This window comes from Corvus moneduloides, chromosome 9, assembly GCF_009650955.1.
Source record: "Corvus moneduloides isolate bCorMon1 chromosome 9, bCorMon1.pri, whole genome shotgun sequence".
NCBI classification, from domain to species: domain Eukaryota; kingdom Metazoa; phylum Chordata; class Aves; order Passeriformes; family Corvidae; genus Corvus; species Corvus moneduloides.
The window spans coordinates 12,969,641-13,113,819 of NC_045484.1; the positions used below are offsets into that span (position 1 = coordinate 12,969,641).

A 144,179-nucleotide genomic window follows, 5' to 3' on the forward strand; every position below is an offset into this window, starting at 1 on the left:
GGGGCCTGGGGAACCACTGGTTTTATTTTTAACTTTACTCTTCAATATTTTACTGATTTCAAAGACAGATATTCCAAGCATCATCAGGAAGTGGAAAAACATACTGCATCACTGAAGCTCCTTAAAAAGTTTGCATTCTATGATTAATTTAATAGTTCATACACTTTGCCAGGTTTATCTATGATAGACTGAAAAAAAAGAAGGAGAGAAAAGCGTGGGGACAACAAAGCTAGGGAAAATTAGAGAACTGGTCACTGAGGTGCTCTAGAAATGATTTAAATACCTTCAATCTTGCCTTTGTGGCTTTGAATCTATGTTCTTTTTTCATATGAAATTGTTTCTGCTGAAAGCACCATTCACTTTGTCCTTTAGAGAGCCTAAGGTTTCCAGTGCTTTGGTGTGAGTACCTTACTCTATATTGAATTCATAGGAATATATGTGACTATCCCCTTTTATATATATATATATATTTTAGTGCTACTTAATAGAAAATAAGGCTTTTACCTACTTTCTACAGAGAAAAAAAAAAACTAATCTCCTTTCTGTATCCTTTATATTTTCCTTGCAGAAGGTAATTCAATAGTGTCTGTATCAGAAGGGATTCTCTTTCCATTGTTGACCCTAGCATGTCAATGAAATCTAATTCATAATTTCCTTTCCATGACATAAGGAAACATAATTTGTAGATCTACCTTCCAAGGAAATGAAAGATTGTATCTCTGTAAAAGATACTGCTGATGAAAAGGGGATGTCTAAGACATCTTAACATAAAACATAAATTTTAATTCACTCACAAAAGAAAATCTAGTTATTGTAATCCCAGAAGAAATCAGAAATGTAATAAAACACTGGAAAACACAAGAAAAGTCAGCATTTTTGATCTGGGAACACTATGCCAAGGATACACAATCTTTTCAGATAGCCTGAAAGCACAACAGTTTCTGCTCCATTTGTCTTTCAGCAGTGGTCTTAGCTCTTGAAGGCAAAGACACCAATCTTGTAGACTTGGAGACAGTTAGAAAATCATGTCTGTTCACACTAATCCTAGCACCCTCCCAAGCATGGGGTTTTGTTTTGTCTGGAGTTTGGTATTTTTACACTGAAGTTTTGCTTTTTTAAGGAACTTTTTAGTCCATTTTCCTCTTAGTTAAGATTATACAGCACCTAAAAAAAAAGGCACAACAGTGTTGGCCTTTCTGTGCTAGATATTGAAAAAGCACACAGTATAGCCCTCAGAGAATCTAGTTAAGACCAAAAAATAGCCAACTATAAAGCTATTTTTACCACACAAGACTGAAAAACACATTTATAATAACCTTGACTGTGACATAAATAAGACTACCCTACCCATACATTTTGAGTTTCAGTCTTCTAAGGGAAAGTAATTGAGCCATTAAGACGCTTCGTCCATGCTAACAGGATAGTGCTGTTATATTCACTTGAGCCATGTTCAGCTGCTGAACGCGCGTCCCTGAGGAAGCCAAATCCCATTGCTGCCTGTCCTGTGAAACCGACCTGCGAAACCGACCCGCACAGGCGGACAGGAGCCAAGCCAGAGCCCAGGCTGGCAAAGCAGCGTCGCCTGACTGCAAAGACGCTGGCTGATGTAGGCAAAAAGAAACTCCTGGTTGCCCTTGAGAAGGTTTTCAAGGGTTCCTCTCAGCAAACGACCTTCACCCGCCTGCATGTGCACAGGCTTTCCCACCTCAGCTCATAGGTCAAACCAAGGGGACACGATAGTCCCTTGCTGCCCATGGGCCAGCTGGAGAGCACAGGTGGCTTTACCCTGACCAGGGCTCAGTCAAGCCCTGACTTAACTTTCTAGATGGAGGTGCGAAAGGGATTCCACTGAGGAAAACCCCGTCCTCGCAGCTCCCTACATCAACCCACCCTTGCCATGGTGCCAGGGGTTTTTTCGGGAGAGCGGCTCCTCCCCGCCTACAGCGGCACTCCACAGAGGAGCGGGCCTCCGCCGGCCCTGCCGGGGGCGGTAACCCGCAGTTGGGTGCGGGGCCGGGCGCTAACCCACGGCCGGGTGCGGCGTCGGTGGGGCCGCCCCTCATGGGGGCACCGCGCCCCGCAGCGGCCCGGCCGCGCCTCCCCTCAGCCCGCGGCAGCTGCCCGGAGCCCCCGCGCCGCCCCCGCGCCCCCTGCCCGCGCTCCCTCCCGGCGGCGCTGATGTCACATCCGCCGCCCGCTCCCGCGCCCGTCCAGCCGCGCTGGCTCCGCCGTCTCCCGGGCCCAAACTTTTGCGGTGGGCTGGCCGGGGGGAGGGGCGGGGTGGGACGGGGCCGCGGAGCCGCTCCGCCAGCTCGAGCAGCGCCGTCCTCGCCCCCCCTCCCCGCGCCGAGGCTGCCTGCGGAATGAGCGTCCCCCGGGCGGCTGCCGCTGCCGCCTCCACTCGGGCTCCGGCGGGCGGGCAGAGAGCGCGGCTGCCGGCGCGGTCGCTGCGGCGGGAGCGGAGTGAATGACCGAGAGGAGCGGCGCGGAGAGGCAGCCCCGGGATCAGGATGCGGGCGCCCGCCAGCATCCTCAACCTCCTGCTGCTGTCCTTGCTGGCCGGCCTCGATCCCTCCAAGGTAGGAGCCGACCGGGCGGCAAGTTCGCAGCGGCGGACCCGGCCCGCACACGGCGTATGCGGTAGCGGGCGAAGCGCCGGATAGCTCCGGGGAGAAGCGGGCGCGTGTCCTTGGCTGTCCGAGCGGCCGGGCGGGAGAGCTCGTGTCGGGAGCGGCTGGCCCCGGTTCCCGGCGTGGCGGCCGGGGCGGGGGGCGCGGTGCCCGCCGTCAGCGGGGTGCGGGCGCCATGCAGCGCGGCCCTGGGCCCCGGCGCGCAGGGCAGGGCACCGCCGCACCCCGCAGCTGCCCGGGGCCCCGGCAGCACCGCTCGCTCGCAGGAGCTGTGTCCGCCGCAGAGGGACGGGGCTGCCGTGCGGGCTGCCGCGGCCCCAGCCCGGCAGCTGTCCGAGGCCGGTGGCTGTCCAGCGCAAACCAGCGGCGATCCATCCCGCTCCAGGCAAGGAGGCACTTACAGCGCTGGGTGACTGCACCAGTTCTGGGGAAGCAGCGAGGCGCTGGAAGCAGGGATCGGCAGCCTCCGACTGGAAATAAAATTGTTTAGAGTGAAACTGGAGGCGTCACGTGAAGACACTGAATTTAGTACTATAGCCACACTCCGGGCTGCTGCAGAGTTTTGTTATTTACAAACGTGGTCAAGTCACCAAGAGATCGCAGCTGATATTGAAATAATGATAAAAGTAAACAATAGGTTTTAGCCATACAGCCTGGCTTGTGAAGGAGATTTCAGATTAAGTAATTTGGAAAATCGGAATTGCACTCTACCACTTACAATAATGACTGAACAGGTCTGCAGATGTCTCTAGAGCTGTATTTTATAGATGTAGATCTTGTCTCATTTGTCGTTTTTTGTGGCATACAGTCTTGAAACTGTGAGCATTATAGAAACGTGACAAGAGAAAACATTGCTGTAGTATTGCAGTCCATTACCAGTAGCAGTCCGTGCCATGTTGCCACAATTGGTATTGCATGTTGGTGAATGTCATTTTAATGATACCAGTTAGGTACCAGACAACCATGTGAGGCAATGTTCAGCTCTTCTGGCAGGTTTTTCATTTAAAATAAAGGTATTAATCATATAAAAATATGTACTGAATGTCCAACAATATGGAATGGATGCTCCTCATTAAAAACAAAAACAGAACCTAAAAAGCAATTCAGTGGAAATCTGATTTACAGCTGCAGTATTCTGACTGCTTTTCAGTCAGTAAGATACAGTAACAAAAAAGCAAAGGGGATAGTGGATTAATAACATTATCTAAGAAATTAGTTATATCAGTTCTATTAAATAAGAGCTATTTGAAAGTATCAGGTATTGCTGTGCCGGTAAGGGGACTTATCAGGCAATGCACACACAGGAGTTTCACATCTGTGTGAATAGCAGCACATGGTCTCATTATAACCACAGGTTTCCACACACTCATTTTCTTTCTGTCTTCTGTTACCCTTAGCAAGATCTGTCAAAGAGGCTGCATAAAAGCAGGAAAAGCAAATTTGTATCATTCTCTGTCCACAGAAGAGTAAAACCACTAATGAAGCAAAAGAGCTGGCAGAAAAATTCTTTTTAGTTCAGGCCCCAAAATAACACTGGGAAAAAATGTTCCATCTTATGTCTCTGTCACCATCCAGCACTGAAAACCAGGATGAGGCACTGGAAAGAAATGGCACAAATGAACTTTGGAAACTTTGCTTCTAGCCCTTTTTGCTGTGGCAGGCTGTGCAGAGGGCATGAAAATGGCCTTTTATTCATCACTCCTTGTGACATTTCCAGAGATATTCAGATGTTCTTTCCAGGCTCTTTTGACTTTGTCAAGGGTCAGGAATAAAAAATCACGGAAGTCTTTAAGATTAGATTAAAATTAGAGCCCTTAGTCAAAATCTGTTTTTTATTGGATCTAACTGGATTTTCATAAATTAAAAAAAGTGAGATCAAATGGATCCTACACCCCATTAAATATAAAAAGGTGTAACATGGAAAATAGTAATTAAATTTTGTTGACTGTGAGCAATACATCTCATATTTCTGTGGAAAATTACATATGTAAAAAATTTTTACAACATTTTTCTAGCAAAAAAGTGCAAGTTCTGACTGCAGACTCACTTCAGAAATGGAATTAGTGCTTTATTATTTATCTTGCTTTATGCTAAATTGAAATAGAATATTAATTTTCTGCCCTACAGGTTGGGAAGCAAATCTATGACATGAAACTAATTGTAGGAAACAACGGGATGGGAAATTCTTTCTTTTCCAGAAAGAATTGTGCAGTATGCTCATGCCTAGAAAGACAACTTTTACGTGCCCTTGCCACTCACAAACTTACTAGCTTAGGGAAATGAATCACAAGAGATATTTCCAGTATACACAATACAATTTCTAGTCATGGCCTACATAATTTTCAGGTAATAATTTATTTTATTGATCAACTATTTTAAAATAATGCCTTGGGCAGTAAAAAAAAAAATACTAGGCTATCATTGACTCAAGACTGCTGTCCACAGGCACTCTTATTATGACACAGATATTGTGCTGAACTTACTCAGTTATTTACTGATAGTAAAGTGTTTAAGTATCGCCATCTTATGGTAAAATATGTAACAAAAATTTATATATGGTTTATTCCCCAAACTCTGAAACATTAGGATTTTATTTCAACCACAGCAGTTTACTGCCCGTGCTTTTGAATTCTTTCATTTTAAGCTCAGTATAAATTATTGATCAACTGAAAAAATTCTTCTTTAATAAATGGAAGGCAGCTCACTGATAAATTATAACACAGTGCTAATTACTGAATATCAATTTAAGATACTTATTAAATGCTATATTTTTTTACTTTATTCTATTTTTTATCTGTATTTACATAGGATTTTTTTTTTCATTATCCATGATAATATATTTCATTAAAGATTTATTTCCAACAGGGTGCCTAGACATTCATCAGGAAGCCAGATACAGTGATAGGACTTGGATATAAAATTTTCCTTTCTCCTAGTCATAAGTGCAGTATCTTGAAAGAAGGAAGTATCCAATATTAGGAAATTTCTAAGAGTTACTGCTAGATGGCATCTCTGTACTGCTTTTCTCCACCTGGATTTTTCTGTAATGACCTTCACAGTATGTAAAGTGGACTTCTTTTATAAGGGTTGCTTTGCTGACCATCACTTGATAATCACAGTGGTATGACCAAGTAAGCATTTTATAGTGTGATAAAGCTGTTCCACATAGAAATCAAGCTCAGCATTTTTCCAAGTATAGATGGCATTTTGTAAGTTTAGTTTTTGAAATCTAAATAGATCTGATAAATATGTTCATGTTTCAATGCAGTTAATGACCTTTAGGCCTTTAAATTTTATAATGGCTTTATATCCTTCATATAGGATATGTATATGCCGTTTGTTTTCCATTATTTGAATTTTGAGAAAAAATACGCCAAGTGCAATCCCAGACAAAAACTAAGTGCAGTATTATTAAGGACAGTTACAGAAAGGAACTGTGATTTATATTCATTGTACAGGATAAGAGGATGGTTGGGAATATTAACACTAAAAAATAAAAGCTGATGTGAAATCAATCATCTATTTTGGAATGCTTAAACTTTGCATCTTTGGAATGGCTGTGTTTCTAGATTTTAAAAATCTATGATTTTCACACAATCAGACTATACAAATAGCCACTAAAATCTTTATTTTTCCCAGATTTCAAGAACTTGTCAGTAGGCAGGGTGCACTACTTTAGTGCTGCTTAGCAATACAAATTAATTGATCCATATTGCAGGAATTTATAAGAATCCTATGTACAGCAAAGGCTTACCACAATACACTATTGTACTGAAAATGACTCATAGGACTACAGTACACTGCAAAATTATATCTCATTACCTGCTTGGAAATTAATTTACTCTGTTTCCTACGGTATTAGTACTTAGTCAATATGAAAACCATTCCTAATTATTTAACCCCCAAGGTTTAAGAATGTTCTAAATCATTAATTGCTGAATGTGGTCAACTCTCACTTGGTGTCTACTCTCCCATTTCTGAGGATCATGACTCAACAGCCATTGAGGAGCATCCTGTTACTGTTAATATGCCCTGGGCTCTCTCCCAGGTGTCATTCCAGTTATTTTACTCTCACTCTAGTAACTTCAGTCAATATGTAAAGACCCAAGATTGTAGTTAACACTGCTTGTTCTTCCTGCAGTAATCAATACAGTGCCTTTTTAGCCTTCCAGTCCTGGGAAAAAAGGGTGCTTCATGTATTTCCTATTTATGTACACACAAAGACATCCCTCCATCATTACATTATATAAAATCACTGAAAGGTATTCATTACATCATTGTAAGTCACATATATTAAGATATTGGAAGAGAATATGCAAAAACACACACGTGAGTGACAACTGGATGAGTGCTAACTCCCCTGTATCTATCAGATATCACGTGGTCTTTAAGGGCTTTTTAAAACTCGTGATGCTATGGGAAGAGGTCTTTTTTTTCTCTGGCTAAAATCAGATTCCTTTGTTGCTCATGAGTATTATGACTTCTACTCATTTGAATGCACTCAAAACCAATTATATATGTTATACAAAATCTCAAAAATAGTTTTGTATGTATACATATACACAGACTTATCCTCACAGGAAAAAATTATTTTTCCAGTAGAGGCATATTGCCTTCAGGTAACCAAGCTTCCACCTTTCTTCTATGTTTGGCCAAGTCATAAGCCAGTGAAAGAGAATCAATTCACAAAGTCTGCAAAGAAGAAAAAGCTGAAGCACAGAAGGCAACTATCAGGAACAGGAAATGCAGTATTGAAGCTATTAAAACAACATCAACTCTAAAAAATTGTGTTTCTGGTTGGCTGCAGATTTAACAGTTGTGTTAAAATTTCAAGTTCAAATATGTGAAATTCATAAGGGACCTATTAAGAAATGAACAGGGAGTCTAGAGAGGGCCCAGTCTATTTGGGGCACTGAAATCCCCTTTTTCAAAACTGCAGTATGACAAAAATGCTTCAGGGCATCACTTAGGCATTCTTAGTGAATCTTGACTGAAAAGCCAGGGAAAATTCAAAAGCATTCTGTAAATCTATGCAGCAGTAGTCTGGGAAAAGTCCTCTCAAGGACCATCTTTCACAAGAACACCAATCTATCCTACTGCTTCACTCCACAAGGCAGGAGATTTCTTGCCTGAGACCAAACCTAGAGAAAGCAAGGACTCTGTGTGCCTAGGATTGAGTATAGAATTCTTTTCATGAGTGAGAATTCGGAAATAGTGTAACAGTTACCTTACTTTCAGAGTTTCAGAAATTCTTGGATTTACCTCAGAATTCCAGACCACATCTGTTGCTCACGTGTTTTTAAACCAAGATATGTGACCCAAGCACATGGTTCTATCCACGTTAATCATTCCACCTAAGAACCTAGCCAGCAGAATTCTTAGTCCTCTAAGTCAGTAAAAAACCAGAAATGCAATAGCAATACATATTACTCTTAAAAGTGCTTTCAAATCTATCTTGGACATGACCTTAGTCTATGTCACAGCATTACTTCCAAGATTCAGTGACACTTTTAAGCATGGACTGCAGCTTCTGATTTTTTCCTTAGTGACTCAAAGAAAACTGACCTTCTATCAGCAGCATAATCTACTAGAACACTTGAAACTATTTCAAAAACATTACTATTTTTATTGTCTTTGTTTTAATTCCTGACATTAAGGGGCTTTAAAGTCTAGACTTGGTTTTATTTGAAATCGAAGAATTTGTATTTCTGTCTTAAAGAGCCATCAAGACAGCAAAATGCAAAATAACAAGGCACACTGAATGGATTAGTTTATCTCCATTCCATCCCTTTTGGAATAGGACTAACATATGTTTTTGTAAATAAGGAAATAACTGATGTATCAGATAAAAAAAGATAGTATTCTTTGTCTACTTAGGCACGTGTTGTCTAAAACTAGATGATGTCTAGTCTTCATCTTTACTGGCCAGCTTCTAGAGATGGTTTCCTAATAACTACTTTTTCTGACAGCAGGACTGTTTCATACCAATTAACTGAATACACCACAAAATGTGTGCCTGCTTAGGGAAGGAAACAGAGCACAAAATATTGGTGATAAAAGCAGTTGACATTGAGAAGTAACTGTCTCAATGGATACAGGAGTGTACACAAGAATTGCTTACTGAAAGGTTCGTGACAGAGGTTTACAGATCAGAAAAGCTAAAGAAACAACCAGCTATATTTTTCATAAGTCAGTAAACAATCTCAAATTGGAATTTGAGTTATAGCCCAAAGTAGATTGAATACCAGGCCTATGGATATGGAGTTGTGTGAATTCTTACCCAGCTGCTTCTGTAGCTATGTCTTTTCACAAGAAAGGAAAACATTTTATGTAATTACTCATAAAATATGCAGCCCTCTTTATTTAAAACATTTTTTTCCTCAGGAGGAATTAAAGAAACTTTAATATTCTGACCTCTGTTTCAAACTTTTAAATCACTTAAGTAACTAACCTAAAGCAGCCCCAGATAACACAAATGCAGTGGTTTTCATCCTGCATTCCCCTGAAGAGCAGTCATCTGTCTGCTGCGCTGCCTTCTAACCAAACAAATCCTTGTAACTATGATTTAATGATTCTGTTTACTTATTTCACTGAAAAGCATGTATCAGTCAGCATAACAGCAGCTTAAGCAAATTCTGGAAACAAGCAGCCCTCTTCACTGCTGTGGTTTTGGGAAACAGTGTTTGCATCCTCCTCAAGCTATAAAGTAACCCCTAAGGGGGCAGCCAGAACAATTGGAAAAAACTAACTCCATTCTGAGTGACAAGTGAGGGAACTCTCTTATTAAGAGCCAATCATAATATGGTGAATATTATTCTTAAATTATTGTGGCATATTATTAAAAAAGAGTTTATAGAGATCTGCATGGGCTTCCTTTCTTAGAACCACAGCTATAGGAATATACTTCAAATTGTGTTTCAGTGTATCCATCTCAAGGAGACAACTAAGCACGTAAGTATTTTTCCAGGTATGAAATTATAAAACTATTTGAGTTTGGACTTCAGATTTAAAATTAGATTTACAAAAATATGAACTTCAGCATTTAGAATACAGTAATACTTGTGGTGACAGCAAATATTATTGATCTGAGATCTCATTATAAACACAAACCTATCACACACTTCCTTACTCATATTAAATGGGGATGTTCAGTCTCAGCCTCCCTACTACAATTATTTTTTTTCCTGTTCTTTTTGTATAACCTCCTACATCTTATTTGAACTGTTTTACTTTCTTAAATAAGACTGTGCATTTTCAATATATGGTATTGGGATGTTTTTCCCAAGAAAATATGCAGAAGTCAGTGTAGTTGTAACAAAATATTGTACTGAGTAACCAACAGTACATAGAATAGATGATGGTACAAAAAAGGTAGATCCAGCTGTAGATACAAGCACTCAGTTCTCAGTTCTGAAAGCCAATGTGTGATAGGTTTGAATTTATAATGAGATCTCAGATCAATATTTTTTGCTATCTTCACAGGTGTTTCTAGGCACCTGCATAAAGAATACAGAGATATATGTCAGGCAGAGTAGCCTAAATGCAAAAATTGCTGCCGACCTGTTTTCTGTCCTGTCTCTGAATACATGCACAATTATCAAAACACCAAAACCATATGTGTTAGCAATCTCCCGTGAGAATCAGCTGTAGCCTCAAGCAGAGAGGATGGTCTCCTGCATTTCTGAATTTTTAAAGCCTCAAGTTCCCTTCTGACTCTTTAACCTAGAGGCTAATCCTACTGCCACCTCTGCCTGCCATGTAACAGGCAGGAATTCACTGACTTCCAGATACCTCCTCAGTCTCCAACAAAAACTTCACAAGCGCTCTTGCTTTTCTTTGTGGTTAATATGTTGATATTAAAACGATATGGACTTTACTATTCAACAAGCTCAACAGTATGTATGTGTAATAACATCTACAATTAAACTAGATATGCAAAAATGTAGCTGAAAGGCAAATGAGTAAACTGGAAGCTATTCCATACTATGTCACACAAAAATTAGTTTCCAGTCTTACAGAAGTCTCCTGGCCCTGAAAAATACACTGAAACCAGATGCAAAGAATAAAAGAAGTTCCTCTAAGGTAGGAGGGTATGTAAATAGTAGGAGTGGCTATGTCTTTACCTTTTTACTGAATTTTCATGTAAAACTCCTGAAGTTACGTATGCACCACATAATTCTACGTTCTTTGATGTAACAGGTTCACTTATGACATCAAGAAATCTGTCAGCTGTGTCTCATACAAGGTTAAATACCTGGTTTGCATTCTAATCCTTTTCAATAGGAAGGTTAAAATAATTTTTAATGACCTGCTATACTCGTTCTGCAGACACTGCTAAAATAAATACTTCCATATTAGTAGATGATGCAGATATATATTTCTACCTTGTTTTCTTTCCATACATCTTGCTGTGATCAGCAATCTGTCCAGCACAATTCAAGAAGCTCAGATATCTGTGCTGTAGTTGTCTTTTGCTGATCTTTGCCCTCTGGACTTGCTTTCTCATAAAGCCACACACATCTGCTGCTCAAGTTCAAGTCAATGAATGTGAATATCTTCACTGCAGTGATAGAGTAAAATAAGTGTATCCAGAGTTCTGGGTACTGACCTTGCATTTACATGTGACATCTCACAACACCAGCAATGTTCTGTCCTTCCTTTAAAACACCAAAATACAACTTTAGCCTACAGACATATGTGTGTGTGTGTAGATAGATATAGATATAGTTCCCCTCTTATTTGTCAATGAAAAAGAGCATGCATTTGAAGAAAATTTTGAATGGAAATATTTACTGAATCAGTGTTCTCAGAATGCCCCATTTATTTAGACCATGGTATTTATCTTTTTTAGAGACAAAGTTCTCCCTCTCTAAGGTGGTCTTTCTCGTCTCAAGCAGAAGAAAAACTCTATTGGCTAAAACACTCAGTCATCATTAAAAGTATTTCATGAAGCAATAACTTGATTTTGTGAGCACCACCAGGGATTAGATTGTGGAATTTTAGAGCAGGCAGGGAAGTAGTTTCTCATCCCCAAAATACCCTTATTTATACTTCAGTCAGTGCTAGCTTTCCCCCTCTTCCTTCTCCCACTCTGAGCTTCAGTGGGCAGCACATGAGGATGACCACAAATGCCACTCACCTGTTCTTCCAACTCCTTCAACATCGTCTGTGTGTGGAGGGATGTACAAGCAGATCTGTTCCTCTACTTGTCAGACGAGACAATGAAATTATGCTGGTGGCTGTGATTCACAAGGAGAAGGAACGTGTTGGCTCAATTTGAGTTTCTTCCAGCCTGAGTGAGTGGTGAAGAAACATTCTTCCTTTGGAGATTTCGAAACCAAAAGAAGACAGAATGACATGGCTCCCCTGATGTCTCTGATAAGGCTGCTGTACAAGAAGCCACCAGGCAATACATAGAGCCTCAAATTTTAATTTTTTGAGAAAATGAAGGAAAAGGGATTTTGATGCAATACTGGCAGTAGTTGAAGTATTCAAATTTGCCCAGTTCTAGATTTGTCGAGTAAAAAAGCTACATGAATGGCTAAGGTCACCACTGTTGCTTGTACAGAAGAAAAATTTACCCAGATCCTATTGGCATTCATATTATATTCACCAGTGTCTTTCAGGAATAAAATAATTTGCTCGTGCTAATAGCTCTCTCCCATTTAGAAATAGCACAGAAATTAAGTAAGGTCGAGACTGGTTAGGCCAGTGGGTCCATTGTCTGTGCAAAGGACATGACCAGTTCATGTTTTCTCATATGATTCCCCAAGTCACTTTTTAAAAGATGGTAAGAGTGATGGTAGTTACTGAAAAATATGCCTGATAAGCCCTAACTGCCCAGTTCTTCTGGTAAATAGACACAAGATTGCATCTTTCCTCCAAAATTTTCCCAAACCACATGCAATTAGATATCATCCAACACTGACATTCCTATCCTCATTAGCATTCTTGGATATATGCTATTTGTATTTTGTGATTTTCTGGTTTTAATAGCCTCTTTTACTTAAGAATGACCAATATTACCTTTTCACTTTCTAGCCCCTCTGGGCCCCTACCTTTAGAAACTTTTCTTTTAGGCAAATATTTTTGTGTTGAATTATCACTCTTTTTTTATCCATTGTCATAAATTTCTTACAGTTATAATAATTTACTGTATCATATCATCTGTGTTTTCCCAAACCAATGATGCAGATTTTATGAAACTAATAAATGGGATATTTTTCTTTTCTAGCACATCTGCTTCCTCTGCAAAAAATCTGCTATCATTAGCTAATTTAATACCAAGGTCCTTAGGCTTCTGCTTTCTTCTCTCTCCAAAATGCTGATTGTTATCCTGTACCCACACACTTCTTGTTTGCAATCTTGGAATGCTTTCTGACTGGCTACGTCCCTTAGAGATTCCCCTAACAGCCAGGGATTTGTGTTTGGCATTCGGTTTTCTTTAGAGGATGCCTTCTTTTACCTGCAATCTTTTTGATATTTTTTGGTTTTGAGAGATTAAGAGTTTTGCTAAGTTTCCTTCTGTATTATTTCATATGCTAAATTTTGTTATTTCTATTTTCTTTACTAATAATTGAAATTAATTCCTCTGAGCTACAAATAAGAGCATGTCAAGCCAAATTCTCTGTTTACCTAGGAAAAATATCCCAGACTTAGATCAATTCACATGATTGTGGTTCATGCCTCATATATGTTTGATTTTACTTAAGAGTCTGTAACAGACTGATCTTGTAACTTGTTCATTGGACTGGGAAGACTTTCAGCTATCCTTCCAAGGGCATATATCCAAGTTCTGGATCAGTTATTCCCATTAGTATCAGTTTAATTAAAATGCTTCACGTCAGGCATTGGGCAGGGCAGGGCGTGGAGGCAGGGAAGTCAAAGAACCTACCACAGCCTAAAGGAGCCATTTTTTATATATTTACTGTTTTGGGAAGGCCTTTTATAACACAAGTCTGTTGGAACAAAGTATTGACTGTAACATGAGGAACTAATGATCATCACACCTACCACCATCAACTTAGACATTAGGTGAAGAAATATTTTAAATAATCTACTTGGTTATTTTAATCTTTTTGAAAAATAATATCCCGTCAGACCATTCACATTTGGTGATCAGTCATATTACTTCAGAGCCTCTGCATTTTCCACTGAATTCTTTGAATTCAGAACATTTTAAGATTGGCAACATCCTGTTAGAGACATGTTCACACCAAACAGAGCATGTCCTCCCCTTTTCCAGTCAGTAGGGCTTTGCACTTCCATTTTCATTAGGACCAGCATACTCAGACCCACAGGCACTGATGCTGAAGGGATTCTTGCCTGACAAAATCACAAGGGTGATTCCACAGTATAAGTGAGTGCCATGTGGAGATCAACTTGAACAGTAACTGGCTGAAAGACCAAAGATAGCACTGGAGGTAATAGGAACTTCAGAACAAACCCTTAAATGCCTCACTATAAATGCAGGCTATGCCACTGCTGACTCTTAAAAGTGAGCTCGAAATCCAACTCAAAGCTGTATGCAAGACCACCTGCACTGTTTGCCTTGAGACAACAACTTCTGTTGTCACATGGCACCAAAATTGTTTGAATTGTGTCGTGTGAAACAATACATAAATTATATAAATGCACAAGATACAAGCCTTACAGGATAAAATGCAAAATCTATCTCAAATGAACAGGCTGTGAAACAGAGTTTGTGATAAAAAGAAGAACGAAAGCAATAAGCTAAATAGTGGACATATTGTGAAAAATGTACATATTGTGAAAAATGTACTAGGTACTCTGAAAAACGCAAAGAACAGGCTTAGAAAGGGAAGATAAGAAATCCAAATGATACAATGGGAGATTAGAATAAATAATTGTACTGGGAACAGCCTGAAAACACTGAAAATGGAAATACCTGAAAAAACTTGCTAACATCTAAAGACTATTTTGTCTTTCATAAAGGCACTGACCTATTAATAATAATAAGACTAACAGTACCCAAGTAGATTGAGACTGGGATATATTTCATTAAAAAATACACTGCTGAGTGCCTAAAGAAAGCCTTATGACTATACCTTCCTCTGCCCATCCATCAGTTGTGAATTAGAATGTTACCATACCTTTGGTCAGCAGGCCTGTGCCCATCAAAGGTCACGTGGACAGAAGATTATTGTGAACAAGCACATCAGTGCAAGATGCATATGAAGAAAGTGAGGATGAAAAAGCAAATTTTTCAATATTCATATTTCTTAACACACTGCCCTCAGTAGATGGGAAAGAAAACAGAAGTAAAATCTTCCACAAATAGTTGTTCCAATTTTTAAACAAACATAGGTCCAAAATTGTTTGTACTACTTTCCTATCAAGCAAAATCAGTGACGAAGCAGAATGTTAGGTGAATACTATAATTTTGAATACACATTTATAATTTATACTTGCATTTATATAAGATAACAAATTTTGTGTGCTCACTTAAGAAATACCAGTATATTTATGGCTTATCAATCCAAAGTTGCTCAAATTTTAGCATTCAGATTTGTGAATTATTCATAAAATAGCTGTGCAGTAGAAATTATTTATAGAAATGTTGCTGAAAATAGCACTCTTTGTAAACTGATTCTAGTAAAAGAGAAAGCTAATTTTGTTAAATTGTTTAGATCAAATTATCTGCTTAGCCTTATTATTGAGTATACAGTGCAGTCTATTTTTAACTATTCAGTGGGGCCCTCAGCACTTCTCAGAAGAGTGAGATAAAGCCTAACACATTTCACTGCTGCTGTTCTGGAGGCCTGCTGTGAATATGCAATTATGAATGGATTCAGAGTGTGAATTTGCTTTGAACTGTACTGTCTTTTATTGTGTTTCTGGGAACTACTAAGCCATCCTGTTCTGTTTCCATCCAGAGTTTTGTCTTTTGAGGACATCGTACACTACTGCAGAAGAAATAACAGATATCTTCCATATGAGAAAGAGTAAGCAGAGCAAACAACATGACTGCTATTATGGGATTCACATGGGATTTGTATAGTACAATCTCAAGACAATAGATTTCCTTATTCTGTAGCTAGAAAGAGAATATGTTGGAGTCTGAGGTACAACTAAAATGCCTCAGGAGCCCTAGGCCAGTGTTTCTGCACAAGGACCCATGGAGTTGCAAACACTATCTGCACTGCAGCAGCGAAGCAGTGGCAAAGACTGAGGACTGACTTATGGCCATATCTCTGGTCTCTGAGAAATGCTGCAGCCCCTGAGCACTGTCAGAAGTCAGAAAAGTTACAGCAGTTGAGGATCTGACCCTAACTAAATTTCTAGTTGTAATTTTGTGGTGTTGCTGCGTCTAGAGTGATCCTGCCATCCCCAAGCCAGTAATTACTGGCTATGCCTGGGCCTGACATCTGCACAGCACTAAAAAGTTAGAGAGATAAGCCAAAATCTGGCCACCATTATTTAATATCCTTGCCCCCATTTTCTTTCTTCCCTCCTCCTCACTAAAGGAATCCTAAACTGAAATAACAAGAAATTTTTTGCATCATTTCTGTCACCAAAGGTTCTCAGAGAAGTCAGGGTGAGTGAGGACCCATTCTAGTGCCAGTAAGAAGACTATTTTCTGTGTAGTGGAATTCTCAATTGCCTTTTTTCCTCTCCTTGAAAGCTTTTTAACAAAGAAACTCATGCTGCTATTTACTCCTTGTTCATCATTAGCTAAATAAAACTCCATAAATATTTCATTCTGGTAAAACCTTAATATTCAAATAAACCAACATACTCCAGCAAACATGTTCGTTATTATAGATTACTCTGAGTTGATTGGGCACATATAAAGATTTCTATTCCCCCCTAAACAATAGTTATTTGTTTATTATGTTTGGAAAAAAAAGAAAATCATCCTGAGTGGCTTCCTTCTATTTGTCTGGTGAACCAGTGAGCAAAGGCAATGTCCAGAGAATGAAATTGTGACATCCTTTACATCCTTAGTGGTGTAAACTAGGTACTGTACTGAGGACAGTCACATCAGGGTTAGTCCTAGATATCACAAGACACAGTGTGCCTCTGTAATTTTTGAGAAGACAGATGCAGTTGCGTAATACAGTGACATTTAATGCTTAAGAGTCATCACTAGCAACCACCTTAAGGTACACTCAGAACTGCATTTCATGCACAGAAATGCTTATGGAACTAAACGTTATTTATATTCAGTAAGTATTTTGCTCATCGTTTTTCTATTCGTTATCATGCAGACACTGTTTCAGTTTTTGCTAACACCAGGACTGGATACCTATAAAACACAGATATGGTGGTTTGAATTCACACTTCTGGGGGTTTTTAAAGCTCAATTTTCAGGGATTAATTTGAGAACAGTGCAATAGCAGAGTGTGAAAAAGGGAATGGTTCTATTCTTTCTGTGCATAGTGACAGAGAATTTCTTTTACTATGAACACTTGTAACCAAGTAATTATGTTTGGTAAAGAGGCAATATGGAGCAAAATTCTTAATCCTTATCCTGTCTGAGTAAGAATTTAGGGATTTAGCTCTGCATAACAGTTGCTTCACATTATTAGTATATGATTACCTTTACCCTGTGTAATGGTGAGAGAATATGTTGTTACCCAGTGTTTGGAGTTTATTGTACACAATCTAGAAACAAAGTGCATTTATGTGATGTTGTCTCACACATGTATTTATATTCTCCATACATTGTGAAATAGCATATAAATGTGCTATTTCCTCATACACAAATTATCTTTTAATTATACCAAATCTGCAGCTCACGGGCTAGATTTCAGCACCAGCTATTCAATTACAATCAGTAGATGTGACTTCCAGTTCTGCCTCCCTTGCTGTCACTCCAGGGTTGTAGCAATTTAACTGTAGGTTCATATCTGTGACAAGAACACACATTCTTCTTATCACATAGAGAGTAACAGGATTTTAGAACTCCTCTTTGTTGCTAGGCTGGACTGAACACATTAAAATATTATGACATCCTTAGATTAAATTCCCTCTCTAAATTAAAATCATTTTTATTATCAAAGAGAAATTAAGGAGAAATTTGAAACACAATGAAATGGAAAATAATTCAGTCAGACTTGTTCCAAACTTAAATACTTAATGTCTTTCTGTGAATTCAGAAAGAATTCTTCGGTTGACCAAAGAACCCAAGCTTGGATAACCTACAATTAACCCATGTGAAGCAGTGTTGTGGAGTCCCTCTGAGAAGCTCCCATGGCACTTAGGAGATGGCTGATTAACTGCACTGCTGGGACAGCTTCCCCTCCATGGAGTTTCCACAGCATGCCTATCGGGAAACCATCCCTGTACGATCAGTCTACTCCTTACTGACTGAACCTCCAAAGATGAAAGTGCAGTAGAATTATTTGCCAAGTGACACAAATTGATCCCTTGTCCTTAATAAAAATTGTGTTCCAAAACCTTCAAGCTTTTCTAGCATGCAGAGTACAACTCATTCCCAGATGAAGTGAGACCATTCTTTCCCTCTTTATAAAATTGTAAAGAAAGCCTTTGGAACCTATATAGGTCATCTACCTCCAAATTATGCCCTGGGGATACAATTCGCAGTGATCATTAGATTGGTTTACTATTATATGAACAGCACAAAGAAAGAATTGTTTCCCCTTTTAATCCAAAGATGTTAATTATTGCTATTAATAAAAGAAAGTATTTACTATTCTTGTCACGCTACCTCATTTGCAATGGCTGATTATCTTGGGAAGAGAATTATTTTTGTATTCCTCCCTATTCTGAAATTCTATGTAGCTCCCTGTGGGAAGAACAAAAGAAGAGGACTCATTCTTCCTCAGCAGTCACACAGCCGATCTCACAATATGATGCTGAGTTCATAATGCTTCCAAGTGTTTACCAAAATAAAAGAGAGAATGCTGTTTGTTGTGTTTAACTTCAGATTATGCAATTTCAGGAATATATCCTCCTGTACCAATGAGAGGAGGGAAGGACTGATCCAGAGCTCAGTTTGGTTTTAATGTTTCTTGCTCTTTCCATTCTTACTCCTTCCCCGTTTACAAAAGGAATAATGTAGAAGAAAAAGTATTTGTAAAGGGACACAGGAGGGACCCTTCCTTTGTTCACTTTGACACTTATTTGGCATTTATTTTATCTCATTTTGGCAAAATTACATTGCAGCTGTCTGGAAGTGATATTTAATCTATTATGAACTCTGCATGAAGTATTTTTAGATTTGATTTTGGTGAGCCTCCTCTTAGTAAATTATTTCTAATTCATATGAGTTGCATGAACCCGAGAGCTCCATTAACCTTCATTATGCCTTCTCCTCACTTCATAGTCTGAGCTCACATACAAACACAACGGAAAGCTATAAATGAAACAGCGTCTTAAAAAAGATTCCAAACTTATGAAACAAACTACTGACTTAAGGAGGCACAGCTACCTTATCTATGCTAAGGTCCCACCATTGTTGTGTCTGACTGGTTTTATTGGACCAGAGCCTAATCGATAGTTTCTGACAGTAACCTTGCTTTCTTGTCAGCTCAGAAGAGCTTGTTTTCTGTCCTTCTGCTGCCCTCTAAAAACATCCTTCATTTAAACAGTATTTTGAGGGATCCTGTCCCCCCACTTTAATCTCAAATGAAAAGCAAAAAAGTCTCTCAAGTACTTCAGAATTTTTTCTCCTTCCCAGTTCACTCCCTCCACCCAGAAACAAATCTTGTGCTACCTACCTTCATCAGAACACTCACAAAATCATAGAAGATAAACTAGAAACAGAAGCTTGAAAATGTGTTTAATGCATTCCTCCAAAACAGAACAATTTAACATACTTGCATCATAAACTCTTAGCCCTGCATCATCCTAGAAATACAACTGAAATTTGAGTGCTTTATGCTGACAGATGGTGTCATAAGAGCATTTTCTGAAAAGTGAAGTGAATACATTTATCTCAAACTAAGAATTCAGGCCATGCAGCTCTTCCCTTTTGCTCTAAAGTCTTCAAAATCAGTGAATTTATCATCTGAGCATTACAGAGTTCTCAGTCCTCCTAATTTGTAACTATGCATTGAGCTGGCTGTTGGAATGTGCAGGTGTGATTAAGCAGATCTAAATACTGTGCTATGGAAAAGAAAGAAAACAGTTGATCAAGTTAGTGCTTGATCAACAAGTTATATGTGGCCTGTAATTCAAGAATGCTATTCTAAAGATAACTGGCATACCTTTTGTTCCCCTTTAGGCTTTATATCACTTCCAGTTCATTAACTCCTTTGTTAGTGTTGTCTCAGTTATAAAAGATGGTAGCTTATATTGTGTCTTTTAAAAACATGGTCCAAAGAAGGACTTTCCCCTGGATTCCTTGGAAGGTTTCTTAGAGCCCTTCTGTTTCAGCTGACAGGATGGTGCTTGTATTACAACAGCCTGAGCCTCCCTCCTTCAGCACTGGTCAAGGTCTGGGTTCAGAAAGTGGGGGTGTTGCTGTCTTCAGGAAGTGCTCTTCTCTTTAGTATAGAACAGGACACACTTGCCTGGAAAGGTTTAGCTCAGTGCTCCTATTTCAGAAACCCACTAAAACACCGATATCTGTGAAGTCAATGATACTTGGTCATTGCAAGTAGCAGTGTACTGATTGATGGAAAATACGACATTTTTATGAATTCATATTATATTTTATAAAACTCTTTAAAAAGTTGCAGTACAGATTCCTCAAATCTAAGTGCCCTTTTCAGTGAGTAATCAATAATTTACATACTACTTCAAGAGCAGAGGCAGAACTCGTGTTCAGAGTCTTACGCATAATCTTTTAGGTATAGCATATCCATGAATCTGTATCATGAGTAGGCAAAAATAAGTGCTGAAATAACAATCAGTAAGGTTCCATAAAGTGAAATACGAGGTTTTCTCTCATAATTTCAGGGATTAAATAATCAATTCATACAGAAAATTCTCTCCAGTTGTTGATTAGAACAAAAGATATTTTGCTGGGTCATAAAATTTTTTATTCATACTTACATTCCTTTGTGCTTCAGTAAAACTAAATCAGTCTAGGGTAGTGTAATTCTTCCATGCATGGAATAAAAACCATCCAAAAGCACCACTGTACATAAGATTTTCAGTGATATATGCGCACTTCTTTACTACTGATAAGGAACTCAGGAGAAACAGTAACACACCAGTCCTTTTCTCTTAAATCTGTATGTCAGTACTAGCACCTGGCATTTGTGCTGCATTTTCCTAGAGATTACAGGTTTGCCTTTCAGGAACCTCTGACGTGTATCCAGTAAAAACACCCGAGAAGGACTGACATGGTTATAAATCTCTTGCTGCTGCAGCCTTCGAGTTGCCAGGAGTCCCTGCTTATCACAGCATAACCCAGAGCTGAGTGCAGCCTACGATGCCGACAAATGTCTCAGAAGTCCAGGAAGAAAGACAGTGCACAAGAGAGTCATGTAATCCAGAGAGCTCTTCGTGCTCAGACATCTTTTCTCAGCCAGTGCAGGACAGCTAGAAGGTCCCAATGCGTCCTAACACAAACCAGAAAGCTCCTGGTTCTTGATTTATGTCAGCCTTCACTCTTACACTTCTGTCCTGCTCTCCCTGTGAAACAGCTCAGTTTTCAGCTGCAGTAATTTTCTTTGGCAGACTGTTAGTGTATTACCCAGTAGGAACACCATACTAGACTGAGGAAAAGTCTTTTGAAAGGATCATTATAGAATGAGGAATAAAGAATATTACCTTGTTGAGTTATTTTTATTTGTATTCCTCTTCCCTGCTGTCTTCTTTTATCTTACATTAGCATGTGAAGTATTTTTTTTCTTTTTTTTCCTCTTCTACAATAGATTGCAGACAACTGTTTGCCAACCCAGAAGGCTTAAATTTACAGTATGAATACAGACTGTGAATTGCCTTAGATTCTTTGTAATTACTGAAGACTGACTTTGTGCAGCAATGTTACTGGCTGTATAGAGTGCTGGAAGGCTTTTATCCTAATGGTTACATTCGGAACACATAAAACAGCGTACTGTGTTACAGCTGCACTGCAGTTCATATGCCTTTGGCATGAGTAACAGCTTTAAGTAATTTGGAATTATAATCTGTCCTTCAACATCTGCTAAAGCACATTCATGTTTAGGGGTGCTTTCCTTTTCCAAGATACTGATATTCCTGACTGTCAGCCCTTTCAGTTTCTATTGCATTTTTAAAGGGTCTATATTGTCATATCAGCTCCACTATTTTCCTCTGATTGTCTTAGAGATAAATAATATTTGATTATCTTCTCTACAGGCATCTAGTATTTAAAATTTGAAAATTTTCACATGAAGATTGTAGGGCCAGTTTTCTCTTTTTTATTTTTTGGAAAGTTCCTTGAGAATTCTTTTGTCTAATGGAGCAGCACTTGCACTTCGTGCTCTGAAACAATGTTGTTTTCAATTCATTACATAAGGAGAAATGAGGCATCTTGTGAAGTAAGCATTAGAATATGAAGTCAGAAAGTCTGCACTGCTAAGCCAGATTGGTCTTTGGGGAAATTGGATGTTTCCACTCCACTAAAAAGCTATTATAATAACATTCTTCTGACTGCCAAGCAAGCTGCACTAGAGATTTCATTTGCTCCCTGCTTAATGTATCTGACTTCTAATACCTCACTTTTGAGTCAAAGCAAGAGATTTTACCTTTTTTTCTGTGACTCTCTTGCTCCTATTGATTCCCAACCTATATTCCTTTATTGGTTTAATTAGATTCTAGTATCCTTGCCAAGTTCAGGACAACATAAACTTGCAGCAGTGCAGGAACAATATCTTCTGAATTAAACAGTAATTCCTCCAAGACTCAAAGTGCAAAGAGAAAGAGTAAAAACAATAAATGACATTTGTATCTAGATAGCATTTGCATTATACATTCAACCTTGGCTTTCCAGCTTTATCTCTAGAGCACAGTGCTACTGAGGTAAGAGCTGAAGCGTCTCATCTGCCCTGTAAACCAGGATTTTTCATCTCCTCCACTCTGCCTTCTTGCTGTGGTGTGTTACCTGATCTTGTTACGTTTTGAAAAAAATATTTACAAATCCAATATATTCTGTCTCTGAGACTGCTGATCAGCTCAAGGGATTTATAGATGTGACATTTCCTGTACATCTAGGAATTCATAGCAGAAATGAAAGTCTTCAAGGAACACTGATTGAGAGATTAATTTGTGCTTTGCTATCTGGTCTACATATAGTGCACAGTCCAAAATTTATTTATAGGTAATTCATTATGCCCTCAAGGAACAATGAGGAAAGTCTATACTACATAAGGAAGGCTTTATCATACTAGAAAGATTTAGCAAAGCTAAGTCTACAGTCTCATGTCTCAGTTACTTAATACAGGTACCCTTAAGCTATAACTTCTAGGAGAGTCTTTGACCCTGCAAGGAAGGATGGAAAATCTGGAGCCAGATTACAGAGTTCTTCTGAAAAGATCCACATCTGTGAATCTCATCTGAACTCAATTGTTCTAACCCCAGAAAGCAAACTGTAGCACAGAAAACTCATACACGTTAAGGGAGCGTTCTAGGTTCATATACATATATGAGCCAGGTAAAATTTTTAGGAAGTTATATCATTTATTGAACCAACAGATAGAGAAAATGGTTTGCTAAGGGAAAAAAATCAGCAATTTAAATGGCTTAAGAAACCATAACCAGGAGTTATGAATAATCAAAAATACACAAGAGCTAAAAACAGCTCAGACATGGAACTTAAAAATGTACAAGAATGAAAGACTTCCAGAAGCAAAACATGAGGGCAGAATTCAGGATAAAGCAAGATTGCTTGAATGTCCCCATTTAGGTGTGGTTTTGTAGCCTGCTTTCCAGGCACTGGAGCACTCCCATAAGCTGTGGGGATAAGTAACTCACCAAGCAACAAAATAAACGTATTTCAGGTCTATCAAATTTTCAAAAGAAATAAAGTGCATAAGCTGATATTTATTCTAAACACTTTGAAATAAGAATTTGTTGCTTAGCCAAAAATATCCATTCTTGTTACCAATAAGCCATTGAATTCATGTGAAATGACTTGATTGACAAGTTTCTGAGGATGAAAAAGTCATTTACAACCTAAGGACTTGTCTCTTTCACCTCTAAAAGGAAGTTTTTGAGAACATTTCTTTTTATATCAGTCATATAATAAAATCTCCAATGATAAATTTAATATTTTAAATTCATCAGAATATTTTAAATTCATACTATGGATGAAAAATGTGCATGTCATGAACTTTATCCACTGAGTTTTCCTTTAACTCATGAACTTATCTGTATCCTTAGTTTGCTAAACAATATATTAAAAATCTCACTGTCCAGAGCAGAGCTTAACAATGTCAGCAAAGATAATCTATCCAAACCAAGAGGATTGTGATATATCTCTTGTGTAAATCATGCAATTCATGCTTGGCCTTTAAACTGATTTTGATTATTTAACTATAATGAGCAAAAACTGTCTGCAAAGTGACTGTCATTTAATTAAGTTACTCCACAGCTAAAACTTAGCTCTTTATTTTAAAACTCCCCTTAAATCCTTCCAGGAAAATGTGGTATAAATTCAAGTTGGATTTTGTTGAAGTGCCCTTCAGGAAATGACTTGTATTACCTGTAAAACATGTGTGTGGTAATAAAACAAAAAGAGCTCCCAACAGGCATAATTTAGGAAAGTACTATTAACAGCCTTCAGGCTCAAGTTGTCATCCCTTGCATCAGATACAAGACCTGCAGAAGTCTGTTTTCTAAACAGTCTAAAGTAGATGAGAAGCTGCAACAAGCTAACACTTGGTTTCTTGGGCTTTATTTCTACCGAAAAAGCCAGTGTCTTTGAAACTGTTACTGCCCTTCATTAGGCAAGTTTTCCTGTTATTCCTGACAGGCCCCTGCTAAAATCCTACACTAATGTACCTGCCTTCCTTCCCCCTTGACCTCAAGAGAGCTTAGGAGAAGTAAGAACACAGGCAGGAGGTGCTTCCCTGCAGCAGCCATATTTTCATACTAGAGAATGTATTTCCACCTCCTTTTTTCTTCATTATATGCTACGCTAAAAAAAAAAAAAAAAACACTAAAAACTAATTCTTGCAAATAGCCCTATGGCATGCCATCTGGCCCCAAAGAAGACAAATATTTTCCCTAAGCAATGGCTGAGGTAGATTCCATCTGGAATCACTTTTCTCCTTATTTGTGACAGATTGACTCTGTTGTATTCATAAGAAAACAAATAAGCAATAATTTGTTAGTCCATCAAAAGCAAAAAGTCAATAAAAAAGAAGTATGTTTGAAATGCAGTTTCTTCAGTTTCCCACTTTTGAGTTCCACAATATTATCTTCAGCATCTTCCTATTTCTGTCAAATCATCTCTTTTTATATAGATTTTAAATCATTTTATTCTAGTTATAAATCTAAAATGGATTTTCAAAGCTAACAATTATGGGCCTTAGTGCTTTTTTATTGCTATTTAATTGCCTTAACACCACCAGCACTTTGACAAATCGGCTAACAATTTTCTTTCAAGTTTCACGTTAGTAGCTTTTACTGTTATTGTTTAATCTCTTGGTGCTTTTTTAGAAGCAGGAGCTGTGAATCTTGGCTAGGAATACACTAATGGAAGACAAAAACTCAGAACAGAATTTTTTCTTGGTCAGGACGGAGGGCTATAAAATACAGATAAGAACTGTGTAGTCTGAACTGTACAGTAGCTTTGATTGAAATTTCCTTTTCTTGTTTTATGATCCTTGATACGAGTTTGTGCATGTTTTTAAAATCGTCTTTTTGGATTGAAAACACTCTCAGGAGCTCCAGAACAAGTTGTGTGCCCAAAGTTATTTTTTGCCCTTTTGCAAACAGTTCTACTTTCTGTAGCACTGTTGGCCAAGCTGCAGGAACTAATTACAAGATTTAGTAGAAATATTTTATTAAATTTCTCTGTCATTTGCTAATAAGTTAGTTAAATCTCCCTGTAAAATTAATATCAAATCTTGAAGGTTATGTAAATGCCTTCATTAATCAAAATCTTGGCCCTTTTTTACTAATTAGATCTAAAAGTTTATGTAAAACTTCACCAGCATTGCCCATGAATTTTATTCTCACACTCATATTGCTAAGCAGTCCTTTAAAGACTCACTGACTTTGTGATTCCTAGTTGTTGAATTCCCCCTCATTAAAGCTAGAAAGAATGCCTGCATTGAACTGCTTGTGGACAGAAACCTTTTTCTCTCTAAATCAAATCTTTGCTTCTTAGCTATTCATTTATGCTCACTCCTCACACATTTCATATTTTTCTCCTATGAGATAATAGTGGTGTTTTAATTTTGATACTGTAAACAGAGGATTATGACTGCACATGGGGATTAAGTGTGGGAGATGATAAAAGAATAGCCGTAAAGTGCTGAAGAGACTTTTTAAAAATACAGGTTATGGAGAGTGTCAGTAAACAGAAGGCTTCTGATGGGATATCGGCTGAGTCTTCATCATTTATACTCCGCTGTTGTCAGCTCACTAAATCCCACAAAACTGCAAAATTCCAGTCATGTCCTAAACTAGGAATGACCTTGTTTCCTTTGGTCATAAAATGCAACTGTAAAAGAATGACTATAATGTGACATGATGTGTCATTATGTTTTTTTAGTATACATTTTCACCTTCATTTGGAAGATGAAATGTGAAATTTTTGTGTGGGATAAGTCATTGATCAGTTTGATGTCAGAACTGCTTACTGTGCTGTAACAGCTTTGTTTTCTTCCACTGTCACAGCCTGTAGTATCAGACACTGCTCTGTACAACTGCAAAGCAACACAAAGCCCAGCCATTTCCCACCATCTCCTCAGCTGCTGCAATCGTGGTCTGTAGTAGCTGAAAAACCACCCACTATTGGTCCAAGAACACAACTTCCTAACTCAGAGAATAGGATTCAGTGCCTCTTTTAGAGACACAAGAGAAGAGATAAAGGGTAGCACGTGACAGGGTGAAGAATCACAAGTGTTGAAATTACTAACTTTTAAATATCACCATGCAAGCTACATACTTACATTGTGAACATAGTTTGTTTAGACTATGTCTCCAGTTTTCCTTTTCCACAAGTTTGAAAAAATACCTATGTTTATGTCAGTGTTTACATTGGCCCACAATTTTCTGTGCTAGTTTTATGAGATCTTTCAATGGACACCACTCTCTTGTAATCAAAAGAATGTGGCCTCTCCTAATAGTTGCTAGCTTCTGCCCATATGGATTTTTCTGAGCATTGTGCTCATACTGAAAGTCTACAGAGTGGTGTGGCAATCACACCTGAGTCAAACCCCTGGTAGAAATGGAGGAAGGGAAGTCAGAATTCAAATCGATTCTTTCAAATCAGTGTAAAGATCTCTGGTTAGCCAGCACATCTACTGAGCCTGGGATCCTGGAATATCATGAGCTGTATGAACTACAGTAACCTTATTTGTCCCTAACAAGAGGCAACATTCAATACTAAGAATATTAACCAGTTCAGGATTTTAATTCTCAAGGAAGGATCTCAACCTTCACACAGCAGGCAGTGTGCCTGAGGTGATGGAATGACCAGGCTGAGGATGGGCACACTACCATGACTGCCACTGTGCCCATGCATAAATACTAAATTTATGAAAAAAGGTGCTTTGAATTGTCTTTTAGGCATCTTTCTTTTGGTATACTCAAGTTGCAAGGTAGGAGCAAAGAGGCAGAAATCCCTAATAGCTCACCACTAAGTATGTCTCAGTTTTTTCAGAGCCATTTTTTCCCCATCTCTTCCTTCCTGCAGCTTTCTTTTCCTTCCTCGTAAGAGTTTTAAATTATTTCAGTAAAAAAAGAAAAAATAGGATAAAGGGGAAGATAAATTAAAATGAGCAATTAAAATCCCTTAAAGTGAAATATGATTTAAAACTTTTATTTCTGTTCTGGAAAGTGTAAATAGGGCATTAAAAAGGCAGCTAGAAAACAGTATGTCATAACTTCAGTAAGGCTTATGGGATACTCTCTGTTATTTTTCTTCAAGTAATACAATTTTGATTCTTTCCCAGATAAATACCTTCAGTTCTTCTCAGCATTATTCAATTCAGAAACTTCCAGGATTGTTACAGCCTTAGAAAATAGCAAGTGTTTGCTTTCTATACCCTTATTTAAACATAAGGGTATTTTACAGCATCTTTGATCTGGGATTATGCTTTGTAGCATATCCATACATTGTTTTACCCACTGCTGAAATGCAGTATGTTTTACTGAGCTGAAACACAGCACCTGGCTCATCGTATTCAAAGCACTACACAGCATTTAGAACAGATTAAGTATCCAACTGAAACAGCAAGAAGCATTTTGCTAGACAGAACACAGCTAACTACTGGAATTTGGCCACAGCATTCAGATTAACACCTCTGTCTTGCAGACAAGATAGCCCATGGAATTTTCTCAATATTCACTTTAACTACTTGTAAGCTTTCATCCCTGTTTAAAAGTAAACTAGGCCTTCCAGGATGGTGTCGAGAAGCAGTATACATTAAAAACGGATTTGCTTGCAATGAGACACATTCAAAAAATATTTTTATTTGAAGATTTTGCAGGAAACATGGTGCTTTCTGAACAGAAATGTAATTTTCTTTCTCAGTCTTTCTGCCTACAGAAAAAGATTTTTGTATCTCAGGAGGGAAATTTTAATGCCACCGTTGTTAGAAAATGCAAACAGGAAGATGCTACAGCCTTTAAATGCCTTTATCGGTGCCATGCTCATTAAACCTATAAACTTCTGCTTAGTACCTACATGTGCTGTAGCCTCTGGGGTGCCAGACCACTGGGAATAAGCTCAAGTTTAGACTTCTGAAGAATTTTTCCCTATTTCATCCCTACAGAGGATACGACAGGGATATGTTAGAAAAGGGTATCAGCATGATGTGACAGTTTAAGAGACTTGCCAAAAGAATGTATGGCAACATGGTGGGATGAAGGGCAAGTCAGCAGGATAACCCTTGCCACCTTGCTTTTTCATTACTCAGTCTTGACAATTATCTGCATTGGGAAATACAGGAGAATACAGCCAAGTGTTTCTGTAGTGCAAAGCTGTACATTTACAAAGAACAAAGACTTGCTTGTCAGAATGCAGCAGAAATCAAACAGTAGATGGTTCCTTTGCTCTCAGTTCCAAAGACAGCACTTGGCCAAATGCAGACACAGCCATGCTACTAAATAAAAAGGAGATGAGCTGATTTCTGGGCTCTGAGGGACAGCTGCTTTCCACACAGCAAAACTACTCTTTCCCTCTTGAAATGCTGCATCCGAGTCCAAACCATCTAACTGAAGCATGCCCAGGCATAAAAGGAAAAGGTAATTAGGGTGTGTGGTACTAACAAACACTATGGTTTGCTATGGGCCAGCATTCAACCCCATACCCCGCCCAACCTCTTGTATTTATAAGTGCAGACATACCCTACGAGACATACCCTTTTCCCAAAGACAAAATTTCCTTTTGAGAGGGTATTTTACTTTGCAAACCCTTTCCACTTTCTTCATTTCTGTGTTCTTCTCACTTGCAAAGATTCAAGGAGATTTTAAAAAGGCACTGAACAAATTTACCTGTATCGATTAAAAATGACAGTCCACAGGCAAGCTCCCGTTCAAGGGTCTGTAAGTGCCGACTGCAAAGCTGTAAGCTTGCATTAACCAGAGGAAGGGCCAGTTATACTGCCCATTCTCACAGTCTAAAGGCACTTTGGCTCTAAGTAGCTTAAGTCTCTGTTTTCTAACATCTAGTCGCAATCAGAGCCAGCTGGAACCACTTATTCAATTACTACAGAGTTTACTGATTTTCATGGCTCAAGCTCTCTCCAGGATTATATATGATCTAACTTCAGTTTCAGCTCCTTTAATATCTTAAAATTTACTCTCAATGAAAGCCAGCTCACCTACCTCACACCCATCCTCAACAGAATAATGTGTATTTTGAGGATGGAAAATTGTACATTAAGCATGAGAATTACTCCAGGAGGACTTCTGTATAAATTCTCATATCCAATCGGTACAGTTTTCAAAGGAAAGAAAAACTGCAACAAATTCCAGACCCAGAACTGTCCAACATTGCACCCTGCCATTCTGTAGATGCTCAGAGCAAGACAAGGGATCACAGAATCCTTGAAAAACGTCCAGATTTCCAGCCTCTGTTAAAGGAAAAAGGACTGCCTGCACAATCTTTAGTCATTATCTACTAAATAGATGTCTCCATATATTTTAGAAAATATGCTCTTTCTCCCATTAGATCCATCATATCACACATTTGAGGGAAAAGCTTATGAGGTTTTATGAGTACCTGATATAAATGTTATTGAAAATTAAAATAGCAGGAAATCAAGAGAAGAAGCTTTTCATTTCACTTAGTCCTTCCCCATCCATTTGTTTTTCCCAGTTGTTTCAATTAACTGCAGATTTTCCTAAACCAGACTGCCCATCCTGCTTCCTGTTTCAGTCAATTCTCATAATTCTTCTGTGGAGACACTACTTTGTTATTCTGTACACTTGGGATTTGCGAACAGCAGAACACAAGACAATAAGTGTGAAAAAAACATGAAAATGTTCTCTAATGTCTTCACTCAAAAGAAGCTCCCTGAAGCCTGAAAAATGAACCAGCAGATAGCTAAGACCACTTCAGAAAGATCACCTCCAGAGCATTGGTACAGAAGCATGTAATAGACACCAGACTAAAAATCCCTTGCTAAATACTTCTCTAAGTGTTGCTTGACTGCAGAATGTCACTGTATATGCACTGATGAGCTGTGAGAAGATATGTTCTAGAAAGGGCACATACCTCTCAAACTGCCCTTACAAAGAACCTGGATATCGCTGCTCACAAGTAGCACTGCAAAGCCACAGGGTTTTGTAGAACAAAAACAGTAAGATGAAGAAGGCACAGTTCTCTAAATTCAGAGAACTGCAGTTGAACTGATAGCACAAATCTGTGCTTTCTCAGTCCATCTGCAGCTCTATGAATTTTAATTGCCATTCCAGTTCTAAGAACTTTGCTTTGTACATGCATTAACGTAATGTGAATAAATAATCATGTGCAGGAACACGACTAATGACTAATGTACTGCCATTTTTTAAACCAGTGTACTACTGAGTACAACAATATGTCACATGAAGATAAAGAACTACATACACTATAGAACACTGCCATGAGGGAAGCCTTGACTTTTCTTCTTGAGTTTACTTTCTAAACCTAACCTGTCAAAGTAGAAACCTACTGAGATGTAAGATTCCTGATTTTGCTCTGCTTCAAAGGAATCTAGTTAAGCCAGCTGAGCCATGAGTATGCAATCACTTCTACATAAAATGCAAGGTTTCAGGTATTTACATTATAGCATTTACCCATGAATGCAATTTTGAATTGCAAGAATTATTTAAGGTAGCATTGCTTTTTTACATATATTAAGTAAGTGACATCAGGGTTAAGTGACTGCTGCTGAACTTCACTGTTTCCTTTCTTGCAAATCCGTATTTTCCTCTGGCCAGGAGGTAATTAGACAGTTTCTGGGGTGGGTGCCTGAGTATATTTTCACATGTTGCTGACTCAGGACATTTGCTTTGTTGCTTTTCCGAATTGATGTTAGTTACTTTATATTGTACAGAGATCCTACTACCTCAGTTGTAATAAGATAATGTTGGGATGTATTCTCATTTTCAGTAGACTCAATCCCTATCAAAATGGAACAGGATCTCAAAGTGAAAGTAAATATCAGAGACAGGAAGAGCCTTCAGACTTCTTATTAAATAAAGGCCTTAAATAATACTTTTAATAACCCTAGTAATTTGTAATATATTAATTGAATACTACAGAACTAGCATACAATAACATTAACAACATTGAAATTGCTACAGATTGGCAGATTTTTATGTAAGATCAAAATATGGCATCTGAAGTTATTCTGTATAGATGCTTCCGTTTTTGCTGACTTTAGAAGTTAATTAAGAGAGGAAGTTATCATACCAACAGAAATTTAGGGTAATAAAGAATATTGTTCAGATTTTAGAATTGCTGTTGCATTCTAGCTTTTGTTCAGAAAACTAATTCATAGCAGTTAATCATAAACTAGAATTGCAGCTTTTAAAAAAACCAGAAAATACAGAGCTGAAATGAAACACAGATCATAAGGTTTTGTTTCTATTTCCTAGCAAGATGAGAATAACTCTTCAGTTATTCTGTGGCTTCAGGTATGATCTTTGTGTATGTTACCTCAGATGTGGTACAAAAATTTTCTACTTTTTGCTTGCCATTTTTTAATTTACCCAATTATTTATATTAAATTATTTATAGTAAAGTACAGCTAAAATTATTTTAACATTCTATTTCCTTAACAAAAAGGGGGTTTGGACACTTACACAGTTCTGGTAAAAACACAAACAAAATATAGTTTCATTGAGTATTCCACTGTTCAGGAAAGATATTTTTAAGACTGTTCCCATGTACACCTTCTCTAGCAATAGTGCTCTGAAGCAATACTTGACAAATGGGTGCAGAGAATGGGAAATACCAGACACACGGAATATGGACAATTACACAGAGCAAGTGCTGTCCCTGTCTAAGCACATCTGGGGCTGGCATTGCCTTTGCAGCAGCCCAGGATGCAGCTGCCACATATTTGCAGCCCTAGCAGAACGGGTTTCCAGCTTTCCAGGGTGAGCCTCACTCCTGCAGGCCCTGGGCCAGGGCAGCCTGAGGAGGCTCCCAGACACTTGTACAACCTGCCCTCGTCCCTGCACTGCAGCACAAAGGGGCTTTAAAGCCCCAGTGCAGCTACAGCAGATCTGACTTCAGCACCATGGGGGTGCCAGCGTTCTGGTAATGTTAAATTATATAACTAGCCAAGAGGACTAGAGCATCATCTCCTGCTGAGTTCTTTAAAGATGTATCTAGCAGCAATACTGGGAATTACATGGCAGCAAGCTTTCTCTTCCGCAGTTAAACCAGTTGGAAGAAAATAAAGTGCTAAACTGCATTAATGAATATTCTGTCACAAGAACCAAGCAGCATGTCATCTGTTAGGAATAATCATAATAACCCAACAAACAGCGTTCTTTCCAGGAATTGAAAATACCCTGGATGAAGGATAATCAGCAGTAATTATTAATCTGGGCATCAGAAAAGTCTTTCTTTGCCTTTTGAATGTATCTTGTCAAATGTTAAAATTCAGGAGGAAACCAATTACATTCTTCTGTGAAACAGCAAATGTTGAAGAGAAGAAAACCGAAAATGTTAAAAGCTGCAATTCAATGTGGTAAAAAAAAACTATCATTACATTCAGGAAATGTCTTGGAACTGAGGGAATTAGTGTGCTTATTAAACTTCTGAAAGAGGACAGGAATAAAAAAAGGTGATAAAACTGATGCATAGAAATTTTTTTGTATTAAGTCTAGAGAGTGTGCTGAGATACTTCAGAATAACCTAATAAAACTGGAAAATTATCCAACATTATCAAGTGTTACCTTATCCATATTGGAAGTAATCACTGGAGGTCCTTGGGAAATTTACAAATTGCCAATGAAATGTGACAGTTCAGCAAAAAGCCTCATTCTTGATGTCAGTCTGGACAATTCAGTGTGTACATCTGTTCAGAGGACAACTTTAAGCCTCTCTCCACAGAAACACTAACTCCTGGAAAGCCTCAAATGCCTTTACCTGCTAAGCCCTTCATCAGGCTGAGGTAAAGGCCTGACTCATCTCTCAGTCTTAAAATCACAGTATCAAGAATAGGCCACAGAGACTCTAAAGAGAAATGTGCATAATGACCACCATCAGGCAATCCAAGCTTATATGATCTTCTGAAATACAGAAAATACTCCAAGTAAAACTTCTGTGATTGCATAGCATTTCTCAAATTTGCAATCTATACACCACTTCTAGCAACTACATTCTTCACAAAAGACATCATTAAATTGTGGAACTCCATGCAGGTGAACGTTGTGCCTCCTGAAAGTACAGATGACTTTAAAAATTACTTGAAAAATTCAGAAGGCAGCATCATAAACACAAAATTGCAACTTCTGGCCCAGTAAGTGTCACAGTTTGCTGGAAGGTTACAACAAGGCAAGTATCACTGTACGTCTGTTCTCTCCTTGCACTTTGCTTTTAAGCACCTACAGCTGACCATTATGGACAAAGGAGCTAAATGGATCAGGGAGACTGATGCAGTGCAGCTTTTTTTCACTGGGATACTTTTCTTGTAAATCAGCAAAAAAAATCGTGTTTTCTTGTTCAGACATCAGCAACTATCAGTTAATAGTTTAAAAGCAATTCTAGTTCTCTGGAGAAAACAGCCCTTGTGTGTTAGTTTGTTCCAGGACTTCTGGACAAAGTGTGTGAAATAAGTCAAAAAGCAGGCAAACCAGCGTGTGCATTCAGTATGCTACAGGTAAATAAAACTAAAAAATGTTTAGTATTTAATTATTTTCATATTTAGGTCTTCTACTGCAATGTTTATATATACAGAGAGGCTAGCAAAAAGCTTATTTTTCTGTGCAGAAGCAAACTCATATTCTTTCACTGTATTCAAATATCTCTTCAGTGAATTAAGTTTTTGAGTATTTGAAACATTTCAGAGCTCACCTTACTGTGTAACTACCACAAGATATTTAATACTTGGATACACAGATTTTCTATTGCTGGGAGACTCCTTAAGTTTCTATAATAGCTCTCAATGGTTTCTTCAATTTCTTTTTAAAAAAAAAAAAAAGGTTTACGTGTATTTTCCTTAAACTGCAGAGATTTATGTAAATAATTCTGAGTGAATACTGGAAGAGAAATGTCTAGCCTGAATTGGTGTACAAGCTCTGAGGATCTGAAAAACTGTTTGCAGGGTTACAGTAGCTTTAATAAATACATTCATGATGACACACACCTATAAAAATGCATCCCTTCGGTTTCATTGCACACAGGGTTTCCTCATATAACTGCCAAAAGTCCTTAAGAAAAAATAATTTTCTTTTCTAAAGCAAATTCAGAAACTAAGTTCATAACTGCCCTCGGGAAAATGCAGTAGCCTGTCTCCCAGAAAACTTTATGCATGTTTCTCTTAAATAATTGCCATTAGAAGTCCTCACTCGGCACTTCTTTTACAAATAATTCTTAAAAAGTAGAACTGCCCCTATGGCACAATGATTTCTAGACTGGTTTTTCTGCTTTTCTTTCCCCCCTACACTCACTAAATATATGAATAAGATAAATTGCTACAGAACCTGGAGCTCATGCTACAGCACTAGAGAACAGTAGATTTAACAGCAGAGCCAAAAGAAGTCTCAAAATGTGCTATCCCAAATTTATCTTCTATTCCCATCCAGGCACCAATGAAGACATAGTGAGTCTGCCAACCCTGGAAGTAATGCAATAACTCTTGGTACAAAAACTTGTAAACTAACAAGAACACTGAGAAATATGACTCTTCACTGCCTCAGTGTTCTTTCATGAACAATAAAGATGTTAATAACAACCTGTGCAAATAATAAAGTCACCGATGTTTGTAATTTATGAGAGCAGCAAATCAAGGCAGGTCCAGAAAGATGCTTTGATGAGCAGGCTGACAGTTCTGCCCCTTCCCATGGACAGGTGCAGTACCACATTTACAAACAGACCTGAGCATATTTCTGCCAAAGCACTGATGAGGAGTGGGGGGTTATTTGTGCTCAGGCTTTTGCATTTTAGACAGGAGCACGCTGCTCTGCTAGGACAGAACTAATTAAGGGCCAATTGACTGTCTAGCACCTATAAAGAGATAATTCACCCACACCATCTCCCACTGGAAACTGCAATGACTATTAGCATAGAAAGGATTGTTTATTTAGTGGTCAGCATAAGACAGTCATAAGTATTTGCTAGTAAGAGCAGAAAGACAGAGGGCAAATGAGGATATGGATGTTTTTAATGGATGATTAAATCTGGGTACCTTGATCTCCTTTCATGCTGTGGATGTTGTGTGCTGCAGTCACGCCTCTCACTGCCAGCCTGCGCTGGGATGATAATCACTCACTATGAAAACTCATTAGCTCCACAGCAATGAGTCCTCCGCTGCTGAAGCTTGGTGCTGTTCTTAGTACCATGGCAATGATCTCTAACTGGATGTCCCAAACTCTCCCTTCTCTGGTAGGACTAAATACCACCAGAATAACCACTTCAGATACTCTAGTAAGTAGCTGTTACATGTTGCAAGCCATTTAATGCTGAATTAGTGTTTAAGTGCCAGCAAAAGCTTTAGTTTGTTGCCTCTTTATAAATCTCTTTTTAAGCTACTAATCTTCCTATCATGTCTTAATGCATGCTTCTTTTTGGGCATCATAAAACCACACTGGTGAGCAGGTTGTGGTCTTACTATGAAAGGGAAGATTTCAAAATAGTGTCCTTAAATATTTAAGAACAAATACCTTCATCTTGAATATGGAATGCTAAAAAGAGTACAGCAGTGGCTTTTCATTTGTCTAGACTGCTCCAGAAAAATGCATTGCATAGAAAAATTATATCTGGCAGTAGGTTTCTTTTTGAAAACTGGATAATGTTACATAGTAACTATTCACTACAACATGCAAAGGGTCTGATTCCTTCCTATTTTTCTTTATTGGAGTACAGTTAAACAGATAAATAGCTGTTAGAAACAAAATAAAATTGCTGCTAGGAGGTTGGGTACCAGAATTTTAGAAAGGCTGATAATGGGAATAATACAAATGACACAAATATCACTTTGTATCATTGACGCTCATATACAGCAGCCTCAGTTAGTGAAAACCTACAGGAAAGCTGTGAATATGAACTCATGAAAAGCCTAAAAAGTCAAGTAACAGTTTATTTGGATGAGAGGGAACATTGTCCTGGTATTCATAAATTAAATTAGAACATCGTTTTCCTAAATGCTTAGTAAAACACTCTTGTCTATGTATCTTTTTGTGTAACTGCTATCAGATGTTTACATAATAGGAGGTTATGTAAAATATTAATTTAACTATTTGTATAGTAGTTCACAATTCTCAGAACTCAGAATTTTTGTAACTAAAAATTATTTATTTACTAACCAACGTGTAATAATTGAATATATGCATGCAGGAAAAATACTACTGCAGAAAATCACCATATTTAGTCTGTAAATATTACTACTTTAAAATTAACTATGTTGTAAGAAAAATTCTGTTGTCTTTTAGAGCAGCAAGATGAGAATACCAAGAAAAGCTCTATTTTATTTTCCTTAAATGTAACTTCATCTCACTGAGTTACAGTATATGTTTCTAGTTCTTGTGGCTATACATTATACATAGAAGTTCCCTATCGTATTTACATCCAAGTTTAAAGTTGCAACTGAGTAACTACAAGATGCACACTAGTTATTATAATATATAGAGAGATTTATATACACACACATGCATATGTGTTTACACTGATATGTTCACATTCCAAGTAATACAAAACTGTCATGCTCCCCTTGGCTACAACAGGGCACTGCTGATAGAAATGCCTTCTAAGTATTATTTCAAGAACGTTCTTTTCACTACTTGAGTTGAGCTATATGCATATTTTTTGTTTTGATAAGGGTAACAGGAGTGCCAGTAGAGCTGGGAAAATGATAATAAAAACTTGATTATCTGAGTTTGGCAACATCTGCCAAATAAAAAAAAAACATGAATTGCAATCGTGTAGGGTTCTTTCTGCACAAAACCAAGCACCACAAATCTGGTACCTTTCTCAAAACTTTAGATGTTGGACTTTATGAAAGAGTTTATGCTGCAAGTGCTCAGTAATACCGAGGTCATCACTGAGTGATTTTTAGCTGCCATCAGAGTTCCCGACTAGCAGCTTCTCCAGTGAACTCTGCAGCATGAGCACTTCTCCAGAATTTCTCTCCTAGCACATACACAGCTCATAAATTGTGTATATTGTACGAGGTAAAAAAAGAACAAAACCTCCCAATTTCCTGCCTGCAGCTGGAAGAATTGTACAAGGATGTGGGGTCAGGTAAAGGGCCTCCTCTTTTGAGCTCTGTTTCAGTACCAGTGTTGAAATTGCAAGACAAACCAGAAAATACTGTTTATGTTGAAGCAAACTCCTAAGTAAGGTACTGTCATTTGACCTGTCACTATAGTAACAACAGAGGTAGCTGTAACAGTTTTATCAGAATATATAAAAGTGCAAGTGAAAAAATAAATCTTTTACAAGTGAAATAAGTCTGTAATACAGCAGCCTGCCATGGCAGTGGTTAATATTGGGCTTTATAGGGACTCCTCTGTTTTCCCAAGATTTTCAAGAACTAGCATAACTTATTATTGTTGTTTTCCACTTGTTATTTCTTTTCTTGCTTGTTTACTTTATTACCTGTCAGCAGTAAGCCTGCATTTGAAGAGTTGATGCAGTAGCTTCTGTAAGGTTTTGATGCCTTCTAGCTCTTTCTCTGCACAGCAATTTCTGCTTGAGGTAGGGATTAAATGTCAAACTAAAACAATAACAGAAAAATGAAGCAAGGTGCACCTTTGCACACATGCATGTTTTTCTCTGCCATCACTTACATTACCCATCCTAATTAATGAAGGAAGCCTAAAAATTTTGGTACTATGTGGGTGCTTATTAATTCATGGGCAGTCAATAACCATGCTCTTTGTTAACCAGTCTCTCGCTGTGAGAAATATTTTCCCAAATAGAAGTTACCTTTTTTAATCAGATGTATTTTAGACACCATAAGAGAGTACCTGCTAATTTAATCACTAAAGTGTTTTTTATTTCCTTAGATAAAGCCTAGAGAGACACTTACAATTTCTCTGGCATAAATAAGTACCTTTGATAACAGCCAGGATTATACAGCTTTACTATAGACTGCATGATCCTGGAGTCTCATACATTGTCCAGTGCAGAAAACTTAGTTGAACCCCGTCTAAATGTAGCAGCCATAAGGCTCAAATATAATAATTTTTCATAAACTTATATTAATTCCTAAAGGAATTCTAATCAGAAGCTCTAGGTTCCTGAACTTCCACAAAAACATTTGTTTCCTTGCTGTTGCATGACCACACTGTTTGGCCATAAGTTCTACTGACAAACATAGAAACTACTGGGGTAAATGGAGCTTACACTTTTCAAGGGTTACAGCCTTGAAAGGCTGCACTTGTTCAAGCTTGCAATTTTAGTAGCTTCTCAAAACTAATTTAAATTGTCTCTGCAGATGTAATTTTGTTTAGTTTTTATTGTTCTCCATGTCTTAAGCTAAATTCCTTTTGCTCTAAAAATTAAGGTGCAGATAATGCCATAGAACCAGTGTAATTTAGCACTGAACTCTGGATATGTCTTCCTAGCAAAACCTAAGGCAAGATCATCTTTCTACAGTCAAGAGAGAGAAAATGGGCAAGGTTGGAAAGGACCACAGTGGGTCCACTGGTCCAACCTCCCTGCTCAAAGTGATCCTAGAGCACATGGCACAGGATTGTGTCCAGATGTTTCTGGAATATCTCCAGTGAGGGATACTCCACACCCTCCCTGGTCAATCTGTTCCAGTGCAGTCACTCACACAGTAAAGAAGTTCATCCTCATATTGAGGTGGAGCTCCCTGTGCATGAATTTCTGCCCATTGCCTCTTGTCCTATTGCTCGGCACCACCCAGCAGGGGCTGGTCCATCCTCTGACACCTCCCTGCACACACTGACAGCCACTGATGAGGTCCCCTCTCAGTCATCTCTTCTCAAAGCTCAACAGGCCAAGCTCTCTCAGCCCTTCAACTCATCTACATTATAGCACTTTGTTTTTCCTTGCAAAACATGGTTACAACACGATTTTGATTTTCCTATTAACTCTGCAGTAGAAGGTCACTGCCATCTTCCATGACTTCTTCAGGGGAGTCACTGTTGTGAAAAGACTGTGCTCTTTTTCTTACCTCAATCCACAGAGATACTGGCAGCTCTGAAGAAATGAGGAACTCTGCAACTCATTCTGCACTAAGCTGCCAGGAAAGCATCAATATCAAATCTGCCCAGTTTAAAGAATCACTTTCTCTGCTGGCACTGAATACAATTTTATAATATAAGTAGCAACTGATTCCAACTGTGTCCAGACCAAAATTACTTCAATGATATCTGTTAGCATCTGTACTATGAAATTCATCACTCAGTACAATATTAGCAAAGAGTAAAGCACAATATTAACTTTAAATTACAATTTTAAAAGAAGGTTTAAAAACTGCTGCTTGTATCTATTAAGTTCCATCACCTGAGTCCTTTCAGTCTTCTCATTATGTTGTTTTCTCTCATTCCTACGCTGTTTCTGTACATCCCATTAAAGAGATACCAAGTCCCACACAAACATTAAATGCAGTTCAGTGTTACCCTGCTCTGCAAGCAAATGTGTTGGTTTTTTTTTTTTGCCTTTCTTTCTTGGTCGTGGTTGCTGTACAAAAGAACAGGTTAGGAATTTCCAGATTTCTGCTGTCCCAGTGAAAGACATGCAGTGTCTTTATCACCCCGTGCCTTGCTTGCCATGAGCCCCATTCCCCTGGCCTAACCAGACACTTTTCCATCCTGCCCTGAGCAAGCCCCTGTTCCCTTGGCTAAGTGCAGTGGAAGCCCCTGGAGAACAGTTCCTGTGAGCTGCAGCTTCAAGAGCAAACCTTTTCCTCCCCCACGTCCAAACTGCTGCTGAGCCAGTTCCTACCCGTGAGTCACACACTGTGTTCTCCCTGGGCTCATGTATTTGCTCTTTCCTGTCTTTGTTGTTTCCATTAGTCTAAAGTAAAAGTCATTCAGGCTGAAAGGACAAGTTTGTTCTCTGCTGATGAAAAACTGTAATGTCCCTTTGCGAAGAATTAAATCACCTGGTTTGTGCTGAATCACAAGCAGAATACTGCTCCACCCTGGAAACCGTGCGCTAAACTCTTCTAGAGAACCATTGCAAAGGTGTGAGATGTGGCAAAACTGGGAAACTACCAAACTAATTAGTTCAGATTAATAATTGCTGACTAGTAGGAACCTCATTGCAAACATGTACTGCAAAAATAAAAATATTCTGCTGTAGTGTTTTTTTCAAACAATAAAAAATCAGTTCCTTTCATTGTTATGGTTTTGTTGTTACAGACTCAGATTAGCCCCAAGGAAGGGTGGCAAGTTTATAGTTCAGCCCAGGATCCCGATGGCCGCTGCATTTGCACTGTTGTTGCACCTGAACAAAACCTATGCTCAAGAGATGCCAAAAGCAGGCAACTGAGACAACTACTAGAGAAGGTAAGTCTTCCCAAAAAATTCCTCCTCTTGATCATTAAACTTCCTATGGATATCTACTGCTTTCCCTCTAAGTTAATACGTAATGAACTACTGAAGAGGTACCTGATAAAAATTGTTGTTCAGGGTATATCCCCTACCTGTGTTTTCATCTCTGATGATTATTTGTCTGTTTTCCTTATATCACACCTTTCCCAACCCAAGTTGCATCTTCTCTCTTATTCGCTCCTCCCAAATTCTTCCTTACACACAAGACTGATTTTTCTGTGTAAAACCCGTTACAAATCCCACCTCAAATGCTTTGTGATTTAAACTACAACTTCTGCTTCAATCATACGAGACTGCTGAAGGTCATTTCTTTTATCAAAAAGTAATGAGAGAGACACAACAGCATCTTGAAAGCAAACTGTACAGAGGATAAACAGTTCTAATTTTTTCATTGTTTCTTTCCTCAAGTTTATTTATTCATTTTCGGTGGTGCAAATTTTCCCCAACAGTGCAATTCTTAATTCCAGTATTCTCCACTATTGCACATGTAGTGAAACCAGCGAAGTCTTGTTTTGCATCAACAGAAAAAATGCTGCAACTATAACACAAACATTCTGCATTCCCTGTATAAGTAACCAAGGTTATAGTTACTGTATCACAGCCAGGGGTACAGAACCTTAGGCCTGAGTGTTTGAACAGTAGCAAAAATCAACATAAAATGTAGACCTTAAAATACATTTTTAGCACACAATTGTTAGTATTATTCTAGCTATAGAAAAATCATTCCAGTGCTAATATAGAACCAGATCCCCATAGATTTTTGCTCCCTGTGCTTCCATGAACTTCAGAAGGGACTTAGTGTCAAGTCGTGATAGAACCCATTACATGAGATGCAGGGAGAGGACATTGATGGACCAGCAGAGACAAAAGGAGCTGCCTCCCCTCATGCTGTCTGTTCACTAAAGAAAGGAAGACTTCAGTCTTTGCTCCAGCATATTTCCCAAATACTAAAATATTACTGCAAAAAAAAAAAATTACTTTCTTTTGAGGTGGGGGCTGGAGGGGTTTGTTAAGATCACAGCATAGTTTTTAAGCTGCCACAGAAATGAACCCAAATCATTAGCCTCTAAAAGCCATTTTCTTACAATTAGAACTGTGGCAATCACGGATATGTAATGTTGTATTACTACTTCACTGAGTCCATGCAGTCCTTTAATTAGAACCTCTATATGAATGTGTTTTCTGCCAAATGGAAATGCTCAAAGTTCTTCCAGCACCCAAAGGACTTTATTTGCCTGCTTTCAACAATTAGATAAGGAAAAAAAAAAAAAAGTCTGCTTTTTTCATTAAAAATCCTTTCTCAGAACTACTAATGGCAACTGTGCAATAACTAATGTATACTATTTTTAAGAGTACTTTCGGAATCCACACATTCAGTAGATCATAATGAGTTAGTTCCAAACATGAATACCCATTCAAACATTGCATATTCTTGCAAACCACAGGAGTACTGCTGGGTTTGTTTTTTCCTAGGAAGGTACAATTTTTTTTTTGTTTGAGCCAAAACTTCAATAAGGTGCGTAATACATTTACAGCAATCTAGTTTTCTCACGTTTTGGGAAAACAAAACACTTACTGAAATAGAATAACTGCACTTGGAAAATGTGTCATTTTTATGGCTGGCAAAAGCATTGCTTTCATAACAGAAACTTTTAGAAGTATGTATAATTTACTCTGGATGACAGTTACTGTTGCCTCACTGTAATAAAAGTCCTCACTATAGCTACAAAATCACTTGCTCTTTTGGGTAACAAAAGTTACCTAAACATTCACTACTTTTCATCTATTTAAAAAAAAAAATAAAATTGTGGTTTTCTAACGCTGAGACCACTGGATAAAATTTTTCATTTTACATTTACTTACAGAATTATGAGCAAACACCTCTGTGGTGATTGACACACCCCAGCTTATCTCTGGGTAGTCTTATGAATGCCTTATATTGAATGATTATATAAATGCCTACTAACAATGGAAGTCATGCTCTTCATGCTGACCAAAATCTCCAAATTTCAGTCCTGTGCCTGGAAGGAAATATACATTGTATTAGCACCTTCTGAACCACAGTCATATCTACTACAGGTCTCAAAGTTGACTCCATTGCCTGACAGCCTTTCCTGAGCCCATTGTTAATGATGCTTAAAGGATCTCTCTCTCTTTACCTCTAAGTAGTGCAAATAATTTATGGCTTGAAGGTCTTGCCCTGTTCCCCAGGATTTGTAATGTCACGCAGTTACGGAATGTAGAATCGTACTGTGGTAGAAATGACTCACAACTAATTCACAGAAGTGCATTTCAAGGCCTGACATTTAACCAGGAAAAAAGGTAAAGCAACAAAAAGTGCTTTTAGAGACTGTTCTTCTTTAACAGGTTCAGAATATGTCCCAGTCGATTGAAGTTCTAAACCTACGGACTCAGAGGGATTTCCAGTACGTTTTAAAAATGGAAACGCAGATGAAAGGGCTGAAGGCCAAGTTTCGGCAAATCGAAGATGATCGGAAGACATTAATGACAAAACATTTTCAAGTAGGTTCAGTTTTAACAATGACTCTCAAGCCTGCTGGAAACAATGTACAAAGTAGCAATGCATGGACTGCTAAGGTCTCAGCTTGAAGTGCTTGTACCATTAAGCACCATTAAAAAGAAAAGCATAATAAATATTCCTTTATGATGATAATCTCTTGCTCTGTTCAATTTAATTGTAATAGGGAGGAACTATTAATTATTAAGTCATTAGAGAAATGTCACTTATAAACAGATTCCTGTTTTTTCTGTATCAGTGTGCATGTCATACTGAGAAATTTATATTCATTCAAGCTCCAATGATAAAGAGGGAGATCCAGTGGAATTAATAGCAAACAAGTAGAGTTCTGTGCTTGTAGTGTTGCCTGACATTTACTGCAGTTGAAGGGAAGAAAGGCTGAAATAAATCAGTTTATTGTAATTTTTATCCAGTACAATTAAGATCTAATTTCATGTCTGAAGGTCTGCTGTTTTGAATTTGAGATGGGGAGGAGGGCAGTCACACCCAGTCACATTTGCGTGATTAAAAAAAGACTTCCACCGAATTTTAATGACAACAAAAACCACAAGCCAATCCTTTTGTGAAGAAGAAGGGTTGCAGATATTACAAGATATCATTGTGTATTCTGAAAAAGCTACCTGAAGTATCCTTCAGGAAAAAAATACTTCAAGAGCATATTTAAGTTCTTTAAATATCAAATCTGATAAATTGATCTTTCAAGGCTTTGAGAACACAAAACAGATTCTAGAAAATACATTCTGAGGATTACATTATGTTAAGCAAGTATATATTTTTTGAAGTGTTTCTGAAAATTCCCATAAAATGAAAATTTTCTAATTGGTGCTAGAGTTAGATACCTAAATAATTACATTGCCAAGAGGTCTAGGGTTTTTTTATCAGTGACACTGAATATCCAGTGGGTCTTAATAATATCAGGAAGTAAGTACACTAATGATCTGACTACCAAGCTTTATAAATTACGTCATTGTTCTTAGTTTACAGCTGTTTGAGCACATACTTCCAGGTTTTTTGGTTAATAAGAAACATCTCCACCTTTTTTTCCTTTTATCCCATATTGCTACAATAACAACACATTTGCATAATGCCATTATATATTTGGTATTCTCATTTTAGTTTTCCTTGGAAGCAAAATATCAAAATGTGAATGTCTGACACACAATGTCAGAGATAGCCCAATACTCCAGTACTCTAACCTTTTAAATACCCAATATTTCTATTGGCCAGTCATTTACTTTCAGTCCAACGGTTTGCCAGGAGTATAAAACAGAGTTCCAGCCAATCAAACTATAAAATAATTTAGAAGGTCAACATAATACAATATGCTCTTCTGAAATATAGTCTACCAAAATTCCAGTGCTTTATCTTTCCTGAGACAGAAAAATTCATGTTGGATATAACATTACCCTTCATATCAACTGGCTTAAAGTGCCAGAACACATCTACCACCTATCTGTGTTGCAATACAAATTAGTTTTCTTACCACTCATCATAGCAACAAACTCTGGAGTGTCAGCTGAAGAAAATTTTTTTTTTTTTTTTAAATCATGAAAATACCAAAATCAACTTTATATGATTTACTGAAGCGAGATATTCTAAATCTGTGTTTTCATGCTGATCAGAACCAAGGAGTTGGTCCAGATCACACTTGAGCATACAGTTAGTCCATGCTTTATGCCAAGCAGGAAGTACCTGATTGCCATAAAAAGTTACAGCAAGTTTGCTCAAATGATACATCATCTGGCATAAATCCTACCAGCAATACATTACCTCCACTAATTCAAACGCTTTTTATCTTCCTGAGTTTTTACAAGCTTTGCGTTTTTTCCCATTACAGCTTATCCATGGTTTTTGGCCATTTACCACCCCACAGAACTGAAGCCTAAGTACACCATTTCAAAATGAAGTAACAAAAACTATGGTTTCTGGAGCTATTCTCTCTCTGTCACAAAGCCTACTTCCCTTGTCATCAAGGAAAAAATTACTATTCATTTTAACAGGCATAAAGTAGGTTTAAGATAAGATTTTAATAAAAACAGCCAAATAAAAATAGCTTTAACTGTAAACAAAAGGACTTCACTTCTTTGTGTCCATTTTGGTAACTCTGCTACCATAATGGAATTGGAAGACCTCCTGAGAACAGAATCAACAGAACTAATACTCTCAAATCCATATATACTGACATATTGGCTACGTTTCAGTAAAGCAAAATCTTTTGACTGCAAGGATTCTTTGAGGTTTTCTACAAAACAATAACAAAAAACAACTTCAAATTGGCTTAAATTTAATAAAGCCCCTATTATTAGTGCATTTAAAAGAATAATTAAGAAATGAAAGATGGGTAACCAATATATGCTAAAAATTAAGACAAATTCTCAAAGTATGAGTGTCAGGAAAAATCTGAGAAAAAGGCAATCTGAGATTCCAAGGTGGAGCTTTATTTTCTTCAGTCAGTGTTTAAGAATAGGATTGGCAATGCAACAACAACTGCACATGGCAAAAAAATACATTTGAGATATTCCAGAAGAGATGTCAACTGAGCAAGTTCAAAAGCATTTAGTGATGTACCCAGTTGACAAGCACAAATCACAATTAAGAACCATGGATTTTTTACTTCAGAAAAAAAAGTTAAATATCATTGTGGTTGGAACAGGAATAAACACCGTTCAACAGACATTGAAGAAAAAAAGAATTTAGTACTTCTAGGGAATGAAATAGAAATTAACAGCCCACCAACTATGTATGACAGCTCTGTAAACCAGGTATGATCTTGACCACTACTGTGCATTCATCTTCTGATGAAAGACACACTTAGGGGCGGTTTATATCTTTTAGATGGAAAGCCAGTGGGTTTGGTTCAGATCATCTGAAGGTAACTCTTTATTTTCAATAGAAAAACTATTCTCTCATGCATTTAGTCTACTGCTTACTACCATTAAGTCTGAGGTGCCTAAGACTTTTCACAGTAGCCTAATAATAGATCTGTAACATAAATAATCATTTTCAAGTTGTTTTAATAATCAGGCATAAATATTAAAGGAAATTAGGGGATTGAACTCCTTTAAGCTGCTCTAATACACATATGATTGCCTTTAACAGGAGTTGAAAGAAAAGATGGATGAGCTCCTGCCGCTGATCCCAGTTCTGGAACAATACAAAACTGATGCCAAGTTGATCACACAGTTCAAGGAGGAAATTAGGAATCTGTCTACTGTGCTGACTGGGATTCAGGAAGAAATTGGTGCTTATGACTATGAGGAACTACACCAGCGTGTAATCAATTTAGAAACCAGGCTTCGTGACTGCATGAAAAAGCTCAGTAAGTTAACAAGTTCATGGCAAATTTTGTCCCTTTGCTATGCATTTTTAGTTGTCTCTCTTTAGAAAGATTAAAGTTTGTTTGTTTCTTTGATGAAAGACTGCATCATATTCTGATCTGTGTTACCCTAATAAAAAACAAGAGTAACTCAACCTAAGGTCAGTCATATCATTCTAAGTGCATGACATAATGTTCTGCCCTACTGTATACAGAAGGAATTAAGATGAAAAAATATAACAGATGGAAAATTCAAAATCTGAGGTTTAAACCAGTTGGGGAGTTACAAATATTCTTTCAAAAAAAGCTCAGACACACACTGCTACTAGAGTCATCTTTGGGCTGTCAGTGTGAAAAGAAAAATAGTGAAAAGTAGACTTTAATCAGTTTTGAGATGTCCACATCATAACCCTGTCATCTTGCTGTAACACCTGAGAGGCCACTGACTACAATGTCTTTAGCCTGTATTAGTGTTAGGAGAGATATCCCATTCTCCAATTTGCATTGCAATCTAAGCCTCACATCTAATTTAAGGGAGCAAAGTGTGATTTCTGCAGGATGCACAGCAACGATGCATTGCTATTGCTGCACCAGGTTTACTTCAGGCTGCCTCCATCTCAGCTGCTCCCATGCTGGCACTAGTTGGAAAAAGTCAAACGTTGAGCATCTCTGAAAATCAGCACTAGCTCAGTATCAGCTACCAAAACTAAGGGCCTGAAGGATCAATATCAAGTGTCAGGCACAACTTCCATTGATAGATAACCTGCTTTACAAACACAGTGCAGTCTCTCCTTTCCCCAGTCTATCCATGCATTCGGAGATTTCTGAATGGATCACTGTTGCAACCTGGATTACTACAGCAAACAATCCAGCCCCATTATGAAAAATGAACACTTTGCAGTTTAGCATTGAACATGAATAAACTTGAAATTCCAAGGTTTAGGCCTGTGATTGGTGTCTCAGTTACCAAATGCTGCCCAGGAGATTAAATATCTTTTTAACTGGATAAGCAGAGCCTCCTTATTTTTGTGATGCAATAGAATGAGAAAAATCTAGGTTAAGTTAACCTCTTAAATTATTTATTTCCATTTCTTTATTTTATACTGGAAATAGCACAGTGAGGATGTGCTAAAATACATGAAAGACTTCTTCAAACAGAAATTTCTTATGATCCTATTTTCCCCTCAGTACACACACATAATAGCACATTACTGCATTGACAGAAGGCAGTCAGGAGAAAATGGCTGTGTTGCAATACTGCAGCAAATAAGAAAATTCCTATGAATAAACAGTATTTTCTGATAGCGAGTGTTCCAGTAAGTTATTAGATATCAAAAATCATCAGTTTAACAAGTATTGTTTTCCAGTGCTTTTACAGGTTTGGTGGTTTTTTTTACAGTTTTTACTGATTAGTGAAGCAATGACAGTGTGAAATACATTTTATACACCAGAATTAGGTGTATTGATATCCTATCCTGAATTCCTGCAGTAAATTCTAATCTCTTGATGTACCTAATGAAAAAAACATTGAAATTACATATATTAGGCAGTAGGGAGGAAAGTTTGTATAAAATAAATTATTAAGCATATCCATTATCAAAAGGGAGTGGACCTTCTCAAGATGTAACACAGATTCATTCATCCTTATTGGCGTTATTCCCTGGACTTAGATGCTTAAATTACTTTTATGGTCCCCTACTAACGGGCTGGCTGTTTTTCTGGCCTATCCCTGTGCACCTTTTAAGGTACAAACAGCCTCAGTTCGGCTTCCTGTAACTGCTGAGAGCTGGGACTGTGTGCTCAGATCAGAAAGCATAAGGGGAAAGCAGCTTTCATGCCAACGCCTTCTTTGCAGCCACATTGGCCACACTGGAGATGACCCAGCTGTGCCTGTCCGTGCCAGCCTGAGAGCCAGAAGCCAATGGCCCCAGTGTGCCACAGGATCTGGCTTGAAGCTTTGCAGATTTTGCTACATTTCACAATACAATTTTCTAATCAGCGTGTGCAATAGCTGTTCTCCACTCTTCTCCCTCACAGGTGTTTTTCAGCAGTATAATGCATTATTTATATTGTCCTGGCCACTTAAAAGGGTTCTTCCATCTGCACTGGCAACACTTTCAACACTCATTAACATACACTAAGCAGTTAAATCATTAAACTGAGGTTTAATGATTACCACAACAGTTGTGATGACTGAATTTTACTTCTCTTTGGAATAAGAGAAAATTGAAGATGAAACTGCTGAGAAATTAGTTGACATAACTTTTAAAGGGTGCGTGCAGGTAAACACGTAGGAGTAGAGTGCATGTGATTACACACACCCCAAATTCACGTGTACTTATGCATGTATGGGTCCTTTGCTGACAATCCTGTAAGTCATGTGTACTTATAAGAAATTGCAGGTTGCACACGGTGCTTGGAACCCTCCTATTCTTGTCATGGCCTGTTTATGAAATTGGAAAAAAACTTACATGGGTAGCATTCATAGAAGCCAATACCCCGACATATAATTAGAGTAGATATATATTGGATTCATGTCTAGCTACATTTGATTATAATGTAGGCTCTAAACAATATTTTACAGTGACATTTTTTTGTTAGCAGTTCAAAAGTAGTGTATTCTATGTATCCAAAGAAGTGCTGTTACATCAGTGGCAGAGGAGCTATTAGTGCAGGCATGAGACTACTGATTGCAGTGGTACTTGTACTTCCAAAGCATCCTTCCCTTTGGGATTTGAGGAACTTTACAAATATCATTTAGTATAAACCTGGGCAATAAAAAAATAGATTCTTATCCCCATTTTGTAGATGATGAAACAACCAGCCCAGAAGTATAAATGACTTTTCCAAAGATTACACACCAAGTCATGGCATCCATGCAGAAAAATCCAGGGGCTTCCTCTCAGCAGACTCTAATAACTATACTAAAGTGCTTCCTGGATTGATATTATGCAGGAAAACAGATATATATTTATTTAGAACTAGTTCTTCATTCCCTCATGCTGGTATGTTATGACAAATTTGACCATAAGCAGAAAAGTGCAAGCAGTAGAACACTTGGAAGTCATTTGTGCAAGTGCCAAAAAAACCTCACTTCATTTTCCCCTATTTATTACCCACAAAAAAACCTGCAATAATGATGCTTACGAACACTTCAAGAGAATGTTGGGATTTTATTTCCTTCACCAGTCCTTCTACAAATTATACACTCACTTGCTCTATATAGCAGCTACCAATATTCATTCCTATCACAGAGACTGGGGCTATTTACCCATTTCTAGCTATCTCCAAAACAGCTCCTGTGCAGTTGGGCTATCACAGCCTCCTCCTGGTATTTGCTCACTTTGGAGCTCTCCAGATGCATTCTGCCCCATATACTTTCACAGCCCACAGGCTGTACAAAAGTACATCTATTTTCTGTTTTAATGGTCACTTCACGCTCAACTTTTTCCTTAACATAAATAAATACTAGAAATCATGAATAGACTTACAGGAGTCCACTGTACAGAATTGTTAAAGGAGATGAACCAAGCCAGAAACACCTGGATTGTGCATGGTATGATGCTTCTTGTACAGCTCAGTTTAGGATGTAAAAAGACTCCATGATTGAGATTTTCCAACTATTACAATCAGTAATGGCTGGGATTTTCTAATGTAGGCAGCTACTTCTTCGAAAGCCAAGGGAAAGAGACTGAGGGCTTCTAAAAATCCCACTGCTTTTCTGTGTAACCCTATCTGAACCTCTTTGGGAAGAGAAAAAAAGCCTAAAAATATCACATTTTTCTTAGTTCTTACCTGAACTTCCTGACATTTGTTAGTATGGAGATATATTTGACCTAACTTTTTACTAGCATCTGGTCCTTCTATCAGGGAATCAAATTGCTATATTGCTATAAACAAAGACTTTTCATATGTTGTCTTCTGCCAGTGGAAAGAAAGGAGAAAAGAAAAGAAAAAAAAAAAAGTGTGGGCAGGGAAGAAGATTTTCGCTACTTCGAAAAAAAATTTGCATGGGCTAGTTTTAACTGTCAGCCCCCTCACTGCTATGGAAAATTCACAGTCCAGAAGTGATTTCCCTTTCACATGACATTTGTCTCTGTTCTATTTATCTACATACAAAATGAGCTAAAGAAATGTCTCAACTAGAAACTAATTGGAATTTTCATTAATTTCAAAATCCCTGACTTTTCATGCCAGAAGAATTTTAAGATCCTGCCTGCAGTATGTTAGTATCACCATTCCCTAGCAAAAAAACCTCAGCATGCAAGATCAACTTTAATACTGCCACCCAAACAATTAAAAGGTTCATTCCACAGCTGAGAATACAGGCAGGGATTAGATGAATGCTCTTTGTAGACAAGAAGAAGCTGTTACCAGGAAAATTTCTTGGACTGAACACAAATTTGGAAGTGCGTAAAAGCAAGAGGAGACTCACCTTGTGTCAGTGAGCTGTTAAACGTGACTTCTGCAAAAGTTACTTGTGCAGCCTTAAGCAGTTTAAAACATCATCAGCTGATTCAACTTGACCGTTCAGCCAAGGCTTGCTCTGGGGCCTTGTCCTTGTTCTTTCGAGCAATACTTTCTGAACTGAGAGGACTTTCTGGTTTGTTTGAGTTCTTTTTCTTCCTCATTAAACAGAGACCCAGTCATGAGGATCTCTCAGCTATGGGGAGGCTGGGATGACAAGACAGAGGTGGGCTCTGACAGCTCTGCTGCTTCCTTTTTACTGTCCATGCTGTCAGCGAGTAGGTCGGCAGACCTCAGGTACTGCTGGGATTTACAGAAGAAGCCTGCTGATGGGATATGAATTATCACTACAATGGGAATGAATTATCATATGTGGAAAAAATACTTGTAGTATTCCTTAGTTTTAAATACCAGTTCCATCAAGTTACATCATAAAATAAGCAGATCTATGGGTTTCTGTTTAATGAGGAAGGAAAAGAAAAATGGCGCCTACTACAGGGCAGGAGGGAAAAAAATCCTCATGCCTCTTACAAAGTGCTCTGTTTTGGTATTCCAAAAAGAGAAGCTTTGTCACTTTTTCAGTCAGCTACCCCTCAGCTATACAGCAGCTCTCCTAAGAGTCTTTCTTGATCACTACATGCTGCCTGGGAATAAAAATTTGATCAGAAGTATACCCTGACTCAATCTGCTGATCATTTAGCGGCTGAAGTACAATGTCATCTCTTTTCACATTGAACAGCATCTCAATACGTTTTGAAAGATCATTCTCTGAAAGCATCTGACTCCCATGACAGGGGTACACAACTCAGTTCATATAGTTTAAACTAAATGAAGGCTGAAGAGGTTAATTAATTATTAACAACATGTAACTAACTGTAATCAGTGAGCTATACATTCAGGATAAATACAAGTAGTATAACAGAGGAACCACAGTACTGACACTTAAGCATACAAATCTCTGAACATTGTTCTCTAGCCTCAAAAAGCCCCTCACACATGGAGCAGCACCCAAAGAGCTGCAGAGCTGAGTGCACACCCCCACAGGGACTCTGACCACCACCTGCTCTTACCCCTCTCCTGCTGCAGCTCCAGGGCCTCGAGCTTGCTGTGTGCTGGTGCTGCTCCCACCATGCCCTGGCACTGCTGAGCCCACCTGGAGTGCTCACACACCTGCCCTGCCTGGGCCCCCTGACACAAAAGGTGGCTCTGGGATCACTCAAATCCCTGCCAGGGGCTCTTCCATAGGTTTTATCCATTCAGAAGCAAAATCTCACAACTCATTTTGAGTCCACATTTAGCTTCCTCGACTTTTTTTCTTCATAGAAGAAACAGTGCTTCAGATTCCAAATTCTTTTTGTGCTTTCCCACTAATTGCAATACTGTGTTCTATAGGCACCAATTAGTATTAGTATACCTTATAACTCATGCATTCACTGTGTTTTAATTATCTTAGAAACTACAAGTTCAGGAGGGATTTTATTCTGATTTCTTTCTGCTTATTAGTTTTCTGGTAACTTATTCCAAATTAAGTATTCCAAATTTAAACTCAGACCTTCAGAAGGGTTATCTCATGCCCATTTCTGAGACTATTTACTAATATATCATGTAAAAATAAAAGCCTTCATCTTGATAGGTTGTAGACCTCTACCTTTCAAGCTAATAGCAGTTCATGCTGTAGAAAAAGAGAATTCAGCACACGATAGCAGCCCATCTACAAAAAAACAAATCCAGAATAAAAAATTATGTACAATGATAACCAAGTATAAAAACCTATAAGATTCTTTAAAATGGGAAATTCCAAAAATATCTTCAAAATATTGTACCATACATAGATTGAGATATGTAAATAATAACGTCTCTTAATTGACCCAGAAAATAGACACAGCCTACCCTGCTCATTGAGATCTCAGCGTGCATTCAGTTATTTTCATTTTCAATCCATACAATTTCCCTGCCTGTGAACGAAAACTACCCAAGCAGCTTCTGAGTTTTCACCACAGCATTAACCCAATCCTAAGTGACTGAAATAGGCTGGCATAATACATTCCTTTCCAGTTACAGAGTATAGAATTCAGGCTTCATGTGACCCTCTCTTTTGAAGTGAATAAATTCACTCTCAACACCAGATAGTTTGTTTTCCACATTTCCTAGATAGACATGGTTATCACTATAGCACAACCATGTAGCTCAGAAAAGTGGTTATGTTTAAATTTTAAAAAAGTTAATTAGATGTTTCACTTCTTTTTACATTATTTTCTTTAAAAACATGCTATTTGACCTGATTACATGCACATCACTGTGTGGTATTAAATCTTGGTTCCACCAGGAGCTTGTTACTAACAGATATCTTATTAATGTCCCCTAAAATATAGATTTTTGAATTGTTTGGAAGGTCAACATCCAAGATGGCATCAACTTTCATTATTTCCTCCCAGACAGCCTGATGGATTAGAAGCCAACCAATACAGCCAAGTTTACTAAATAATTCTCATACTCACTTTCTTTAGCCAGCCTCCAGTACAGAAAGAGCCATGTGTGTGTGAGCATGGGGCAGTCAGGCACAAGCTTTGAGTACAGACACGCTGTGTGTACATGCTCTTTTTTTTGTGTCTGCCCTTAACCACCTTGTTACCCTGGCAAATGGAAAACTGAAACATCCATCAATCCTAGCCTTGTGCTGAACTTCCTGAAGGCAGAATTGGGGGGGAGATTATGTCTTCATTTCATTTATTATTAAATGTTCTTCAACTCAGAAAATATTTTACTAGGTTATATTTTAGTTTATGCCCAAAAACCATAACTGTGCTTCAAAAGATGTAAATACAAAAATATGTATCAATAAAATTTTATGGGTATACTTCTACATATTTATATTATTCTTCAATAAGAAGAGGTTCCTTCAGTGAAGGTGACAATCAATCTTCAACATAAGCCTGAATCCCCTGGAGCTACTATGAAGTTTGGAGCATTTGTTCTTGTGCTCTGATGTCAAGGAGAGTTGTGCGATTATTTGCATTAATGCATTTGTTTTTTTTAATTTCAGCATGTGGCAAATTGATGAAAATCACAGGCCCCATTACAGTGAAGATATCTGGAACCCGATTTGGAGCCTGGATGACAGATCCATTGGCATCAGAGAAAAATAACCGAGTATGTTAAGGCATTATCTTCGTGTCCTGGAGTCTTACTTGGCTTCTTTTAATCCTTTAAGAGATACTTTCCCTTTAAAAGATACTCGCAAGCATGTTTCTTCTACTTCAGTCATTTTCACACTCAAACATCTTCAGAGAAAAAGCAACAGTATTTTTGGAAAAACATCCAAAGACAAAAGTTAACTGAGCGCTTTTGTGCTGTTTCCTTCAAATTTTTCAGGCTTGACAAACATCTGAACTGACAACACAGTTTTTTTATTTTGTAACATATTTAAGTGTGCTTGGGTCTTTTAAGAACCGGAGTAATCTAAAACAAACATCAACACTTTTACCCAAGAGCAGGACCCATAATGCAGCACAGTTAAAATTGGCAGAATTAAGTCCCATATAGGCTCTAGTCAGACCATTTGCTCCATCATGTCCAAGTTATGGTATTGTTTTGTTGTTTGATCTGCAATAGTATCTCAAATTGGCGACAGTTTTGAGAAGGTGCTCTCTCCATCAAAGGCCTTTGGAAGTCAAAACACTAGGTGTCATTTGTATGAGACCCACAACATTAATTTTTTGAATACAGAAAAATACCAAAGGCAACAGAAAAGACAACATAAAAATGACAACAAATAAAGATTTATGTGCAGCTCTCCTCTGCCCACTGTGTCCATGCAGGTTTGCTACTTAGTCCAGAAATCTCAATTACCTTTAGGAGAGCAGCAAACTCTTAGAAACTAAAAGGAGAAAAGGAAAAATGCATGAAGGAGAAAAATGGAGGAATGGAAGTTCCATACAGAACATTAAAAAGAAGTAATAATTCTCCTTTAAGGGGAAAAAATGGCTTTGAAACTCTACTAGTTTCTTTGCTATTGTTTTTGTTTCCTTTACTAAGAAAAGACTATGTTTCTTTGAATAGAGATTCAGCTGAAAAAAGTTTAACCACATTTATTCCTAAGTATAAATTCAAGTTTATCTCACGTGACATTTCCCGTCTCTCTCTTGGAATATTAGTCTCTAGAAATATCTTTAAGCAAGCACCATATAGCAGAGGCCCAAACACTGAATAATCCAGAATTAAATTTCTCTGAAAATGCAGACACTGTAGTTAGTAACAGTTGTATTGAGAGTTCACCTGTCAAGGTAAGTTTTGATTCACAAATTAAAGAGTTCCTCCTGCTTTTGTAACAGGAATGTGGGCAATATTGTACTTTGACAGTCTGCTGCACATCTAAAACTTGTTTTCCTTCTTTTTCTGCAATGTCTCCATCATGCCATATCATGATCACATACCACACACTGTGTTCAAGATGTTTACTCCCAGTCTTTGTTTTCTTTCCAGGTCTGGTACATGGATAGCTACACTAACAATAAAATTGTCCGCGAATACAAATCAATCGCCGACTTCGTCAGTGGGGCTGAATCAAGGACATACAACCTTCCATTCAAATGGGCAGGAACCAACCACGTTGTCTACAATGGCTCCCTCTATTTCAACAAGTATCAGAGCAACATCATCATCAAGTACAGCTTTGACACAGGGCGGGTGCTGGCACAGCGTAGCCTGGAGTACGCTGGCTTTCACAATGTCTACCCTTACACCTGGGGTGGCTTCTCTGATATCGACCTGATGGCAGATGAAATTGGGCTGTGGGCTGTGTATGCCACCAACCAGAATGCAGGCAACATTGTCATCAGCCAGCTAAACCAGGATACACTGGAGGTGCTGAAGAGCTGGAGCACAGGCTACCCAAAGAGAAGTGCTGGAGAATCCTTCATGATCTGTGGCACCTTGTATGTTACTAACTCGCACTTAACAGGAGCCAAGGTCTACTATTCCTATTCCACAAAAACCTCCACTTATGAGTACACAGACATTCCTTTCCATAATCAGTATTTTCATATATCCATGCTTGACTACAATGCAAGAGATAGAGCTCTCTATGCCTGGAATAATGGACATCAAGTCCTGTTTAACGTCACCCTTTTCCACGTCATTAAAACTGAGGATGACACATAATTCTTTCCCTTACCTCCCTCCCTCAAAGCAGTCTCATTTGTGATTAACTCTAAAAGCATCCATCTCTCTCAGTTCCTTTTAATCTACATTTCTTTCTTCATTAAACAAAAGCAACATTTTCTACTATGTAATGCATTTTAATATGGCTTGAACCTGTCAAAAATGACCTGTCAGAAATAAAAAGCATCTTAACTCATGATTCTGCAAGGTCTGTCAAGACCTTGTCTTGAAAAGCACTAAAGAGGATTTAAATGGCTAAAGACAGTTTTAAAAGATTATGATCTGCCTTATTTTAGAGTCAGAGACTAATGGTGGCTTAAATGCATGAATGTCTTTTTTTACCTCATTTTTTTTTTTAATATCTTGCTTAACTTCAGGAAACATTTCGGTAGTGTCAGACACATATTGCACATTGTATTTTTTTATTTATTCCAAAAGAAAGATTTAGGAATTTAATTTACTTAGACAAGGAGTATGATTCATTTTGCCATCATCCAATTTCAGATGTGGTGCTGTACAGTATGTTTTTAAATCTCTTGCAAACATTTTATCAACAGTATGTATTTCTACCATTGTAACCACCATTGTGCAATTGTATCTCTTCACTTACGTGAAAGTAAACTAAGTACTATTTTTTATAAAATATATTGAAGCTGAATTGCAGTTCTGGCTATGAGTCAATTGAAAGTGGTAAAAATCTGATAAAAGGTTGTTATTTCTGAGAAAGACCAGTAGCTTCTCAGATGCATGATTTCTATTCTCAACTTTGCTTCCTAGTCCCCTCCTTCTCCAGTGGTGCTTACTGGCACATTTTCAACTTTGAAGCTTCACACCAGTTCCAGCTTTACAATTGTCTGCCCTGTCCAGCCTGCTGCAGGCTTCACTCTCTCTCAATCTCTTTTTTGCCTACTTTCCTCCCTCCCACCATTTGACTGCCCCTGTTTATGCCTATCCCTGCTCTGGGCTTTACAAGCGAGCGTGGGAGTGCAGCCGAGAGTCCCATGTTTGAGCTGCTCTGGGGCACTGAGGAGCAATGGTACAAGCCAAGCTGCTCTCCTTTATCCGTCTGTCTTCTTACTTGTAACAGGAGAACATCTGTCTGTTGACAAAACTCTTCTCTGGGATGACAGTAATCACAGAAAATACAACAGGGAAGGTACAAAGCCCAGATGATCAGTGTGGCCCCTGGTAGCCACCATAATTCTTGTTAGGAAACAACATTGAGGCCAACCTCTTGCAAAGAGGTTTGGGATTTTCTGGCAGCAGAATTGCTGCACCCAAACTGATGCCTTCAAGAAACAAGTATTTCTGAAAGCTGTGTGGGTTGCTGTAGTATCTCATTAGAAACTGGGGGGCAGGGAGAGGTGTGCATATTTTACTGAGAAAAAAAGAATGAGGTGCTATTTATCTCTTGGCATAAATGGAAAGAAAGTAACATTAAGCACTAGTAATCAGACTTTTTTATCACCTGGGCTCTAACATAATGCAAAAAGACAGGTATCTGAAAAATTCTGTGAAAGCTGTGTTTCTTACACTATCTGAGCTCCTATTCTTTATATCCTTTAAAACTGAAAAGCCAGATATTTTATTTTCTGGTTCTCCTAATGGACCGGCTGAGACCACCTTAAGGCTCATTAATGTTTTCCTTATTATAAATATGTGTCTATATATGTTTACAAGTATGCTATATAATATAAGCCCATGTGAAGCTGAACAAATTGCCTTGTTTTTCAAACCAGTTGCAAAACAAAAAAAAAATGCTAATAAGGTTTCAAGAACTGATAAAGGACAAAAAAACCAAAAACACATTATGACATGACCAGAGAAAAATTACTTTCTTGCTTCCCTCTCCTGTCTAGATGAAATGGTAGCTATTACCCCATACAGTCAGTTACACTGAATTTGGAGAGACTCAGTTCAGCTAAACAGACAAATCACTTCCCTCCTGTAACCAACTTTCCTGTATTGACAATGAAACCTCCTCTGTGACATGTGAAAATGTATATGACTACTCATTAAAAAGGTATTTTATGTCATACAGGGATGTTTTATGAAAATGGATTATGTTCCGATTTTTATCAAAAGCCATAAAAAAAACCCAGCCTTTCCCCTGTACAGAGTAACTTCAACAAAATAGAAGTTTTATCAACCAATACAGCATTTATAAAAACATTAGTCATTAGATTGAGAAATTAAACATCTTTCTACTGTATCATCATAAACTAGAAGAATAGTCATGATCACTTTATGTGAAAACAATGATTACTACCATATTTCTTTATAAGAATTTCATACTGTGTAATTAGCCTACATATATTAGTACAGGTTGATACCACTTCTTACAGTAAAATTAATCTCACCTGATTTCAATAGCACTGACAGGGTAACACACTCCTATTAGTCAAAGGAAAGAAAGAAACCAACACTACTACAGGGTGCTAGAGATGGATGGATAAGAGGGGTAGGAAAAGCACCTTTGTAAGGTGGTTTGTCATACTGAGATAAATCCTGCCCTTCTAAATTAGTAACATGTTGGATTCCAGTATTTAGACTTGAAATAACAGCTTCCATACAATCAGTACAAAATGTGGCAAGACATTATCAAGTAACACAACTTCCCGCTAAGGAGAACTCGTTTTTCTACAAATGTGTTGATCACCTGTCTTTTCAAAATTGGGAATTCCAAAGTAATATACCCAGAAGGCTGAAATTACCGTGCCTCAATATAACCCGATTTCTGTTACAAGCTTTGCCTTCCTAATTAAGCAGCACAAGCAGAAAATCTTCATAATGTAGCAGCAACATACAAGCTTTATTCTTATAGGTGAAGCATGTGCTGTTTATTATGATAATAAGGTACCAATAGTATGTGGGAGGAAAAAACATCTCCTTAAACATGGGGAAATTAATTGTAGAGTCTGTTTCAATATCTTAATGACCTCCTGTTTCAAGGGATAAACATGTAAAAGGATCATGTCACTCCTCCACCCAAAGCAGAATACATAAATTTCACCAAGCTATGCTGGCAGCAGAAAGAGACACAGACAACCCCAAATCTAGCCCAGGAACACAAGTCTGCCAATCCTCCAGGCATGCCTGTCCTGAGGGACCCTAAGGAATGTGAACAATGCACACCACAAAGCCCATAGTACTCTCCTTGGAATGGACCAACTACTCCCCAGGACAAAATGGGCAGAACAAAGCTCCCCAGAGAAAGCTTCCTACACAGTAATAATCCTCTGTAGTCCCTTCTGGCAATTTGTGCCAGTGAGTAACTACCAAGTCTATTGTTACACACAAAGGCTGTTCAGCCTGCCCAGTCTGTCGCAGCGTGCCCGGCAGACCACTGGAAGGGTCACTCTGTGACTCAGCACTGTAGTCACTGCTAGCAAAAGATGGTATTAAATTTGAAAAATGAAGAGAAAATAGCTGAGTGAGATGGATTGATACAAGGTTTTAATCACAGATTGCATATGTCTAAGAATAGTCCTTTCCAGACAAGCTCAGGGGCTCAGTGACTAGCTGTCACTCAGCTCAGCAGGCTGGATCCACAGCAAAGGCTATTTGTTTCAAAGCACAGCCTGAATAAACCTGTTACCTGGTAATTTGTCATAATCAATTGCTTAGAAAATGCTGGAGTAGAGATGAACAAACCATTCACAGCAAATTACTCATCTAGTAAATTGTATCCTGTTCCAGTTCAAGAATTGCCAGGGAACAGTCTTGATACATACTGATGTTTGCGCCAGTGAAAATATTTTGTGGAAACTATTTGGATAAGCACGTCTTCCTATAAATCACCCAAGCATTCCCTGCTGTGAATCTCATATCCTTGACATTCAGAAGGCAATACTGAGCATTTAGGCATATTTTCTATAAAAGGCAAATGAGGGCTGCAACTGCAGATCTTTGGGACAGAGTTGCATCACAGCCTGCTGTGCTGACATGCTCCCCACACCACTAATTCCCAGGAGGCTAACTCCTGCACCATGACAGTGTCACAACTGCATCCCACCAGCTCACACTCAAAAGGACTCAAGTATGCAAACTACCTTCCATAGATCATAAAGCCAAGTCCCGAAACTCACCTCCCCACCAAGAACAGAGACCACTTTATTGCCAGAACTAAAAGCAAAGCCTGTTTTCTAAGATGAGCTTTCCTCATTAATTCTCCAACAGATGATCATATACATGGACATCAACATGCAAAAAAATAAATTAACTACAAACTAATCCTAAAATTATAGAATAATAAGGTTATTTTTCCCACAGAAAAGAGACCATTTAGGTTATGCATAGATATGAAGGTTTCTACATTGACTTAATGGGAAACTGAGGAAAGACAGTTACCCAGCACCAAGTTGTAGGAATTATACAAAAATGACTACTTTGTATAGGATGGCTTTTACCTGGCCCTAGAAAACAGGTACTATATTGATGCAGTAGCTATGACCACAGATTCACTAAACTAAGGTATGCAGGAATTTTCCCAAAACTGCGAACAGATCATCCACCATCCAAAATATTCTGGTATTATAATTAATTTCCACTCTTATAATCTTTAGACTCCTGTAGACTTCTAGTTGTTATTTATCTGTATTTAGCAAGCATTTCAAGATAACTTCTACACTCCTACATCTCTTTTTTCCTCAGAAGCCTCTCACACATGTAACACATCTTGTGTCAGGCCATAAGGGTGATGAACACAAGGGATACATCCTTTCTGCAGCTCTCATTAGAGTCAGGAGGGATTATTCATAAATGTAGAGATTGACTCCAGATATCAAAACTCTGTTTCTTCCAACACCACCAGGAAGTAAGGAGGAAATCCTTACTCTTAAAATACAAATCATGTTTACTGATTTAATACAAAGACGAGTTGCACCAGCTTTTCATAAAAGCATGCAGCCTCCGAAAGACCAAGGATATTGTCTTTGAAATCCAGACACTGAAGAAAATTCACATTTTCTTGAGAAGCAGAAATTTCTACTCAATTCATATGCTTCTTGCCAGCTGAGCACCAGCAGAAGAGCCTGTGGAGTTTTCCTGTATCTACTGCTTCAGAATATTCAATTAAAATAATTACATTGCAGAAACATTTCAACAGGCCAAGTGAAACAAATCTTCCTCAGGATTTTTTTTCAAAAGTGGCAGAGTTTTAAACACAGCTCACTATAAATGAATACAATATTTAGATCAGTGGCATTCTGGCCCCACCTTTGCATCCATTGTACAGAAGTCCCATTTTCCCTAGAAACTGTGTGACTGATATACCATAGCAGCACAGAAAAGTATATGAAGACATATTAAAATGACAGCTAACAGGTCAGATTTGACATCTCAAAACATAATCTATTTTACTGTGCCTTTTGTACAGAAGTTTGAATTCCTATTTACACAGCTCTTGTGGTGAACACGAACAGGAAGAACCTACTGGGCCAGAAATACTCATTTTCCCCTCACACAGTATCAGCCACATGCACAAACCACTCCAGCTTATTTTTCTTTGCATTTTCTCTTCTTTTGTTAGTTCTAATCTTCTTGATCTTCACCTAAACCTGCCCCAACCCCTCTCATCTTGCAGTATGTTTAATGAATGGCTGTTCAGATAGAACCCAAACTGCACAGAGGATTTATAGTACAGCAAGTTTCATCTGGAGAAGGCATAAATTTATTTTTCCAGTTATGTAAAATTTAGCTCTAGTATGCCCATAAAACTGCCTACAAGCAATACTGATTTTATATCATGGATTGCTCTACAGAAATAATTTAAAACAGGTTCAAGATAACTTTCTCCCCTTTTATTTATTTTAAAGGAAATATTTTGTTTTGTATCTGCCATGGTGAGAAATTAATTCAAATTAAATTCATCATTGTCCCCAGCAGGTTTAGACATCCATTTCTGCTTTCTGGATGACAGCCTCAAGGTGGTCAGCAGCACTTCCAACTTGTGAAAAATCAGGTCTCACAATAATTGAGCATTCACACTGTCAAAGGTCCTTATGCCTTTTGAGTTAAGCTCCAAGTCTGTGTCACACCATGCAAACAGTCCATTCATTTAGGCTTCCCTCATCTTGGTAAATTTGGCTTACTGTCACCTTGAAGGATATACCAGACTGATGGTGCTGTTGTAAGGTATTTGAACCTTGACAGTGTGCCCCAGCCAAACCATCTTTAGCTATTCTTATCAGAGCCCTCAGAGTGGGACCACGCTGGAATTATCCTCACTGGCTTCACCGGGCCTTCCACCTTCAGCTGCAGCACATCAGTCCCAAGAGGGTTTTTAAGCTCCAGTCTGAAGGCTCAAGGGGAGAGGAGGGACAGGCTTATATCTGCTCTCTATCCTTTGCTGTCTTGTTGTTTGGATTTCCTGGACTAACTTGGCTGCTGATCGCTGGATGGGTTTTGTTGCTGTCATCATCTTGACGCTGCTTGCCTGGATCAGGAGCCCCACCTTTTAGAGCCCTCAGGAATTAATCATAGACTGAAAGGTAAACTGTGCTAAACTGGAAAAGAATTGAGAAAGAAGAAGCTGAAAAACTAAATACCAAGACAGCAAGGAACAGATGAAAAGGACTGTGCCACACTAGATTAAAACCAATCATATTATCAAAAAAGTGTGTGCAGAGCTCATGGACAGACTAGAGAAACCAATCAAGCAATGTGAAACCTCATGCACATCAGTTGCAAAATGTATACATACTGTATTATGGATAAGTTGTAAAATGTATGAGTACCATGTAAAGGTTGTAAGATGTATAAGTAGAGTAACATGTATAAGCAGGTAAAATGCATAAGTACAGTGTTATGTAGAAGTTGTAAAAAGTATAAGTAAGAAAATGTATAAGTAGAGTGATATGTATATGTATAAGTAGTATAAGGTAAGTAGGTAGAATGTATAACTAAGCAAGGTGTATAAGTAGGGCATGATGTCAAAGTTGTGAGATGTGTGAGTGGAGTGTGTTTTAAACAATAAGAAGCTCCTGTGAAATCGTATTGCTTCGTTGATCAGAAGGCATGAGTTCCCGCATGGGGGCTCAGGCCCGTCCCTGTCAGGGCAGCACTGGGAGAGACAGGTGCCTTTTGGAGGTGAAGAGCGCAGGAGGACTGCGGTAACTCATTACTGTGGCTCTGACAGCAGCTCATTCCTGAGGGAAGAGCACACAGCACCTGTCATTCCTGCAGCCACCACCTCCTTGGGACTGCAAGGTAATTTACGGACACTAATTTAGACCATTTCCCACTCTGTCAGGAAGGAAAGGACATTTGTATGAATCTCATTGTTGAGGCTGAGCAGCTTGGACACAGAAGTGTTCAGCTTAAGCCCAGCAGAGCTTCTTTGGCTCACCAGCAGTTGCTGTTAGATTTTCAGTTCCCAAGTCAGTGTATCACTCATTAGCTCACTTCTGCTGAGATAAATATGTGTATCCAAAAGTTCAGGTCCCACAGTCTTACACTGATTTTAAATGCTTTGCCTGTTTTGGCTTTGGCCTAATAAGGAGGCCTGTGTCCATTAGTAAGGTGGCTGGTTAATTCACAGTCATGATATGCCTGCCATGGGTGACTGCCTCCAATAATTTCTGAGGGAAAAAATGTCACTTTATATGGAGTTACTTTGTTCCCTTTATGAAGGAGGAATCCAAAGGGTACTCCCATGGCAGGGCAGTGTCAGGGATGGGCATAACCTTGGACACAGAGCTCTGCCATGAACCCAGCCATGCTCAGGAGGAGCAGTGGGTGCCTACCTAAACACATTTTAGGTTCCTACATTTCTGGACTAGCTCTCTTCACAACACAAATCTCATCAAAGTATATTCAAAAGCAGTTCTGTTCACCAGGCCAAATGAGGGAGGAAAACATGAGAATTTTTAAATGCTTTGGCACTTATTTGGGAGCTGAATTAGGACTTCGGAGATTCACAGGCCTCATCCTGGCTCTGTGCCCAGGAATGAATTACACTCTGAAAGTCTAAACTGCACTCTTACGGCAAACGCTGAAATACTGTTATTCTAATAGCAATGCCATATCATGATACAGAGCAAAAAAATGACACACAGCAGGGATCCTAATCTGAAAGACAATAACACTATAAAATACAACATACTAAAAAAAAAAAATTATCCCAATTAAGCGTTTCCCAATATATGACCTAGCTTAATAACACTCAGTTTTTCAACAGAATATACTAAATACCAGCTCAGTTGATTTTATTGGTATTTACTGAATAATAGTATGCATTACAGACCTAGGTAATTATGGAATTGGATATTTATGTACCATATAAAAATTGATACTTATGTCATTCAACTGACTCAAAAAAATTCAAAAAATCCTATAATTATGAGCATGGAACATGCCATATTAAATTAGAGCAGGAAAACACATTGAAATAGAAATATTTTATGTCACAGTGTAGGGGGATACTTCTATTAAAGATAAAAATTAGAAATCTGTGTATACAGTGCATCAAATACACATGGATGAAAGAGCTACATAAATTTCAGTTTTGTGTTTTCCTTTCCAAACTGCATTTACAAAAATCACAAAACCAATTTTACAGAAAATATAGTCAGATGCAGATGTAAGTACAGATACATGACTGTACCTGGGTTGTACATGGTATTTATAACCATGCCTGGAGAGAATACAGAATGTCTGGGCAAGAGCTTACTTACTAACTGAAGCAGTAACAGCTAGAAAACAATCAAATATGCAACATAAGGAAACTTCTCCCTTGTTAGCCAGACTTCCCAAAATGGAGATATTTCTTCTACCTGGAACAAAATCAGTCATGCCTTGCAGAGGCTGCAGCCAGCCAGAGATACTGGGACAGCCACAGCCCCCAGTGTCTGGGCAGCTGCCACCATCCAGTGCAAACAGCAATATATTCACCCTGTGGAAACTGTAAAGCCCTCAACAGATAGTCCTGAGAAATCCTAACGTTGCACATAATGGTTACCTGAATAATCAAAGGAACCTTTGCCATAAAGTCAAGCAAACTGTACAGTGTGACAGGTTTGTAAGAAAATAATCTTAGTTTAAACACCTTCTGTTTAAGTAGTTTGCCAAGCTTTATGCCACTGTGTAGCTAGTCCACTTGGTGGCACAGACTCATTAACATTTTGTCCATGATTGCCACATGGCCACCCAGGAATTAGGGGAGAATGTTTGGGGAGATTTATTAGATTTATTACAGAAATTCTGATAAATAAGCATATAGCTACAGCAAGTCTAGAAATGCTAATTGGGTTTTTTTACCATTTTTTTCTAATTTGTATTCTTTTGGAATACCTTACTCATCTGCTACTAAATAGAGATTCCTCTGGCCTGCCAAATAACTCATTTAAAATAGCATACACTTACATATATTGAAATAGAAATCAGCCCCACTGTCATGCCTGGATATCATTTTAAATGTCTGAATCTACCTATCAATACTAACAGCTAAATTATCTTTCACTGACACTACTGTAAAATTTCAGAACCCTTTTACAAGGTGTGTAACTAAGTTACAGAAAAGGGCCTTTAGCATTTCAAGTAATGAATTAGATATCAGTTCAACAAATACTCTGTTTTCCTTCTACATAATGCTGTCTTATTAACTTTAAAAGGGGCATTAAGAAACCATATCTGAAAATATTTTTATACCAATAAAAGCTGTAAAAGAACTGACTGAATTATTTGTGTACCCAATGATGCTGAGAATGCGTGAACGGTTGGGAGTTTCACCTCCGTTTTGCTTCAGTCAATCCCAAACTATCGGGCTCAACAAAGAACCAATACAGGAGTCAATTTTGGAGAAGTGTAACGGTGTGTGAAATAGGAAAGGTCAGATTAGGTAATGCATTATTCAGTATAGATTTAAACTGTGACTGTATGAATCTCTGACAGATTTAGATCTAAAGCATTTATCAGCACTTTTGGGTGCATTCTTCCATTCAGATTTATACAGACTGAATAAACACACAGCAATGCTTCAAGAAATATAAAAAGGTCAACATTTAAAAATTGGCCCATCGATTTGGACTTTCCTGCATTTATGGAAATTAATGATCTAGAAAGTCACATGAAAGTTATGAGTAACCATTTGTGAGCTTTTGCTTTTTAAAGCCAGATAATGCTAAACAGTGATTACTTTGCACTGTCTTTAGGCAACGTGTATGATGCCAGCTGTGGCGGTGCAGGTGGCTGCAGCCACCCTGACCCCTGAAGACATAACCAGCTGCAAGCCGCGGTGGTCAGGCACTGAAGTTTAACGCCACACTCGTGGTTAGGGTGAGAGCCCATAATCCCCCAGTTTTGTCATCTGCATACTTTCGTATGGTCGGTTCATGTTTTCCCCTCCCTGTTCTATGTATCAGTTTGTTAATATTCATTTCCCTCAAGTTAATATTCATTTCCCTCAAGTTAACATGTATAAGTTCTAGAAGCTTCTGTGATACTCGACAGCCCCATTGGTTCCTTCCCTAAGTCCTTCCTTTGTGTTAATCCCATTGGTTCCCCCCACCTCAACCCTGCCTCCTGTCACATATCCCATTGGCTGTGTCCCTTATCCCTGCCTTTCCATCCCCACTATAAAATCCCTGGACACCCTCAGACCCTGGTCTTCTTGTCCTCATCCTTTCGGGTGTGTGAACGTTCTGTGTGGAACCTATACGAAGAGTCCCCTCTCTCTCCTTCTCTGCCTGTGCACCCTCCATCCAGCCCAGGAGTAGCTCCCTTGGGTGAGGGGCTCACTCTCAGTCTCCCTTTAGTGTGTGCCGCCGTGGACCAGCCGGAGTGCAGCTAGACCTCCAGGCTCCTTCTGTGGCTAGCATGCTGCTGCAAGTAACCCGTCAACCAGCATTTAATCCATTTTTAACAATTGCCATTAACATAAAAACCAAACTGAGAGTATGTTAGAAAAGTGTTTTACTTGTAAAAGTTGTAGAACGATTTCTGGGTTTTTTGATGACTGTTACAGACTTGCCAGGAATCAAGACTGCGATCACAAGCTTCTAAAGAGCATAGTTCTGCATTTCATTTCGGTACTAGTAAATCCAGTTAAACAGCTTCCTACTTTTGCTGTCTGTTTCCAACCCTGCTACTACTCCCAGCCTATTTGAGCTGATAGAACTGTGGTGCTGTGTGACTGATAAATGGAATCTAGAGTTAAGCAGGAAAAAAGGTGGGGGGAATACAGAACATAGACAGCTAGATAGACATTGCCACATAGACACAAAACCAGCCATAAGTGTCTCATGCAGTTTGAAAAAGTGGCACTCATTGATTTGGTCTATAAAGTAAGTTAAACAGAAAAGAAAGATGTTGGGACATGACTGCAACCTTGAATTATAGATTCTTCCAGGCCTCTATCTTGACTATTGTGAAGTTACCATGGCACGTGGAATTTAAATGTTAAAGCAAGAACCACAACAGTGGGATGCAGCAAATGGACTTTCTCTTTTTTTGGAGAAATTTAAGAAAACTGACTTCATTTAAAAAAAAAAAAAAAAAAAAAAAAAAAAAGATGTTACAATGGCTATGTAGGAGGAGATCATGATGAGCTACTGATAGATTAGGCTGAGTAAACCTCTTTAGGCAAGGAGAGAAGCATTACAGGGATTGTCTGAACTCCACCAGTCCCCACAGTAGTGATTCTCCTGAGTGTTCTGCCCTGCCCAGGTGCCTATCCAACAGAAAAAGCAAATCTCAAGCAGGGGACTCACCCTGTCCCAGCATAGCTTACAGAAACCCAAACAGATTAAAAAAACACAAGCCAGAGAATCTTGGCAGATACTAGCCACCAGATAACCTGACCCTTACTTCCACACATTTACGACTTGCTTTTGAATCACTGTGGTTTGTGCCTGGATGATGCTTGCAAATAACAGCCATCTTTCCTAGCCACCACCTTTAATTTTAAAAATATATAAGAGTGAGTTAGAGGCCTCCATATTTCCACTTAATTTCATTATCAAAGAGAGAAACCCAATTGTTTTAATTGGGGTTTTTTTTGTTTTGTTTTTTGTTTTGTTTTCATCTTTGAAGATGCAATAGTAGTCCAATGAGAATATTTTCTTTGTCTGCTCAGCTTCCAAGTCACTATATTAAAATGCTATGGACAGAAATATTTCTAAGAGAATATATGAAGACACCAGCCTCGCCTTTCTGATTATTTCTGTGGTATCTGAGTTCTCTTCTTTCTAAAATAGCTATCACTTCTTCAGGAAATATTTTTTTGAATAAATGATCCAGGCCCATCCATCTGATTTCAGCAGAAAAGGCTGAAATAAATACCTTTCACACTATTTTACAAAATTACATGGACTACAATTTAGCAGATAACCATGAATTTATAGAAAACATCTATACAAAAAAGTCACTTTATTAGACAAACTTCTGGCTCAGTAAACCATCTCCAAGAATCTCCAAACCTGTACTAAGTAAGAAAGTGTTGCTCTGTCACTGACTCATCTGACAGACAGCTTTTACTGCATTAATATTCTAAAGATTCTTCCATTATTTCAATTTTACAGAACCCATTAATCGGTATCAATTACAACAATACTGTCTGAGATGCTATCCTAGCGTTCAGCTACAATTTCCAGAGGTACTAAATAGCTTTTCTCATGTTAATAATTCATTATGGAAGCTGAAGTTGCCAGACTGTATCAGTCATGTTGTTCACAAGGCTGAGGCCTTTTGGGGGAAATAAATTGTCTGCCAGCTTCACAGCTACCTTGTGGAAGCAAAAACCTATATAAATGGTCAGTTTTCCAGCTTAATGTCTATCTGTGCTGTCACACCAGGGTGTAGCAGCTGTGTCAAATGTGTCACTCCTGGAGAGTGGAAGACATTCTCAGGATCACGGCTGATAACAACCACACATCTTATGGAGGGGGCTCAGACTGTATGAGGAGGAGTACCCAGTACATGCTGGTTATTTCACCCACCTTTATCATTTTCACTTGCAGAAAATTGCATTCTATTTTTACCCTTTTGGGACTATACCAAGCATAAATTCAAAGACTGTACTAAATGTAGTCAGTAACATGAAGGAGAACAGGCAATTCAAAGCCTTAAAAGAAATAATCCCATGTTTTACGTTTGTGAGTTTAGTATGCAGCTTCTGTAAAGGTCTACATTTAAATACAATAATACTTTGATGGGACTTGCATTTTCTGCTTGAGAGCTGGATCTCTATTTTGTGTACTTTAAACTATCTAAATGCTTATAAAACATCTTTGGGAAAGAAAATTCCCACTAGAACTTGCATATTAAGTTAAGCTTTTCTACTGAGAATATTATTAAATCCCACTAAATCCTATTTCCATTCAGTCATCAGCAGCTCTGTGCATAAATACATAGAAAGAATGCTATAAGGGATTATGTTTGGGGAAGAACTATCAGCCAGCATTCTTGGCTTGCTCCTTAGCAACAAAATAATGATGGTTCCTAAAAAAAAATAGTTTTAATTTCCCTAAATCAAGAAGTTACTGATAATACCATTTTAAATCACTTAAGTACCTTTAAGAACCTTAGAAAGATCAAACCGTGAGAAAAGCTCCTGGAGATGAGCACTTTTCTTGCTGTAACTTGCATAATGGCCAGGAATACAGAATAGGGGATTATACCAGATTTGCTCCCAAATACTCTGAACACTGAAAATTAAAGATGTCATTAAACATATGGAAAGATGTATGAAAAAAACCCTTTATATTTGTTTAAAACTTATCCAACAGGAGGAGAAATTTCTTCTGAAACACTTTTGACAGGTGAAGAAAGAAGATGCAAGATGTAAAATATTTCAATAACTTGTTCTGGAAAGAAAATATTGGGCGTGGTGCTATTCTTTCTTTCTTTAAGCATACCTCAGTGTCCTTAGAAAATGTTCAATTCAGCACCAATACTGAAACAGCATTTTCTTTTGAATAAAGCACAGGTGGTGGCTGCACAAGTCTTTACTCATGTTTGCTGCATGAGTAAAGACAAGCATATGGAGCCAAACGTGTTTCTTGTTTCCAGAGATCGCAGGTTAAGAACAACTCTGTGGATGCACATTTAACCAATCCAGTGTAAGTCTTTGGCTTTCTGAGGAATTTCTTCATGGCATTTTCTATGCTGATTTTCCTACGATTAAGTTTCACACTTTACATTTTTAATGTACCTTTGCAGCTTCATTTTGATAGCTGATATTAACAGCCTTTTCTGGCATTGTATAGTGTAGTGGTTTGGCCCAATTCCAAACGCTCTTTGTGTATGGCCATATTTAGATTCAAACAAACTGTCCCAGTTTCTTCATGCTGGGTAGCAATAAGTATTTCAATATGTTTGGGGGATCTTCGGGAGCTTTATGGCCGTATCGATAAGACAGAAATTGTGGATTTTTCTGCTTCTGTGGAATTCACATGACACATGACTGAAAATTGCAATACAAGAGAGCACATCATACCACCCAGGAACACCATATAAAATAATAAATCCGATTATTCAAGCAGCATAAAAGCATCAAACCTGAATTGAAGCCAGTGTTATTTGTTTAGCCCAGGTAACAATTCAATGTGTGTCATGGGAGTTAAAGCCCTGAAGGAAAGGGAGTTTTTGGCTCTAAAACACTAAATGAGAAATGAAAGATGTGTCAGGGTGTGTGTGACTTCAAGAGCAGCCCTCACCATCTTGTGTTTTCCTTAAAATGTTCTAGAGGCACCTGGATCTAAGACCATTTCCTTCAGCAGTTTCCAAATTCATACTATTAAAAAACAAAGGTGCAGCAGCTGACAAGATGATTGGGTGATAAGATACAGTAAACTATATAGTCTTCAGACTATTTCAAAATTCCATACCTTGGCCATCATTAATCATGAGGATAAATAAGACAAATAGATTAAATGTGCCCTCTAATGTCAATTATATTCATAAAATGAAAAGTGCAGTGAAGGTTAACTAACACTGAAGTTCACTCATTCACTTCAGTGCATTGCAAAATCATCAGTTATGGTTACTTTAATAGAGCTCATTTACCCGACAAGGTGTCTGGTTAAATGAAATAACTTCATCAAATTATATAGTTAAACTGCAGCTGACTGAATCTAGATTTTATTTTCCAGTGCTTAAGCTCAGACAAATGTTTTTAATCCTCCCTTCCTAAAGCTGTGACATTTTTCTATTCTGACCTTTATACAGCATATATGATGGATAGACACTGCCTTGACAGCACAATCATACATAAATTTAAACTGTCACAGCAGGAAGAAAAAGCAATGTGTTAAGAGTAGTCAGAAAAAACTGCCAAGTTCTGTATCCCTTCTTTTCCCTTCTTTGAACTAGAAGGGTCTGTAGCTGAATGCACTTAGAATACCTGTCTTTCTTTAAAAGATGACATGGAAAATATTTTGAAAAATCGAAGTGTCACAATTTTTTTTCATCTTTGGAAAAACAAAAGGGAAATTTACAGTATCTATATTAATAGATAGGTCTCTATAGAATACAAGCTGTATTCTTTTTTCCTCCAAGAAATACTAAATATGATTGAAAAATAAGTGTTATTTAGCTAAAAAATATCTGGCAATAGACAGTGTTTATTGTTCAAATTGCACAGAGAAATATTTAGCAGTGTTTAATTCCTTTTTATTTATCTAGTAGTTAGTGTTGTATGTCAAACAAACAACCAAAAAAAACTCCAGTAGAATAAATCCAGAACCAATGTTTCCTGTAACAAAATCCATTTCTAATTAATGAGACTTTCCTGCACTCTAGACTGCCAGAACTAATTTGGCTTTTTGCACCTGCATAGTGTCTCTCCTGCATTTCTGTGCTTTGATACAGAGGGGCAACAGAGTCTCAGGCAGTGCCAAATTCACTTCTGCAAAATAGCAAAGAGAAGAATGAGTATTTAGCTGTGGAACAAGGAGTGCTCTGCAATCACGTCCTCATACAGCAAAGGGCATTGGGCAAGTCACCCTCTGTCCTTTCTTCCCCTATGACCCTCAGTCTACTCCAAATGCTGTTGTTCATCCCAAACCCGTGGTTAGCCTCTCCAGGCCAGGATTCCTTACACACACTGAGGAGTAGAGTACATGTGTGGGGAACATTACACCCTGGAATTCCCATGCCATTGCAGAGAAGAAAGGGATAAGAGGATGAAAAAAGAGAAAATAAATGCTGCCTTCAGTTGCCATCTATACATAGAAGCTGAGGGCTACAAAAGGCAAAACAGACCAGATAAATGAATGAAAAACAGACACCACATACGTGTGCCATTCCATCCCTCCTCCCAGAGACACCACCTCTTGCTCCTCCTGTCCCATGAGCACAGCAGGCCATACACAGCTTTGTGTCATTATCTCTCCACACATATTTCAGGACATCAAGAAAGCTACTAAAAGACTCTTTGTTCCCTACTACCCTGCAGCTAAACATTGGTTTACAGTCACTAGAGAAGTTCTGTCAGCCTCTGTGCACGTCTCTGGTTCTACATGATAAAAGCAATTTTTATAGATGGTGAAAGGTTTAGTTATGCCTCATCAAACACTGTGGAGATGTTGGTACTCTCTGTGAAACGCAGCATATTGCTAAGCATAGATTAAAAATAAACATGTGGCAAAATTGAGAAATGCCTACCTGTTTTCCAGGAATTTTAATTATATTTACATTTCATAGCTGTGGCTGTAGAGCATGTGTACACTTACTGACTTTTGGGATATACTACACAAATTATCTTTTGTCCACAGAAACAGATCTGTGGAAATAGTCACAGCTTATTGTAATTGTATATCACTTACAGATGTTTTCTTGCAGCAGATGAAAATTATTAAAGTTATATCTCATAAGTCAATGAAAATGCTTCCTCTGAGTGGACTGTAGCAAGAAAATTGCACTGTTATTATTCTAATACAATAAAACACTGAACACATGATTTTCTGCTTCCCTTATTGAGAAAGGAGAATAGACTTCATTCTTACTGTCAATTTACCTGCTACATTTCATAGAGTTATATTTCAAATTCACAGCATCTCAAATGTACATTTCAAATGTGTGTACATGTGCTTATTGAGGCATAGACTGAAATTAATATCAGGTTTTCAAAAAAAAGTAATTAAGCATTACAAAAGCTTAATATTCATCCAGTTCACATTTGAAAGATAACAGAAAAGCAGTCTATGCCAAATTAACAAAAAATTCAATTCTCTTCCCTCCCCAACAGCATTTAGAAAAAAACCCAGAGAGGTCAAAATACTGTTTGAATATTCTTGTCTGATACCTATTGTCTATTTCCACAGGCATCTGAAGTGTTTCCAAAATTCAAAGCCAATAACAATACCTGCAAGTCTGTTGGCAGACTCACAGGCTGGATATTTGATAAAGGATCTGCTGCATAAGGTTGTGCCACAACAATTCCTTGAGAACTTCTGTTTTGCCCTTTCAGGTAGCACTGTACATATATGCTGCAGTATCTGCATATTAGTAAAAGCACAGTTTCAAGGGAAACAAGCCTCTGCTAACAGATACACTGGCCAAAAGCTCCCCCACCCTTGGAAGAGCAGAGATGCCTGAAGAGAAGTTCTCCATTTGAAATCTCTTAAATCCTTCACTTAAGAACCAGATGAGTTTTTTCAGTTGCCAAATCTTATTTCTGAAAATCAGATGCTGTATATTGGAAGCCACAGTTACTTATATGTAATAACATATATAATACAATACAATATAATTAACACAGTTAAATTCTTACATAAAAGAATTTTCAGATATGTAGAGAACTGACTCCCTACGCTGGCTTGGTTACCCCGCAAACAAATCAGATCCATGAACAACAGATGTATAAAAACCATTGCTTTGGTATCTCTGGCAAAGCCCCTCTGCTGCTGCACATACCTGTGCATACTCACGCTGTTCTTCTCATTGTTCAAATCTGAAATCATGTTAAGCAATATCATTCATATTCCTACAATAGACGTAAAAATTTTTATAGATAAGATATAGCATACATAAATACTTTGAAATAACACTAAGAAGCAACATGCTAATGAGTAGCTTACAAGCCTTCAAGAGTATCTCTCAAACAATAATTCAACAGGGTAAATACAAGGGTCCAAAGAAAGTGCCAATAACATAGCTATTTCAAGAAAAAAAACCAGCCTGATTGTTCATTAATTTAAATAGTTAAGTAGCTTTTCCATAGAAAAAAAATCTATTAGTATTAGGAATGTAAAGAACACTTAAGGGTGAAGGATGTCTGCAGTCACACTGCCAGCAAAGAGCTGAAACCTCTACTTAAGGCTTTCTCAGTTTTTCCCATTCGTGCCTCAACTATGCATATATGCCACCAGTAATTATTTCAGTAACATACAGCGTCTCCTGTGTGCCTGATGTAACACAAAATACCCATTCTCATTCTTAGTCAATGTTTATTCATTTCCTCTCCATTTGCATTGTTGAATGAAATGTTACTTCTAAGCATAACAAGAACTGTTCCAAACCTCCAGACAAAAATGTTGCCTTAAGTACAAAGTAGAATCTTTAACAAGGCATTTCAGAGACATCTCATCTCCAGTGTATTGCCCAGGAAACTACTGCTTCTTAGATCTGCTCATTTACCACGTACACAGCTACCTTTATTTCACTGCTCCTGTTCTTTGTTCATCACACAGGTACTGAGCTTTAAGAGACCAAACTGATTCTGAGCTTGTAAGGACAGTTCCACTGATTAGACCACAAGCACATCAGCATAGGCTCCCTCAGGGTGTAGGAGAAGCACAAATGTGCTTCTCTAATATTCCATTCAGTTTTCCAAGTCTGGAAAATCACAGGCTGCTAATGAGTAAGAAAATAATTAGAACAGTAAATCCAAGGTCATGTCAAAGACAGGGATATAATCCATCTTGCAACATATATTGTTTCTTGGATTAGTGACATATTAAAAAAAATGTGTCTAGAGCAAACAAAAACTCTAAATTTTTATATGTTCATGATAGTGATTATGTGCGACACAATTAAAGTCTGTCCAACTTCCAGCACTTCACACAGTCAATGAGAATAATTTAAAAAGTAAAATTTTTTTAATAACGTTTTCAAATACCCACTGGAGCCAGCCTCCATTGACATTTCCTTGTAGACAAATTTTAAATTACTGAAACTAGTAATATCAGCCAATTGTACTACCAAGACCATGTAGCTCTGTCTGAAGTGAATTGGACATGTACTCCCCATTGTTGTCAGCACTAGCTGGGAGGCACTGTGCTGGAAGCAGCCTTTGGTACAGCATGTCTCTTTTATATCAAACAGCATTGCTAGAAAACCTTCCTACATATGTAAGGCACCTCTGTTGGACTTCGTGCCTTTAGGACAAGCAGAACAGGTAATGTAAAAATATTCCTGGCCCTAGACTCCATGCATACAGGTTAATTCAAAGAGGTAAAACACTGCCAAATCTGGATGCAGCCAGATAACACCTCATTAAAGTAAGACAGTTTCAGTCAGTCCTGCCTAGAGCTATTCCACCTTTTTAAGTACCTAACCAAAATTATTAACCTAGAGATGTGGCAATCCTGAACTCTGCAGCTATGTGAACTCATCTAATTCCTCAGGATAACAACTTCAGGGAGCTCTAATCTTAACTTTGGTGCTGCAGTTCCTTGCCTAGGGATAGCTGAGCTAAACTGATCCACATCTGCACCAGTACAAGGTTCAGGGCACACAAGTATGTCACGTGTCTGCTCGTGGCTGTGTTTTGGGGAGAGGCCTCTTGAAAGGTATTGTGGAACTATTTAAAACTTAAGAAACTGTGATAGTGAGAACTGTTCACATTCAACTCAGGACACTATATATTTTGCTACTCATTAAAGGAATACAATTATCAGAGAATAAAAGGAAAATAAACATACTGGCACAATTCAAAATTTGCCTGAACTATCAATTATTAAGAGCCACCAAACTGTCTTACTCTGCTTTCCACTCACCTGATCCCAGAACTAGTTTAGGCACACAGTACCCATGCCTGTTGTGCCCAAGGAACAAAACCTCTCTAATGAAGATGTAATTGTTTAGATGCCTCAGCTCTAACCCTATTTGCATTATGAAATGCTTCTATTCTTGGGGGGGAAAAAAAATCAAAAATAAAAGGTCTGGAATACATACAATATAGTGCAATAAATGTGAGGATAAAGTACTATTTTCAGTCTACTATGAAAATACAGGATAGTGATGGCAGTTGTTCTGAAAAAAGAAAGTTTATAGTGTTACTCTACAGCTGAAAAAAAAAATTAAAACTCTCCTGCTGTGAAAAAAAATGAATCAGCTATAATAATGTGCATGTTGATGCAAGTCGCATAGAGGTAGAGGTGTTAGACAAATACAAGAACCAAATCTTAAAAGATCTGGGAATTCACCACATGGGCTATAATGCTGTATCTAATTTGCAGCATCCCGTTCATGGAAGATGAGAAACAACAGGACAAAGTCCAGACCACTTAATCTGAACTCTAGAAAATCTGCCTTCTTGAAAGAGTTTGGTTTCTTTATTATACAGGAGAAATAAACTTGAGGAGTCACATGGTGATATAGGTGATTGTGAGACTGCAGTGAAGAAGATAGAAGTAAACTGTGCTCCATGTTCTTTGTGGGAAGGACAAGTAACAACCTTAAACTGCAAAAGGACATTCAGGTTATGGAAAATATTTTCAATAAATAGACAAGCTGCTTCAACTCTCAACCCTCGTCTACTTTTCTGTTAGTTGAATAAATTAAATATGTGGCCAACTCTTACATATTTTGAAGTGAATGAGTTGATTAAAAAAAAATTATTAGGCATGAAAAAGGTACCTAGTTCACTAAAGACAGCAGAAGAAAGTTCCATCAACTTTTGTAGTTTTAGGATCTTGCTCCTTAAGAAGATTCAATGCTAATATAGCTGTTTTCCAGTTGAGAATGTATAAAAAGAGAGTAAAAAATATTTTAGTGAGTTCATAATCTCCACAGCAGAAATTAATTTTACTAGCAGTAGCTGCAGAATTTATATATATTTACTTTTTTTTTTTAGACAGTAGTATATCAAGAGGGATGTTGCAGTGCATGGAACAAAATATATTCTTTTTTTTCTAAAATTAGAGCCACATCTGTACTTTGAAACATGTAAAAGGCAATTACTATACTATTTAATAGATTTCATGTGGATTACGGTAGTTCTTCATACATCTCCGTTTCCTGATACTAAAAAAAATTTAAAATATCAGAATCTTCATGAGACAGCAAGACTTAAGCTCACAATTTATGTTTTTGAAGGCCGATAACCCTGTACTGCTGGTTTGTTTTTTCCCCTTTATGGTTCATCTTACATAAAATCCAATTTTATTCAGTTTCCTTAAGTGCCCAAAATGCAATATCCTGGTAAGAACATTGTAGAAAGCAGTAATTGAGTGAATCAGCTATGAATCCTACCCCTATACACATCTGGAAAATACAGGGCATTACAGAATAATTGTCTTCCACTTTGCAGTTACACCAAGAGCAATATTTTACAGATAAATGCAAAAATACAGGGTGAAAAAAACACCTTTATTTTTCAGCATTACTTGAAGAAGAGCTCAAACCATGCTCTGTGAGCTTTTATTAATTTGGCCCCAATTTTGTACATTTGCTATCAGTCAGTGTAGCAGGTTCAGTTCATAAACCAGGCAGAAATTTTCAAAGTTTCAAATCAAATCAGGCTGAAGGTTTGTACCTGAGCTATCAGTTCAAAACCAATGGGATTTTTGTTACAAAAGGTTTTCAATTACTTATCTTTCTCCTTATAAATTCAGAAAGATTCATCCATCTTGGGAGCAGATTTAGATGCACATTACCAACAGTAGTTTGATTTTTTTTATAGATACGTATTTTATTTTGGAAGTACAAAGAGTTTTTGGATAATAAATTGACTAATGCTAAGGTAGGAGGTTCTCAAAAAGCTAGTAACAAATGACAGCTAAATATGAACATTAACAATTTATTATAGAATATTTCACAGCTAAATATTTGATCAAGCACTCAAAAAAATCAGCAACATGCTGAAATATTGTGACTGTGTAATGCAACTTGGTAAGTGAAGCAATTGTTTCCATTTATACCTGTATCATTATATTTGAGTTTAATTAAAATAGATCAAACTGATTGTACTTCTGTATTTAATCCACTGTTGCTATTCACTAAGGCGACATATTGGTAAAATCAAGGCTAAATTGAATTCTGACTCATCCTTTCCTCCTAAGAGTCCCTAAGGCCGCAGTGCTGTGGCAGCTGCTGAGGCTGCGGCTGGTTCTGAAGGGGGGGTGTGAATGGAGGCAATATCTAGGAGTGCCCAGGGGTCTGCCCCCCTGAGGCAGCTGGCAACAGATCCGTTCTCTCTACATTTTCTAGCCAATCAGGTTATCTGGCTCTTCTCACTCCATGACAATGTGCCCACCTACAAAGATTGCTGGGAGAAGAGGAACTGTGCTCTGGATTGGCACCATGCTGAGGCTCCACGCTGTAACCCTACACAGACCTTACACTCACTAAACTTCTGAAAGTACAATGTTCAGAGCAATTGCAGATTTGAGAGTTCAAACAAGTAACTCCTACAAGCCTCTGCAACACTGCGGTTACAGTTTTAAGCTCGTCCCTCCACCCCAGTTATCCTGTTCTTACACCACCTTCAGGTCATGCTGCTCTATACTGGTATTTTACTGGTGAATAAGTGCTGATTCCGTATTATGTACGGGGATTACAAAGAGCACATTTGAATGCTAAAAAAGCGCAAGAGAACAATGCTTGCAGATGTTCTGTAAGCATAGAAAACATCTCTTTGGTTCAGATTTAGGTCTTCTGGATCTCTCAATAATTACTGCTGAAGAGCTACACCTAATCGTATTTCAGATTAACATTTGCTTATATATAACAAAGCCTCCAAATAACAAGTGTTTTAAACTGAAGATTAGATATTGAAATTCTTGTGGGGATTTTGTTCCCTCTGCCACCACTCTTTGCCTGTAAAATAGGATAATAATCATTACACCACTTACACACTTTTGTAAAACTTAGACTCTGTCAAAAATTATCTGAGTTTACTGAGTTTGACTGGACAGGCTTCCTAATTTTGAGAACATAAACACTGCATCTTCAACATTTCTTCAGGAAACATCACCTCTCATCAATTTCTGTATAGTATGCTGTACACTGATTATACTTGTTTATATATTCAGGCAAAGACATGGACAAAGTTTTTCATTTAGAAGAGACATCCTTTTGAAAAAAGATTTTAATGAACATTGCTAAAATATGTCTAACCATTCCCTTGAATTCAGGCAATAAAGGAAAAAATTGTTTACTATATTAAGCATTTCATTAGGTCTTCAGTGTACTTTGCCTGCCTCTTTAATCAATAAATTGTGGATACATGGGGCCAATCTATTCAATTTATTTAAACTTGAGATCCTTTTGATTCAAAGTTATTTGAATTTCTATAGTTATATATCATTTATACAGTTTATATATCATCTGTGGACTATCTTCTTACTGAGGTGCAATTTTGTTACTGTGTGTTAGAAATAATTAGCACTGTAATAATGTTATAGCAACACACACATACTTGACACTAATGGATTTGTTTTCACTGCTTTTGGGTATCTCCCTACATGATCTGACAGCTTTATTCTTCAATTGAATCCAGACTAAGAGTCAATTCTAGTACCGAGTACACAATTCATTTACTTCTAACGAGGTGTTTAATCAAAATCTATTTGATATCTTAGGTGTGGAAGGCACTATTGAATATAATGAAAGCACAGGATCGATGAGCCAGAAAACATGCTTGCTCTTCCTCCTGAAACGTTTAGGAAGCAATAGTTTCGAGACCATGAAAAGACATCCCTAAATTGCAATCCTAACCCTGGAACTTTAAAACACCATTTAGATAAATAATAAATTAAATGATACCACAAATAAACTGAAGTGCCAGCCAGGTTGTGCTACACGCCCAAAAATTTTTGAATCCAAAAATTGGAGGATGTTGTAAGGACTTCGCAACTGCAGAAGCAACACAGACGAACTCCAAGATGTTAGAGCTGTGCTTGTTGTCTTAGGAAAATATTTTCTGAGTTAGTATTATACTGGCACTACATTCTGCATACTTATCTCCAAGGCCAAAGAACTCTCTGTAACAGAGAAAGGTTATTTCTAAGGTAACAATGCCTCCCTTTGCAATGAAGTGACCTGCCAGGAGAGCACAAGGCTGTGCCAGGCCTGTGTGCACGCCGGCTGGGAGGAGGCAGTTGGCAGGAGCTGGACCAGGATGAGATGCCTTAAGAGATATCTGAGCTACCATTTACATACTCCCTTGCAGGCAGGATAAGAATTGGCAGGTAACTGGTGGGAGAGCACAATGCTACTGTCTAGATCCTCTCTATTTTAATTTTGGTCTAGCTGAAAGGAGGAAAGCATGAAGGAAACACAAAACACCCACTGCAGTCTACAGATTATATTTCAGTTCAGCCTTGCTGCACAAGCAGTGAAAGTAAAGGAGCAGGTTGCTATGGGATTTTTACAAAAGCAGATCTCAGACAAGAAACTGAGAGTAAGAAGAGGAGTGAGAAACTCCTACTTCTGCACTTTGTTAAGTAGACAACACCATATCTACACATTTGCTAAAAAGTAACAGGTTTTGTAACACTGGTAGGGGCCCTTTGGCCTTTCAGGCTCCTCCCAGCTTAGCAGCTAAAGCTATCAGCAGCTGTAAGAGTCGGATTCTGTGTGTTCTCCAGACACTGACTGCTGCAGCTGCCTTTAACTTCAGCAACATTTGGCTGTTAACAATACTTCTCAATCAAATGTTGCAAAATAGCACTAAAGTATTATTTTAAATGCTCTACAGTATGACCCCAGATTTCTTAATTTATTTTCCTTTATAGCACAATTTGTATAGCTAATCAAATAATGTTAATGAGTTTACTTATTAAATGGTGTAAAAATATTATAAAAGAAGATGGTACATTAGACTTTGCTATGGCTTATGTCAAAGAAAAATTGATTCAGTTCTTCAGCATAATATTCTGTGAATATTGTTTCCATTATACCTGGTCAAAAAGCTGCCTGAGAGCAACTGGTCAGGCCAATGTCTCTTTCCAGGCAAAGGAAGATGAGAGTGTATCTCTTAAACACACAATTTTTTCCAAGCTCTGCAGCTTTTTCTTTCCCTGGATGCCCTGCACAAGTGGAGGGAATGAAGACACCCAAGACTAATTGCTTGTTCAGTAGTTAATTGTCCGTGAATATTACAGGCACAGAAATGGATGGAAAGGCAGGTGCAACTCGACATGACTAACATCAGCCTAATGTTGATAAAAATACTTGTTTACAAGCAAATTAAAGAAGTCGAAAAACACTTCCGCACATCAGCAGAAACACGTAAATAATGAGTTTCTACTGTCACATTTGACACTCTTCAGAATGATACAAAGATTACAAAATTTGAAAATGTGCTAACAAATATGATGCTAGCAAAAAGAGAAACCACTTGGTATGAAAATTCTACAAAATGTTTTTAGCTACAATGTTTTAAAACAGTTAAAATCGGGATTGCAGATATGATCAGACATGCTGTCTGTTGGCTTTTTCTCCCTTCACTACTTTTCTTTGCTGAAACAGAAAATCACCCAGCAATCCTCAAGCTATATGGCATAGCCTGCCCAAAATTAATAGGGCCATAAACATGAGTCAGCCAGCTCTCCTCTGTTACTAAATCTTACTCAAGTATCTTGCCTGCTGAAGTTACAGGCACAACTAAAGTCTTACTTTACTAAAAATACATCTAAGAGATAAGACATGTCTTATAGCTCAGAAAATCCTTAGCAATTCCATCTACTCCAGTGTGGAAGCCGAAGTGAAAGAAATTCTGATATGCTGAGTTCATTCAAAGACACGTCCAAAACGCAGAGTGTTGAAAACCAAAGTAGTCTTGGCTTGATGCTATAGACAAGATCAGAAAGCAAAAATGAACTGCCATTTGCACAGCAAAGGAAAACAATTTCAGGGACAGTCTCATCCCCTCTTTGATGTTTGCAACTGTGCACGCAACCTGAACAAATGAGGCCAGAGTTTTATCACCTCAACCACAGAATCTGAACTGCAAACATGAAAACTAGGTTGGTCCCATCTGTATCTTACAGTAAGGGTGACCATAGTAATAGATCCATTTTCCAGCTCTCCAACATATTCCAGTCATGCAGAGTCCTTGGAGTATTTGGGTTTGAAAAACAGAAGTGAAAGAACAGTGTTTGAGGGTGACTTCATATTTTATTTTTATAAGGAATTTTACAGTTTCTGGAATAGATTCATTATGATCAAGCCCAAAAGATTCAAATTACTGTATTTTTAAAAAGGTTATGCCCAGAGGTTGGGAAAAGGGGATTTTTGACCTAACCAAAAGCCTTCCAGTGACACACTTTTACTTATTCTCTGATGTAAATTAGAACAGCTTCAAAGCTATTCTAAATTCCACTTTTTCTGCAAAAGCAAGGGAATTATGCCTACCAAAGGCTGCTAAAATCCAGTATACTCCGAGGAGGAAGAATAGAGCAGACAGCTAACCTGCTACCTTTTTTTCTGCATAGAGATTTATTTTATCAATAGGCAACCTTAGCTGTCCAATTAGAACTATTGCTAGACTCTCATTTTTAACACAATGAATGCATATAATTTAGCAGTCCTGGACATGCAGTCACTTATTCCTCATATTACTGTACTGAATTGGAAGTATTTGTACAGTTCAAACAAATAATTTATATCCCCACATACCTGTTACTTCACCTGGGCCATACGTTGCTGCTAGGAACTTAGGAAAATATTTTTGGCCAGGCTTTTTTGCCATTAAAAAATACAATCTATTGTATCATTGGGTTTTGACATCATACCTTGACAAGAAGCCTAACTGTTGAGGAAAGGCTGTGTTGCACCTGCTACTACTGGATATGACTGTCCAGATGTATTTCCCTCTGGAAAATTAAAACCTTCAAAGTTATCACCATTGTTTTGGCAGTTTGCTGAATTTCTAAGCACTAGATGTCAAAAAACGCTTACTGCTTATTTTCGAACTACACTCAGTAGCAAAACACAGACTACTGTCCATATTCAGCACAGATTTTTCATTAGGAAGGAAGAGGGAAAGCCTAGTGGTTGTCTTTGCCTTCAGAACAATGACACGAGCTAAACTTGGAGGACTGCTGTATGTCCTGTGAAATGTCATCTGTTGTGCTAGTCAGGAAAATAGAATTGCCATCATATTCTCCCTTCCCCCCACTCCTCAGGATCGCATTTTCTCCTACATGCTCTTTGACTTTTATTTCTCCTGGTGATTATCTCCTGGTGTTTCTAACTTCCTTTTGCAATGACAATGAAGAAATAATGTAGTTGCCTTGGGGAAGACAACGCAGAATGGCAATCAGAGAGAGCAAGATGCTCAACCACCCCATAACTTCCTCATTTTTATCTGCATTGTGCTATTACCTCGTGTTATGTATAGCTTCCCATGATGCAAAGCTATGAAGAAAGCACACACGTAATTACTTTTAATGGATTATATTTACATGATTTTTGTCTCAATAAATTAGGATAGGTTTTGTGAAGGTCACCTTGTTAATGCAGTGACACAGGACAAGCTGCCACCCCATATTAATCCAAACTGGAACTACAGCTAATGAAATTTGCAGCTCCTGGGTGGAGGGATCACCCAGCAAGCTCTCATATTTCTATACACAATGTGTTTCTGCCAATAGCACCAATTCACCACGGATCAACTCAAACCTCTAAGGAAGAGATCTGGCAAAAAGAACAAAAATCACTAGTGACTCTTCAAAAATTGCTTCTTTTTAAAAATGGTCTCTAAAAATTCTGATGGAAATTACCACGTGATGGCATTTCATTTTTCATGTGATAACCATTAAGAAGTATCCAAATTTAATCTGGAAAATTTGGCCAAAGTTGTGGGTAAACAGAATCTAAGAAATGGGTGCTACTTTAAGAACTTGAACTTCAATCCTTAATGAAAATCTCAAAAACTAAAAATTGAAAATATATGTCTTTACTTTTGGGAACCACCACTTGAAAAATTTCCTCTGAGTTGTTTTTAAAACATACGCCTTAGTTGCTTTACTTGGAGAACATGGTTCATTTTCTCTGAAGTATTCAAAAAACAACAGCTTAAGCTGCTCTGCAAAAAGTACCAAGTCAGTCCACTGCTAGAATTTAACACTCATTATAAAAACAAATTAAAAAAAAATAAAAGAGGAAATTAAACAAAAAAAAATCGTATAAAATCTCAGTGGAATTTTTTGCTTCCAGGTAGATTGACTGACAATACTTACAACTGTGTGCTAATAAGAATTATATCAGAGGAGGTTATTTTATGTTGAATAATGTCCACGACAATTCTAACATCTTCAGGGAGATAATTTAAAGAGATGTTATTCAAAAGATGATGCACTGCTGAGACAGAAATTTTAATCCACAGAACTCAGGGAACTTCCTAACCCAAGGCTCGTTCCCATAGCAACTGCAATTACATAGCTTCACATATGCATTATTGCCTTTTCTTATGAGCTGTCAGAACAGAGCCTGGCAGTCTAAAACTCTACCAGGACGCTGCTTTTCCTACATTTGTACATCTGATCTACAGGTGCTACTACACTCTGAAGTTTTAATTTTGCACTCTATTCTGAGTTGTGTTTTGTCTTGAAAGTCAGCAATATTAGCACAAATCCAGACTGAAACAACAGAACCACAGCACCTTGAATCTCACTGAAACACACAGCCCAGAGCAGCACATAAAGCTTGTCACATATGTTTTTTATGACAGTAAGTTGTTGCTACCTCATGATGGAAAACACCCCCTCCCTCCCCTTTTTTGTTTTTTGTTAATACCTATTATTTCAAGAGATGCTATTCTGGAAACATTAAATTTCTCAGAATCAAGCTAGACAAGGAGGACAGAATACTTCTGTTAGTAAAGGAAATTCTTAATAAAGGGGTGAACCAAACTCTAGAGGAATGAAAATATTTGACTTTAAGCTCTCAAAAACCCCTGCCCTCTGCATTACAGATTACTACAGAAATCTCAGCTAAATATGTTGGGATTACCTTTTATTTTCCTTAGTTTATTCTGAAACAGTAAATCCTCACACAATTGAACCATTCTCTCAGTTTGGTTAGACAATGTAAACTTGAGCCAGTAGTTTGGCTCAGGGCGAAGAACAGTTGCAGCTGCTGAGATCTTGTTTAACATAAAAAACACACGTACAAAAATTAAAAATTAAGAAAAGATATTAGGAGCCACCTAACATCCTGAGAAATAGCATTTAAGCAATTTAAGCATAGCTGTTATGCTAGAGTTTATATTTTGGCTTACTGAGTTAAAAAACAATGTATCACACTCATAATATGAGCTTTCAAGGTACCTGAAGGTACACAGCTCCCACTGAAACAGAACACATCAGAAATCTGAAGATCTCTGAAAATCTGGGTTTATTGACTTTAGGTGTGGTCAGTGGTGCTCATATACTGCCAGGAGATCTATCAGAAGGATGTTTGGCACAATAAAATTGAGCTTATTATTATTCTGAAAGATATGTGGGAATGGACCAGGTATTTTGGACAATTGCAAACTGGTAGAACTTTGGCTATTATATCGAGAAATCGCAAACTTTGACAAAGAGGAATTTAAGGGTTGGTCACTTCCAGAGTAAATGGAACAAATAATCTCCACTTTCTTGTCAGAGGCAGAAACTCTTCAACTCCAAATCCAAAGGAGATAATTACAGTGCAAAGCTATGCTAGGAACTGTGTCATCCACCTTAAAATAAAACAAACTCCAAACAGAGCATGATGATGACTGTGGTATAAAGAGCAGTTTGTTCAATGACCACTGTTCTTTACACAAAAACTAAAAATCTGAATTAAACTTAGCTCACCTGTACACTTCAGATCTGAGATTATCAAGAAAAAGAAAATTGTAATGACTTATCTTACTAGGGTACTGTGTACACGAGCTCATCAGTGTTTAGAGCTCTCAGGAAGGCTGTTCAGAGCCCTGAGTAATTCAGGTTCTGCAGGCTGCTCTGTGGCCAGCACTAGTCTCACGCATCCTGCAGTGCAGTTCTGAGAGCCTTGCCTCTGCACTGGGCACTCAGGGAACATCCTCAGGGTATCCCTCTATCACACCTCTGCAGAAGGCTTTTCCAAACCTCAGCTAACCTCCACTGAGGTCAAACACTGCCTAAAAGAAGCAGGCAGGATACAGTTTCAGGTGGGTTTAGTTTTTTGGGAGGGAAAGGGGAGGAGGGGTTGGGGGGTTTGCTTTTTTGTTTTTGTTGGTTTGGTTTGTGGTGAGCTTTTTGGGGGTTTTGGTTGGTTGGTTGGGGTTTGGGGGGTTTTGTTTGGTCAGTTCCTTTTATTTAATAGTATTAAAAAGGATTTGAAGTCTAATAGGTTCTTTACCTTTTCAAGGAAAAGAGTGAAAAAATATCAAGTTATCACTAAGCTATATGAAATATTCTGCTGTCTTTAATTTTCCAGCTACTTGCTTATCACAGAAATACCCACTCTCCCTTTCTCAGTTCCTTTCTTTGTGCATATGTCAAATGCTGGCATGCAGGCTGCCCAAAGGGAATAGAATATCATCTCCAGGAAGTTGTTAACATAAGGCTGTGCATGTACCATGCTGTTATTATGACAGTTTGCTCTAAAGCAGAAGAGACAAGCAGAATAGGGGAAAAGTGCACAGCTCCTGTTTCTACCACATGTGTATCCTGTTCATTCCTTAATACTAACCCTACTGGGCTCTTGCAGGCAGGCAACTGCAAAGCACAGAGCACTTCAGCAACTCAGTTTGCTGTAGCTGTGTTTGCCCATTTTCATTACTGATAGTTAACAACAATCTTCTCCAAAGCCTCCTGAATTGCTAACTTCAGTCAAAATACACCACAGAAGTACCTTGTATGACAGGAATCTCACAGCTCTTCCCCATCTCTGAACTATGGGATCATTTGGGTATGAGTTGCAGAGATTTCCCATATTGCAACAAACAGTAACCTACAGCAAGAACCCATTCACTTGATATTGCTTGAAGTGGCCAATCTGGATCAAACTCAATTAGTAAACTTGCTTCAGATATGTTATTGCTCCTCAATTCTTCTGCCTCATTATATTCCTGTCTCACAGAACTAGCCTGGAAATACCTGAAGACACATGGCTTGCATAAATATCTTAAATAAAATATTAATGAATTATTGTTTCCATTAGCTTCTTGAGTATTTTCCCCAGAGTGAACATTGCAGCCTTGAAATATTCAAGAGCTATTCCTGCTCTCATATTGCTAGTTCCTATCAGAGCTATCCTCTGCTCTTTTCCCAACACTAAAGCAATCTCATTAGCCTCTGGTATTCCCTGCCCTCTTTCTCTAATAGGCCCCAAAGAGATCATTTTTAATTTCCTTTCTACCTCTTGCATAATTCAACCGGAGAACCCCTGTCTTCCATTCTGATTTAATGAAATTGAGAATGGTAAAGCACAGTAGTTCTCTCCTATCAATACTCACATTTACCTTCTACATTTTGGTATTGATAGAGTTTTTAAAACCAAATTGATACATAAATTTGACCTGGTTGGGTCAATATGGCATGCCTCTCTACCATTTGGCAATTTGCTAAAAAATACCATTTTGTATCTTTCATAAATAAGTTAAGTGCAAGGATTTCCCTGATTTTGGACAGAGTGCCTAGTCAGAAGAGCAGAGTTAGTCTCAAAGGGAGCCAGAAAGCCCCTTGCACCCTCATCAGGATAGCTGTCTTAGGCACCAAAGGACAAGTCCTTTCCCTACAGGAATGCAGGCAGCTCATGGAGAGGGCTGTCCCTTTGCAGGTCCCTACCCCTCGTGTAGCATTTATTTTGGGATAACCCTCTCTCTCCTTTGTGCCCTTGGCGTGAATGCTTCTGCTAAGTTCAGAAAGAAAAACAAGGACAATAGCCAGATCTGAATATATTTTGCTTAATGAGTCTTCCAGCTAGCTCAGACATAAATCAAACCAGTTCCAAAAAAAGATATTTTAGACATTGCAAAGGGGCTGAGTTTAAAACATCATACTATATAATTGGGGTTTTTTTGTTTTGTTACTTTAGTCATAATATAAAGACAGAAATCAAATCTCAAACAGCAGAAACCAAGTACAGTCAGGTGCCAAAAGGGATCTCTTCAAATAGAATACATCAGACTGGTAAGTTAACTCACTTTCTTCTTTTTTCCTTTTTTTATCTTATAGATTGCCAATAGACGATAATATTCATACGTTCTACAGAAAAGGGAAAAAAAACCCACACAACAACCCGAGTTGAGGGTCTGGTGTGATGAAGAAACCATAGGAACAGACTGAGCCAAATGCGGACAGATGTTCACAGACTACTTCAGCCAATTTGCCTCCCCTTCAAAGGACACTTTTTCTTTCTGAATGACATGGGTCTTACAGCATAGTACCAGCTTTCTCAGGTTTTTTGGTTTTGAATGCTCTTCCACTTCAAAAAGTTAAATTCAAGGACGTTTTCCCACTCTCTCAACCCTCATTACTCCAGTACTGAAGATACTGACGAGTTTGTACTGTTTTTATGGTACTAATTAATTCTTACTAACAGAGCTTTTCTTTAATATATTCCCACACATCTTCATGAATACTAAATCATTTCTTTAAAAAAGATATGATTGCACAAAAAAAAAAAAAAACCCGTGAAGCAAATAAACGATTCATCCAGAGTCACATCAGTGCCATCCTTACCATAAACCAGATACTAACACCTACTACCAGAAATTAAATTCACTACCCTTGGCTCCAGACTTCATCAGCAGCAAAAGTAATGTCCACATGTGAGTGAAGAACCATATATGCACATTTATTTCCATATATTTTAGTATATGCATGTGATCTAATGTTTATGTAAATAAGCACTGGGCAATAAGGGGGAAGTCCTGCCTTATGATCAGAAGGGAGGTTAAGAGACCAAACATGAAGGAACTGTACAGCCAGAGAATAAATAAAGATCCAACACATGCATGGATTTCTAACCAGTGCCGCTATGGTTGAACACTATGATTCTGAAAATTGACATCTGCTTTGCATTAGCTCTGGGGGTAATTGGTTGTACTAATTTTGGCATTAGTATTTGAGTGTAAGATCTCATATTCTTTCAATCAACTTTAAAACATTAATAGGAAATACAGATTTTGTAAAAACTTTCTTTAGTTCACATTTTTTAGTAACAGAGATGAAATACACTTCTCCAGAGTTTTTGAGTAGTATCTAATTAAGAAAATCCACCAATCTGGTTATCTTGAGGTGTTCTTACCAATGTAGATATTTCATCGAAAGAAGAAAATGTGCTATTTCATCAAAATTTTTGTGCTAAAGAACGTAGCAGACCATAATAAGCAAAATATCTTCACAGCCCTGGTCTTCCTGTGGGGTAAAGCTAGTATGTCCAAAGTGGAGGATGACCTGTTGCCATCCTCCCCTCAATCCTACAGGCACTATACAGTCACAAAAATTGTGTGGAGACCCCTTTAACTCCAGTAAAGGTGTAATGGCACAAAATGCCCCACAGCTTGAATTGCTCTATTGCCTCTCATTTTCATGGTGCCTGCATTACAGAAAAAGAAAAAAAAAAAAAAGAAATTCCAAAATATTACTTTCTTCAGTTACTTTCACTATTTCATAAAATGGAAAGTGACTTAAAGGTCAAGAAGTACAGAGGAAAATAATATGTAATAACTCAAAAAGTTAAGCTTGTGAAGTGGTGCCTTTTTTTCCCCCACTTTTTTAAGGAATCTTGAAACAATTTGGGGTGGTTTTTTGTTTAGCAGGTAAAAAACTGCTTTAGCAAACTATCAGCTTGTAGCTATTTCTTGGTCAAAATTCTAAGACCTTCTTAAAAAATTTGGTCCCTTAACACCCATTACTTAGTAATTATCTACCCCGACCTGATATGTAATGAGCAGAAATGCTTTAAAGAGGTTAGTATATTGTAGCAGAAATATAAAAAGCCCATAATATAATTCCTTATTGAAAAGGTATTGATACATTTTGATGGATTTTTACCCCCTAAAATGAAGGAAAGAAACCAAATACATTTCAGCAGAGTTTGCTCACTGTTTAACTTAGTCTGAGTTATTTCTAAATGAAATATTGCATGCAAGTAAAGCCATATGTGCTTCTTAGCCTTGTTTTGAACTTTTAATTACCTTGCACTTCTCAGAAGAAGATTTGGACTGGTACAGAAATGGATTTGAAACACCAATGGACTTCTTTATGCCTTCCTGCCTACAAAAATTGTATTATTGTAACCTTGACATTAGCTTACTGAAAAAATGGTTTTGCACTCAAAATTAAATACTGTGTTTTGTGGAAAACAATATTTTTAAAAGTGATAAAATTACATATGCATTTGTTCCTTTCTCCTTTGGAGATTAAAAAGACCCTGAGGCAGCTCATTTTTACAGCATGTTTGCTGTCAAGGGGCAATGAAGTACAAATGGAAGCCAATCGAACTTGGTGATTTGTTTACTCAGGAAGACAACAGCTGGAGAAAAATGGAGGATTTCAATAATCAGCCAGTCACATTAGATAAGGAACAAACTGGTATATGATATAGCATTATTAATAAGGAGACTTCCTGTGGGGAATTAGAGAGAATGAGTAATTACCTTCCTTGAGGATCAAGGAATTTACTTCACTTTATCCGAGTTTGTTGGAAACTACAGTCCAAGATATCCTTGTCTGCTTTTTCCAAACCCTCAGGTAGTACAGACTTCACAGGTTTTTACTTCAAAATTCACAAACCGTTCTGGTATACCCAGTAGTCCCTATTGTCTCCTAAAGAAGAGCTTCGTAAAATGGAAGTGGTTTAATGAATTCATATTATGTATGTGGTGAAATTAAAATTTGTGTTACTGGGCATGTGTCAATGACTTCTAAATATGTTGTGCAGCTCAATTATCCCCTACCCACTAGCACATACAAGGGACAAGAAAAAAAACTTTGTTCATTAAAATGTCTGCATGCAAAATGCCTAATCCAAAATCTGCTAAATAAAAGCCTTCCTGATACCATCATTGACTTTTCCAATCAGACTCTGTCTCGCGGAACAACTCAAACTCCTTTCATGAACAGCTGAGTAGATTTTGTTCAGTGAGTTCAATTGAAATTGGTGCTACAAGATGTTATTTTAGACCTTTGGCTAAAGTGACAAACTTTTTTGACATCATGACACACAGCCCTGAAAAGAATCCAGAGGAATCTGTAGAAATTACAGGGGACACATTCTGAAGAAAATAATTGTTTCTTAACCCTCTATAACAATATTCTTTGTATTGATTTATCTGAGTAACAGTGACTCATCATAACTGGACAAATTAGAGGATGAGGGCCATTTCTATCCGGAGCCGATCCTTTAGTCCTCAAATTTAAGCTGCTCAATTTCTGTATACTTCTTATTTCTGCATGACTATACAAGAGAAATAGACCTAATACTAACTGCAACACATTAGGGAAAGCTATTTGCTGTAAAAAGTTGGGTGTTCCTTAACTCAGTATTTCCTCAGGTGCTCTATCTCCCCATCAGCCAAGTGTTCTGTTCCCAAAATCCCACAAAATTCAACTGAAAATCACAGTGATGAAGAGCAGTAGAAATTGCTATTTTCAAGCTTTGAAAAGCTCCCAGGAGACAAGTCTCACATCTTTGTAAACTAAAAAATGCTACTCCATTCTCTTGTCTTCTAACAGGTAATCACAGTATTCCTTGCCTTTGCTGCTGTTGGCTCTTCCGAACTGACACCTTTCCAGCACTTTGGTTTTCGTGAAGGTGCATCTGATGAACGCTACAGAGGCACAACCTGAGCAGCCTTTCTTGCCGCTGCTGCAGCTGTCAGCTTGGAGGGGATAATGTAAGCAATTTTGTGTCCACAGAAAAAAAAAAATCAAAGAAATAATACAATTCTGCCAGTTTGGGAAGTAGCTGCTTAATTCATGCTAACTGAAATTGGATGTTACATGGAAGAAGCTGTAGGTAATAGTTGCTAAACCACTATCTCTACCATTTTATGTGTACAGTCTGTCATACAGCACACACACAACAGGGCTTTATGATATTTACGGTTAAACTAATTACAGCAAATTTTTTTTTAAACTACCTCAAGCTTATATGCTTCATGATACAATTTTCTCATTGTTACCTTCATTTTATCATTACAATCTTGTTAAAAATCTCTGCTAGAAAGCAGTTCAGTCTTTTTTGGCTGCTAAGCTGGTATACTTAAACAAACTCATATTTTTTTATCTAACACTATACAGAGGCCAACAGCCTAATTTGAAGTTTGCATCAAACAACTTTCCATGCAGTCTGGAATTCTCACCAGCTACATCCATGTTTCTCTCTGTGAGTAATTGGAAAAGGAGCAGAAGCAACACCAACAGTGAGTTAGAAATAAACTACGGCAACATATTTTTGAAAGCTAATTTTGAACATACCCTGAAAGAATTTGCACCAGAATCCTGCCTTTTATGAGGCAAACTCCCATTACATAGATGTTGTTGGTATCAAACAACACTGCATCCTTGTTTCTCTGCAGATTACTAACTATTTTGAAAATAATTAAAAATACAAATGAACTAACATCATGGGTAATTTGTAAGTTTAAAGAGGACAAATACACAGAATACATTGTGTCCCCCCCTAAAACACAACTGTCTCTAGTTGTCATCAAATAATTCAGGACCAGATATAAAAATAAAAAGAAAGTTATCATTTTAACACCAACCCAAATGTAACCTCTTGTTCCTGAAAAAAAAAAAAAAAAAAAAAAGCTGAGACAAAGTATTTCTAGTCAACAAAAGAGAAAATATCAAAAGACACCAAAATAAGTTTAATAAGACACCTAGGCACCAAAATTTCTAGAGTTTACTATTTAATGTATTCAGAGATTCCTTCTGCAAATGTGTAAATAGCTTTTCTCCTCATTAGGACAAATTAAGTTATGTTTTTGTACTTATGAAAACACAGAACCGACTTCAAAGAAAAACAGGGACCATGTAAATGAACATATTCTTTTAAGTTTGTGAAATTGATAAAACCTCAGATTTGTAGAAAACTAATTAAAAGAGAATAACTCTTGGTAAATGAATGCCAGGATGTGAAATTTATGAAATATAAAGGAAACCAAATTTTCAAATGTTTGTTCTGCTTCAACTGAATTATTCATTGTGAATCAGATTCTTTTGACTTTAGTCCCCTCTCTTACCACAAATTGTCTAGGAAATGACCACCATTTTATTCAAACATTCATTACCTGCAAGCACTTGCTGAATATTTTATGTCAACAATTTTGAGTCCTTGGGATGCTTGCAAGATCTTCACCTCAGTACCATACTAGTCTTTTATGTGTCTGGAATGTTTGGCCAACTTAATTAAATACGAAGTTTCTAGTGCTCTTATTGAACTACTAAAATGGTTTAAACAAGGATAAAACAAACTATGAACACTGAATAACAAATAATGAAGCAAAAAAATCAAGCAAATATTTAAGGCATAGATATGAGCGGTATATGCTTAATCACTGCCCTACTTGAGAGTAATTTGGTATTTTTATGTCTCTCCACTTTCTCTCCAAGTTGTTAATTGTCTTGAAGCTGTGTTTTCCAAGGTACTTCCATATTGAAAGATGAGAGCAAGGTCAAGAAAGGATTTATGCATGCATATAAATGCCTTGGTTTAAAGATATTTTTGAAAAGCCCATTTTGACTTTTTTACATCGCAAGGTGTCTAAAAATATAAGATCTTTTTGTGTGTTGTACACCTCGTTGCCTTAATTATTATTAATTAATACCTGACTTTTGCCATCAGAGATCCTCCTCAGGTCCCTCTGTTCAGGAACTGTTGACCAGTCCAGTCCTCCTTCCTTTTCAGCAGCCACTAGGGATGGCCGAGATAATTAGAAGCTCTGAGACTATTTTTCCCTGGGGAATACTTGTTTTCCAGCTCTGAGCTGCCTTTTCTCCTTTTTCCTGTTTCTTTTTCCTGTGTTTCTTCAGGGAGGCCCAGTTGTTGAATTTGCAGGGAGTTACAAACTCTGAGCCTGGCACACAGGACCACCAGTTGTTAAATTCTCTATTTTCACTTTACCTCTGTCTCGTGAGTTCTTTTACTCAGAGTTCGGATTAAAACACAGGGTTCTTCTTCTAATTGATGTTTATTATTTCTTATCTATGGCACAGCTGCACAGAAGGTGCCTCTAAGTTAACAAGGTGGAAATGGGCCCCAAGTGCTACCTTCCAAGGTCTTTTAAAGCCCAGTCTATCCAATTATGGAATGCCAACTGATTTATTTTTACTTGTAATCCAGTAACTAAACGTTCATATTCCACACTGTGGGTTTTTTGAACCAATACCAAACCACCTAGATTTGTGAAGCAGGAGGAAAAAAGAACTAACCTACACCCAAAATCCTCCATCTTGTTACCTATATCCCAGAAACCTAAATTTCCTACATCTCTACATATTCCACCCAGTGATATAACTTGAATTACACAGCAACAATCTCAGTGCTATCATATAATCTGGGAAGCCTTTCCCAAGGCCTCAGGTCAAATGCAGTGTGCTTTTCAAGATCGCTGCCTGTCAGCACTGAAAGACTGAAATTCTCTGAACTCAGGGTTCCAACAGAATATTAATAACAACTCTACTGACTTTATTTGGAGAATTGTTAACATGTATAGACAGGATGAACATTGGGTCTTGATCCACTACAGATTGAAACAATGCTGACAAAGGAGAATTTCGTGCCCAAACTACAGGTAGCAGCAGCTCAGTTCATTGCCCTCAGTCAGACCAGGATTTGACTAGGAGTCAGAGAGAGATGGCATGCTTCTCCTGCTATTTTAAAATCAAATGCTAAAAATGATTTGAAAGGATAAACTGGAAGAATCTTACTACTTTTGAATATACAGTAAACAATTACTGTGATGGGCAAAAAATTTTTTTTATCTGCTTGATAAAACTAAACTGAACTGTGGTAAACATCAGTTGAGAAGATGAAGATGATGCTCTGTGTCTCAAGGTATTCTCAGCTGTAAGACTAATTCTATGCGGAAATAGCATTTATACTGACTGTTTCTCCAATTCCATGACAGCTGGACTAATAGATATTTTTACCAAATGTGGAATATATGGTAAATTAAAGTAAAATCCAAGACAAACATTTCAAGTTCACCCAAGACTTTGCAGCAACCTGTGCATTAACATATGGTTGCATTTCTCTGAAGTTCTGCAAAGCAGCAATTCCCTATGAACTAAACATTTTCCTTTATCTTCTTAAATACAGGTCATCTCTCTAATATTATATAAAGCCATTTGAAAACCTCCTTCACAAGCTCCCTAAAACCAGGCACAATGTCAAACTAGCAGAATAAACACTTAAATCAGAAACACAGTCCTGGCCTTATAAAGTAACATTCCATTATGAATCTCAAACAACCATTTACTTTTCCAGAAATAATTACATGCTGTAATTTCATTTTGCTTTGAATTAGAATTGGAATTTAAATTTTTTAAACACACATATTAGTTTTATCTAACATCGAGGTATTATATCTCAACACTGAGAAAACTACTGAATTTCATGTATAGGCTATATCTGCAATATCAAACATGTGCAAGGTGAAATGAGTAGTATATTAATGAAAGTTTTGAAATAGGAACCAAAGCAAAAAAGGGGTCAAGATGGACAAAAATATTAAATATTTCAGCTACATCAAAATTAAACAGTTTTCAGCGTCTATTTTGACTTTTTATATAATCCTGTAATTAGTTTGGGTTTAATAAAACTGCATTTTCTGATAATTCTTCTTGAACCACCACAGAATGCAAAATTTAGAATCAAACATTTTTGAAACTTCCCTGCTGCCTTCTATCAGACACTAATTCTAAGGAAATGCAGTACCAGTATCTGTGCTGTAGCCACAGTGCAATTAGAGAATATCAGTGTTTTATAAGGATGGAAAAGGAGCATCTGAAATTCTCAGAATATCTGCAATCCAAATACATTGTTGTATTTAAGCAGTATGTTGATGAGGTATTCTACAAAGAGTTCAGAGAAGGAGGACATAAGAGACAAAGTCAGACAGTAATTAGAGTGTTACTTGGAAACAACCAGTAGCACCAGTTTAATAGAACTTCTGCTGACACTGACTTTCCAAATGAAATCAGTGTCACAAATTCAGAGAATCCAAATAATTTTTAACTAATATCTTATTGGAAGCCAATAAAACATCAACAAGGGGGCACTTCTAATCATTAAAAGAATTCCTGTGTAACAGAGCTCAAAATTAAAAAGATCTGCTAGGGCAACAAGAGACAACCACATTGCTTGGAAAGACATCAGGGGGATATAATAGCAAGGAAGAAAAAGATCCTGCTTTTTCTATTATCAATCAAAGCTGAGGTAAGGTATTTGCATCATTAAAACATCTGTTGACATGTGAGTCAAAGAATAGAAATTAAAAGAACTGTCACACAAGAGTGTGATATGAAGAACATAGAGAAGTTATGAGAAGGATGCAAAAGGAAATAAATGTGAACATTGTACAAACTGTAAAGAATAACACAGCCTGAAAACAGCCACTGGGAAGAAATAAAGAAAGCTCTTCATTGCAATGAAAAACCATAACAAAGACCAAATTTTATACCAGAAAAATCACCACCACATACTGAGGGTGCTAACTGGAATAATCAATGCAAGTTCAAATATGTGTGCAAGAACTTGCAATGAATCAGACATTCCTTCTGTTTCCAGAAAAGGCTGAATATGCCATTTCACTGCTGTTGAACATTGCATTCTTTACAAACAAAAGGGGCTGCTTTTCCTTCTCTTCCCAGTCAACCACCTCTGCAGTTCCCAGAGTTACACAAATCATATAGAGTACAAATGATAGATGGATGGGTACAGATCGATACAAGCTGATTCTGTGACTCACATTCTATGTCCAGTGCTGTATTACTTACCTGAACAGACTTTAATCACAGGATCTTTTAAACAAGGAGAAAAAGAAATTCTAAAGAAAAAAAAATGGTGTTGTTTTAAATAGTGCCTCTATTTTTTTCCTCAGACATTTATTACAGGACCCTATAAATTTAGAGAAAAAGAAACTAATAAAAAAAGTCATACAAAACTGTTGAAGAATTAAGGATATTACTAAAAACAAGACAACAGATTTTCCTTACTATAATTTCTTCATGTTTTCAGGATCCTGTAATAAATGGCAGTAAAGAAAAAAGGACTTTCACATACACGCAGATAGAAGCAGCATTGGGAAGGTTAGCTAAGACCACTGTAGCAGCTTAAATATTAAGCCCTATGGCTTCCTAAGAGCCACTTCATCCTGTGTCTGAGTGTACATAATCATTTTATTTTCAAAGTTGTGTGCTGCCATTTTTAACTAACAATTATTTCTTATAGGTTGCCATCAGACAGACTGCACCTCCAGTGCTTAGGGCATTTGATGCTAATTGACTCTACGTGTCAGAAAAAGCAAATCATGCTCTCCTACTTCTGCTTTGCATCAGTGTCTGGCTTAATGTACCACACATCTCAAATTACTGTTCTTACTGTAACCTACTGTAGTCACCCACATATGTACATCAGTATTTATTCCTAACATTTGGGTAAAATTATCACCCTTTTCCCTTTCAGCATAATCTGCTGTGTTCATCACACTGGTCCAAACCATCTCTGGACAGTGTCAGGACAAACACTGCCTTTTACTGCTCACATCATTACTCTTTCAGCTACACCTCATTTTTGTATAGGCTAATCATTGAGTAATGGAAATATTTTTTTGTAAAGAAATTAATGGGTTTACAAAAGAAAATAGTTAATATGAACACTATTTGTAAAACATTACCCCTCAGTCTAGAGTAGTAATTGCCTTATAACATCCGTTGCCATCTAAATATGCTTGCAGGCCTTTGTAACATCACGACTGCGTTGACTATAGATAAATCCTTCATACTTACAAATTAGGATTGCAGCTAAACAAAAGAGCATCAACACTTTTGCAAGCAAATTTCCTTGGGATGAAGAAAGGAGAATTACCCTTGACCCACTCAGGGTGTTCAGCTTCATTATGGCATCAGAAGGAAGATCAAGACAACTACCCTTGATTAGATGCCTAATTTTGCACAAGTGAGATAAACCCATTCTAAAACCTGCATATATAAGCAGTCACTTCCATTTGTGGCCACCAAAATAATTGCTTTTTTTTCAACATGTTATTACAGTTTCTTATTAAATTGCCTAAAATAATTATTTTTTTCAGGCATTGTTTTGTCCCAAGTGACCCTCATTAAATTCAGTAACGGATTTACTATTGACTCAAATGGGAGCAGCATTAGACCTATACAGCATGGATATTCTTTTCTTTGTCTAATACATCTTTACAGAATACACTAGAGAAAGGAAGGGAGTCTTTCTTTTCAGACAATGAAAATACATGGTTTTAATTCCTATTTGAAGTATATCCAGTACTATCCCCATGATATTCAGTAAATTCCATAAACATGACTAAAGAATAAATATGGCCTCATGCATCTGCAAAAAGCAATCCATTGAGACAAAAGTCTGTACAGTTCACAGTTTCTACATTTTTATTTTTTAATCCATTGACCTTAGTAGTAACACTAGCACAAAGCAGATGTGACAAAGCTGGCATTAAAGCTTGTTACCCATCAGACTAACACTGAGCTATAAGACTTTTTCTTCACAAACTTCATCAGTAGCTTAAGCCAATGAGCATAGTATTACCTGAAATAAATCTCTTGGCAACAATTAATTCCTATAAACATTATATTACTGATCTCTGGTATTAACCTTAGGGGATCATTTGAAGAATGTTAGCTACAAGAAAAACTGTATTTTTCTAAGTTGAGATACAATGAAGTTAATTATTAGAACAAACAGATAGGCAACACTCCTACTGCAACTTCACTCTGCCAGCATCCACAAGCAAATATAGGGATGATTCTAAAGTAACTCATTAAACAGTTGGAAAGATTTTGCTCCAGTCCAATACTTCTTCCTCAAAGTATTACACATGGAGATATAAGAATTTGGTGCCAGTGTGGTCTGTCTAACAAAAAGATAACAAAACTGACTTGAAAAACAAAAGGAAATAAACACATCTTTTTCAAATGCTATTTAAAGAAAACCTTTAAATAGTCCCCAAGGATGTTTGAAAGTAAGCACACAATTTTAGAGATTATTTAATTATATTTCTCTGAAAAGTATTTTAACCCACCTTAATTTTAGAGAGAATTAAACAAGGAAAATCTAACATTCACTAATCCACACTCAGTCCAGTAGTTTCAGTCATTACCAGCTCCACAGTTTCTATAAACAAGTATATAGAGAATATTGAAACACAACTGATAGAAAAATACACATTAAGCATTTCACAGGCCCCATCTACCATATATCTGGGGACAGAATTCCTCAGGTACTTATTCAAGTTTTTTCATATATAAGTAACTTTGTTCGTTTGCTCTGCTCTTAGGTGTTCTTGAGCCTGGATTTATTCACAGAAACATTGAGCCTAAAACTTTTCATAGGTGGCACCCAAGAAGACCCAAGGTTCACATGAAAGCCTGTTCTGTGTATGTGTTTTAAACTTTCCTCCATTTATTCACCTGCTTTTTAAAAGTTTGCTGCTGAAAAATTAAACAGAAGCAATAATGTACAAGTTAAGTGACTAGTCACACACCATGAAAATTGAAAATGAGCAGCTCCCAAACCTAATCATGCAAATGTATTGGCTGAGCTGTCTGGCAAGTACCTCTAAATTAAAAATAGATCCCTACAAATCAAGAGCCACCTCCAAAAAAAAAAATATTTAAATTGAACTGATATTATAACTATTCTGAGCAGATCAACTATTTCTAATAGTAAGAATACAAATCAACAAGAGATGCAAATCCTATGTAAAAAATAATTAAACCAGTGAAACCAACTTCTACCCAGTTTGGTTCTAATGCAAAAAGTGCTCTGCCTCCTTAGATGTCATCTATTCTGCTGTAAGTTAACTTTTCTTATTGCTGCTTTCAAGTCTTTTTTGGGGTTGTTGTTGGTTTTGGGTTTTGTATTTTTGTTTTGTATTTTTCTTTAGGTACAATGAATTATTTGCATGCTTTACTAGCAATATCCCTAAACTGCATATATAGTACAGTGTACTTCAATAAAGAAGCCAACTCCAGGTAGCCCATCTTTTCTGCCATCACAGGTGAACAGACTGCAGCAACATTCCACAGGCAGCTGGGTAGGACAGAGTAGGACTGCATGTGGTGCCTAAGGGATATGGCAGTCTCAACAATTACATCATCATTGCAACATCATAAAGCAAGTAGTTGGAAAGGTTGTCTTGCTTATCTTGCTCTATTTTTTAAGACGTTTGAGAAGTCATTTCCACTTGCTTTTCTTCTTCAATATAAGATTTTTTTCGCCTCACCTGTAGTAGCTTGTCCATTCTCACTTAAAGGGGAAGAGGACCTCAATTTGCATCTGCCCCATCCCAAGGGAGATAAGCAGAGAGAGGATGGCCATCACATGTTCAAACACCACAATGTGTTCACATCACACAACTCAAAGCTAGATGTTCTTTCCTTCATAATTTTTTTTTAAAAAAACCTGCTCACACTTCAGCAGTCCTATGGAAATGTATTTTTACAGATGTGTCACAATCAGATACAGTTTTCAGTAGAATCCAAAATACAAGCCCAGGCAACTTTATTCCAAAATCCATTTTCTGAGATCCAGACAGTCTTTACTGTCCCCAAAGAATTCAGATTTATTTTTAAAAGTATATTCAGCTATCCATCTTTCTGAGAAGTAAATCTTTCACCTGACAAATAGCTTCACAAAAAAACCTGACATCTTATTTTCTTCCACTGTATTTGTAGATACCTACTGCAGTAAAAGTACAAGAAAACTCCACACAAATCACATTTCCTAAAAGCAAAAATTATGATGCTTGGGAACTTTAATTGGACCTTGTTACAAAGCAGAATTTATCAAAAGAGCTATGTCTGGGGAAAAAAATTTGACTCTAGGAACAAAACAAACAAAAAGGAGAAATCTTTCACTTGTGAAGGGAAACCCAGTGGGTAAGGGGGAGGAAGCAAGAAACAACCAGGACTCACACTGACTTACAGGGGAAAAGCTGGAAAGAGAGTCAGTGCAGGATCTGGTCATTTGGTGTACAAATGACTCTGGAAGCCTCCTAATAGACTATAAAATCTGTTATGTTGCCACCTGCTGAGGATAAGCATTCATACCTGGTGACCTCCCTTTTTTCTGCTTTTAGTATTTTGCCTTTCACCTCAAAGTCTCTTGATGCTTGTCTTGCCTGCCCCTTTCTTTTCCAAAGAAAGTGTTTCTTATAGTTCTATTCTGGATCAGGTTTTTTGAGGTTTTTTTTCATATTTTCAAGTGTTAAACATAATTGATTTTTTACAATTAATCCTCTAGTGCCCAACTAAAGCAATCTATGTGTTACAACTTATTAATTCCTTGCTTTAGGCTTCACCTGTTGAGAGAAAATAGAAGAAAATCTGCATTCTTAGTAAACAGATTGGACGATGTATTAGAAGTAAAAAGAAGCAGAGACTGATGTTTCATGCTGCTACTGTGTGTTCTCTGATAGATAATTGTTCATAAAACCTCCCTGGGCCTCCAGGACCCTGAAGCTCTGGATAAGTTAAGTGTCAGACTAAGAGTTTCTCATTTCTCTGCTTTAGTCTCAATTATCTGTAGAACATAATGATGACGTTTTCCTCCACACCCTTAAACTTGTTACTGGCGTGAGAAGGAGTAACTACTATTCCCTAAGAGGTAGTTTATAGTTTGATAGTGTTAAAGCCTCTTGCCAAATGCAGAGATATTTCTTCTTCTCAGCATTTGCCTGCCCTAATAGCATATGGCTGAACTACAGCAGAATCATCCAAGGATGATTTAGTTTCCCCCAGTAGATCATGGCATCATGTAGTAAAGTACCTCATTCTTTTATGTTTCCCACGCTGCCAGTGTTTGAATATGGGTCTGCATTACGTTTGTATAACCTTAACAGATTGCCAGTAGCACCACTGCTACTGCAAACACTTTTTCAGGCAGAATAGTAAGTTTTTATGGGTACACCATTCTCCTCCTCAAATTAATTGCTGATACATTAAGTGCCAATCACACATTATCAGCATAAGCATCACTTGGACTGCTCTAGCTTGGGCTGATGACACTGCAGAGTCCAAGAATGAAATCAGCTATTTGATTTCCTTTACAATGTATTCTTATTCTATTATTTCTAATTTTTAAGCTCGTTTAAATCAGTTTCTATGGTAGACAGTACACTTTGAGATGCAAATTATTAAAAAACCCAAATATAGACAAGAAAATGTCATGTTAAATTCTTTCCCATCTCTAACTACTTAATACTGGCATAATTTTATGTGAAAAACACTGGTTGCTGAAGTCAGACAATATAAAATCTGTAAAGGAAATATTAGTCTTAATTAAAATATTGAAGAAAGGATGAGATATCATTCCTAATACTTAGCAAATGAATACAGTAAAGAGTTAGAACATAGAAAGGTTTAGGTTGGAAGGAACCCTAAAAAATCTTCAAGTTCTAACTAGATCTAGTTCTAATACCCCTGGAAAACTTTTCCAAACAAGCTACATAGACAAGCATAGCAGTTTGGTTTTTATGTCAGCTCTGTGGTTTCACTTCAAGATGCCTGAGATCACTGCCAAATACATCTGGATTCTACCAAACTTTCAATCAAATCAAATTTACATTACAAAGAATCTCTTATGCCACATTCTAGGGGACTGAACAAATCCACTTCAAAGATAAATGCAATTGAATGTTATTAACAAATAAGCTGAACAAATGATTTTGTTTTACAGTTAGAAATTTGCAGTTCTTCTCCAGTTCTCATACAAGTAGGGATTGATTTTCACAGCCCTAAGATTACACTAAACAAAAATATGCAGGTCCCGGTCTCTGAAGAAATAAATGGCGAAGCAAAAGATGCATCCTGATGAAAAAATTAATCTGACTGCAGCTCAGGTAGAAGGGACACAAACTCAGAGCATGTGATGAATCAGTGTTAATCTGGCTGATGGCCAGTACACTTGAAAGCCTTCATCCAGAATTTTCAGAGAGACCTGTCTAATTTAGAAGCTAATTTTTTTTAATCTGGGCTACACACTCATTAACAGCTATCATGATTGAGTCATCACTAAGCACTCATTGACATGAGTCAAGAGAAACCCAAGATGGAAAAATAAACTTCCTGATCTCAGAGTTATGTTATTCTGGAACTGGAACTTTAGATGTAAGGATTTACATCCACTCAGCGCAAATGCAAATATCTGCTCACCTCTACAACCCAACTAACTCATACTCACAGCTGAGAAATACACACAGAGCTGTGGGTATATTTACATTCATACCAAACCAAAAAAGTTTTTCTGTGGAAAGACTCCAAAATATTAAGAATTTTTATCATTAGTCATCCCTAGGAACCTCATCTGTTACAAACTTTACTGAATGAATTGTAAGAGACTTCATTATTCTAATACAAGGGAGAAAAGACACATGTAATCAATGATACCTGCAATTTGCTATTTTTGCATGCACAAGAATCACTTCTAGATCTTAAAACCTGTAGCTACAGTCCACCAGAATATTTAAACCATTGTTTAACACCATGTATGTCAGCAAGGCTGTAAACTTCAAAGGCGCTTCATAGGCTTAATACAAAGGAGGCCTTGAAGGATATGACCTTGTAACATTTTTTAATTACTACAATTAAGAGATTGTAAGAATATAGGTCAACTGTTTAAGATCATCTAATTAATCATACATAGCATTTATAACCCACCTTATTTACCTACCATCTCTTGAGATGGCTTATTATTTGAAATGATTGACATAGTTGATTTTTTCCCACTTCTCTGCTCAGATTTTCTTCTTTATTATTTTTACTATATTGTCTAAGCAATGCTATCATCAGGCATCTCATCAGCAATGAGTCAAAATCTCAGCACTGTTAACAGGAATATTACAGACCTTCCTTAATACTACTTTAAGCATAACTGATATGCTAAAAGAATTAGAAACTTCTAAGATCAGTATCAAAAAGACAAAGTTTTCTGTGCTTTTTTGTTAATTTATAAACATAAGTTTGCTGCCTGAGCAGTGCTGTGAACATTAAGAAAACCCCAGCATTGCTGAATAGAACTTTTATGGAGATTTGCTTCTCAGCTTGCTGCAGTGTAACTTTGTTCTCATTGAGTCTTAGAGCAAAATGAACGCAGCATTCATACCAGTGCCCCATGCAACTTAGGAGACAGAGTGAGCATCAGGCATACTGGCACCGTGTTTTTTCCTCACTCTTGTCTTCCTGTTTGCCCCTTATGACTGAGAATATATACTAACTTCTCAGGATTACTGCAGTCAGGGAAGAATGTACAAAAATGCATCCCTCTCTTGAGAACAAAGTCAGGGATAGCTGTGAAAGTCTCTGGGGACCAGAAAAATCAACACAGCAGGAAATACTGCAGAAGCTAATAAAATACCCTGGTTGTGCTCCCCTCATTTCCTGTAAGCTAAATATTACTGAAAATATTTTGAAAAAAATCAGTCAGCACAGGCAATGTGCATATCCATGTGCACTGGTACAATTCCAAACAAATATGATGCTATATAACTTAGCACATGCATTTTAAATACAGGGTTTTTTCCTTCCACTATTCTAATTCCTATGTCTCATCCCACAGGATGAGATACAGATAACCCATGCTATGGGTTAACACCTGAAAAGATACTTGAGGATTTTTACTAGAATGTGTGTGGAGGAGAAAAGAAACAGCCCCACCAAATCAGCAAAGAGGTTGTGGATTAGCTCTACACAAACTTGTCTCCTATTCTCTCTCAGTGAAGAGGAGAGAAACCAGTAGAGCTTTACAGATGCTTCCCATCTTCTCCCACATATCACCCCAGATGGGAACCTGCCAGGCACTCAGGATTAATACTCAAACTCTCCTGTAGAAAATCCTAACATGTTCCACTGCCAAAGCACATCTCAGGTAGGAGCCATTAGGGAAAAAACAAAGATTCTATACTGTAGGGTGCTAATTGGGTCAATAGGGATTGCACATGGATTGCAACACAAGTACGAGCTTGCTCATTTGTCATGAATGTGAAGGAATACTTATCTTGTTTTTTCCACATGTATTTAACTAAAAATTGAAGACTTGAGAGGCCTAGAAAGCCACAAGCAATCTCACCAAGGGCATATGCATTTCCTTGTAGATAAAGCTTACCCTCATGACAGCTGACTTCAGGGAATTTTGTTATTACAAGGGAAAAAAAGCTGCTGAAAAATAATAACAAACAAGATTTTACAGCAGGAACAATTTGGCATAAACACTGAATACCAAAAAACTCCCAAGATATTCCATAATGTATAATGATTCTGTAGAAAAGAAAACAGAGACAGCAACATCTGTGCTATGTGATGCTGATGTTGGAGCCCACAGAGAGGGATTTACAGTCCCAAATGTACTAAGAAGTGATTTTGTGAATCTGTGTACACACACATACATCATACTGAAGTCCTAGGTTTTTGGGTACTGCACATGCAACAGAGTTAAAACCCTTTATTTCCAGCTAGTACTTGAAAAATTAAGACTGTCATTTGGTTAATACTCATTTAAAGTTACAATACTATTGCCAGCAAAAGCAATTTATCAGAACACTTGCCAAGCTATTTGGCTGACTGTTTTTGGCATGAGGCTGCTGCAGCCTGAGTCATTCACATCAGTTAAAATGAAGACTCTCATTCACAAAACATTGCTCTATTGAAGCAAAGGAGCATTCTGCTTTATTTTTCATACTGTATTTCTATGTTACTTCTGTGACATCTAGGACAATTGGAATTAGAGCCTTAGATCACAAACTCCCAGACATCTATGAATAGAGTGGTGCAGCACAAGTATTTCCAGAGCATACCTGATACTTATCCTTTTCATTCAATTCTCAAAGATGTGGCCTGCCAATCTCAACAGCATCAACCATAGAAACAGAGCATGCATATACCCAGAATCTTCATACCATTCTATTAGAAAAGAAGCAGCTCTGAATCTGAGACTGAAAATTAAGTATGACCTCCACATTCTCAGACAGTTCAGTCAGATAAAGGACAGTTTCTGTCAGCCTCAGTTTGTGTCAAATCCTCACTCAGCAAAACTTTCTGCTTTTGTTATCAGTACAGAGCTCCTTATAAATTTTAGAATCTTCAAAAAAAAAAAATCTTAGTTGGCCCACAGTCCTGATTACAGCATTCTTAAGTGTACAAATACAGATTTCATTAATAGAACATGCTTATCAGATACGAAGGAAAGTGACAATGCTAGGACACAAAGAACTATTCATCCATCAGCTATACTTCACAGCGTTTTCCATTACAACTTTCTTGTATACTTGCAGCCATCTTAAATGTTCAGGCAATTTTTGGTGGCTTTCACTTGAACATAGATGCTTAAATCACTGACGCTTGGGTCTTACATCCACTGAGATGATGAAAGTAACTTCTTGAATAAATGCTAGACTAAAAACCCAGAGGTTTAAGACAAAAAAAGCAAGTTTCACCCTCTGCCCATTATGCCAAATTCTCCAAGAATGCCTAACACCAGGTGGTAGCTGTTTAAGTCCATATTCTCAGGGCTAATAGATCTTTCATATTGGACTTCATTGTCAATTCCCTGTAACTTTTTGTGCTCTGGCACATGAAGACTCCCACAGTTTTGCTCCATCTCGCAAAGGTTAAACACTGTCCGCTGACTCTGCAGTCTGATCCCCTTCAAGGTACAGCACTTCTTAGCACGTAAATCCAAACTCTTTTACCTCTCTCAACCCACAGCAAAAAGTCAGTTTGCTGATTTGAAAGGCAGCCAGTGTGGGCCAATACCCATTTTCATCCCACTACAGCTTCACCAACTACATGAAGACTGAGGAGGCATATCTTCTAGTCTAAGACAACAAAAAGAAGTTTAATTGCCTAATTGGTATTTGAAGGCTTAGAACTGAGAGCAATGATGGTTAGCCTGTTTTCAGAAGGCACTTCCAAGATACAATATTCCATCCTTTGGCATACACTTATTTCAAATCTATGAAAGTGAGAAAAGCTTATCCACACAGCTTGTGCTATTCTAGCTACTGTCTTTTGAGATGTGACCTCTTGTAGTGACCCTAAACCAAAGCCTGTTGTACATCAAGGAGTTTGAGGTTCAGCTTGCAGCAAACCTTGTGCTGTGTCACATGTACAGCTTGGCCACCAGGCCTGGCTGGGCCCTTGGCTGCAGGATGAGCTCAGCCAGGTAACTGTAGTAGAGGGAGCCTGTAGGCAGCTCCCACTCAGCATTTGCTATTACCTTGACCTTGCATTTATCTAAAACTCCACTAGTAACTTCATCTGAATGTGATTTTTCTTTGACAGTAGAAATAATTGCTTTCCTTACAGGCATTTTGAAAATTAATTCTTTCAATCATGTCAAGAAAAGCTAAAAAATTTTGAAATTTCTTTTTTTACCATCTATATGAAGAATCTTGTCAGCTAATAATACAGAAATTTTCTCTTTAAGTGAAAACACAGCCTATTTCATGTGCAGCTCACTGGTTAGATGATCTGTGGAGACTTAAGAGCACAATCTCCCATTTACTTCAGTTTGGAAAAGTCTTCAGATTTTGTCCTATAGATTAAAGGAAAAGAGCCCAGCTAACCCAGAGCCTGCAGAAACCCATCTCACCCAGCCTCAGCACACAATGCAGAGGCACTTTCTGCTCTTCATTCTGCTCAGTAATGGCCAACAGAGGAGCACTGGCTTTCCAATAAGATTTCTGCCAAAGGATGCAATTTTAAATGCAGAATTTGATGTGAGAGCTGTTTGGAGCAAATATTAGTCATACATCACCACTACAAATTTACACTGTATATATTTCCACAGAAATGATAAAGCTCTTGAAGCTCTGAATTTTATTCCAGTGTAATATTAGACTGTTTAAAGATGGCACTGCATAATTCAAAAGTAAAAGTGAATGCGCTGTAGAAAAGAAATTGTTTAATAGGGGCTTAATATATGAGAAATCAGCATTATCTGGATCTTTCTAATCATAATTTCAGTTGTTAAAGCACCAGGGACTCCATCAGTCTATACACTACATTCTGATTCAATTACAAGATGCATTAAAAAGTGGTGGTTTACAGCATCCATTAAACTTGTTATTACCCTTGTGCCATACTCAATTGACCAAAGGAAAAAAAGCTTTCTCCTATGGGAGGTGAGACCAAAAAAGCATATTCAGTGAGATGCATTAGTAAGTATCCCCAAAAAGAAGTTTCAGTTCATTTCTTCCAGAGTTGTGTATTCCTGCAAAATGCAGAGTAAACATCCTGCCTCATTACCCCTTTGTATTGTTCAGACCCCACATATATATAGGTGTAACACTGATTAATGGAAATAAATTACAACATTCTGTGACTCAGAATAAATTACTCCAAACCTTAGCAGGACTAATAACAGCAACAACAACTTGAATAAAGTATATTAGCAGGAGACTCATCCAAGCCTCATTCATAATATCCAGCGTCTCATTTTTCTCTTTATCTTGCACCTCAAAAGCCATAAAAATACAGCACTGCCATTCTTAGCATTCCATCTGACGGCAATAGCAGTGAGATGATGTTTAACTTTGGTCAGGCTGACGAGATACTCTTTGCTGTTACCCTGAATATGAGACACCCATTTTGCAGCTCACAATTTAGCTGTCAATTTAGCTCTGACCCACAATAAAACACTTTACCATTTTCTAAAAGACAAAAAAAACCCCCAAACAAGTCTGCTCCCAGACTCCATATAGAATTTTCCAGACATCTGCAATCTTTATCTACCAGCAACTGCAGTATTAAAGCTACTCTACTCAGTATTCAGAATATGCTTGATCCCCAAATTAGATTTTTAAGCCCTTTTGGAGTAATTCAGCCACAAAGTTAACTTTTCTTTTTAAACAAAGGTACGTCATGACTTTTCATATAAGTATATTTATTGCTAAATTTATCAAGTAATTGCATTATTCTGGGTTTTAGACATAATTAAGAAGGAGGAACAATAAATTCCCCCGTCTTCTAAGTATTTGAAATGTAAAATAATTCTCATTTAAAGATGAAAAAAAATGTTATTTTTATATATTAGTGAGAAAGAGATGCATGTGTTTTAATTTCAAAATCTTGTTAATGAATTGGAAGAAATTATATTAAATTATGTAACAGAAAAATGTTTTATTTGAAAACTGAACTAAGGAATAAGAAATTAAATTACTGACAAAATGATATTCTCACCAACATAGCACCTTTTTGTGCAGTTTCCTTTTGGGGTAATGAGATCTTTTCAGCCAAAGAATTCTCACTCTTCTATGAATGCACAATAAATTTATTCACAATTTATGCCAATGACATAATGCCTTTTTACTCTTTTGCAGCACCTGTAGATCCCTCAATTCCTTTACACTCCTATGCTTTAGAACATAAATTTCCTGTAAAAGCCATTCTTGTGCATGAAATACGAACAATTTTATTCAGGAGCTAAACACACCTCAGCTCCAATTGCTTGTCATTCAGAGGCAGCCAAGGCTTGCTGTCTCTCGCAGCTCTCTCCCCCTGCCTGTCCCACTGGCACGCTCCACGCGTTCCGCAGCAGCGCGAGCCCACGCGGCTCTGGCCATCTGCTTCCCTGCCGTAGCGAATGCCTCACAGACTTGTTAGACAGCACATGAGATTTCCTCTCCAGTTTGCTCAGAAAAGAAAATGTCTGGCTAATAAATGCTGCCTGTTTGACAACACTGAACACTATTTACAAGCTGGGGCTCCCTTTAATCAACACACTTGTCCCTGATTCCAAGATGTGATCGTGGCTCATTTTAAGTCTGCAACAAAATTCGTGTTGAGATGGATGGAACTGAGGGTGAGTGTAGGCCCCACTCTTAGAGCTCCACTCAAATGGGGTCTTCTGCCCGTGACAGATGCCCATCACCAACATCGTTCTGTGCAAGTTTTTGGAGTAACTGATATGATGCTCACACCAGAAAAAGGACATCAGTGAATAATTCTCCATAGTGACACATAAGCTGAATCCCAAACAAACATCATTCTCCCCACGGCTTACACCAAGGCAAATACCTGTCATATCCTAGGAAGAGGGAGTAAAGCAACCCCTGACAACCAGTGTCAGTGATGCTATGCTGGTTTGCAGTAACCATCTGACTTCTTACCTGGTAAGTTAATTTCCTCTATGAAAGCTGATGAGGCACTCTTTTTATCTGATGATAGAAAATATTTTAAAAATATATCTTTCAAGCATGGAGTTTGTGAGAGTTTTTGTTTTCTGGTTTTGGTGAGGTTGCTGGGGTTCAATGTTTGGTTGGGGGGGAGGGGGCAGGAGGTTGGGTGAGGTATAACTTTGAAAAAAGCATTTTTTCCATAATGTCCATTAAGTATTTCATACTAGCACTAGTCACCAAAGGATTGAGTTTTGTGAAAAATCATTGTTTGCCACCAACCTTTTCCTTTCCCAATGCAGTTTATGTGACATCCAGCATCCAATGCCAACTCACTATTCTTTTATGCCATTAGTGCATTGCTAGAATAAAAAAAGCCCAGAATAAAATGATAGGCAAAATAAGACCTGAAACAGGAAAGCTGAAAATGACAAACCAACCAAGCATTTATTTATTTCATCCCCACCTATACTAAGAATATAAAATAATATTACACTTCACATGCCTGAAAACAGCACAGAGCCATTGGCTCAATAAAGCAATAATGAAGCATCAGGCACAAAGCAAAAGGAATCCAGTAAGGGACATGAACTCACTGCCAGTGACCCAGTGCATCAAGTGACCATGACGAGCCCCATATTTGGCAGCCCTTGGGCTTTTCTTCTTCATTATGTGATTTATCAGTTTTTAAACACCGAGCCTCTGCCATGCAATGTGGAATAGACAATCACAGGGTTTCCTGTTGGCTTTTAAATCTGTTTTTTCCACAGTGGTGTGGTATCCTACAGCAAGAAATAAAAAGCAACAAGCCCTTATTGCTCATTATCCTGATGGTGTGTGCCAAATCTGCAGTTGGAATCGTGGCTCTGCAGAGCTGAAACACACAACTGTGATAGCTCATCTGACACTCTACAAGTGCTCTTGCTCAGGTCATCCTACACATCAAAAGCCATACTCCTAAGCAGAGCAGACACACGTAAACCAAAGTCAATACCAAAATTAAAATTCTCTTCTGATAAAAACACGAATAAAAGTTCACATTGACTGCAATACCAGATACATCTTTGGGCATTTGGGTAGCCACACACAAAGTGACCGAGATAAGATGGGATCATTAGAAAAGAGAGTGTATAAACTTTAAGTTGCCTCTAACATTTACGTTTTTATATTTCTCCATTGGAATGCTCTAAATTAAGTCCTAGTAACTTTCCTATTATCTCATAATGGGGACAACTGTGGCTCTAACCTTCCATTTATTAGTCAGAGCTACAGCCTCAACATTACACCTTACCAGGAAAGGATCTTGTTCTCCAGCAACAGCCCTTTTTGTGGCAATGTCCAGCTGTGTGAGTGGATGCAGATGGCTCCCTGATGTGATGGATAAAGTTTGTTAGTACTTTCAAACTCACCCAGGATTCATGTAAATATGAAAACACATGGGATTAAATTCCAGTCCTAATTTCTTGGCCTGAAAACAATCTTAGGGCCATACTGCACAGCACCTGCACAGGAAGCATATGATCTGTATGAATAGTGAAAACATGATTGATAAGACAAAAAAAGAAACTGCACCTGTGAAACAAGAGAAAAGTAGGCAGAGTTTGTGGGTTTTTAAGATGTCATAGAACTTGTGATTTCTCTTTCATTCTCTTTATAGAATTGTGTTTATGTTAAACTTCTTTGGCAAGTGGTATCAATATTGTGTTCCAAAAAAGTTCAACGCATTTAAAATGCACTAGCCTGCATTGCTCTCAGTTCCAGCAGTATACTGATTTAAAATCCAAGCCTCAGAACCTGGTGATAAGAAACTTACCTAATCGGAATTATACCACTTCATTATTCCACAGTACAGAAATTGTGCTTAGTTTTCCACACTCAGATTTAACTGTTCTAATGCAGAGAGCATTTATCTGCCTGGCTGTGAAATGGAACTGTTTAGCAGAGGTCCAATAGCCTATAAAGCTTTCCAGCCACTTAAAAAAGGTACATGTTTATGACCTTTGAAATCCACCTTCCTGATTTATTCAAATGCTCACTCAATTGTTCTCTGAAGCCCCTGGATATCTTTGGATCCCCTTTAACAGGAATTCAACTGAGTCTAGATGCATAAAACCTAGACAAGACTAGGAATTTCACAGTAAAACATTTGCTTAGAAAATGTTGTTTAATGGAAAGTAAAGGATTTTTTTTTTTTTGTAATAATATATTAATGTTGGTGAAAATTCCAAGGAAGAATATTCTCCCTATCAAGAGATGCATTCTGTAATTACCAAACATTGTAGGAGATAAAAAACCTTTTTAGTCTTTGTCAAACTGTAAATTTTACTGTTTTAAATTCTTGGTTCATGCCAAAGCAGTGTTGATGTTAGAGTTCAATCTACAAGGCTTGTTTCTGACCAGTCACAATTTAAAAAAAAAAAAAAAAAAAAAAAAAAATCACAGAATCCTGGAAATGAAGTCCAGAAGGAGAGTTGAAATTTATTGCTAAAATCAAATTGTTTCTTATACCTTACATTTCATAAGGCATAATAGACATGGCTGACATAGCAAAATCATCCACATGCCCTTCAATAAACTTCACAGATGCACATCCTCAGAGATGACTTTTCATCTTTTATATCCTACTTTCCAAGCATTCAATCACACTAATATATTAAAATAATAATTCTTACTGCCTAGCCACTACAATTTTATATGAGCATTTATTGTTGCAGTTGCTATAACATAGCAATGATAGTGGCATAACTAGAAGATTATCTGTAGCAAGGAGCTACCACAGCATTGTGTCTCTGTGTCTCTATTCATGTGTGTCTTCTAGTGGAGCTCTTATTTTTAGAGTGAACTCTTAGTGACCCAAGAACAGAAACACAAGACTTGCTTGTGCTCACAGAACATCAGTTAACCTCAGCCTGAGTGATATCTAAGAAAAACAGATGTTGTATCAGCCCAAAAATAGAGGGAGAAAATTACAACAGAGGCTTTGAAACAGCAACCACAGAATGGCAACGGAGACCACAGAACTACAAAAACAAATCACAAAAGATTGATTTATGGTCACTATATGCATGCAAGTTTAAGAGATGGGTGAACCTGTTTAGGGAGTACCAAAGAACAAACATCCATCATATGTAAAACATAACAAAAATAACAGATCTTCAATACAATGTCACTTACAAATCACTGGAGGAAAAGCAAGTGAGCAGACTGTTTCAGCAATTACACAAAAAGAAGCCAAAGATGATGCAAAATCACAGGGGAAGAAACCATCATCACATTTCCCTCAGCAAAGGGCTCAGTGTGCTGACAATTCATTGTAAAACTACTTTCTCTTCCTTTCAAGAAAAATTAATGCATGCAACCTAGGAGCTAAAGCAGCATGGGACTAAAGGGAAATGCCAAAAACTGAGATGACAAAGTTTGCACATATTTATTTATATTATCATTGAGAGTAAGCTGTAATAACAAGATAATTTAGATATTGTTAGCACTGTGACTGGACTAGTAATAATCCTTTGATCAGATAGTTAACAGCCATACTTAAGAATAAATTCCTGCTCCAAGTACATTTCTTCAGTCTGCACAAATGGAGAGGGCATTTAACCTGGTATCCTGCCTCTGTAGGCTGGCTGTTAAATCAGGATGTGACTTTACTCTCACACTACTACAATTTAGCTTTGTTAGTATTGATTTTACTCATAATGAAGTGAAGCAACTGAAGCATTCCACCTCAATAAAAGGTCCATGATTATTTTTCTTTTTTGCAGACAAGAAAACTTCTACTTTTCTGAATGACAAAGCTTCTCCTCACCCTACCCCTCATTGTACACACACACAAAATGCAACTCATTTCTATCAAGTTTCTCACAACTAAGTTTTCCCTTAACATCATCTGTCAAGTTAAAACATCTCTTTGTGATCAACAAGCAGATTAACACATATTCAAGTCTAAAATATTTAGAGGACAGGAAAGCTATTTTCCCATCATGTGTTATGAAAACAATCAAGAAATGCCATGTTCCTCCAATGCAATACTCCAGTTAAATTGCTCTGCTGCCTTGGAGAAGAAACAAATTCAGAATTAACGTTTCAGCTAAATCACACTATTTTTGATGCTAGACAACAGTCAATTTTGATTTGTTCTGGAGCATCTCAGCTGAGCTATTGCAACAGATCTGTAAAGAACACAAAGAATGATTTAAAGACAATGCCTCTACTACTTTCACTTCTTACCACTGTAATTTAACCTAAGAATGATATAGCACATCCACTTTAACAGAGTATTTTGAACAGAATTGAGCCGCAGGGGGCCTGAACTGAAATTAAACCACAAGGAAGGACTGACTCAGAGCAGGGGAAGGAAGAAGAGATGGGGGGGGGAAGCAAATAAAAATCTTTCTTTTCTTCCTCCTGTTTGTGTTATCATTTGTAATTGCAGGTCCACAAGGAAATCCTGTCTCCTTTCCACATCTTTTCTTTTTTAAATTCACATTATATTTTAGAAAAAAAAAAAAAAATAGGTCTTGTGCTGCACAATACTGTGAATACATGCACCAGCAGTTCAGGAATACAAGCTCTTTTGTGGCTTATCACTTAATTGGCAATTATAATCCTATAATTAACTACAGAAAAAAAGCCTCTGGCAAAAAGCAGCTGAGTAATTCAAACATGAGATATAAAATTACTCCTAAAACCAGTCAACAGCAGCTTATCTGCAAATGCATAAATAAGCCCCACTGGAGAGTTTGTGCCATCAATTCCTGTGCCCACTCAATCCTCTCGCCATCGAGGGGCCACATCAGTTTAAAAGTGACAGGAAATGGTTTCAATGCAGCCATCAATCTGATGTGGACTGGGACTGATTGTCAGCCTTCCTCACAAAGAAGGAGAAGGCTAAAAAAATCCTGACTCACCTTGCTGCTGTAAACAGCCTGATATATTGTTCTAGTTGACAATCACTTATAGAAGTAGTGGTGCAATAAATGAGCTAATGAAAGTGTCACTTACAATAAGATGTCAGCAAGCCAAAAAAGCCAAGCTTGACTGGCATCCGTCCTGCTGCACTTGACTAAATCCTTCACATCACACTGCACTGTTAATTACAGCAACACAGGCATCGGCAGCCAACCTGTTCTTTTTATGAGAGTAGCAGATGGGCCAAAACTGTGACCAACAGAAAATAAAATCTGATTGCATTCACCTCACCTTCCTTTTCTGATACTCAATACTTCCTCCCCCTACCTGCTCATCATCTAAACCCATCACTAAAATACTACTTCAGCCAGATGACAGCACAGTGGATTTTGCCATGTACTCCGGGTTTTTTCACACAACCTGAGCCCAACCAGCCTATCAGACCGTTCAGAAAGCATTTAACATGAGATTACTTATTTACATTCTCTTAGATATTCATTTCCCAATATTTGCAATTCTATTGAGCAGCAAATTCGGCAGGCCCTCAAATAGACTCTAGCTACCACAGCTAACTCTAGAAAGACACCAATACTTCCATAAAAATTCCCACCTTCTTAAAAGATAAATTAAGCAAACCACACAGCTACTTCTCTGAAAGCTAGTTTGTGTTATTCATGACCTTGTGTCTCACTTCTTAATTTTTTAAGCCAAGGACTGTATACAAAGAACTCAAAGGAGTACAGACTTGCTTGGGGAGCAAGGCAAACTCTCCAGTGGTATGAGTTGGGAGCCCATACGCTCAAATTCTGACAAAATTTGCATAAGTCATTTTTCACTGGACTGGAATACAAGCATCTTTTTAATTAGAAGCCATGCTAAGGGCTCCAGGATCATTCATATCCCATCCTTATTTCTCAAATACTAGAAAAAGCAGAAGCATCTCCAAACACATTCTGGTGCTTAGCACTCTTATATAGGATAAACAGTCTAAAACACTTGAAGAATTAAAGCATCTGTGTCTTCCTCATTCAGATATAGCAGCTGCTCACAGGAGGGCAGTGACAGGCTTGCAGCATCTCCAACCAGTCCTTGGCCTCCTCCTTGAGCAGTGTGTCTAAAATTACTCGTGTAATTTATCTCCACTTACAGTCTCAAGATCAAATAAACCAAAACAAGTCGCTTCTGTTAACATAGCCAAAAAAATGTTTTGTTCAGTATCACTTGCCTCCTTTATCTTTCAAATACTAATTCAAGAAGGTGCTAAAGTAAGATTTCTTGTTCTCAAAGAAACAAATTTACTATATGCTGAAAATATAGGTTTTTGATGACTAGGAGCTTACTGATCTATATTGCTGGAATTCAGTGCTAATGTTGTGCAGGATCCTGTCTCCTCAGTTTATATTGCTGGATGCATAAAGTTAAGTGAAAGACACAACAAGGATTACCAAAGAGCTCAACAGAACTGATAAACAATGATAGAAACAAAAATGTCTCATGTACTCCGCTCCAAAGTGGAAAATGAATAGTGCTCCGTCCACACCAAAATGCAGTCCTTTTCCTAAGGCCAAGCCTGCAATTACAGTGAAAAACCTTAGCAAGCATGGGAAATTTGGATAAGATGAGAGGGTTTCGGGTTTTGTCAGTGCAAAACAAACATGCTGGGAAGACTCAAAAGACGAGTGACTCACTGCAACAGGCAGGTTATTCTAAGTTTCTATCAAGTCAGAGACTGGGCGAAGTGGACCCAACTTTATGAGCTTCTGCCGTATAGAAAGATGATAGTCATGTTTCCATTATTGACTACTGTGAGTCAGAAATTAGAGGGACAGAGGCAAGATAGACAATTTAGTCATAAATCAAAGTACCTTTTAACAATTTTTTTTCTTAATTTAATTCTAGAAGAAAATTAAAATTGACCCCTTCAACTGTGTTAGGCACCCACTTAAAAACTGCCTGTATAAAAGCTGCCATATAAAAATATTTTCTTAAGCTTACAAAGAAAATAATTGTCTTTAATTTTTTTGAAAATGCAAGCTCTGGATCCATCTAAAAGACTTTTAAAACTTATTTAATTACAAATTTTTTAAATGTATTGTTTTCTTTTAGAATATAAAATATGTCAAAAATAATATCTACTTCCTACTTGTATTATTTTCCCTGTATTTAGACCTTTTCACAGGATTCATCACCTTGCAGTCTCCTCACATGCCACTTCACTGATCAGCTAGGTTAGGAGTGCACTCTTCCACTTTTGAAAAAGTGGAAAATACCACCTGTATAATCTCACCAGCTCCCAAAAAAGAGTTGTAGGGAACTAACAGTAAATTCATGGAAAAAATTCCAGCTTACTGCAGTGGGAAAATATGCATGGGACAGAACATCTAACAAAATGTTGGGGGTTGTATTTCAAAGTGGTTTTTTTAATCCATAGCAACTTGGTGATAAAGCCTACTGTCTCCACAACATCCAAAAACTTGAATCCCATAAAAATTTTAAACACAGATCACCTAGGTGTGTTTGAAGCTCACATAAATCAGTTCGTCTCAGTGTAACTCTGTCCAAATTCTGTTTTGTGCTGGATTAGCACACACACAGTGATACATTGATTTCACCAGTGCCCTGCCAGAATCACACAGGTATAACACAGGAGCTGGGCTCTTCATTGTCCTTCTTACAGTATCACAGTTTATGAAAAGAATATTCAGTTCTATTCACCACAATGACCTTAGTGGCATAAGTCATCTTTTATAATTCACTTTTATCTTTACATTCAGACTGGCTGCTGTATTCAAAGACTGAAACTGCTCCGTTTGTTTTGACATGTGAAGCTGCAAAGTGCACCTTTCAATCTATCACTCAGAAAGGATGCACTAGTGATGGCAGGAGAGGTCCCTCAGGCAGCCACCTCTCCAGCAACTGAAAAAGCAGCATCTGGAGTTACAGAGCCAAGACACTGTTACTTTCTCCTACCATAATATGAAACTTAATTCACCTCAAATGCAGGGATTCTGCTGGATAGCTGCAGAGAAAGGAAGGGTTCTCACTGCTCCCAGTGCATAACTAGAATTTTAAGAGGAGTTGAAAAGGGAGAATTTTTCTTCATGGCACTGGCACTCAGTCATGGCAGGAAAAGTGTGTATACCTACAGAAAGACTAAGAACTTCTGGTACTACTGGGCTACTACTTAGTCCTTAAGACTAAGGATTTCTGGTATATTAAATCCTCCACTACCTGTCAATTCTGGTTACATGCTTAGGACCAACTGCTCAATTTACCTTTGGAAGCAGCAGGGTTGCCCTTCTCTGTCGTTCATATTGGCACCCTAAGGAGCTGGTTAAATACATTATCTATATTGATACACTGCACAGGAGCAATGCCTCTCAATAACAAACTAACCTCATTAAAACTAATGCGCTGCTAAGTAGTAAGCTAAGCTGTTTGATTAGGTATTTCCTTTATTTTATATATATATTTCTTTCCATGACAATAGCTAAGTAACAGAACCAAAGCACACTAAGACCTCTCTACATTTCTTTTGATCAATCTGAAATATTATATTCAAACAAATCCAGAAAGTTTTTGTTTTGATTGTGATTTACCCTTTTCATCCTTTGTCATTTTTGTATGTATAAATGAGAAAATGAGTAAAACCGGAATATTGAAAATGCTATGAGCATGCCAAAGTGAAAGGATTTACTTTAAGTCCTCTCTTTTTTCCAGCCACTAGATTGTTTTCTATTTAATCTGTAAAAATTACCTCAAATCACATCTAAAATCTTTTTCTACATGAAGGACTACACATGTAGCTATAAAAATCTCTTCTAAACACCAGAGATATAAGTTAAGGACCAAAGAACCCATTCACTTCATGAAGTTTTACACTATGCTGACATAGTTCAGTCACACCTCATCATCCCTTCACAAGGGGGTTCCAGCTATGGTTACCACTTTCTACTGATGCCGTTTCCTGGACATCATTTTACTTCCAATAGCATCATTGTGCAGCAGTCTTTCCTTCACCACACAACGTACAGCAGAAGCTAAGTACATCTTATTCACCTTTTCCCTCCCTAAATTTGACTGGAGAGAAGGAAGCATATTCCTTCACCTTTTAGACCTCACCTTTATCCCTTGAAGCTAAGCCACACTTCTTCCAGGACAAGTATGGCTCAAGCACACTGGACTCTAGCCAAGAACAGGTGTAGGCTCCTTTTATGGCACATGCTAATGAGCACATTCACACTGACTTTCAGGAAGGGTGCAGACAGAAGGGAAAGAAATCCTACCTCCTTTTTCTGGAGGACAGATTAATCCAACTGCAATTAGGCAAGAGGGACCATCACAGCCCTCTACATCTGCAAGGCAGTTTGTCTCACATTGTAGTCTCTTGCAATTTAAGACTCAAGGAGTTTGTGTGGATCCTTAAAAATCAGTGACCTTTCAGGACACCTCAAATACAAAAACCCCTTTCATTCCGTGGACGATCAGATGCCCTAGGTGGAGAAGAGCAGAAAACGAACCTCCACACTCACAGACCTCTTTATTTGACAGCAGCACCTAGATTTTTATATTTAGACTGATAAGTAAATGAATAACAAAATCAGTTAGTAAACCCGGTTTTCAGTGCTGTTTTGCTTATTTCAGAAATTATTTACTTCTTCCCTTTAGAGCAAGGTAAATTATGCCAGGGAACAATAGGATGCATTTTGGTCTTGATTTAACCACAAATGCCATATAATTAAGCAAAGGTTCAATGTATACCTCAGTGTAAAAGGGCTTGATGAAAATTTAACTTTTCCTCCTAGTGCTTTCCTCACATATGTAGAAAAGGAAGCTCTGCTTCCCTTCTGTCCAGTAACCTTTTCCTTTATATGTTTTCCTCACCTGAGTAGTTCCCAATATGAAGTGTAATGATTACCACCTCAGCAGCAATCTGCAAGAGGCACCAAAACAAATCAAGTGCAGCAGTGCTCAATGGCTGACAGCTGTAATAAATTAAATTGCCTATCCCACTCCAATTCATTATGCCTTCCCTGAAAAAAAGGGCTAGATGTAAAATGAGCTATTCAAAACACATTCTGCATTTCTATTAATCTAACAGAGTGAATTGTTTTCTGTGCAGTAAAGCTAACAACCCTTGCCTGCACACAGGCATAAAGCTGTAGCACCTGCCCAGGACGAAAATAGAGGCAATGTAGGAAGCAGGAAGATGTCACCTTAGAGGGCAGACTTAGAAGCTACCAGTCTGTGAAAAATGTGTTTCATTTGTTTAGATGTTTTCAGGTACCTGCCACATCGGTGTCGTTTAGTTCCTAAATGAATCCAGTATCTTTTCAGTTTCAACGGTGGAAATTATTCTTCATTTTTGCGGCATTCAAATTTCAGACTGTTGCTCACTGCCACCTGCTGGAGTTTAGGGAATTTTATAGCTGGGAGAAAAACTGTGGGCACAGCAGTGGGATTTTATGCATGCTTTTATTTAGCAGATCCACCAACATTATGTCTTATTACTGTTTCAAAAGTAGGGCTATTTTCAGGCATGTTTTACCATTCACTTTTATGTAAAAGCTTTGAACTCTCTTGCCCCTGCAGAAGCTGGGTGAAGGTAATAGAAGGAAGAATGTGGTAACTTTACCCATAGTTTAGCTGTGATCAGGTGTTCATTAACATAAAAGGAGGATCAAATACTAAAAGGTAATTTAACATAAGTTCCATTTTCTGAGATAAGCACAAGACTCTAACACTACTTTTAATATAGCCATGTATTTAGTCAGTCTAAGGATAGTTACCCTTTAATACTGTGTCTAAGTCCAGTTTACAGAGAGCAGTAGGTTACAAGCTCAGTCTCTGAGCCTAAACTCATTTACAGAAGTCAAATGTTTAATGCAGAAACTGCAAAGAGAAAAATATCCAGAAATTTAATGATCAACACATGAAACAAGACATTACTTACCTGGTATCATAGCAAAACAAGTATTTCCTACCAGTAGGATAGTAAATTAGACCAAGAAAAAGCAGACCTCATGTAAGAAGCAGTATAGTTACCTCAATGTGGATTCTAAGTGGTTTAACCCTCTTGCCAACTCTGGTATCCAAAAAACACTGATAGCAGATGCCAAGGGTCATGAAATTCCAAACATTTAAAACTGTATTACTACTTTCTTGGCAGATTTGAGGAACTGTTTCAGCTTCTCTTTTCATTTGCTGAATAAAGTGTAACTTGGAGGTATGCATTAAGTTTTTCCAGCACTTTGAGCAAGTGTTTTTTCTAAGGTATTATAGAAACATCCTTATTATGCATAATAGGGGATTGTGTCAGACTCAAGTTACAAATAGACGCTGAGCATTGCAAAGTTACTGCAGAAGTAAAGTGCAAACTTCTTGCATTACCTGCTTGGACATGTGGTTCAGTACATGGTTGTTTAACACTGTGGATGCTCACAATGGCCTGAATGAGATGTACAAGATCTGGGAGCCAAAAATTTATGCAGACAGAAAGTCCTACCTGCTTATGGGGAAGACCTAGGCCTGAATCCATGGGAGATTTGGATTGTGCATGTATGTAGCTTTATTGACTTCACAGCCAGATCCCACTGCCAGGGGGCAGCTGAGCCAGTGAAAAGGCCTTTACTGCCTGCCAGCACGACAAAGCCCCAGCCACAGTCTTGCATGTCAGGTCAGCCTGATGTACAGCTACTTTAGCACATAGCCCAGGAACACACTAAGCATTTTAGAGTCTGGCCCCTTGCTTCCAGAGCAGTCTGGAAGTTTGTGCATATTGAACTGTTCGGGATCTTGCCTTTTATGTTTCCTTTCCTTAGATTTTCAGTCTTCTCTCCCTATCTTACCACGCAGTATAACAGACACCAATCTTCTCTACGAGCTGCCAAAACTTACAGTAGCATGGGCACAAAACTTGGCTTTCCTCCACAGCTGTTTAGTTCATTCCCTCCAACAGCCTGAACAGCATTCACCATTGCAGAGAAATCATCAGAACATGAGGGAGTTCAGGAGTTTCTATTAATTATTCAACAGCACTCTGCTCTAGTCCACTCTTCCTGCTGTCTGTGAAGAAAGGAGCATTTGTCCTTAGAGAAACTGAGGTGAAGCATTTTGCTCCTGTTAGAGGGCAGCAGCATGACAACAGCTTCCTAAATCCAAATCCCTTCCTCTGCAGCACACTGTTTCCAACAGAGATAATATTCTCTACAACAGTACACACCTTGTAGCAGTGTCCAGGAATCATGGCCAATCACCCATTGCTCCAGATGCTGCTGCACAGACTAGGAGCCTGACCTATGTCTGCTTCCAGGAGATTCCCACAACATTCATCCCTTTCTTAGAACCAATGGCCATCCCACTGCAAGACAGATGACACATTCCACAGTCTGCTTTTGTTCCAGCCTAAATAAAAGGCGATGATATGGTTTCATGGGTTTCCAAAACTGCAACCTTGTGACCTCAAAAAATCTAAAGGTCACCAGAGTGGAAACAGAAAGCTGAACTTCTCTATTGCCTGCCTCTCTCTAAATTGCTAGGACATAAGTACAACGAAGTGAGTACCACAAATGAAATGAGAGATGATTAATGAATGAAAATCTTATATACTTTAAGTTAACTGCATATTGCTGTGACAGTGCCCAAAGATCAATCAAGAATAGTCTTGTGGTGCCCAAAACTGTACAAATACAAAACGAAGTGACAGCTACAGGCCTGACAAGCTCATGGGCTAAATAAAAATCTTACAAGGTTAAAGAGATTCTTTCCATCGACTTCAGTAAGCTTTTAAGAGGGCTCTAGGGCATCTCTGATGAGACAGCCACAACAGTCTCCCTGAGAACACACTCCAGTAGTTTCCCGTGCTTCCACACTTAAAGATGGGAGTGGAACAGAACTAAGTAGGCATTTTAAACCCTCTTTGTAAAGGCATTCAAAAACTTGAAGAAACTTAAAAGTACCTGGATCCAAGTTTTTAAAAGGTATTTGGGCACACAAGCGCCACTGAAAGAAAGAAACCAGTCCTATAGAAGCTCCAATACTCAGGTTTAAAAACATCTCAGTTCGAAATAATAATAAAAACTTTTTAAAAAAGACCAAAAAAACATAACTACAAACCCCACATAATACAGTAGTTGATGAAGCTGACAGCATTGCAAAATAAAGGTTCATTCTTAGCTGCTTAAGAATGACAAGGTTTACAGTTCTCACAATAACTCACTTCCCTTTTGAAAGCACTCAGAATAAACACCTATCGTCACACTACAGCTCCTCCCACTGAAATGCAGATCATCCTATGCCAAGGTTAGCAACATTTTCCCAATACATGGAGCCCTGTTAAAGATCTTTCAAAGAAAGCAGAAATTCTTGGTGCCCTATTAAACCAATGTGCTACACAAACAGATACTGAAGAAGACTTTCACTAGTGGGATTTCAGTCTATAGAAGGCAAAGTTGGTAAATCAATCCTTGCTGAAGAAACCTTTTTGAACGCCAGTTTTTTCCCTTGTTCATTTAATAGCATTACTTTCAGAAGAGGACTGGGGGGATGAGGGTCCCCTCCAAATAAGTATAGTTTATAATTTTTTCATTTTGAAATAAAAATCAGGCAAGTCTGCCGGTCACAAGAGTGTAACGCAGCATTTCCAGGATCTCTTATGGTGAATAGAAACTTGCAAAGAAACTGTAGCATTACATTTAATTTGAATACCATCAAGCATAAAGAGGCAATGATTGACAGTTTCTGTGAGAAAAGAACGCTTCTAGAAGGTATTATGTTTATATATTAACAGCACAAGATATTCCCAAAGTCACTGTTTGCATACACCATGTATGTGTAGAAGGTTAACCAGAACTAGGAGCAGATATTTAAATTTATGAAGCTTGACAGCTTCTTCTGCATTAGTAAGCTGCCTCTGTCTTCACATTACACTCTTCTCCTCCCACCCTTGGAACAACATCCTACTTCTTTAAGTAGCACTGCTGCTGCTGGGAGAGGTAGCAGGGAAAACTGAAGTAAGAAATGTCTCCCAGCTGAGATTCTCATTTTCCGAGTTGCTTTTCTTATTTATTTTTCACGTCAGAAGCCCAGCTGTCCTAAGACCCTGTTCACTGCTCTCTCCAACAATACCTCAGAACCAAAAATCCCTCAACTGCAGCTTTTTCTCCTGTCATGTCCCCAGCCAGGTTTTCCAACAGCCCAGTGCCCCAATAATTCCTCTGCAGTGTCCCCAGCTGCAACAGAGCAGCTGAGTGTGGTGTCAGTACTGAGTGGAATACAAATATCATGTACCACTGAAAAGGCATTATAAAATGCACCCACACAGAATAAAGGTGATAAGAATACATAATGAAACCCTGAAAAAACCCCTAAAGGAATAATATGATTTCTGTCTTATTTATGGACAAGGTGCTGGTACAGACCCTGGAATGCTCTATAAGTTTTGGCTATTATAAAATAAAATAAAAACTTCTCAGTAATCACAACATGGTAGCAATCTGCTTTAGCTGTTACTCTCACTAAAAGCAATTTAATGTCATGTCAGATACCAATATATCCAATTGTGTGCAAAACTGCAAATACGTTTAAAGCCCTGGTGCTGGGTTGAGTGGGAATTCAGTTTTCTAAGTGCCAATATAAATGTACACAGGTAAGCAAAGAGAGAATACAAAAGCCTCTCCCACACTGGCTAAAACTGTGTGTAAATGAGTGCTTAAAGAGGTTTACCAGCTTTTTATTTCTTTCTTACTGCTGTTGGACTTGTAAAAAGCAGTCACTCATGCTTTACTGCTTGGTGTCTGAGTATTCAAATCCAGCAAAAAAGAATAGATTGTGCACTGACTGTTAGCATACATTTAATAAACTCCACCAAAAGCTTAGATTGAGAAGACGTTCGTTTAGAATCAGTAGTAAAAGCCCAGAAATACAGAACTAAAACTATTGCTCCATTTCAACTGCAAAGTCTGACTACTTTTACCTGCAGGTCCTAATCCTGCAACCTGTGATTACACCAGTAACCTCTTTCTTGGAAAATGTCCCCTTGGACTTAGAGCTGAAGACTTTATTCAGATAAAACTCCTGTTGAGCTGACCTGAATACATGGATTTTCTCCCAGGAAAAAAACAATACTTCATATTTGAATTATAGCATATGGATCAATATTTGTAAAAATAAGGTAAAATGTGCTCTTAGACTCCTTAACTTTACATAGATTACATCGTATGCCCTAAATAACAGGTGAAGTACTTTGCTTTAATATAAGTGGTTATAACAAAATGTGAGCTTCCAGGCTCCACTTGAAGTCATAGCTAACAAAACTAGCTGTGTATCTGAGTTCTCAATAAACAAAGGAAGTGAGGAATAAATAATTAATATTATGCATATTTTACAGACAAGAAACTGCAGTTTGGAATAATAAGGACTCCCCAAGCATACTGTAGAGCTCACCCCTAACACCAGATCCCTTGGGTTCAAAGCCTGTCTCTAAGGCTCAAAGATCTTTAATTTCCCTTGTTTTCCCTCATTTAATAACTATATTTATTAATTAGTAATTAGATTTGGCAAAAGAAGTTACTCTTTAGTGAAGTGACAGAGTAATCCTAATACCATCAAATTAAAATATTACAGGAAAGTTTTCATCTCTCTATTCCCACAGAACTGCAAAATATATTTCATCAGTGCTCCCATCAGTGGACACTGAGTAAGAAAATAACAGCCTCTGTGGGTCAGAAGAGAAGCTCATTTAGCGTTATCTTGCCTACAACAGTAGCCAACAACAGAAAAGGCATTAAAATGGAGTAAATGTGGAATGATGCTTCCCCTGAATAATCTCCCTCAACTTCCAACAATCCATAGTTCTGAGGCTTTAATGCTGAATATCTTGCAATAGGCAGCTTGTGTTGAGTGGTGACACATTATACAACATGGAAAAAGGACTGTAAACTCATTGCAGCTTTAAAAAGGCATTACAGTCAACTCCAAGACAGTAGCAGAATATTTCCCCTTTTTTGTCTCTTACAGCTTGCTTTTTACAGATTTATTTTTCGTATCTTAGCATGAAAATCCAAAGCTAAAAGGTCCTATTAGTACTGAAAGGCATATCACCAAGCTGTGTAGTTGTTTTAGAAAGCATATATTTATGTGCTATTAAAGGTGTGTTACAAATACTGAATAGATGGAATAGACAACTTTCTAGCTACAAGTGAAAATAAATTTTGTGAATACTCTAATAACTCAGTAAAAATATAAGGTATGACCACTGTTTACAGGTCATTTCAGCAAGGAATGGAAAGGAGGTCTAATGGCAAGAAAAAGGAGGACAAGATAGAAAAGAGGATGAAACTTCTGAGAATAAGTCAAAGAATTTCAGCATAAAAAGACAGTATGTAATAATAACCAATTTACCATATATTTTGGCCACAATAATACAATAACTAAACCCGTGGTATTCTTCAGTCCCATTATTTATTGACCAGATTTTGTATATTAATTCAGAAACACAAATTTTGCATGACAGATGATAATAAGATATGACTGCACACTTCAGAAGAGATTAACCATAAACAGCCGCAGGTAAGAATTGCAAATTATGTCATTATTAGAAGCATACTTCAATCTTATCTAAATGATTACTAGCATTGAGACACTGATGGTTAATCTTATAGGTCATTCCATAAAGCTCTACCTCAAACACAAAGAGATCTGAGGAAACAGAATGTCAAACCTGTGTTTGAATTCTGCTTTGAATTGCTAAAAAGGTTTTTGCAGCATAAGTAAATTAGGATTCTCCAGAACAACCCTTTATACTCCTGCAAGTCTTCCCAAACAGCCATTGACCACAATACCATCTAAACCTGAACAACCCAGAGTCAGCTCTGATCCTGCCAGTGCTGACCTCTCTCGTCTCATTGTTCTGGTTTTACACATCTGCTGCACCCACCTGCTGCCTTTTTGTACACAGATTATAGAGTCTCTAGGACAGGAATCTTGCCTTTGTTCTGTGTTTGTACAACATCTGCCATCTAGTAGCTGACTACAAACTGAATTACTTCTCACTGAAGAGAAAAAAAATACACATTGTCTAAAGAGAAGTGATGTTTGTTTCCTACTTTTTCTATCACGGTCAGACACAATTCTATAAAATGGTTTTCAAATAGATACATTAATCATTTCATTTTCCCAGCCACCATGAGGCAATTGAAAAGGCCATTGTTTCACATACTAAGACTCCTCAAATTACTGTAATTATTTTATACTGCAACTCTTAGGATTCAAAGAGTTATAATGAAAAATAGCATGAACTGGAGTACCATTTTAGCATGACAATGGTTCTTGCAGCAAAATGAGATTAATATTGGCTGGAGCTTCAAAATTCGTCATGCATTACAAATTTTGAAAATAAAAATATTTATTTCTGCACTTGGAACTCCTGCAAATAAAACCAGTCTCAAGTATGTGATAACGGACAGTCGGAATTCAAATCATCCAAACTTTTGAATCTCAGTCTTTGACACTAACTTCTTATAAGATTACTACACTTACAGGGAACATAAGACTGAATTACTTTATTGCCAGTGTGTTATTCTCCATCCATTCTATTCAAGAACCTGCCATCCAGAAAAGCAGGGCAAATCTGATATTTGGGTTAGGGCATAGTAATCAAGGCAAATTATGCCTGCCTCTGTAACAGTCTTTCATATTCACAGAACATCTACTGCTGTTCCACTTTGCATTTTTACTTTGGTATTAGATTTTCCAGAAAGTCCCTAATAGGATGATGCAAGTGTTGCTTATGAGTGTATTACATTCCACATACCCTAGAGGTCTTTGCCTTCAGCATGTGCAAGATACACTTACACACTAAGGTAACAAATGAAGGATATTTGCATACATAAGTTAAAGAATTTCCTCCTATGTAAGGCAAGGTTTAGGCTGCATGCCTTACATACTGTAAGTAGATTGTTCATGCACATATACTGCTTCTATTCTGTATTTTTCTACTCTCTGCTATTTACTTATTGGCGCCTCGCTTTATCCATGACTGTAAACTATTAAACAGGACCAATGCACTGTTTTTCAAGTTTGCCTTTCAAAACTTGTTATTTTTACATTAGAACAGAGTGAAAGACAAGAAGAAGTCATTATACAGAAACCATGTGTGTCTCCATTTCAGCACATTGTTGATTTTTCCCAAAGAGCTCTCAGTGCCTTCATAACTTGATACCATGTTCCTTTCTCCACTTTCTTTCCAGAGAAGTCCTTCTGATGTAATGCTTGTCTTTAAAAAATACCTTGTCTGAGAGTGGATGCAGGGCTTACTCTAGGCTAATGTAGGATTACTAGGAAAACAGTACACAGAAGCCATAAAACAAATGTTGAATCATGGTAATTTTCATTGCTTTGATTACTGTCACATGTTTCATGGGAAACATACTCAGATCCTTTTTATTTCAGCTAATGTGAAAAAATTTACTTAGAACCTCTCACCAATAAGAATAGAGCATCACTGTAAGCTTTTTACATCTTATTTAACGTATGCTTTCTTGTTTTATTGATTATCTGCATAAGCTAAGACAATGAACAAAGTGAAAGCGTTTACTAAAGAAACTTTGTTGCCCTCAACACACCTGTCTTAGCAGTTGTAAAAAAATAGGTCATCACACCACAAAAAATCATCCCTGGTGAAGTCTGAGTTAATAGTTCCATTCTTCCAAGGAAAATATAATAAATGTTCTTAAAACACTTCCATATATTGCAAAATAAACACCTTAACAAGAGAAACACACGTGATATACTCTGCATACAGGAAACACCTTTCTCCTTCATCTTTGTCTTCCTCAGTGAACCAGTAGCTCCTACATTTAACTTTGCAAGCCCTTCTAAACAAATGTGGCCTGGAAAAGACAGACAGACTTCCCTATATAGAATACACTGCCATATTGCTTTTATACTTCAGGGAACCCACACTCTGGAGATCTCAGCTGAGGTAGAATGTCAGAGGAAAGAGGTGGTTTCTTCAGTGGGTTTCTTTTGGACTTTATGGCAGCCTGGTATGGGAAAAATTCTTTTTTCAACATTGTTTAGATCTTCTAACAGGCACTACTGAATCAGATTTACCAAGTCCACTCTTTATCTTAAAGATGCATAAGTATGCCTTCGAAGAGATTTATTCCTTAAAGCGCAAAATGGACCTAGCTCCCATGAAAAGCAATAATACACTTCCATCAAAGACAGGAATATAGCCATCCTATATTCCCCAAACTACATCAATACCTGCCTCACGTTAAGGTGTACCTATAGTTGAGGAAAATAAGGTCTCTCAGCAGCTAGATAAATTTCTTTATAGCAAAGAGTAAAGCTGAAGTGATTTCATACCTGATACAGACAGACTGACACAGTACCATGAGGAATGCATTTTTGTGGGGGGTTTCATATAAACACATATCTCCACATCCATAACTTTGGTAGGCAATGCCTTGGCTGCGATGGATCCCAGCACTTTACATCCCACAAGTTTGCAATGACCCTATAAAATTACTTTCAATCAATCTGAAGTTCCAGTGGCAAGAAATACTTCTGACAAATAACCAGGACTTGGCAGCAGGTCTAATAACGTAGTGCCAGGTTTAAAATGCTGCAGTTATCAGTCAGTCACACTACAGAGCGGGTCATGCATAGCAAAGAGCTGCTTTATTAGCTTGAAGGAATATGCCCATGTATAAAATGATAGCATGGAACTACCAAGCAGAAGCCACAGCTGAAGAAAATCCCCCATGATGGCGCAGATAATGTGTGCCATTCACAATCCTACTGGAGATCCATCCTAACCAGCACATGTTAGTTAACAGCACATCTTGAGATACAACAGTTAGGAAGCCATCAAGGCTCAAAATTGAATTTTGTCTTCTTTCTTGGGGTGAAAAGAGGAAATAGACAAGGATGAAATTGATACATTTCCCTGAAAGCTGCAAATCATAATAAAAACATAATATAAATAAAGAACTTTTCTGAGGCAATTTTTCACACTAAGACAGTGACCCTTGTCCTTTTCCAAAACAGACTGAAGCACTTCTCCTGACAATACCAGGCAGGTGCAGCTTTTTATTATTTAAAAAACATTAAATGGTTATTAAGAAAGTGAAAGGCATGCAACATTTAGGGATATAACAAAGAACAATGAGAGGCCAGGGGCCTCCTTTAGTAACAAGCAAGGAACAACTGCAATTCACTGTTGTTGGGCTACTTTGTGCAAACCAAACAGCTTAATAAAATGCATTGTATACAGCACTAAGCACTTATGAGGTGACCTGCCTCTATAGACAGTCCTGGAACTTACTACATCTTCCTAGCACTCTGCTGTAAGTTTCAATAATCCTGTTAAAAGAACTGTTGGGATGATAGCAAATGTTAAACGTTGGGAGGGTTTTGTCACAAATCTCTCTGGTTTATTGCAAGAAAAACAAAGAAAAGTACTCAAATAGCTGCACAAGTTACACTAAAAAAAAAAACCTAAAAACTTGAAGTTCTATCTCACTTGATATAGCAATGGACACAGCAATGCCAAGTTTGTGATTCCTTATGTACGACCTAAATGTTGAACGTCATCTATAATATAAACGTATTGACAAGATATCAAGGAAATACTAAAAACTTGACAACTTTCTGTTTTCAGGATACACTACATTCAAAGGTATCCTTGCTAGAAATTCCCTTTCCTCTTGCTTAATTTAAAAGAACTATTTCAAGTTCCAATGTGATACAGAAATTTTTTCAGCAGAAGCAATACAAGACAGTAATTTTTGTATCCTGCTCCTCCCTACATCAGCACACCTGAATCACTGGGCTCTGTGAATGTGGAACTAATATCACTGCAGCAGTACAGAGATAGGGAGACATCTTCCAAGCCAAAACTGGGGTCATCACACAAGGGATGTTAACAGCAAACAGGAAATGCATCAGAACCAAGGGTGGAACATTACCCAAAGAATCTGATTTTTTTTTTTTTTTCCTTCTTTGTTGGCAGAAAAAAATTAGTTAAATAATAGATTTGCTTGCCTTTAAATTGATTGCAACTACTACCCCACCTCCTTGTTTCCCTTACCACTCATTCGAGCACCCTGAAACCTGCATTGCTCAATCTCTTCCACGGCTTCTCACCTCCACGGTTCTCTCAGAGGTGCCAGCCTCAGTCTCAATGACACCCTGCTCTAGCTCAATGTCACCAACTGACAAGTGTCATACAAGTGACACCACCAGAACACTCAAGAGAGTACTCACTGTAGAGGACTTGCTCAATAATTGTCTGTCATTATTAAGTGCTGGCTGAGGAACATATCCACCCTCTCGGGAAAAAATGCCGAACAGCATGGAGCTGAAAAAAGATTCTGTGTTCATATCCAGAGCTCTTAAACAGAGCTATTCTTCAGGTAAACAGCAGCATTAACAGGAAAATTTGCTTCTATTGCCTACATTAAAAAGCTGCTCATTCCATGTCAGAAGTAGAAACACTCAGTTACACCGAAGCAGAGTATTCCAATTCAGCTACAAGAAAGTCATTCCCTTTTTATCAAGAAAATGTATTTCAAAATTAATAAAGAATTGCTATTTCAACCCAATATGTACTTGTTCAATAAAATATGCAATCATATTCCACTGCAAACACTGAATAAATTTTCTTCCAAAAATCCTCTTTTTGTGGTGGTACATCCTGCCTCCCCTGCTTTTCATGCCACACTGTGATCTGAGAAATGCTTGTTAGACACAGCCTTGATGAGCAGCACCTTGATGAACCAGTCCTGCCTCACTTACAGAGATTCAACTGCTTGTGAGAGTGTACTGCAAACCATGTAAGGAGATGGTTCTCTTGGTAAAAGCGCATTTCTTTTTTCTCATCCTTCAGTTGCCTAACTCAGCTCACTAAACATTTCCTTGAATAATTACAATTACACAACTGCTAAAAGAGGGGAAATGAGAAAAGAGGACTGTACTGGTTTGGGCAGGGTTACAGTTGATTTAGCTGATTTTCCTCAGAGTAGCTGGCATGGTGCTGTGTTTTGGATTTGTCACCAAAACAGTGTTGTACAAATTGTAAACAAAGGAATCTTGTATTTGTTTCTACAAAATTTCAGGACATCTGATACTGAAATAATTCCTTTCTAATGCTTTTTCTCAATGAATTGACACAGCAGCAAAAAGGAATATTTCTATATTATTATAGCTTCAGCATGAATTCATTTGCAGATATGAGCTGTACTCTTGCCTCTTCAAGGTTTGCCTTCCCAAATTTTATAGAATAATTCAACACAAGAATCCAGGTTAAGATTATACAATGCCCTATCCATAGAAAATTCATGTCTCTAAGTAGCTTTAAATTCTTTAGTACCAGCTCTTCTCTTACTGAAATTCTGTCACCCTTTTGATCCTCAATCTATTGCTCTAAACAATGCTTTACCGGGGTTTTCTTCAGTAGAGAATACTAGAGAACCCACAGCTTAGTCTTGTTTCCATGCCCTTCCAAGCATGGCATGTCAGTAGTTCTTTTCCATAGGAAAAAGCATAAAGCAATCTTATTGCAGAGTTGGTTCCATTTGCTTTTTTGAAAGCTGATTTTTTTTTTCTTTTTTAACCTTTCTGGTCACCCAGAATACCCACTTATTCCAAAGGTTCATGTTTAGTGAAGTATAAGATTACAGACAGTTTCCAAATCTCTACTCCCTAAACCTGTAGCAAGAAGTACACTCTGGACTAGAAAACACCTCACTGATATCGTTGCCATGGCAAAGCCTAGTATGAGTTTAGAGACTGGGCACACAGCCAAGAAGAAAATGAGGAGAGCTGGCACATGACATTTCCCCCTTTGTTTTTTTCATACAATTTGTTTTCTGCAGCTCTTAAGAGCACAAGAAATGTTTCAGCTTCAATTATCTCCACAGGAGCTTCATTTTTCCCCCTTTTCTTTACTTTGCTCTAAAACAATAGTCAGAGCTATTGTGACTTCTTGTGATTTTTTTCCTTCAATTCCCAAAGAACTATATATGTGTACATAGCAAATAATTCCTACAAAGATTGTTAGCATATGGGCTATGGTTTCCTTTTTATTAAAGGAAACTAGATTGGAAGTTGGGAACACAAACCTAATGGCTTCCCTTCAACTACAGTTTAATCTCACAGCCAATAAAGACAACATTTTCAGGGCAAAAAAAAAAAAGGTACCAGTCTATTGTAAAACACAGATATTATTATTATTATTTGTTTATCATTCTAAACAGTGATTCACTTATTGTATCACTGTTTAAGTCCCATCATCTTTAGCCAGTGTTGGGCAAGGTTGGTGTAACCTGATTCAGCAATTTTATCCAGTTAACTTTACATAAACTGTATAGTAAAATTTAAGTATCTTTAAATATAGAGACTCTCTATAAATATAGAGCCTCCTAGACCTCTGATCCTTTATACTGTGAGCTTGGCCAAGGCCATCACTCTAAAGGGGATTCTGGCTGGCACAAGGAGTTTGTGACTTTGCCAGCACAGTTCCAGAGCAGCCCTGGCCCAGGTGGGGACAAAGGCTGCCTTCCCTCAGTGCTGCTGAACTGTTGACACAGTCCTGCTGTGCTTTCTGCTGTGTTCTACAGCTGAGCCCAGCCTCCTCTTCTACTTTCTAGCCCCAAGATGTCCCAGCACAGCTTTAGACATCACAGGAGTACAGCCTGCAGAATTCTGCACCTTCTGAATGTCTGAGTCCTGTTGCCATTCTACCACAATTCAAGAAAGCTTCTCTCCCTTGGATACCAATAATGCTCAAGGTTAAACACATCTAAAATGAAAGCCCTGGTCTGTTACAACAGAGAGCAAATTAAACTTAGCATCTGGCAACTATAACCTGATCATACATCTTTATTATTCTAAAACAAGCAATTCCAGAAAACTTCTTTCAAATATACTGATGTTTTCATTTTATTCAGACTCCAGAATGAAATTTAGAGTTTCTTTTACAGCAGTGAAACTGTCTCCCAACTGATTTTAAGAAATCCACTACAAAATAAATAACTTCACGACAAAAAGGACAGGTTTGAGCTGTTCCACTGTATTCTATTCCCTCACAGTAATTAGTTGGAGGCCTAGATTTCTAAACTCTTTCATAAGCTGTAGTCTATCAGACATGCCTCTTAGCAGGATTTGTAGCAAACAAGTAAACCCTTGGTGAAATGTTCTAAAACCCAGAAATACTTTAAACTCATACCCTCAATGAAATACAATTTTGAGGAAGGAAAGTAATCAGTAGGCTAGTGCACAGTAAGCAACTTATACAGCAGGTGTAAGGTGGACAATCCTTTGAAACTATGAGAGCTATCAATAGCAATATTAAATTAGGAGGAAATAAAATAGAAACATGAAGTATTTATTCATGATCTTGAGCTTATAAACAAGGGCTGGCAGCCACTATCCTTAATTACAAGGACAGCCATTCTCCCTGTCACATGGAAGCAATCACTTATTGGCAAAAGCACCTGTAGGGATGCTACAAGGAGTAACTGCCACAGGCAGGCATTTCTGACTAGATCAAAATTTTTTTAATATGAATGGTGACAGTGTTCAGCTGAAATGACTGAATGTGGACTAGGTTGAAAAAAAGGACCCTATAACCTGATGGCATTATGAACATAATGAAAACTCGGCACAGCAGAACAAGAGGCTTTACAACTGCTGCAATCTATTTAGCCATCTGTCCAGAAAAAGGTCAATGTAATTAACAGTTTAAATACACCCACTGACATGGAAAAGTAGAGACCAGACTTCACATAAAAGAAGAGAATCTAAACCAAGAAAATAAATACTTTGATTCCAGAGATAAAATCATTAATTTCTTCCAGAAACACAGATCTATTTCCATATAAAATGCTGTAGAAAAATGTTACTATAACCCTTAAACAGATGTTTCAGCCATATTAAAACACCAAGGATGTCAAGCTTGAAGACCTGGTTCTGGAATATTAGATCATATTAAGAAGTTTACAGTTACACACATAAAACCACATTTGATCAGACAGCAAAGCCCATTCAAGAAGCAACTCTAAAAAGTTCCACCCTTTCAGCCCTTTTTCTAGGTTGCCGACTTGAAAACATCAACTGTATTTTTAATATATGATTACATTGCACAGAATTGGGAAAGCACAAAGAAGGTGATCACAAGAAATGCTAAAAAAATAAACAGCATTTAAAGGACACAATTCTAACAAATAGGAATGGCTAGAGGCCAAGAAAAGGCAATTGTTTGGGTGATGAACACATGTAGCTGAATCTGCAGGGAAATGCCAGAGGTTTCCAAACCAGCAATGGTCTATGGAAAGCTGCTCCAACTCATGGTTTCAATTCTCCTGCTTTTGCTATCCGTAGTAAATTCCTGCTCCCAAATACCTGACAGGTATTCTGCCATGCCCAGATCTTAGGGTGCATTTATAGAAAACCTGCACGGGGCTTTCAAGCACAGCACCCCACATCAAGTGCAGCAGCACCTGAGGGCTGCTACTGCTTTGAAAATCCCAGAAACATCACTGTGTCTATGCTGGAAACATCCAAACTGGATGGTCACAGACATCTAGAAACTCTAAGCCTAGCTCTGCCATCTGAAAATCTACCCAGGTAGAAAATGCAGTCAGATCCAGGAAAAACAGCAGCCTTAACTTAAATGAAAATGCATGTACTAGATTTTATTTTCATATTAGCAGTTGCAAAAGGGATGTTTCCTGGGATCTTTTAAGCTTAAATCGCATGGTCTTAAAAACAATGTGGGACCAACCATACAACTTCCAGCCACACCATGCTCAGAACAAGCACTACTCTGATGTGCACTGCTGGGGATCCAACATCCACACCCTCAGGGACAAATGGGTGTCAACAACCCAGCAAACCACTTGGGGTGCAGCAAAGAAGTGAATCTTGCTCCTTTTTCCTCTTTTGGAAGCATTGCATCTGTCACAAATCCAGAAAGCTGGCAGCTTAAGTAGGAACAATTCTGAAGCTTCTGATGAGCATATGTGGGAGCAAGTTCCAGACAAAGAAAAACATTTACTGCTGAGTGATTTTAAGAACTAATATCCAGTTTAAGTTTTTCTTTATTAAAAAATTCTAAACCTACTGAAAATATTAGGCTGCCTAAACTTAATCCTTACTTGGTAGAAATCTATATAGTTTTACTGAACTTAGCACAAGTACAAAAATTTTTCTCTGGCCAAAGATCTAAATGCAATTTGGACACAAGTAAGTTCTGTGAAACTTCATAGGAATTAGGCACACAGAATTCTAAAAAATTCATTTACAAACCCCTAGAGATGGGGAATGACAATCTTTACACAGAATTTTTGATCTATCCTTAGGAAGAAGGAGTTCTCAAATGCACTATTGTTCTGCTACAAAAGATTTTAAAAAAAAGGTAAATTTTTTCCTTCTTCATGAAAAGGTTTCAGCAACCGCATAAGGCAAGTAGAAATAGGTTAAATTCTTATTGAGTGAGAAATATATGGGTCTCCATAACCTACAGCTGTTAATGATGATGAAATATCTGCCAGCTGCCATAATCAAAGAAACAGTAACTCAACTAGTTAAAATACCACAGTTGAAGAATGACTGCCTGCCAAAGCATATTTAACTTCAGGTAGCATCTCTGCAATTGACAAAATAGACATCCATTCCAAAGATAAACCTCAAATTATAATTTTCTCACTTAGTGGATTTACATGATCTAACATGCAGTCATTTTCTCATTAAAGACCTAAATATAAAGTACTTGAACAAGTGATTGCTGTATTCGAACCATTACAGAACATTTATTTCGTGGTGCTCCTGCCTGTGGTACCCAGAACACGTAAGGGTTTGCTTTTAAAAGCCACCATGCTGTAGGAGTCAGGCATCCTTAAGCTACTTCACACATCCAGCTGCTGTAGGAAACAGCCACTGGGGCCTGGACAGGTCAGACATTAAAGCCAGTCAGCTTCTCTACAACATCCTCCCCTGCAAGCAAGATCACCCCACTGCAGATATCCCATCTAAGCCTTTTAAAACCTTGACCTTCAATCCTTTAGACCTTCTCTTGTTCTCTCAGAGTTCTGGTTTATCAGATGACTCTGGAGCAACAACAATTACCCCCACAACTGCACGCATCTTGAGCCAAGGACATTGTCGCTGCCAAGTGGCCTTGCAGCCTTCCCCAGGGCAGCTGGAAACAGCTCTATGTGCAGTATGTGCACCCTTCCACAGCTGAATGAAGGGAACTGTGATTGTCAAAGTTCCAGATTAGATGACATCAGACAGGTAACAAGTGATATCATTTACACAAAAAAAATCCAAACCCAATTACTAATTCCATTTTAAGAAAGAAGTGTTTTACACTTACAGAAATGGTGATACATTAAAAAACTGGATTTGCAGAGGTAGTAGATTCCCTCATGTAAATGGATTCTAAGTGCATCTTAGATATTTAAAAAGTCAGAGATAGTCAAGATTTTTAAATTTACAGTTCATAAGCTCCACGTTATTTACTTGCTAGTGTATCAAACTGCCACAGGTATACCCATCTCTAAACACCACCTTGCACACCCAACCCCAAAGCTGTCCTTCTCAAAAGTCACAAAATAGTAAAGCTTTCAATGAAACCTAGCAGCAAACTAATGTCCAGAGCTCTTTAAATATAAGTGTATTCTTAATTTTCATTTGCTACAGTAAAGCATGACAGGCACAGGCTGGATCATGCCGCTTGTGAAATCCGGAACACTCCCTGAATTTTTAAAGGGCTTTCAGGCATGCACAAATACTTCTGGCACATTGTGAACAAAGTCTGAGATATGACATAAAATGAAGATGATGTTATGAATACCATTTCTGTTCTTCATATTCCAAATGATGCCACATATATCCAGCCACAGAGTTTTTAATGATGGCATTGCAAAACAAATTGTTCAGGGGTTCCTAAACAATATACCTTTAACACGTTTCATCAAAATGATGGATATTCACCTGTCAGAGCAACCTAGGTGACACTGAGGTTTGGGGTGGAAGAGGACAGGACAACACTGTAAAAAGCAGAAGCTTCAAGTACCAAGGCACTGAAAACTAGCAACTGAATTTAGAAGTCCAATCCTACCCTAGTTAGCTGACTAATCATAATGAAAACACAACTGAGCCAGGCACTCTGAGTTCTTGTACACAACTATCTAAAATTACCTGTTAAAAAACCTATTCATTAGTGACCACTGTGTTACAAGAGGGTTTTCAGAAGCTGGCAAACAGTACATTAACTAAAAATGCTTTCCTAATTAGAATTCATAAAATAAATTGTACAGCTCTAGTCTCTAATAAATAACAAACCTCATGTTGAAAGGCTTTCTTCCCCTCATTCACAGCAAAATGAGATATGGTATTTCAGTGCTGTTCTCAATAGGCAGCCATAATAAATATCTACTGAATAAATCACATACTCTTCCACATATAGAGAAAGGCTATTAGTGAACCAAATATAGATACACCTCTTGACATCAGTAACTAAGAACACAGCCACACTCTTCAGTGTGCTTTGCTTCCCTTTTCTTTTTTACCTGTTTAGTATTTTTGAAAACACCCAAAAGCTTTCAAAAAGGGTTTCCAAATAGTCCAATGATTTAGAATTTCATAGAACAGAATACTATATTATTCAGATATTTGTATCCTTTAAAGTAAAAGTTATAACTTCACAGCACAAGAAAAGAGGTGGGGTGACAGAAACAAGCTACCCAGAAAATGGGTTTGCAGGTTATGGGAAATGCCAGGACCAATTTGAAGAGCATGCAGTGGATGTTAGAAATGGGAAAGTTGATTATGCTTGGGGTTTTTTTCTTACACCACAAAACTATTTTAATGACAAAAAAAAATCCCTGCTGTTGAGAATGAAAAACTAAGAAGTCAACAGTCATACAGTCAAAGCAAAAAGAATCCTCAAGTTTAGAGTATTAGTATGGCCTTGGGAAGAGCCAACCCACAGCTGACAGCAGCTACCCACTGACTCTGCAATGAACAAATGATTAAGCTACTCTTATTGGTTTTACCCTGAATTTACTCAAGGCATTGTTAGTTTTTTTATCTTTAGTGCAGAAAACAAGAACTCCCCATACCAGGGACTCTGTTTCTTCACAGACATCAGTCTCTACATAAGAGTTCCATAGAAGAGATTTTTTTCAAAGCACTTCACAAACAAGGTCTCGATAAAAAAATGCTTACTTCTCCTTGTGTGAACAATCCAAACAAGCATAATATCCTCTCTGAGAAAGGCAGAAGAAACCTGCATGCCTTTCCTCCTTTGCAAATTATGCGAGCACCAACACAATCCCCCTTGGGACTACTCCAACAGCAACGGGTTATGGTGAAGCTGCATCAAAAGCCAGAATACATCTCTTCTTCAAATCATGCAGCACACATTCTGCACACTGTGCCCAATCACAGGAAAACAGAAAAATAAGGGTCACTTTGTAGTGTCACAGCTGACTTAACTATGATTCAAAGAGCTCACTGAAGTCAAAGGGGGAAAAAGACTTGGCATAAGTGTCAGTAATTCCACTGAGTTATGTGTGAACACAGTTCTTCAGGCAGACTATCTGCCACAACACTGCCTCTCAAGCTCCTCTTGGAGTATACTAAATTCCCTGCTTATAAAATTACCATGAACTATCAGCTGTGATGGTTTAGACCCACATCTGCTACCACCACGTAGTACTCCACAGCCCACTACAAGCAACTGAAAGTGCAGGTAGCTCTAGGCTGGCTGCTGCTCCTTAGCCATAGCAACCCAGGCAGGAGAAATCCATTTGCAATTGTTTATAACCACAGTCATCACCACAACACTGCAGCACTCTCACATTCAACTGGAGTCAGGCTGAAATAGTCTTCTTTATCTTGTGGGGTTGAAATAAGCAGCTTTTCAGAAAAATAACACAACAGGAGCCATACCAAGCTACTGTTAATGGAGTGGCTGAAAGGGGTCACAGAAAGGTCCTCCAGATCAAAGAACGGAATGACACTTGTAAGACAGCCAAGAACAAATCAAAACAAGACAGGCAGACTTCTGGCAAGGATGAAGCTGATGGTCAATATTAGAGGGCACAGATAGAATCCCCTCCCAGATGAGATCCACAATACACAGGTCAATAAGACAGACTCACAAACTGATGGGGGTGGGGAGAAAGACTTCAACTACTACTCCAGTTCTCAGATGAACACAAGAGCCAGAGGCAGTCTAAAATCTAGGAAACATTAGTTTGTGCATCATGGGACTAGTTCCACTGCACATTGGGGCTGGGGAGGAGCATTTCATAGCACTGCACTCATCCACAGTATGAAACACATGCCACAGCACTTTGTCCCACCATTTTAATAAGTGTATTTCACAGCATTCTAACAGGGTTTATCATATTGCACAACATATTAATAGGCAGAAGAGGTTATTTTGGGAGAACATGATATAACAGTGATTTGCATTCACATGATAGTTCACAAAAATAGGTATTACTGTGGTAGGAATAAGAGGCAGACACTTAGCCCCTTCTGTTTCAAATCATTTCTTATAGAACTGTATTTTACTGTATTGCCCCAAGACATAAAATGGAACTTTAAGAAATGGTGTTCTGTAATGGTGATAAGATTGCAAAGCAGAACTGCCCTGCTACTTGCACTAGATTAGACCACAGTGCTTTTTCTGTGCCTCAGGGGAGCTAGTCCAGCAAACTATTTTGTTCTGTATCTTTTTGAGCTCTTCTTTATTTCTAAACAATCAACCTTCTGATTTCCTTAACACACAAAAAAATTTAATTAATTCTTCAAAATAGGTACCTACACTACTTCCAATGTCACTAAGGCAAACTGAGCCCTTCCTACACTTCCCCTCACACTTAGCAAGCTCCCCTCCAGCCCTGCTGCCCTTCTCAGCGCCAGGCTCTCTTGAACAGCCACACACAAGCAGATGAATGCATAGCATATAAAGACACTAGGGGTAAGTCTTATTTCAAATACAAGCTGTAAGAGAAGAGGTATTAAAAAACAAAATCTTTAGTCTCAACACTGGAAAAAGTCCAAAGGGGTGGTAGTTCAAATAAAAGATTTTTTTTCTTAATCTGTGCTGGAAATTGGAAAGAATAACAACCATCTGCTACTTTCAGTTCTCTTGTGGACACTGTATTGAATGATGCAATGTTTTGCCTTTCAGAGCTTCAGAAACTGTGCAGAGATCTGCAGGGGAAGCTGAGAGAAAGAGGAGAAAAATGAGACTGAAGATAGCCCCAAAGTCTGAGGTCCAGACAGCTCAGCAAGGGAGCTTAGATCTGCCAAGAAGGCGGTGAAGCAACACAGCAGGACCCCACCAGAGCCACAGAGCAAACAGCCTGACTGCTCACCAGCTCACTGCAGAGAGCCTTCTTCTGAGCCAGGACTTGGTGGAAAATAACAGCAAGAAGGAGCTCAGGAACAAAAAGACCACTTGGCTCGAGACCATGCTCCAGGCAGAGGGACTCTGCTTCTCCAAGAGCAGCTTGCTGCAGCCCCTCAGCTCTGGAAGCAGCTAGCCCTAGCAAGTTCCTGCCTCCCGCAAGCCCCTGGCACTGCCCAGGGGCCCTCTGGTGCCTCGAGCTATGTGTTGGTGCTCGCTGTCACAGCTGCCCCACATTCCTGCAGCAGGCCAAGATGAAAGCAAGTTGCGCAGTGGAAACGTTTTTCCACAGCCTTTTTTTTCCAAGCACTGAGTACCTAAATGTGAACTCCCCTACTATTTATTTCCAACTTCCATCATTTTAACTGCTGTTGATTTAACTCAAACATTTGGGCTTTTGGCTCAAAGCATTCACAAAAGGTGTAATAACTCCATTCAGTAAAGCTAAATAACAAATAATAATAACAACTCCAGTATATTTGTATAGGTACATAGACATATATATATATATGTATCTGTAATTATGAAAATGTGCCAAGGTTTCATTCAAGTTCCATAATAATCAGACTTCCCAAAATCAGCTGAACTTTGATCAAACACAAAAAAACCACCCATGGAAACTCACTAAATAATATTTATAAATCATTCCATACCATCACCCTTGACACTTCAGTAACTAGTTCTGATGTTCCATGGAAACACTGAAGAAAAATGCTCAAATTAATTGTTATTAAAACACTACTAAACAAATAAGTTGATTTTACGTAAAGATTTATTTTGTGAAACATGCCCATTAAGAACTCACCAGACAACATCCCAATTATCTTTTCAACTTTAGTAACATTTTATCACAATACAAATGGAGTATAAAAAGTTGAAGTCAAAATTCCAATAAACTCCCAAGCTTTTCATAAAGAAAAGGTTATAGAAAATAGCTCACATACCAAACAGGAAAATACAACCTTAATAGGTAACAAAAACTATTGTGGTTTCATAAAAACACTCAAGAAATAGTACTCCAAAACACTCAGACAACTTCATAAAGCACAAAAAAAATACATACCAGAACCACAGCTCCTGAAGTCACTAAAATCAGTTCCTATACTCATGGCAAATGTCCTCAGTAGTTTTGACAAAGCTGTCTCAGCACCTGCTTACAGAACCCTCACCTCTCCAACGTTTAATTCCTCTCACAACCCAAACCCACTTCTCCAAACCCCTACCACATTATGCTTCTGCAGCTGCTTATATACTCACCCAATTTGTGGCTGTGATTGAAATCAGCAGCAAGCAATTAAGACTAATGATGAACAGGTGATCAGTCTCCCAAAATAACAAGGGCCATGACCAACACTCTCATCCATGGCAACTGGGGAAAACAAACGAAAAAAAACCAAAGACTATGCTGGACCCCAGCATCACAAGTCTTTCTTCATGAAGAACCCAGCTTTTGATCAAGGAGGACTTGACTTTTATTGGTCAGAAGCTGGAACTTCACTGACTTTCACAGGGCAACAGGGACTAGCTTACTAAGCCCCAAAGAGCAGCCAACATTTCCCAGCCAGAACCTGTATGAAGCAGCAGGGTTCCCACAGGACACTGACCCCACGAGAAGCCAGCCATGGCAGCCGTGGGCTGGGCAGGTCCATGTGCTCTAGGGTGCATTGTCAGACACCTTGGATCAGGTGTCTGTGGCAGGCACTGGCAGTGGGGATGGCCACTGTGAGTGAAGGCTGAGGCTGATTCCATATGGCTCCACAACAGTTCCACAGCCAGGCACTGCTGAGCCCTCAGAGAAAGTTGGTGGTGCCTCTCTGAAAGAAAAAAAACATTTAAGAAAGGGCAAAACTCTGTGAGGCAGCAAGCAAGAACTGTAAGAAAAAGCCCTGCAACCACCGAAGTCAGAGAAGGAGGGAAAGACAAGAAGGTCCTCCAGGCATCCAAAGGGCACAGAGCCCACAGAGGAGCCCACACTGGAGCAGGTGGAGATGCCCTGAAGGAAACTA

The 144,179-nt window shown here is 37.9% G+C and overlaps 1 protein-coding gene across 2 annotated transcripts; it reads left to right on the forward strand.

The window, feature by feature from the left end:
• Positions 1 to 2,225: 2,225 nt before the first annotated feature.
• OLFM3 (olfactomedin 3) lies at positions 2,226 to 58,409 on the forward strand. Of its 2 annotated transcripts, none has more exons than XM_032118014.1 (6): positions 2,226 to 2,579; positions 40,698 to 40,844; positions 43,257 to 43,412; positions 46,528 to 46,747; positions 54,255 to 54,361; positions 55,694 to 58,409. In XM_032118014.1, exons 1-6 carry the CDS (start codon positions 2,511 to 2,513, stop codon positions 56,369 to 56,371), a joined length of 1,377 nt encoding a protein of 458 aa, XP_031973905.1. In that variant the 5' UTR covers positions 2,226 to 2,510; the 3' UTR covers positions 56,372 to 58,409. The 2 variants fall into 2 exon arrangements, with proteins under 2 accessions (XP_031973905.1, XP_031973904.1); XM_032118013.1 differs by lacking the exon at positions 2,226 to 2,579 and adding an exon at positions 35,614 to 35,790.
• The last annotated feature ends 85,770 nt before the right edge of the window (positions 58,410 to 144,179 follow it).

Coding starts and splice junctions, on each gene's coding strand:
- OLFM3 (XM_032118013.1), top strand. CDS start 35,662: ATGAGTCCTCCGCTGCTGAAGCTTGGTGCTGTTCTTAGTACCATGGCA. Junction 40,845..43,256: donor TGAGACAACTACTAGAGAAG/GTAAGTCTTCCC, acceptor CTTCTTTAACAG/GTTCAGAATATGTCCCAGTC. Junction 46,748..54,254: donor TGACTGCATGAAAAAGCTCA/GTAAGTTAACAA, acceptor TTTTAATTTCAG/CATGTGGCAAATTGATGAAA.